Source organism: Mastigoproctus giganteus, chromosome 9, assembly GCF_048544385.1.
Source record: "Mastigoproctus giganteus isolate SK-2022 chromosome 9, ASM4854438v1, whole genome shotgun sequence".
Taxonomy (NCBI): Eukaryota; Metazoa; Arthropoda; class Arachnida; order Uropygi; family Thelyphonidae; genus Mastigoproctus; species Mastigoproctus giganteus.
The window spans coordinates 68,295,268-68,407,863 of NC_143583.1; the positions used below are offsets into that span (position 1 = coordinate 68,295,268).

The 112,596-nt window shown below is 38.4% G+C and overlaps 1 protein-coding gene across 1 annotated transcript; it reads left to right on the forward strand.

Moving 5' to 3' along the window:
- The first annotated feature begins 12,547 nt into the window (after window positions 1-12,547).
- On the forward strand, window positions 12,548-88,032 carry LOC150080419 (receptor-type tyrosine-protein phosphatase H-like). The gene is made up of 25 exons (XM_090381939.1): window positions 12,548-13,145; window positions 29,313-30,042; window positions 31,820-32,101; window positions 36,921-37,193; window positions 37,277-37,555; window positions 38,474-38,749; window positions 39,366-39,653; window positions 40,545-40,865; window positions 41,539-41,669; window positions 42,690-42,882; window positions 44,743-44,889; window positions 44,981-45,100; window positions 55,460-55,601; window positions 56,987-57,051; window positions 57,258-57,378; window positions 68,234-68,320; window positions 68,410-68,491; window positions 68,587-68,677; window positions 68,799-68,875; window positions 72,408-72,542; window positions 72,654-72,773; window positions 72,987-73,138; window positions 75,485-75,620; window positions 76,122-76,197; window positions 87,539-88,032. The coding sequence occupies exons 1-25, from the start codon at window positions 13,089-13,091 to the stop codon at window positions 87,580-87,582; spliced, it is 4,425 nt and encodes a 1,474-aa protein (XP_090238065.1). The 5' UTR covers window positions 12,548-13,088; the 3' UTR covers window positions 87,583-88,032.
- The last annotated feature ends 24,564 nt before the right edge of the window (window positions 88,033-112,596 follow it).

A 112,596-nucleotide genomic window follows, 5' to 3' on the forward strand; every position in this document is an offset into this window, starting at 1 on the left:
ATTCCAAGTGTGGTCTAAAATAAGCCTTATATAATGGGATTATCACGTCCCTATCTCTACTTGCAAAAGTTCGATAGATCATTGATAGGACACCATGGGCCTTCCTTGCAACCTGTTTACAATGCTCAGAGAATTTCATGTCTGACCGTATCGTAACACCCAAGTCCCTTTCCTCCAGTACTGGGTTTAGTTGAACTCCACCAAGTGAATAAGTTTTTTTGGGATTACTGTTTCCCAGGTGTAATACCTTACACTTTGTTGGATTAAAGCACAGCTGCCATTTTTCTGACCATTCCTGAAGTCTATCTAGGTCTCTCTGAAGAAGCTCAGCTTGACAGTGATCATTAACTACTCTCCCAATTTTAACATCATCTGCAAATTTAGACATCACGCCCTCTATCCCTTCATCAATGTCGTTTATGAAAATTAAAAACAACAGTGGTCCTAATACTGATCCTTGGGGAACCCCACTTCTTACATCAACCCATCTGAGGAATAGCCATTTATCACAACCCTCTGCCTCCTGCCCTGAAGCCATCCTTCTATCCATCTAAGGATTTTCCCAGTGATTCCAACCTGTTCCAGCTTATAAAGCAACCGCTCATGTGGGACTGAGTCAAAAGCTTTGCTGAAATCTAAATAAACAATGTCGAAATTATTCCCTAAATCCAGCTCGTGAGTGACCCTTTCGAAATAGCGAACCAGATTTGTTAAACATGATTTTCCCTTTACGAAACCATGCTGAGTATCCTTGAGAATTTCAATTCGATCCAAAAGATCCTGAATTCCACCCTTGATCATTGCCTCCATGATTTTCCCTACTACTGAAGTCAGACTGACAGGTCGATAATTTCCAACTTCACCTCCCAAGTATTTACCTCTCAAGCCCCGCTAACACCTCACCGGACCAGGCAGAAGAATTATCGAATTCTATCATCCTGAACAAATATCTGTCCTCTTTCTGTGAATACGCTACTTATTTTGGGCTTAAAATAAACCCCGAAAAGTCCAAATATATCATCTTCTCATCTAGAGCACAAGCAGACCTCAATCCAGCAGTTTCTCTGCAGCCCTCCATTGCAGGGCATGTTCTCGTCGCCGCTCATTCAGTAAAATTCCTAGGAGTGGTAATGGATGAAAACCTAACGTATAAGGAACAAATCTAGCAACTGCGTTCAAGAGCATTACGGGCTTTCTGGGGTATGAAACTTGATCTCTGTAGAGCGCACAACGAGGAAACAGTCAGAATATTTCTCCTCCATTATTTTAGTTCTATCATCAGTTATGGTATAGAAGTTTGGTCGGCTGCTCCTATATCCAGTCTGAAATTCTTTAGGACCCAGAATTCCAGAATTCTGGAATTCTGGGTCCTAAAGTGGGCCAACAATTGGGCTCACCTAACCTATACAACATCAAAATCACAGCTCTGCATAAATCTCAGATACACCCCAGCCCAGCACCTGGAAAATGCGAGGAAGCTCACAATGACACTTAATCTGTGCTCCGTTGCTCTTGACTTCGTTAATATCTGGGAAATCGTAGGCTGGAAAATTCCTGGTAGAGTCCTCAGAAACCGTCCAGTGCTCTGTTCTAACCTGCAGAAGTTCTCGACCTTTAAGTGGCACTTTCCGAACAGCATCATCGGCGCACTGAACTCCGCAAACATTGATTTGGATGTGTGGTCCAGAGATTCTGCCTACAGAGAAGAAAAGCGCAAATCCATAGTGAAGTGCAATCAGTATTCCTGCAATTGTCAGCGCAACTAGTCAACTTCCAGTGAAAGTTTCCGGACTGTTTCAATGTGTTGCAGCTTGTATATAATAACTATAAAATCTATGTACTATAATGCAATATAAGCTCTGTATAATCAATCTGTTATAATAACTATAAAATCTATTTATTGCAATATTAGCTGTGTATATTGCACTTTCTATGTATTTTATGTATTTGCTGTGTACCCACGTAGTTGTTTATGTATTGAATGTAATGTGTGCAGTTAATTGTAAGATTCCTCTGGCTGCCTGTAGCGGGAATCGTGTCCTAAATTTCTACGAATAAACACTTTTATTATTATTATTATTATTATATGAAATCGCACATCTCTTTCTGTCATTGATGAAATCTTGCATCTTTGGAGATTCTTTATAGGGCCAAAAAAGTTCTTAATCATATGGGACTCTACTTTGATCAATCTTGCTGAATCTTCTCTCTCATGGATATAAAAATTAACATTAACCTAGCCTTAACTATGAGTTTTGGGAACTTTACAAACACTGCTAATTTATAAAATATAGGCACATAACGATTTATGGATCTCTGTGTGGGGGAGAGTGACCTCTCCTACCTTCTGACAAGTCGATGATACATCCTATATGATGCTGAGTAAGAAAGATTGGAAATTTTAGACTAGAAGGGTACGTTAAGATCTATATGAGGATATAAAGTCCTATAAACATAACCCATTACACTTTCGAACGTCTTTCAGACATAGGACAACTTAAAAGAAGACTTAAACCCATTTAAAATGACACTGTACTTTTGCGCTCTTCAGTAGACATGTTGTTGATGATTTTGTAATTTTTCCTCTTTGTCTGTGCGCATTCGAATTACACAATACAATTTATGTGAAAGTCATTGCTGTTTTTATTTATGCTAAAATGTCGTAAGAGGAATGCCATCTGCATTAAATATTACTGCTTCCTAAAAGAAAATAACACAGAGTAGACGAACAAACTTATTCAGAGGGTAGCTGGAGTCATTCCTTCATTTTAAAATATTCAGATTATATTAAGATAAATAATATATAAAATTAAATGAATAAAGAAACGAAAATTAATATTAAACTATTAAATGAAATTACAAAATTTACAAATTATAAAATAAAAGATTCCAGCTAATGGTACGGTTGCATATTAATCTTGATTGACCCTTTGAATTTGAGGGGTGAATTCTGCCTGATCAACACCATCATTGTTGCCAAAGAAAGAAATCGATATTTTGATGACACGACTTCCCGAGGTCCACGTACGAGGACTGACACTGCAACCATCCAATAAATAAAGTTATTCTTAAGAGATTTATTACAAAAAGGAGCGGTGGAGGTATGGGACCAAGATGAGTAAGTGTATGTGAATGGTTACCACATTAATGGCTCGAGCTGATTCCCGCGCAATCAGACTAGTAATAAGTAGCGCGTATTGAAGTTCAGACGTGGCTTAGGCCTCTGTCGCAACAACTTTTCTTTTTTCAACTGCTAAAGAAAAGAGAAAAAAGGTTGGAAAAAAAAGAAGTTCTGATCGCTGATTAACCATCCAAGAAATTGCTGGTAAACTTGAAACTTCTTTAGATCATGCAAGGTGATTATAATCCAAAATCTTGGAACGTATCGAGTGTCAGCAGAATTTGTTCTGAGATTGTTGAAGAATGGCCAAAAGGGTTGAAGTCGAGAATTGTGTGAAGTGTTGAAAAGAAGGGGAAATAAAACTTAATTTTATCGATTGCATTGTGATTGGTGATGAAAAGTAGTAAGGCTGTAACTCTAAAACAAAATTCCTGTCAAAAAACCTTGAAAACCTTGCAAACACCGCTAACAGTGTGAGTTTGCTGATACCCCGAAGGAAGCTACCAAACTCACACTGTCCACAATAGCATGACGGGTTCCATCGTATGTGAAAACAATGAATTCATTCATTATGTGTTATTATAAATTAATTCATCTCATTCCTCATGAATCTGTTCACAGTGGTCAGACGGTCAACTATGCCTATTGTAAAGAAGTTCTGATTCGATTCAGGGATAAAGCAAAGAGAAACGCCACTAACTGTTTGAAAATGATGGATGGAACAATGCTCATGTACACACCGAACCGTCATTTATAGAATTTTGGCCCAATAAAACATTCCTGTTGTTGTCCACCTACTAAAAATCAATGGCCTTGCCTCAATGCTATTTCTTTCTCTTCTGCACACGCAAAATGAAAACTGCTAGGACGGAGATTTAACCACATTCCAACCATCCAACAGAATCCGACATAACAGCTTTACCGGTTCATAATTGAAGACTTCCATTAATGCTACCAATAGTGGCAGGAACTCTGGGATACAAATCATCACGGAGAAACCACTTTAAAGAGAGCCGCTTATAAAAATATTGCACGTACTCTTTTTTTTTTAGAAAAATATGTCTTACAATTTTTGAGCAATCCTCGTATGTTGAAGTTTCCCACTTCAGATTCTAAAGCCTCGTTTCTGGACTATATCATCACTTTACCATTTTTCTCAAAAAAAAAAAGATTACTCTATTTTTTCCAGATTCCTTTGAAAGATGAGAACGGATATCAACTCAAAATGCGAGGTCAATATTCGAAGAAATTTTCCTCATTGTTTCTTTCTTTTCTTCTCTTATTCATTGTCCTCGCGGGCACACAATAGGTTTAAAAGATCCTAGTTAGAATCCTGTTCTTGACGCCAGCAACTTTTATGGAACTTTTAGACAAAGAAAAGAAAAGTGGCAGATAAATGTGAATCCTAACCCATGAAAACGAGTTAAACTTCCTAAATGGATACAAAAAGAAACAAACCTCATTAAACTGATCGATTTATATTTGGCAGATCACACAGGAGGTGCTAATATTGAGATTCAATGATGTAATATTTTGGTAAGGCACAGTATATAAATCTGAAAGATAATTCCTTTTTGTGTAAACCCACGTTCATTATATCGGACAAAAATATTTTGCATATTTGCTGTTTTACGTTGATTTATAGCCCCCTCTCTCTCTCTCTCTGGTATTTCTTCATCTGATATGATTCATGCATAGTTTCGACATTGTCCGTGTGTTGTTTACAAGTTTATATCCGCGTTATGAAAGTGTTACGTGATTATGAGAATAGCCTTTCACCTATTAAAGAGCATGCGTAGAATAATACTTGTCGCATTAATTCAGAGAGCACACTTGTGAAAGAATATCAGACGATTTTATCACTCAGAACTGTCCTCATACTAAAAGACCTTTTGCAGCAGTGACGTCACCAAGAATTTTAATAGGCTGATCGATAAAATGATTATAGGAAACTTGGTGATTACTCATGTTTGACAGGTTACAAATGATAATTTTCCAAAGGTTCGACTGATCTGTCACCCCTCCGGATGTCCGGGAATTTGTGTCCAAAATTTACATATAAAACATTTTCCATCTGTTGCTAGTCAACACCATGCTGTTTCCATAAAAAGAAATAAAAATAAAATTGTTTTCTAACTCGACTTTGGACTGTAAACTGATCCTTGAGGATGTCCTAAAGACAACACTTACTGCGCGATGTGTTAACTTCAAATTTTCTGGCTATGTAAAGATAATTGTACATAACTCAAAATTTTAGCGCCTCACACATGTATGTATGTATCTATCTAAAGAAGGGCGACATCTGCAAGTCAGTTCAACTCTCCCGTGTTAGTCTGGGATAAACAGAAATCTGAAATGGCAGTCATGTACTTGATGTTTGTGTGGACTACTGTTGGGTTTCGCTGTTGTATTGCAGACTGCCCACTTACCAACCAGGAGAAAGCAACCAACAGGGAAGCAACTTTCTGGTTCTCGTCCCTACCACGAGGATATGGGTCATCTACTGAGAGTATTGAACCCCTAATCCAAAAGAAAAGGAGGCACTCAAAGCATTTTGCACAAATAAAGTCTTGTGTCAGACATCCACTCCTCATTCACATAGAACAGCAGAAACCTTCTGACCTATAATTAATAACCAAACGTGTGTCTACAAATAACCTTTATTTACAGGAAACATTATAAAGTGTGAAATGTCCTCGAATGTTTTATGTTATTCAGCCTGCAAAGAACGTACGGGAGTTCTCCGATGTGCTGGTACAAAGTAGATAACGCATTACTATCTAGATGTCCAGATGAACCTCAGCATTCATGATTATGTCCAAAACAACCAAGGCCCCAGGCCAAACCTAGAAAAACAGCTCCAGAACACACTGCCTTCGTCAATATACATCGGCGACACAATACAGTGGACAAGTAGCTATCTCCGGGTATACGCCATGCACAAGAATGATCATCAGAGCGATAGACCAGGTACCATGACTCGTCCTCCAAAACGCAGCTTTCCATTAGTGCACAGTCCGAAAATGGCAGTTCTTACACCAAGCTAGACGGCGTTTAGCATTATTCGGAGTAGTTAGTGGATTGTGGATGACTACGTAACTGTGGCAACCCATATATTGCAGCATCCTGCTCACCGTAATGTTGCTGCCCTGTGTTCAATAATCTTACTGAGAGCCTGTGTGTGTGTGTGTGTGTGTGTGTGTGTGTGTGTGTGTGTGTGTGTGTGTGTGTGTGTGTGTGTGTGTGTGTGTGTGTGTGTGTGTGTGGTTTTCTGGTTAATTTCGTGACGGTTTCAGCAACAGTTCGCTTTTATTTGCAGATCACATGAGCAATCGTCGACCTAGGGATCTTCAGTGCATATCACATACAGACCTATTGCTTGTATGAAACCCTATTATCATTCCCGCAGCAAGTCTTTTAACTCCGTCAATTGTAAGATCATGCATTCACAATCGTACCAATCTCCTCGAAGGCCTACGAGCATATTTATAGTTTTGTCTGATACATGAGTCTTGGGTTGGACGTGAAGAAGGGATGAAAAGATATTAACAATATGACAGTGGTTTATGATGGAAGCAGAACCAGAAGAGAAGATAGTGAGAAAACTTATTGTTCAAACAGAGCAACAACAACTACTTTAGAAGATTATTCAAGCAATGAAAGTTACCACGAGGCAATGAAGTGAGATCATGAGTGTAAGCAAGAGTGCAAGAAACGATCTAACAGGACACCAGTCAAGAACAAGGTTCCAGAGGGGTAGTCCCAAAACCGAGGCAGTTTTGGGACCTCCCTCTTCACTAGTATCACTGCCACTCTCATACAGTAAATGATCTTCAGTGTCATCTATTGCATTACTTATACTACAATTTTAAAGAACTTGACCACAATTTTAAAGAACTTGACCACAATTTCAGTCTTAACGTCATGCCATGGCTTCAACACCCATTCCCACACTTGTACTATTGATAGACGTTTCATCCTTCCCATAGGCATCGTATCATGGTTCTCCTCTATGTTTTTGTTTATACTCCGGCACGATATCATCCATTTATTCCATTGCTCCCACATGTAATTCTTGAATGGCTTATTTGATGTTGACATCTATTGGCTGTAACTGGGAATTTAAGCCGCCCGGAATTACGGCCAATTCATCATTTCGGTCAGTTGTTTGATGTTGTTTGAATCGTAAAAGGCCCGGGTTTGAATCCCGTCGATGACGCGAGGAACTTCAATGGGATTTGTTCACTCCGTGGCTGAGTTAGTCGGTCTCAGGAGTAGATAGCAAGGTTCCCCCCAGAAACTGTTTTTTTTTTCATCCAGCAAAACAGGAAAATCGACCAGAGAACACTCGCAATTTACAGACAAAATACATTCATGAGTATATATTAGAGATAATGGGCGGCCCTAATATAATAGTTTGAATTGTTCTTGTGGGTCTAGTTCTTGTGCGTAAGCTTAACCCGTTTCTCAAGATTCAGTTCCTTTAAAGTGGTGTATCCCAATATCAGCTGCTCGTTTCCGTGCTTCTACTATTATCATTTTAGTATTCATTGCAATTCCCACTTCTCTAAGTTCCATTATCCAACTACACAAGTTTTCTTCCAAATTTGGCCATTTAGGTGGAATTTTACGAAGATTCTGCTTTGTTTTATCAGCTTCTTGTAATAAAACTTCCTGCTTTCTCCATTTCAAAAATTTCGTTCTGCTGCTCTGTTCTCGTGTTCTTTGGCATATTGCACTGCTTTTAGCTTAAATCCAATAGTATAATTTTGCCTTATTGATGCGCCTTCCATTGATTAAGGCTTAAATATATAACTAGAATTCAACAACATACAACTACTATATACATTAACTCTCGGTTTGTGCTGTATTTCCACTTTCGGCTTCTAAGATGCAGGGCAATTTTTTAGGGTATTTAAAAAGTAACATTGAGATGCTCCCATTAGACAGCAAATCAACAAGAGTTTCCTCCACGTCTCGATTCGGAGGAAAATCAAATTGAGTAATGAAAATGAGAGATTATTCAAACAGAAGCTAGATAATTCTAATGGAATAAATGACGTTCTATATTTTTATCCAAATTTTCCAGAAGCGCAATGGGTATAAGTTTTTAGTGGTTGAAACCGTGCTGTGGATTCAGGTAACAATTTCACTACAGCTGTGTTTGTTCACCAGAGCAGTAATTTATTAAAAATGGATAAAAGAAGCGTGGGTTGCACTTTATGAAATCTTATAACAAACACTCGTTCGGTCTAAACTGGGACACTTATTCTTATTAATTTCAGAAACCATTAGCCTTTTGAAAGGATCAGTCGACACAGAAGAGGATAAAAATTTTAAGAAATCTAATCTATTCAAGAAATGTGAAAAACCCTCGTCAGAATTAACAAAAAAAAAAAAAAGAAAATATTAATAGTATCGAACCAAGTATTGGTTTTAACATCAGCCACGAGGACACAGTCAATTTCTTCAGGACGTATCCTGTTTCGAATAAGATTATAAAAAGACCCTAGGGTTTTCTTACCTGTCGAAGAAACCGAGTTTTTTCCAGGAGCTGATCTTATGAACGCTGATAGACTCGAATTAAATCTTTAAATATTTGTAAGTTTGTTTGAATAGGTCAGTTGCTCCCCCAGTATTCATAGATATGACGAGCCTGATGTTCTTGGGCTCATAGAACATGGGAGTTATGACCCTACCAGGAGTCGGATGAAAAGCATGAATTTTTCCATTCCCTCTAATAATTTGTCTAATTCATCTATAAATTTGTTTCTAGCGTCCACTCCGCAACACCAAATGGAAGTTTGTTCCAATAATCAATTATTCTCTGGAGGAAAGCAAATTTTCACACATCTATCCTGCATCCATCCTTTATCAGTTTATGTTCCTTACGTGTGCTGTCCGAGAAAGAATAAGAATGCCATTAGCATTAAGTTTACTCAGTCCATTTGAACCTTGTCCTGCGCGGTAGCACTGTGGTCTCATCACCGTCCTGCCCACGCTGGGTGGAAAAGGCCTGGGTTCGAATTCGTATTATATCGTATTCGTTCACTGTATTGTTATACAATACAGTGTTATACATCATACAATAAATCATAATAATATACAGCAAGCAGATAAATATTATAGATGAATGGATAGACAGATGAATGGTGGGAATAGGTAAGCTTGTTGGTAGGCAGGGTGATGGATAGATAGGCGGGTGGATGGTACAGAATACAACTGGGGCGCAAATTTTAACTCTCGCCTAGGGCGAATGAAACCCTTGCGCCGGCTCTGCCTGGATGCATATACATATAAATGATTGATAATTATCCACGTGTAAATTTTCACGGTATACCATTCATGGGCTGGATGTCAATAATGATTTCTGTTCTGTTTTGTTTCTATTAGAGTTCCTGGTAAGCTGACTTGTCATATGGATGAAAAACTCAAGCTACTGGGAGGAAAACCCATGCATATCTCTCTCTAGAGATCGCCTAATCTGCGTGAGAAAAATAGCCATTAAAGTTCCTCCCATCTTTAGAGAAGTCAACTTCAGGTCTTTCTATACCGTGTACTAGCTACGATGTCTGGACACGAGTAATGAAATGTCCTTGCAATGCACACATTCAAGCTACTACGGCAGAGTCGATGGCAAGGGCTCAAAAACGTAATCTCACAACTGTATTGCCCTCTGCAAGTTGATGAGTGTATATCTAAGAAGGAGACCACTTTCAAGGATACAGAAACGAGTATGTACTGAGTCCCATACTTTATACATCATCGATGTGTACCAGTACATTGAAATATTTCCCTAAGAAGAGAGTTTAACACGAATATAAGTAAACCAGTTGTTTATTTTTATTGCTTTGTCATCGTATCATTCGGTTCCCTTGTTACATCACCTCATGTGCTACATCCGTTGAAAACAGACAGATAATGAACCAAACGAAGACAGTGTTAGGTAAAGACAACTGTTGATCTCATTTTCATACCTGGTGGTGGCGAAATCCCAGCAGAATGACGTCGGCATTATCACTCTAACGTCTGAATAAGAATTTTTGACCAGGCAGTGTTGGTTGACTAAACTCCTTCTTCCCTACCCCTCCCACCGATGTTGTTGGTAATTCAAAATATATTATCGGGATGAGCTGGTCTTCAAATCCGAAATTTCAACGCGATACACGAATCTGAAATCATAGATAATTGCTCATCCAATCAATATAAAGTAAACTGTCAAAAGGCATGACGTCACAAATGGGGATCCAAGTTACTATTCAATGGGGAACCGCATTAATGACTTTGAAGAAGTCGTGACTGGGATAATTGCTTTTAGGAGCTGGACAAAAAATGAACAGGTCTAGAATTAGCCGGCTTAATAAGTTCACGATGAGAATTTAGCTGTTGTTAATTATCATTATCGATAAGAATGTATCATTGTGGTGTGGACAGCGAAGTGTTACCATGAAAGAAAGTGTAACGAACGGAGATGAAATTCTATCTTTATTTCCTTGTAAAAAGTGCACTATGACGCTAACTACAACCGGATGTCTGGAAGACAGAAATGTGTCATCAGCCTTTGGAGGGACAGTAGACATCTTTCATGAGATCTTTTGAGATCCTCTTAGAGTTGAGAGAGCGAAAGCAAAGTTTTAGATTGATCTAAAAGTAGACTCCAAGTATTTAAATACAAATGTAAAATAAATGATAGTTCATTCTACTGTTCCTCGTCAGATGGCACTGCAAACAATGTAAATAATGGTTTTTAACTATCGTTAAACAAACGTTTTAATAATCGTTAAACAAAGATTTTAACAATCATCAAACAATGGTTTTTAACAATCATAAAACAATGGTTTTTAACAATCATCAAAAAATGAATTTTAACGATCACCAAACAATATCCGAACGATGGTTTTGAAATATCGCCAAACGATGGTTTTTAAAAATCGCCAAATAATGATGTTTAATAGTCGTCTAAACAAAGATTTTCTTTATTATGAATTAACAAAAATTTCAACAAAACGAACAACGAAACAAAACAGTGGATTATGTTTAAGAGAAATTTAACAACAAATTTAAATCGATAATAAAACTACATAAAAAAACGAAAAATTGATAAAAAAAATAAATAAAATAAAGAGTAACATTAAACGACAGAATAGAAGACAATATTAGGTGATTAACCAAGATGATGAATAATAAAAAGATCACAGTAAAAATACTTTGCCTGCTATACTGAGTAGGCCACAATTGTAGCCAGTGTGTCGTTATTTCGGCAGTGTATGATTGACAAAGTATCGCAGCATCCAGAATTATTATTTAGCATCCTATGGACTGATGAATCGGACTTTCACCTTGATGAATATGTGACAGACACCAATTTGAGCTAAAGAAAACTCTCGTGTGTAAGATGAGGAATCACTCCACCGAATTAAGATCACACTATAGTGGATTTATTGTATACACACTATTTTTAGTTCCTTTTTCTTAGAAACCGTTAACAATCTTGAGCGACTTGAGATATGCTCAATTAATGATATACGATCTCTTAGCCAAACTTATCCCGATTATTAATGAACGCGGTTTACATGGAATCATAATCTTTATGCCAGATGTTGCTACAGCCCATATTGACAATAATGAGAAATAGATCCTAAAGTATCACCGAAAAGTAAATTATCAATCGCCATTTTCCACATCACCGCCCTGCAAGTCTGCAGGTTTTAACTTCAGCAGAGATTTAGTTGTGGGATTTAGTTGTAGAACACGGTGTGCACAGAGATTTCCCTTGAACTCTACTTAGAATATAGCAGTTTATATTTGATTGACTAGGTGGATCATTGACTAGGTGGATTCATTGGTCGCGCATGCAAGCAATGAATGGCCCGTTTATGGTTAAGACTGCCGCCATGAAAACTTTTGCGAATATTTATTGAAGAGTGAAGTATATTCATAAAATTTTAAAAAGGATTCAAAAGTAATAAAGTGCTTTAAATAAAATTTAAAATACGAATAAAGTGGATTGTATTGAGAAATTTTTAAAATTTTAATCACTAATGAGTGATAATGTATCCTTGCTTCATTAAATGAATGTTTTTACACTGTGGGTAGGAGTGGGGAGTGAAGGAGGATATTAGATCTCATTACTCGGTGTGGTTGTCCAAACAAAGTGCCTCTGTGGGTGTGGTCTGGCGGAAGAAATCTTAAATGAAAACTTCGTCAGCGGCAGGGTGCAGATGGGAAAACATTTGGACTAGACGGGCCACAAGTGCTCGGTTGATTGGTGAACTACACGTTTACGGTTCTGGAAACAGTTCCGACAAGGCCGTGGTGTTCCGAGATGAGTGAGGGATGCCAGCTTCGCTCACACACACACCTTCTTGTGTTCGTGGTTTCCGCGCAAAGCAAAGGTCGTGCAGAGAAAACAGGAAATACTCTTCGCACGCGGAAGTTGCGTCACAAGATATGGGTTTCACACCTTCCGGCTTGGTTCCTTCTACACGCCAGCAGGATGTTGGCACCTTAATGCATTCGTGTGTTGGGGCAATCTCTACAGCTGCATCATGATTCGGCGACATTGATACCCCGTTTTCCATTTCTTCCTCGATTAACTAGCTGACTGGGTAGTTCTCGCTGCCAGCAGCGGACCCATGCAGCGCGCGCGCACAAACACATACAAACACGGATCGCGTCGAAGTGCAATCTGTAGAAGGAGTGTGTCGTGATATCATTTATTTGCCGAACAAAGGTCTGCTTCGATTCTCGTGTAGCGCAAAGATAGAACAGCTCCGATACCGTCCCGGTGATGTAAAATGCACGTGCTGCGGCTATTTCCCAACTGACGCCAAATGACAGTCGTACGCAGCCACTGAAAGATGTGGCGGAGAAGTAACACGATCGCGTGTTTTGGTGCCTCTAACGTTCTGTGTAACGCTAAACAGTGTCGAGATTTCGGAGTGTGAAGGGGGAGTGCGCGCAGATTATGGAACAGCCCATAAGATTCACTCTGCTGGCTCTTCTGTTAACTGTTTGCTGCACGGTAAGTAGATTTTAAATTTTGATTTCAGTTCTCCCTTTACGACACCTTGTTTATCTCTCTCTCTCTGATTCCCTATCTAGTGCATTTTCTCTATTTTTCTTTCTATTTTCATCCCGCTTTTGTTTTCTTTTCAATCTATCTCTCGCTTCAAACGATGGACGTAAATTATAACCAACAAAGTGTCAGGCCAGCAATTGAAAAGCAACACTTAAAACAATTTGGCATTGCAACTCCACGGGTGTTTAGATGGTGTGCCCAGCCCATTAACTGTTTAACACAAGCTTGCCTGTTACTGGCACTCCGGACATGCGAAAGTGTAACACGAACTGCGTGTATTTTGATACTCCAGTAAGGTCATATGGGTCAGGTTCTTTGAAAAAGGCTTCAAATGCCGAGCAAATCCTACCTTATATATTCGATTTAGTTAATTAATATAGTTTTCTGCGCAGGATGACTTTTCTTGTTGCTATGGAAACATGTACAACTGATTAAAAAAAAAAAGGGTGAAGGCCAACTATTGTACCAACCGGAATTACACTGTGATGTCACAGCATTGGAAAGAGCGGGAAAACGAAAAAATGCATTTCTATCGCTTCCGGTGTTTCTTAATGTTTAATGTCTGCGTGTACTTGGCTAATAAATGCAAATCCAATTCTCAATAGAGTTTATTTGCGTTTCATATAAATGTCCTCCTCCAGTGTTCAATATTTAGTAGGATCTCGGAAGAAAGATACACTCGATTGCATCTAAAGGAAGAGGTGGGTCCCAGGATATGATTCTGCCTTGCCTTGCCTCTAAGGGGCAAGGCAGAATCTTTGCTTAGAAGAATGCACCAGGAAACATTTTTATAAGACGCTCTCAACATACATAATGCATGCACTAACGAAAAGAGATTGTTTGGATAATGGAACCTCGAGAATTTGAATTTAATTGCTACATAATTTAATCTACGTTCCGTGATATTGATGTCTGTTTATTTGCAATTAAATTCCCAGTCTATTTATAATTAGTTTTCACATAATACAATTCCTCGTATGATTAAGGTAATGCAATGCCATTAATGTATTCGTAAATATTTACCGGGTTAATTAGGACACCTTCGTACACGTAATGCCTGAAGCTGCTCTTGTTAACCACGGTCATTACAGAATAACATTTAATCCCTTAGACGTGGAAGTACAAATAACTATATCTTTAAGTATTTCTGTCGTGCTCAGGTCAAGTATTTCTGTAGTATTAGGATTATCAAAATTCACCCGGATTTCGGTATACATCCAAATGGTGTAATAGTAGATGAGTTAATGCTCTTGCATATTAGTGTCCACAGTTTCACGCTAAATTCAGGAATCTATATTCATGAAAATCTTCAGAAAATATCCGTCAATAATTACCTCCCTTTTCCCCCATCATGATTACCCGTTGTGGAAATGAAAATAATCTATGCCCTCGTGAAATTGAACGCTTTTATTAACCCTTATTTGTTTGTCGTCATCGTCCAGCTATGCACTTAACCAGTACATTCGCGTGGATATAAGTCTCCCCTTCAGTTCCGAAGGTCAGGTGATGAATGGACTGTAAATTCTTTGTATTGCTGCTATCCAGAAGCTTATCAAGATCCGGAGGATTATATTGTACTGTCAGATAGCAACTGTCAGTTGAGGAAATACGTTATCTGTCCACAACGCACGTCGGATAACTCCAAAACATGAAGGCGAAGATAAGCATTCGTACATCATTCTATAATCTTTTATTCCCCTCCCTACTGCCCATACCAACCTATTGCTATTAATTTAAGCCCCTGCTCCTTTCGCTGACTTCCATGTTTAATTTTACTCCGCTTTATTGAATTTCCACATCTCTAGCTAAATGAGATTTTGATACCTATTAAAAATTATTACTTTTTTTATATCTGAATGAGTTTAAAGGGCGCTGTTTATTTTGATTGCAAATTGTTACGCTTTAACATAGGGTTCTTGTAATGTTATCCCCATCTGTGTATCTTATGCTGAGAATTATCTCCAATGAGTAGGTCATGGCGCGAACTTCAGTGACCCAATCGTTAAATAAATTTGGTAGCGTTAACTAGATCAAACAACAAACACAAACCTTTGCACTCCTGACTGGGGCAAACATCCTCTACAAAGTTCCAGTCACATACGTATACATTTTAATTGAAACGATCGATGATTAGAATATGGGTGTGCTATGTAATGTACGGAATTGTTGATTCGTATTCGGGTAACTAAACTGAGGAAGAAATTTTAGACAAGTTGAGGACATTGGAATATTTTTTGAAAAAAAAATGAAACAGTATTTATGTTAGGGAACTTTTGGAAGATTAAGAAATAATGTTTGGAAAATATGAGAAACAAGATGAGATGATAACGGAAACAGACTTCAGACACGTGGACAGCCGATTGCACTCCTCCTCCTCCTCGCACTTTCTTATGAACCAATAAGATAAAAGATACAGCCACCACTTGCCTATTGCTGCCTCATAATATGATTCGCTGATCAAATATTCTTTTTCTAACATCGTTTTGTGTACAAATTTATAAGGCGTCAATCTAAAAGAGTTTAACATCTATTATCGATTACTGTTTTTCAAGAAAAAATAGATTAATTCGGATGCAAGACATACATAGAACACTTAGATTAATGAAGTTTGGAAGATATATAACATTTAGCATTCTTCCATATGTCTTCGTATGTCTTCCATATGCATTAGCATTACATATCTTCCACCTGGATTCCATCTTGTATGTTTTAGTATGCCTTGTATCTTCCACCTGGATTCCATCTTGTATGTTTTAGTATGCCTTGTATCTTCCACCTGGATTCAAATATATGAAAAAACGTCCAGTACAATCATACGTTGGAACATTTGGGCGATATTGGCGCTGACAGCCATTTTTTAAATCGGCCCATTTGGACTTTAAGCTGTTAAACGGCAAGGTGTCATTCGTTTTTACTCTCTGAAGGAGTTAAATAAAACAAAATTGTCCGTAAAATGCGTGCACAATCTCGAATAGTTATGGTGGTTATTGAGAGCAAGAAAAGGGTATAAATGGCATGGGGTATTCTGAAATGGTCGCTCTAATATTAAGATGATGTTGACTTAGAAGACTGATCGTGCAGCAAAGTATGATGCAGCTAACATGGTGATAAACTTATTCAGAACTTGCGCATCACTTGAGGTTAAATCCGTGAATGTTAGCGAGAAATTCGTCCAAAACAAGTGATCCTAACAACAAGATTTACTTTTCAGTAGAACTAGAACAAAACTGAAATTCGTACGGAAATTGGAATTTTCAGACTTTACATCTTCCACTCTGATCCTGTGCCAAAAACGCTTTACCAAATGCTCTTGTTGTTGTTGTTGTTGTCGTTGGGTTTTATGCGCATCAGCAACTTAGACCATATTATACTGTATATATTACATCTCTAAAAGAGTGTTCGATTTGATTTTTTTGCTTGACGAGAAACTCGAGTTTCCGGGAGTAAAAATTATGCAACCCTCGTCGTCTAAGACCAACTAACTCAGCCAAGTTGTGAAAAAGGTTCATACGAATTACTCGCTTTATTTATTATGTTTTTTTTTTCTTGACGAGATTCAAACCCGGGCCTTTTTCACTCGGTATTGAGGTACGATGCTTATATGTGCTGAACTACCCACGAGGGCTGCCAAATACTCTTTTCTCTGATCAATTAACATATTGCCATGTCTCTGGCACAATTTTGAAGCTAAACTGAAATGTATCTTAGTTACTGAGCTCTCTGGTAAATTCTACAGCTCTGGAACTAACAACTGAAAAGAATAAGAACGTTTTAGAAAATGTGTACATGACCGGACAAAGTGGCTTTGGGATATAAGTTGTGATAAAGAGACGGAAGCTCTTGTGAAATGAGGAAATAGAACTGTTGGGGAAGGAAACATAGGAAAAAGTAGTTGAATAACTAAACTGGAAGCTGGAGGTTATACAAGCTGGAAAAATAAAATGGTAAAGAGAAAAACGATTAAGAGTAAAAATGAAATGTGGAATTTTGGATGTAATAGGACTGATAGGAGTACGGTTAGTGAAACAGCATCTAAGAAGAGGAAACAGATATTTGCAAGGAGGATGGATATCTAGTTAAGGCAGAGGTTAGTTGAATGTTTTGTGGTGCGCTATGCTTTATGGAGCAGAGATGTGAACATTATAGTTATTTAAAGTGCCGAAGCTTTGGAAATGTGGGCGTAGAGGAGAGTGACGTGGACAGATGTAGTTAGAAATTAGAGTATTGAGAAGAGTAGGAAAATATGATAAGGGCTAGGGAGAAATTGAATTGGATTTCTGAGGGGGAGTGAGTTCGTATTTAAAGGGATGGTGATGGGCAAAAAGACCTACAGGAAGAAGGAGATCGCGAACGTTGGATGATTGAGCCTGAAGGTGACGGCTAAATACAGAGAGAAAGATGAACATGTGATTGAGTTCTGGCTATCATGGACTTGCCATGTAGTAGAGAACATAGGATAACGATGGTGAGGAGGAGGAGGAATGACAGTAGTATACACCGAGCCAAATGTAACATGGAATAATTGTAGCATTTCAAATTTCTCTCCTGATTTAGTTACCATGGTGACCCAGAGATGATTGAACAATGCACCATCATGTTGTGAACTATGGAATGGCAGGGGTTTGCTTTCAGTTGATAGCTGTGTGTGTGCTGTACGTGTTTTTCCAAATATAAAGTAACTTGTTTCCTTTGACGTTTTTATTGCTGCAATTCAAACAAATGTCTGTTTTTTTGTTTTTTTTATGTTATCATTATATTAAAACACATTCAATTTATTCCTCTTTTAAGTTTAGCAATGCAAATTATTTTTATTTTGTAGTTTTAACATTGCGAAATATTTTGCCAACAATGAAAAAATATTTCTTGGAGAGGGAGTTGCAACGTTTCAAATGGGAAAGTTTGTAATACGTTACATTTGCCTCCACTGTTGACTCATTTACAGATTATGAATTTCCTCCAAGTTAGTCAATTGACCAACATGGAGGAAATTCATCACCAGGGTATGAGTTCGGGTAACAGCAGCCCCAATTGAAGAAACCGTTAAGAATTCCTCCCAATTTCTTTGACTAGAACCTAGACCTCTCCAAACTAGGGACGTTAGGCCAAATCACTATCGCAGAAGACCAGTTCTAGAGTAAATGGCAAATAAAAGAATTAGTAAATGTACTCCTACAAAGTAATTAAGCTAAGCTAGATAATATTTTATGACCAACGTTATTTAGAATGGAGTAATGCAGTTAAATGAGAAATAGGAACTAGAAATTCAGGGTAGTTAGATGCTGTAAGATCCATGTGGAAGATTTGGAATCGGGAAGGAAGAATTTGGAGAGGGAGGAATGAAAAGAACACGAAAAAAGTTCAAATACTTTGGGTACATTATTCACGATGTTGAAAAGCGCATTATTTTGTACAAGTGATGGCAAGATAATCAGTATTTAATCAGTGATGGTATTTTCAGCCTCCCGATTTACTGTACTGCTATTTTCATTGCTTTATACGTAAACCTATTAAAACACAACTCATTGCAGTAATGCATTTATTGGGAACTACTATTGAGGTCAATTCCTCCTCCTCCTCCTCCTCCTCCCCCTCCCTTCTTTTCCCAGCGGAAACTTCACGCTGGTGGCATTTCCGCTCCATAATTACCTCATTTATTTAAAACAGCGATTGACAGTTCAGTTTTGTATGTACTGTCTTATTTTTAATGGTTAAAACTACCAGACTTCAGCGCGTTATTTATTTATTTATAATACCTTTTTTGAAGTGATTTTAATGGCTGCAGCGCAGCAACCTGTTTCAATCGTATTAATTTCTTAATTATTTCATAAATTACTTAGCGTTTTTGTCTGCTGTTCATAATGATATAAAATTGGAAGAAATAAACGTGTAAGGCAGGATATGGTTAAAATTAAACATACCATTAATGGAAGAAGAGAAGACACGTTCTGTATGTACATGGCAGATACCCGAATTAATGATACTTTGGATAGACAGAATGTCACTTTTGTAAGGCAGGTTGTAGTGATTGCCTTAGAACTTGCTTTACATTTTGAACGGCTCAATATACACTAAGTGGCTACTTTATTAGCCACTTAGGTCACCTACCTTTCTTTTCTGTACCTTGTGGATATAATCACCAGTCTCGCCACCGTTGGTGAAAAAAGACTGAGTTAGAATACCAGCAAGATTTTTTATGGATTTTTTCACAAGATGGTAATTAGTCAGTCTTAGGCGAGGTTTTCCTTCCTTCCCTGGGTTTTGCTTCCTGCAGACAGGCAAATCTATCACAGAATACACGCAATTTGCAGACACAATGTACTTAAACCTCATACCCTGAGTTGCTTTTGCACTGAACACGCTACCTACTCTTTTCAGAAAATGGAGTGCTCCTTCAGTAGCAACATCACGTGTTAATACCACGAAAAATAAAGCGGATGGAGAAATAAGTAGAAGAGTTGTATGTGAATAGTTCAGTGCAAGAACGGGCAAGACGAAAGATTTAAGTAACCTCGAATGAAGCAGGATAGTCGGCGACACATACGGCACTATGAGTATCCTGGAAACTGCAACTTTGCTAGGGATTTCACGGGAGATTGTTCCAATAAACAAATAACAAGAGTCAACGGCAATTCTTGATCCGAAACAGCTGATTGCTGCGAAAGGTCAACGGAGGCTGACAAGACTTAATCGGGTAACAGAAAGACTTCAAACAAATAACAACTCAGTACAACAGCGGTAACCATAGGGACACTTCACAAGGTACAACTCATCATTCTGTTGGGGTGTCGCAGCCGATAACCGAATTTAGTTCCACAGCTATCAGCGACAAACAAGAGGATACGGTTAGAGTTGGCTCAGTAACACCAATACTGGACAATGCAGGATTGGAAAAACATTGTCTGGTCTGACGAATCTCGGTTCCTGTTGTTTTACGATGATGGGAAGAACAGAATATAGAGGAAACAGCATAAATCCATGGATCAGTACAGCCACTTTGGTGGTAGCGTTCTAATGGTGTTGTGGTGTGGTGGTGTGTTTTAGTGGTGCACATCGATCCTCTTGATACCAGTGGAGCAACATTTGGATACCACAGGTTATCTGAGAATTATTTTCGACCATATGCATCTTTTTGTGGCTGCAGTATATTCATCTGCGAGTAGGTTCTTCCAAGAGGATAATGCACCATCCGATAAGAAGAAAATTGCACAGAACTGGACAGTGAATTCAGCCTACCGCAGCAGCCAAAACAATTGTGTCAACATGGACCAACCTACCTGTGACACACTTTGGACACTTTTTGAGTCAATGACCCTATGCCTTCACTGTCCCCCAGATTGTGTCTGCGCAGGTAGCACAGTGGCATCGTCATCGTCTTCCCCACACCGAATGGAAAAGGGTCGGGTTCGAATCCCGTCGATGACGCGAGAACTTTAGTTGGCTTTTTTCACTCCGTGGCTGAGTTAGTCGGTCTCAGGCGTAGATAGCAAGGTTTTTCCCCAGAAATTGGATTTTTTTCCTGAAGCCATTAAAATCACTTCAAAAAGGTATTAAAAATAAATAAATAACGCACTGAAGTCTGATAGTTTTAACCATTAAAAATTGGACAGTACAGCAAACAGACAAATCGACCAGAGAACTCACGCAATTTACAGACAAAATACATATATGGGTATATATTAGAAATAATGGGTGGCCCTAATATAATAATTTGATTTTTTTGTCCCCTAGATTGTAAACTAACGGTGGAACTACTCGCTATTAGATACGTACCTAATAACGTGGCCACTCGGTAAATATCGCAACTAAAAAAGTACCTCAAAACAGATTGGAGGCTGATTTAATATCGATGTTAGTTTGTTAATGTATTATGATAACGCTGTTAATGTATTAATATTATAAAGCCGACGGCATGTTGTTCCGCTAGCTGAAAAATCTAAAAGAAGGTAGCATTTATATTCCCACCAGTCATTATAGGAACATGAAGAAAAAATGTTGAAAGTAAGGTCAGAGGGTATATGTCTGCAGTTCGGCCTAGACACCATAAGCAGGATTATCGATTAATTTAAGACTTGAGGAAATCTGAAAGGATCTAGGGTGGAAATTTTTAACAGCGTTGCCCGCACTTGTATATAGAAGGAATGGGCTTTGTAGAGATGGTATTCATTTGAACAAATAAGATGCAAGGATTTTTGCCGGTATTTTTATTTTATTTTTTATTTTTAACATATAATATACACAACAGGCATTCGCCCAGTTAAAGTGTATAACAGAGCAAAGGTTGTACAAAACATAAAAATAAATGGTAGACTAATATACTTTGTACAATGAAAGTTAATTCAAACGGGAAAAGTCCAATTCACAAAAATAAAAATGATATTCATGACGTCAAGTCCAGCGCTATGTAAACTCGCAGAAAGCAGTTTGCTTCAGGAGACATCATCTCACACACACACACGAATAATGAGGACATCTTTAGCACAGAACTCATCCGTCAATCGGTCAACTTACTCCAAATAGTTCTGTGAAATTGTTTCTTGTTCACAGCCATATCCAAGTCAAACTTGTTCATGAGTGCCAATGTTCTTTTGAAGAAGGAGTTCCTGGATATCTCTAATCTGGAGTTACCGATGTGGAATGTAGTCTTCTGTCTAGTAGCCACCACTGGAGGAGCGTGAAGGTCAATATGGCACAGAAGATCCGGCAGGTAAGTTGAACCAGCGAAGATGTGGTACAACAGTTTTAAATCAAGAACAGTTCGCCGAGTTTCCAGAGGCTGAAGCTTGAAGTAGGAACAGAGATTCCGGTAGAAGATTCTGTGGTAAAACATGGGGTTACGTCTGGAAAGATAGTGGATAAATTTCATCTGGAGCGATTCTATTTGCTGTATCAAGTATGCATAGTGTGGGTTCCATATAGGAGAAGCAAACTCCACTATAGGGAGTATAGTTGTCTTAAATAGGAGCACAGAGAACTGAGGATCTTGAAATCTGTACGTCTGCCGTTTAATGAAGCCAATTTGTTTTTTCGCTTGGTTTAATATATTCCTAACATGTTTATCAAACCCACATGTAGCGGTAAAAGTAACTCCCAGATCTTTAACTTCGTCAACTCTGGAAATCGGCATCTCCTTGATGTAATATTCATTAACTAAAGTCTTAGTTTTCCTCATAGCTGCAAAGGAAATAGAGCTGCATTTCCTAGGATTAACCTCCAAACCATTCAAAGCAACCCAATCAGAAAAAGAGTTGAGAGCAGCCTGAAGGTTAACTGCATCATCCTGACTGCTGATACGTGAATATAGTTTCACATCATCGGCAAACATTAGTGTCTTGATACCACCTCTCTCAACAAATTGCGGTAGATCGTTGATAAAGATGGTGAATAAAAGAGGCCCAAGAGATGATTCCTGTGGTACTCCTCTCGATGGAAAAAATTCAATTAAGACTTCCTGTCCGATGATCCCCTATGTTTTCTATATGAAATATAGCTCATCAACCAGGATAATAGAGGGTCAGGTATTCCATAGTGGCTTAGTTTTTGAGCAAGTTGATTATGCGGTACACTGTCGAAAGCCTTAGTAAGGTCTGTGTAGATCACATCAACCTGTCCCCCGCGATCGACGGTGTCTAGAACCTGTTGCCAGATAGTGAGAAGATTAGTGGTAGTTGATCAGCCCCTGGTGAAGCCATATTGGCAGTCGCAGATAAAACTTCTGCAATCAACTACCCGCTGGCTAAAGGCAAATTTCTTCACATCTAATCTACAACTACCTTTTCTCAGTTTGAATCTATGCCTCCCCCTCAGGTTCATAATCTGAGCAAGAGGAAAAATCCCCATCAGCATTGAACCTGCTCAATCTATTCAAGGCCTTACACACCTCAATCAGATCACCTCGCAGGTACCTAGTCTCCAGATGCTGCGATTTTCAGAACTTAAGCCTTTCTTCGTAAGAGCACCCCTTTTTTTTCCCCCTCAGCAGTCTTTTTGCCCTTCTCTGTACTAGTTCCAGCAGCTCTATATCCTTCTTAAAATGAGGCCACCAGACCTGTACGCAGTACTTAAGGCGAGGCCTGACCATTGCCTTTTACAAAGAGATAATCACCTCCTTACCCCTGCTAACAAAATTCATTATATCATTGTATTCATTATATCATTGATTATATTCATTATATCATTGACAAAACCCCATGACCTACTCTGGCAGCCTATCTACACTGCTCAGATAATTTCATATCTGAACGCACAATTACCCCCAGGTCTCTTTCATTCTCCACTACCCTGAGTGTAGTGTATCATTGGGGATACCTTAAGGGTTCAGGGAAACTGCTAGTTAAAGGGGAAAGGTAATATAGATAAACGTTTATCTTATGATAAACGTAATTCTTGCACTCACCTCAAGAACTCTTGTTTGTTGCCACAACAGCCGATGTTGGTTGGATGTTCTGAGGATAGCAACGTTTCAAATGAGCAGGCTGAGAAAGAAATTCAAATTTGTCAGTTGATAAAGGGACACGTGTTCCGAAAGATACTGAATTTGTACTTATATTTTATAACTGGGTATACTGTAAATATCTATTTGAAATTATTAAACTATGGACCCCAGTACTCCAGGCCCATTTGTCACTAAGCCTAAATAACTTCAAAGGGGGGTCAGGGTAGTAATCTATGGAAGAAATCCGGAAATTGGAAATTAAGAATTCCACTGTGGTGTGTATAACGTATTTAGGACGGTAGGGAGGATAGAAGGGGGAAGGGTTCGTGTTTCTTATCAAAAGTAGCCTAAGGGAGAAAAGCGCTTTTGTTGAGTCAGAAGTTACGACTTCTGAATTCAGATTCTTCATATAATCTGAATTGTGTGAGTTAGTTAGATGCAAAGGTGTAATGAGAGTAGGAGTAATCTATAGACCAGAGGAACGTGAAGAGTGTGACAAGAGTCTCTACATGCTGATGGAATGGGAAAACAAGTATCTTATTTTGGGTGACTTCAATCTGCTGCTAACTGATTGGAATAAATGGGTGAGAAACTAACCATGGAAACAAAATTTTTAAATAAATTAGAGAGAGAAAATACTAGAGGAAAGAATATTCTTGACCTTATCATTACTCAGGAATCAGATGACATCTCAGGGCTTAAAGAATAGGAAGCATTGGGCCCTCGTGGATAGCACAGTTAGTAGGATCGCTGTCCTCCTCAAACCGGGCGATGACGGGAGGAATTTTTATGGGCCTTTTTCACAACGTGGCTGAATTAGTCGGTCTCAGGTGAGGACAGCATGGTATGGTTTATTCTCCCGAAAACTCGGGTTCTTCGTCCAGAAAAACAGAAAATTGACCTCAGGGCACACACATACAATTTACAGACAATATACACGGAGCAACATGGCCTTAGCTGCCGATACTCCTAAAACCCAATAACAATAACAATAATAATAGGAACCACTGGCAGGTGGTTATCACGCAATCATTAGTTGTAAGCTGAAGAAATATGTGGCAATAGTTAAAGGCAAGTGTTTTAATTTCCGGAAAGGGAACTATGACAGTTTAATACTCTACATAGCATCTGTTAATTGGAGGGATTTCAGGGGGAATGCGAATACCTTAGAATTATGGAACACTGTCGAGATCAATGAATGCTGATCTGGTTTGTATAATTGAGCAGAAATATATAGCATGGGAAAGTTGCAGAGCGAAGAAAAATCTAACGCCAACAACAGCCACAAGTTAATCTGTAATAGTACACTATATAAGATTAAGGAGGCCAAGGCTGTGTATGAGAAAGTTTGGGTAAGAGAGCAAAGAATGAGGACAAGGAATTTTTCATGTTTATGAATATATGGAAGAAAAAAGCGAATCAGATCGGACCCTTAATGGATATTCTTCAAATTTGTGTAACGTCGGGAGTGGAATCCCTCAAGGATCGGTTCTTGGACCACTGTTGTTTCGCATTTTCATAAACGACATTGATGATGGGATAGAAGGCTTGATATAAAAAATTGCAGACGACATAAAGATTGGTAGAGTAGTTAATGATCAGTACCAAGCAGCGCTCTTTCGGGATGACGTTGAACAGGCTGCAACAAAGGTCAGAAAAGTGGCAGCTATGTTTTAATGCAGGGTCTTACAATTGAGGAATAGCAACACCAGTATAAATTATACACTTCGTGTGGTTGAATGAAAAAAAAAAGTACAGGAAGAAAAGGGATTTGGGAGTTATAATACGGCGGATATAAAGATTTCTGAGCTGTGTAAACAGGCAGCCAGAAAAGCCCATGGTATTCTGTGGACGATTTATCGAACATTATCCTGTAGAGATAAAGAGGTCGTAGTCTCACTGTGTAAGGCAATTATAAGACCACATTTGGAATACTGTGTTCAAGTATGGGGACCTAATCTGAAAAAAAAAATCAGCGTCTTGAAATGATCCAAAGACGGGCAACTCGAATGGTGAGATCTGCAGAAGGGCGACCGTATGATGAAAGACTCCGATTTTGTGGGCTACAGAGCATGGCAACAAGGCACCTCAGAGGTGACCTGATTGAGATTTATGAGACTGAGAGGGGTTAGTAAAATGAATGAAGGTGGACTTTTCACTGGTAAAGAAAATTCCAACACTTGGGGACATGTTTTTAAATTCTGTACAGTGGAATCAACTGATGACGTTACCAACAGCAAATTCTAAGTGGGAAGCATTCAAGGAATTAATCGTGGAAACTATTAAAAGTTTCATACCTATTAAGAAATATTTTGCAAGGTTTAGGCCTAAATGGTTGTCAAATGAACTAATGAGACTCGTGACAGAGAAGAAAAATGCATGGGATGCATATAAATTATCAAGCGACTCAGAAGCCTATGGCAGATATAAGCTAGTCTGTAATGAAGTCACAAAGAAGGTTAGGCAGGCGAAGGCAGATTACGAGAAATCTTTGGCAAAGGATGCTAAGAAAAACAGCAAAGGATTTCTTTACTTATATAAACTCTAAAAGGAAGGGGATGAATTTGATTGGTCCACTTGATATCGATGGTTCGACTGTTCATGATCCTGTTCAGATAGCTAACAAACTGAATGAGTATTTTGCATCTACATTCACACATGAGGAGTTATTAAGGATTGAAAAGGCAAGAAGGTTATCAAATTGTAACAGGGCGCTTAATGATTTTGTAATAACTGAGAACAAAGTTGAGGAGAAATTGTCGAAGTTAAACATAAGAAAGGCACCTGGGGTGGATGGGATCTATCCAGTTATATTTAAGGGGACGGCAAAGGAAATAAGCAAACCCCCAGCTATAATTATGAGAGCATCCTTGGACTCAGGGGAGGTCCCCACGGACTCGAAATGTGCAAATGTGTCCCCAGTTCACAAAGGGGGATCGAAGGGTGACACCAGTGATTACAGACCAGTTAGTTTAACTTCTGTTCCGGGTAAAATAATGGAGCCACTGGTTAAAGAAGAATTGCAGGATCATCTAGACAAGACTGCAGCAATAATTCAGACACAGCATGGGTTTGTTAAGGGGAAGTCTTGTCTCACAAATTCGATAGGATATTATGATGTGGTTACAAAGGAATTGGATGCAAAAAATAATTTTGATATCATATATTTGGATTTCAGGAAATCTTTTGACACTGTTGCGCATGGAATACTACTGTACAAATTGGAGCAGAATGGTATTAAGGGTAAGTTGCTACAATGGATAAAAGGATGGTTGAGTAGGAGAAGACAGAGGGTAGTAATCAATGGGCTCTTCTTGGGCTTCTCTTCGTGGACTAATGTTATTAGTGGAGTTCCACAGGGTTCGGTGTTGGGTCCACTGTTGTTTTGTATATTTATCAATGATATTGATGAAGGTATATCAGCCATAGTGTCGAAGTTTGCAGATGATACAAAGGTTGGCAGGGTTGTTAATGACAGTAATAGCAGTGTTCTACTGCAACAGGATCTAGAAAATTTGGGAAGATGGGCTGAGAAGTGGCAACTGAAGTTTAACGTTGACAAATGCAAAGTACTGCATATGGGTAGAAGTAACCCCAGAAAAACCGTACTAACTGTGTGGTACTACACTTAAGGTGGTAAAAAGTGAAAAAGACCTGGGAATAATTGTGCAGTCAGATATGAAGTTTTCTGAGCAATGCAGACAGGCTGCCATAGTAGGTCATGGGGTTTTGTCAATGATATATAGGAATTTTGCTAAGCAGAGAAAAGGAGGTGATTTTCCCTCTGTATAAGGCAATGGTCAAGCTACTCCTTGAATACTGCGTACAGGTCTGGAAGCCTCATTTTAGGAAGGATGTAGATTTGCTTGAGTGTGTACAGAGAAGGGCAACAAGATTGGTGAGGGGAAGGGATTCTCTTACCAATTCTGCAAATTGCAGCGGCTGGATACTAGGCACCTGCGTGGTGATCTGATTGAGGTGTATAAACCCTTGAATGCGTTGCGCACGCTGAATTCTGATGGGATTCTTCCACTTGTTCAGATTACGAACCTAAGGAGGCATAAATTCAAATTGAGGAAAGATAGCTGTGGAATAGATGTGCGGAAATTTGCCTTTAGCCAGCGGGTAGTTAATTGCTGGAACAAACTTCCATCTGTCGTTGTGGAAGTTGATAGGTTAAATAAATTTAAGGAGGAACTGTACAAACGTTTAGAGGGAATGGTCGTGCGAATTTGTTTTTTTCTTTGGCTGAAGCTGCATAAGCTCATACGCTTGCTTTCTTGCACCACATGCCACGATTATTATTCATTTATTGTAAACATATTCTCTTCATAAATAAATTGTATTGTATTATATTGTATTATATTGTATTTTATTGTATTATTATTATTATTATTATTATTATTATTATTATCTTTATTATCTTTATTTTCTCCTAAGAGACACCCGCTTACGGCTATTAACCAGGGGGAGGGTGCACATTCATATATACATATCATTGTCTTAATAAATTAATCAAATTATACATTGTCTAATTAATTATATTATACATATCATTGTCTTATTTTATATGACAGGCAGATAGAGAGAGAGAGAGCATAAGCATAATAAGCATATTACTATGACTATGAACCTAAATTACAAGGGAAGAGATTCAGACTTGATTGTAGGAAATTTTCTTTAGCCAGTGAGTCGTTGATTGCTGAAACAGGTTGCATTTACAGGTAGTTGATTTGTTGTTGCAGTAGGGTTTTAGGAGCGTCTGCGACTAAGGCCATATTGCTCCATGTATATTGTATGTAAATTGCATGTGCTCCGATTTTCTGTTTTGTGGAGAAAAAACCGTGCTACCTCGCCTGAGACCGACTAACTCAGCCACATTGTGAAAATGACCCATAAAAATTCTTTCACGAGGGTGGGTAGTTGAGGCTGACAGTTTGAATAAATTGAAAAGGTCAACTGGATAGTTACCTATCTGAGGAGAAAAACAAATAATATGTATTGTAAACTGAGTTAAATAAATAAATATTTATTTTTGTTTCACAAAGAAACGTTTAAAACGATTTCTAGGAGTCCTATCTCGTTTGACATTTCATATCGCAAATATTCTCTTTTTTTTGTGGGCTAAAAACGATAAGCCTGTTGCTGTTTATCAGATAAATTTAATCTTCTTGCGCTATCTACACATACTCGCGCAAACCGGTCAGGTCTTGACTAGTTTGTTGAATGATTTGATAAAAGTGTCGTTTTTCAGTATAAAGAAATTTCTAGCATCCTACACAAAAATACAACCAAAACATTTATGGACAGCAATTGAAAGATAGAAAATTAGATAAAACGGCAAAATTTTTCGGTGGAGCAGAAATTAGGATTATCATCAAGTCGCCCTCACTTTTTTCCTGTTCTTTATGTAATTGTAAAGGATAAAGGACAAAAACAATTAATATTGCAAAACGGATGGAAAAATGGTAAATTTGTACCCACAAATACGAATGCGCAGCTGATAGCATTCATTTCCATTCACTTCACCTAATCTGCATACTTTTTTTTCCTTCTTCTTCATTTTCTACCCATTTAATCTCTTTTCGTTTTACTCTGTTTCATTTTTATCGTAGAACAACTGATCAGCTATTTTTTTTTCTCTGCTGGCACTAAATCATTTTTTTTTCTATTCACAGACATTCCAAGTTTCTCAGGAGGACCAGGAGTCAGCAAAATTATTTGTGTCTACTACTCGGCGACCGGGTCATCTAAAGAGACGCAGTGGTAATGTTTCCAGGACAGCTTTTAAGGAATTATTATTAATGCGAGCACAAAATCTCCACTCTTCCAACCCTGATAGGCAACAGAAGTCAAAAAGATCGATTTCTAGTTCTAATGATTCTTCAACTGTAACAGCTGTTCCCTCGGAGACCACCATTCATGATTTTTCAATTCCTTCCGTATCCGAGAATCAATTCGCAACTCCATCTCTTCTCTTGGTGACCAACACTAATGATCTCTCAGTTCCTTCAGTATCAGAGAATCAGTCCACGATAACTGAAGATTCTCTCATCCTGAGTGATAACAACACAGCCAGTGATTCTGCTTTTACCACTAACGCAATAACTGCTTCTACGCTTCCTTCGTATCCTTTCAATATAACATTATGGCTTCTCGATGCTACCTCGAACTCCATAACTCTGGCTGTTGACTTTTATCCCGCTTCGTGGTACAATATCAGCTTCAATTACACCTCCTTAGAATCTCATGACTGTGATGGAAATTTGACCGGACAGTTGGATGTGTACACGTTTACAGAAAACGTAACTTTGGACAACTTATGTCCATTTACGAATTATAATATAACAGCCTGGGTTGATGGCAGTGATGTGGAAAAAACCATCGTTGCGGCAACTTTGGTTGATGGTAAGTTGGATATATGTGTGTATGTTCGATGTCCTCATATAGCCTTGTGTTCGTGTAACGAAGACAAGAAATTTATTATTCGTCGCGAGTTGACTAGGTTTTGCACCATTGCTAACAATTATCAGTTTTCGAGGATCAGAAATCTCGTCGGTGTGCGAGTGCGAGAGTGAAACTGCAAGCTGAGAATATTTCCCTGTTTCTTATTTCATTCTTCCATCATTTTAATTATCGGATAAGCAAATCTACTTTTCGAATCTTTTTAATGCTTTTTAGCTTTGCTGCTATTAGATGTCAGATAGTTTTTAACGCTTCCAGACGTCATCAATATTGAAAAAGAATGTATAATATAAAATATTCAGAACAATAAATTTTCTAAATTTTAGAAGAAATATGTTCAAAGATCCTTTAAAAAAGAAGAAAAGATGTTATCTTGATTAAAAAGATCTTACATACCCATTCATTAAGTTAATAATGATAATAGAAATTAACTGGTTAGCAATGTTCAATCCGATAGCATTTGACCAATGTACACAATCCGCCATTTTGTTTAATATCTGATCATAGCTTCAATTACCTTGACATGTAATTGAGACTGTGCTCAGGTTTTAACTGATTAGAAGCATAGAAGACCACGTAGAAGACATCACTATGGTGTCTATTGTAAATGCTTGCTCAATGATCGATCTGCATATAGGAGTCTTCCTATAGTTCCCGATCTTGTCCTCAAATTTTGTTTTAAGACATTCTGTTCTTTATTATTTTTATAAACGAGCTGTTATAAACACACCGTTACAGTTACCATCAGTAATTAACACCAGTATCAGTGCATCATAATACAAAATATCACGTTTATATTATGTAGTTTTTATCTCTTATCTCGCTTAAACAAACTGCACTATGCAAGCTCACATCTCAATCGTTGTGACATTTATCAAGTAAAGATAAAAAAGCAGGCAACACGCGCTCAAATTTCTTATTTCGATTGAGCTTAGAAAATAATCTCTGTGTATATCTCTAATGAAACTCCACCGTGCAACAAAATCCAAATATTAAGAGAGCAAACAGAGCCTTTTGGCAGTTTCTGACTCCTCGATTAGCGAAAAGGTAATCTCCTCTCCTGAGATCGGCTAACCACAGTCCCACTGAAGGAATCTTTAAGAATTCCTCCAGGCTTCGATGGAATTGGAATTCAAACCTCTTCAAATGAGTAAAAAGCTGCAAACTCACTCTACTGTTACGAGGGCAGAGGAGCAGTGGTCTTGACGCGAGGTGGATATTGAAAATTAGGAGTAATGGCAGCGCAAGTTGAAACTTTCGAGTTTCAGGTTGCAAATTTTTAGCAAATTGCGTAGCATGCTACTTTTTCTGTCAAAATTACTAATAACTGGGTATTTAAATATATAATAATCCTTTGAATTAATTAATTTTTTAGAATAAATCTGAAAGAATATTTATAGATTCACTAGTCAATTTATAGATTCATTTTGTCTGATTCTGTGCCTGTTTGAACCTAACAAAATGAGAAGTGTATTGAAAAGGATGTTGGTAAAGAACAACAAATAAACAATACATTTTGTTTTTCAGTATTTTCTGCTGCAAAATTGAAGAGGAAATATGTCTTATCAGGAGTTTGATTTGAAGGGAATATCTGTTGAATAATTTTAGTTTTGGGACTTTAGTTTTTTCTTGCTCGGCTTCGAAATTTAACTGTCTTGCCATTTATATTTTTATTTTGAATTTTTTTTCTTAAATTAACTCAGATCTCTGCTAATTTCAGTGCCTCATTCCCCATCCGAAGTCCGTCTTGAATTAGTCACTAACATCACCGTAGAAATATCGTGGAGTCCTCCGGCGAAGTACTCTGGGCCAGTTTTACAATATACTGTGTGGTACAACAGCACCGCTGCAGATACCGACCTGATGAAAAACTACACAGCGTTGTCAGCTGTAGTGCGCAATTTGTTGCCATATACCGAATACACCTTCAGGATTTCTGCCTGGACAGCTGCTGGTAGAGGTCGATGGTCGGATTCCTTTACAGAAAGAACGAAGGTGGGAAGTGAGTAATTTGCAATTTTTTGTGTGATGGCACATCATAGTCTGACTAAGACAAATGTTAGGTCCCTTGCTAGAGAGAGAGAGAGAGAGAGAGAGAGAGAGAGAGAGAGAGAGAGAGAGAGAGAGAGAGAGAGTTTTGTTTCTGTAGAAATTGCACTTACCGTTGGTATTTAAACTTAAACTGGACTAAACTAAACAAGAGATAAGAAGATGATAACGACACGTACAGAAAAATCCGTATTTTACGAACAATGCTGGAGCACATCCCAACGAAACCTATCCATATAGTTATTGTTATTGTGTTTTAAAAGCATCAGCGACTAAGGCCATGTTGTTCCATGTATATTGTCTGTAAATTGCGTGTGTTCTGAGATTGATTTTCTGTTTGCTGGACAAAAAACCCGAGTTTCCGGAAGAAAAACTATGCTACCCTCATCTAAGACCGACTAACTCAGCCACGTTGTGAAAATTACCCATAAAAATTCCCACCGTCATCGACGGGACTCTGGTCTTTTCCACCCGGTGAAGGGAGGACGGCGATTCTACCACCTGTGCTGCCCACGAGGGCCGTCCATATAGAGTTCGTGATCATTGCCATATGAAAGAGCGCTTTGTAATGAAAAAAGCATGACGACAGCACTAAGCATGCCCGGATGCTGGCCTATATTGTCTGCAATGAAATCTGGTGTGAGAATCTGTGCTTAATGAACCTGGCAAAATCAAAGAAATTCGTGATCGAGACCGTACAAGACTGAACATGCGACGAGTCTTTTTAGAGATGGTTTTTTCTGATGTTTCCACTGCAAACTCATCAAGTTTGTTTCTGACTTGTAATAGCAACACCATGAATCATCTCCAACCAAAAGCAGCTAAGCCGACCTCCTGCTGGTAAAAGATGTACCCCTCGTGGGTAGCACAATTGGTATAATCACTGTCCACCTACACCACGTGGAAAAGACTTCAGTTCAAATCCTCTCAAAGGCACGAAGAATTTTCATGGGCCTTTTCGAGAACGTGGCTGAGTTAGTCGGTCTCTAGCATTAGCATTAGCACAGGCATATGATGCAGCAAAGCAAGCTTATACAGCATCAGCCAAAAAAAAAAAAAAATAAAATAAATAAAATAACTTTCCATTTCACCCATCCATTAGTTCCAAAGTTTGTCTAGTTCTGCCTTGAATTTATTTAAGCTGTCAACTTAAATATCTTTATTAAATATCTTTATTGCAGGCAGTGATTGGTTACATGATTGCCTGATTCAATAATACCCACAACAGCGACAATGCTAGGGGTTACACAACGACAGATGGAAGTTTGTTCCAGCAGTCAATCACGCTGGCTAACGGCAAATTTCTGTACATCTATTCTACAAATGTCTTTCCTCAATTTGAATTTGTCCCCTCAGGCGAGTAATCTGGGCAAGAGAAAGAATCCCATCAGCACTGAGCTTGCTCAAACATTCAAGGCCTTATACACCTCAATCAGATCACCTCGCAAGTGCCTAGTCACCAGGAATGTAATTTGCAAATCTTAAGCCTTTCTTCGTAAGAGCAACCCTTTGTTCCACTCGCTAATCTTGTTGCTCTTCTCTGTACTCGTTCCGGCAGCCCTAGATCCTTCCTAAAATGAGGCCTCCAGACCTGTTTACAGTACTCAAGGTGTGGCCTGACCATTGCCTTATACAAGGGTATAATCACCTCCTTATCTCTGCTAGAAAAATTCCTGTATATCATTGACATGTCACCATGAACTACTCATGCAGACTATCTGCACTGCTCAGAAAACTTCTTTTCTGACTGCACAATTGTCTCCAGGTCCTTTTCATTCTCTACCACCTTCAGCGTAGTACCACACAGTTGATATGTTATTCTGGGGTTACTGCTACCCATATGCAGTATTTTACATTTGTCAATGTTAAACTTCAGTTGCCACCTCTCAGCGTCTGCGCGTGTAACACAGTGTATCGTCCCCGTCCTCCCTACACCGGGTGGAAAAGGCCCAGGTTCGAATCCCGTTGATGACGCGAGGAAATTTAATGGGCTTTTTTTTAATTTAATGGACCATAGAACATACACAATTTATAGCCACAAATACAGGCTAATAACTGGTGAATTTGCTCAGCTAACACCATTAACTTGACTACTTGGAAAGAACAAACAGCAGATATTTTATTTGAACTGTATCTGTTGTATAAATTTTATTTTGTTAGACTGCTTCCTAATAAAAATTTTCTTGTGTGTGAAAAAAAAAAATGTAATCAATTACGGGCAGGCCTAAAATAATAATAATATTTTTTTTGCCACCTCTCAGCCCATCTGCTCAACGTTTCTAGATCCTGTTGCAGTAACGTACTGTCATTAGTGCCATTAAGAACCTTTCCAACCTTCGTATCGTCTGCAAACTTGGACATTAAGCCTGATATACCTTCATCAATATTATTAATAAATACAGAAAACAACAATTGACCCAACACTGAACCCTGGGGGAATCTACTAACAGCATTAGTCCACGAATTACAGTGTCCATTGATTACCACTCTCTGTCTTCTCCCACTCAACCATCCCTTTATCCATAGCAGCAATTTGCCTCCAATGCCACATTGCTCCAATTTGTGCAGCAGTCTTCCATGTGCAACAGTATCAAAAGCCTTTCTAAGATCCAAATATATGATATCAAAATTATTCTTAGCTTCCAGTTCCTTTGTGACTACATCATAGCATCAAATCAAATTAGTCAGACAAGACTTCTCCTTAACAAACCTATGCTGTGTCTGAGCTATAACTGAAGTCTTGTCTAGATGATCCTGCAATGCTTCTTTAATCAGTGCCTCCATTTGGAACAGAAGTTAAACTAACAGGTCTGTAATTATCCGTGTCTCCATTTGATCCTCTTTTGTGGATTGGGGTCACATTTGCACCTCTCCAGTCCATGGGTTCCTCTCCTGAGTCCAGGGAAGCTCTCATAATTATGGCTGAGGGTTTGCTTACTTCCTAAGCCGCCTCCTTTAATATAACTGGATAGATTCCATCTACCCCAGGTGCCTTTCTTATGTTTATCTTCAACAATTTCTCCTCCACTTTACTCTCAGTTATTTCAAGATTATCTAGCTTACTGCCAGAGTTTAATACACCTCTGGCATTCCCCTCCGTGAATAACTCCATGGGTGAATGTAGATGCAAAATATTCATTTAGTTTGTTAGCTACCTGAGATCGTCAACAGTTGAACCTTCGATATCAAGTGGACCAATCTGATTCATCCCCTTCCTTTTAGAGTTTGCATAAGTAAAGAACTCTTTGCTGTTTTTCTTTGCATCCTTTGCCAAAGATTTCTCGTAATCTGTATTTGCCTGCCTAACCTCCTCTGTGACTTGGTTACAGACCGGCGTATACCTATCATAGGCTTCTGTGTCACCTGTTAATTTATTTATATGTATCCCATGCATTTTTCTTCTCTGCCACATGTCTCAATAGTTCATTTGACATCCATTTAGGCCTAAACCTTGAACAATATTTTTAAGTTGGTATGAAAAGCCTAGTAGATTCCAAGATTAATTCTTTGAATGTTTTCCATTTAGAATTTGCTGTTGGTAACATCATCAGTTGGTCTCACTGTATAGACTTTAAAAACTGTCTCAGACCTCCGTTGTCGCCTTTACAAAAGCAAAAACCCTTCCCTTTACAACACTGATTTGGAACGAATCCACTGTATGTACTGCAGGCGATTTCTAATAATAGAAGTTCAAATAATGTTCTATTTATTTGATTTATTTTGATGTGACGCATTCACAAAATCATTCTTTGTATCGACAAACAAATGATTCCTCAAATATTATAATTACCTTAGGTCGAGATGCCCCTCTTTATCAACACGTTGGAGTAACTTGTCCCGATTCTACACCTCAGTAGGTATCAGGTGTAGAACAGAGGTGTAGAACTCCAAATGAGACCTAATGGATTTAGATAAGGAAAGTGATGACTATATAGATGGTCAAGGAACAACAAATCCGCTGTGGAAGGAAATTTTTACTTTTGCCCAATCCTCAATGGCCCTCCATGATACAGAGATAATCACATCGCTAACCGCACATCTCTAGTCGCACAATAAGTGTCGATAGGAGTGTACCCAGTACACTCCTATTGATCCAGCATGCTTGTCAGCAGTTAATCGCCTCAATAAAAATAAAAAGATATAAGGGAGAAAGACGGTATCAGCCACAATGGTTCCTCATTGCGTGCAGATTCATATGGCCTGTTTAATGAAACCAGACTAGACTCCAATGGGCGCACGTGTATTTGTGTTTTTTCTCGTTTAATTTGAAAAACTAAAACTGGATATCCTAATAGTTTATGAAGTCATTCAGAAAGTAGCTTAATAAGGATCCAAGTGCTCGCATAGTTTTTTCTGATAGACAATGACCTACAAGTTTTCTAGTCTTCGAAAACATTTACAGACACGCACAAAATCACTTCACTTCTACTTTCAGCTCGTTAACATCCTTCGATTTCAATCTTGGTGTGAGACGACCCCTTGTGTACAAAAAAAATCTGATCACACCGCTTATATCTTTATTTGTGCAATGAATCAGTATCGTCACCAACACTGACCATCTGTCTGTCCATACATGCGCGCCTGTCTCTTGGATCAGAGAATTTTGCAGATAAAATATTGAAATCATGGCAGTTTATGGGATGGTGTATATTGTTTTACGTGGTGACCTTATTTAATTTCTGGATGACCTACTCAAAGAATTTTTAATTATGCAAATGATCACCAGTTGGAGTTTATTTCTTAACCTGTATTCTTTTTTTATGCATATATAGTTCCTTTCCAACCAACGAACCTGACCATATCGGTGACTAATACGACTGCCAACCTTACATGGTCTCCTCCCGAAGTGTTCGTGGGTCCAATAGATGAATATGTGGTGCACTGGACCTTTGGAGGACAGGCAATATTCGAAAAGGTCGAAACCTTGATATTCTTCATAGGAAGCTTGCTCCCAAACACCAAGTATTCATTCCAGGTTGCTGCAGTGACATCTGCTGGAACAGGACGGCTTACAGATCCTGTGGAGGCGACAACAGAAGTAGGAGGTTAGCTGGTATTGATATTTTACGATTATTTCCACCTTGAGGGTTACTCACTGATCACTAACGCTTGTCTGTTTTTTTTGCAGTTCCCGACCCACCTAGAAACCTCACTGTGCTTGATATTACCAACACCACTCTGAGCCTGGCGTGGCTACCATCAGAAATTGATACCGGTCTCATCATCAAGTACGTGGTACTCCTGGCTTCTCCAGACTACGAAAATCGGGAGGTAGAAAGCAATGATACTTCCATGACAGTTGATGGTCTGTTGCCCTATAAAGATTATGAGATCAAAGTGGCCGCTGAAACTACAGCTGGGAGAGGACGGTGCTCCAAACCAGTGACCGTAAAGACCGAGATTGGAGGTGAGTTTCATACATCGAATTATGAGTAGGATTAAGTATAAGAGTACAGTATAATCTCTATTTCTTCAGTTTCGCTAAAGTTGTCCTAATTTTAACTGTTCATTCATTGGTGATTATGTTTATCTAGATCAGCGTGATTCACATTGCCAATAGCAATTAATCTGTAATCACACTGTCAAATATTGCACTGTAAATGAATAACAACAGCATCTCCGTTATTTGAACCAAGGCAGAACTGAAGTGGAAGGTTATCGTTCGCTACTCCTAATGAAAAGCAATTTCAAATTATTTTTTTATCATCTTTCCTCATCACCACACTCCCGTAATTGGTAAGGACTGGTACAGTGGTGGTAAATAACTTCTCTCACTATTGTGTGGAGAGCATTTTCTGTGAACTCTAGACCTTTTCTATTAGCTCCAAAAGAAATCTCTTTGATCGTGAAGGTCGCTTCTGATTGAGCAATGTTCTCTGCCATCGTGATGACTTCAACGGGAGAACATTGAAATTCTATGAAAATAGAAACGCATAATTGAACATCTCTTGAAAGATTAATAAAGAGGGTTCGCTTTTATTCTATCTGCGTCGTCTGAGTAGACAAATCTGAGAATTCACTTAAAAGCGAATTCAACTTAACAGTAACTTTAGACTATTGATTGAGAAAAGTGAATGCTAAAAATTATTTGACAACAAAAAGTAAAATTTATTAATAACATTATTATAATAAAGTTTATTAAACCTTTAACGATTTTAAAAATAAATCATTAAAGGGCATTACTTGTGATAGATACAAGTATAATTGTCTCTCCTATGAATTATTAAAAGTATAGCACTTTAAACCAGTACATAATCTCAATCTCAATCTCTCTGTCTCTCTCTCTCTCACAGTTACTCTATATGGATTTTTTCTTCTTCTTTAGTGCCCAACCCACCACAACAGCTGCAAGCTGTGAATGTTACCAACACATCTGCGATTCTTATGTGGAATTTGCCCGCTGAAGACAGAGGACCGATTATTCTGTACATCGTCGATTGGAGCCATAACTCTCAGCGCAATAGTCGCGAAACCAGCGAGACTGAGACAACAGTTACTAAATTGCTGCCCTACAGAAATTACACATTCCGTGTGGCTGCAGTAACCATAGCCGGAAGAGGAAATTGGTCTGTTCCTGTGGTAGAAGCTACTTCTATTGGAGGTAAACGAATATTCACAAATAAAACAATTAAAATCAGACGTTTATAAATAGCAGTTATCAATTCTTGAAGTTTGATTAAATTACTCCATCAAAGAGTTTGATTTTACCTGTGGAATGATGTTGAAAAAACAATACTAACAGCTAAATAAATAAATAAATATTAATAATAACAATAATCGCAACTATCGACTCATGTGCTTCCATCTGGCGGGTTTATTTTCTACTAAATTACTTTATGTATTTATTCAATTTTATTAATTGAATGTTTTTCGAAATATGTTCAATCTTACAAGGGATGTATACTGAGGGAAATCAAGTTACTATATAAGAAAAATTTGTCTATGTAGCAGGCGATTTACTATTATTATGTTATTTCTGAATTATTTCACAACTGATCAGATTAAAAAAAAATAATAATAATAATCTAAAAAGAACTGAATATATATTATGCTGTTTATGAATTATTTCACAACTGATCAGATTTTATAAAATAATTAATCTAAAAAGTACTGAATATCTCTTATAAAAAGCTTAGCATGTGTGTGTTTTATTTTTTTAAACTGAAAATAAAAAAATGGCGCGTCACAAACTAATAAATGTTCTATTTCTTTTAAAGTACCGCATTCTCCTGAAGATTTGGAAATTGTTGAGATCACCAATACTTCTGTTACTTTAAATTGGAAGCCACCACAAGAATCCACCGGACCTATACTTAGTTATATAGTAGGATACCATAGCAGAACACCACCAGCAATACCTCAGAGGACATTATTTTCTGAAGATTGTAACATCACTGTTGTCGATTTGCTCCCGTTTACTGGTTATAGTCTCTATGTGGCTGCCGAGACAGAAGCTGGACGTGGTACCTGGTCTACAGCCAAAATAATTGAAACTAAAATTGGAGGCAAGTATTTCAATAAAATCTATTAATATATCTCGATGATATATTTGATTTTCTTTTTAAATTATTCTAGTACAGCGCACTTTATTGAACGCTCTGAGCTCCTTCAAAATTTCAGAAAGATTGACAAATAGAAGATCTATAAAAATACCTAAACAAAATATTTTAATTAATTCTAAAAAGTCAAAACTCTAATTCTGAAAATTCGTCACATTTTTAAAATTAATCACCGTTAATTATTCAGAAATAACCAACTGTTTATAACGTATAAAAATATAAAAGGCACTTTTCAAACAACGCTTAATCACTTAAACTAATGCTCTAAATCTGAAAAGTAGGCCGCCGTAGCCTAGTGGTCAGGCGCGCGGGTGCCTAAGTACACGTGCCTTGAGTGACCGGGGTTCAAGCCCGTGACTGCTGAATACGGTGCTGTTTCTTGTATTCTGTCTATCTTGTTAACTCCTCTGACTGTTTGGTCGTCCCGGAGTATAAACAGAAAATTTATTATTTATAAAATAAAAAAAGAAACGATTTGTGTATTTGCCATATTTTGGATATAATAAACTAGATGGCAGCACTATACAGTTATCCCTGAAAATTAGCATAATGGATACATCCACAACTATATTGACTATTCGACTCCTTATAAAATCCGTTCTCAGCTAATAAATTGTTCGCTTTTCTGTTTTATTTTTCTACAAGATGTGAATCTTGTATCATTAGTTTAACAAACTGCGTGTTTACATATCCAGAAGAACTTATTGCACCATTAATTAAAGTTTAGTTCCTCGATCTTTCAGTTGAGTGCATTGTTCTTCGGATATAAAATGTTATATGATTTTTAATCCATTTGTTGTCAATCTTGCATAGTTAACATTATTGTCTTTTATTTAGTGCCAAATCCTGTCAGCAACCTGAGAATTGCAGCGTATAAAGATAGGAATATGACATTAAGATGGGACTCACCAGTCCACTGTCCTGGTCCAATGAGTTACACAATAATGGTTTACGAACACAGCAAGCCCTGCACAACGAATACATTTAACAATGTTAAAAATGAAACTGTGGAGGAAAAGAAGCGTTGCACTGACATGACTGTCACTGTTCTTGGATTAAGACCTCACACTAAATATTACTTCATGGTCATCGCTATGACAGAAGCAGGAATTTCTCCACCACAAAAGTCTAACGACTCGCTTAGGACAATGTCAGCAGGTATACACTTTATAGTGTTTCTTTATTAATATCGTAAATACATTTTTTAAATATAATACTGCATTTACATGTTGTTGTGTCGGTGTTGTTTCCTTCATCATTTCTGTACCTCACGAGGTTCCTTTGGTATGCTTTTCCCATATCCAGGCCACTCATATGAGAAGCTACAGGTGAAAACCTTTCATGCGCATGGGAATCACTTGCTGGTGCTCTTGCTGGGAATCACTTGCTAATAAATCACCATCAAGTGATTTATTATTTGTGGTTTTTTTATTAACAAATTTGCACAATTTGTTAAAAAAGCAAATGGAATGTATACACTGGTCTGCACAGAATTTTACAACAAGAATATTCAAATAACTATCGATTCATTTTCTAGATCATAGATCTGTACGCAATAAGAACAAACATTATTTCTGAAAATTGGGTCGCTTTTTATATTTCTTAATAAAAATGTTTTCAGGATAGAAGGAGCAAACAAAATACGTATAATCATCGAAAGCGTCCAGCTACCTTTAATTTTTAATACGTGAATTTATTTGGATACTTGAGTCTTTTAAAAGTCCTCTCCCAAACCTAGAAGATAAAAATGTTTGTCCATATCTATATTTCTTATTGACTCTGTATCACAGAATGCAAATGTCTTTCCTTTTAATTTTTATTCTCTGTTCAGCCCCTTCGGAGCCTGTTGACATTTCTGCGGATTGCAACTTCTCTCCCACTTCGGCTGTACTTTACTGGGCACCACCTGTTGATCGAAATGGAAAAATTGAGACATACATTATCGAGTATTTCGGTCACAAGGTAAGATTTAATTTTAATTTCTAATTGCAAATATCAGTAACGACAGTTTTAATTCTTCAGATTCATTTCTTCATTCTGTATCTTCGAATGATTTATTATTTTCTTCAGGTAAATTTCCACCCCCCCCCTCTCTCTCCACACGAGCAATTACACTTCTGTTTGTTTAACACCTCTCAAAGTACACGGTGAGCATAAAATAACTTCCAGGAAGAATATTCAAATATTATAAACAAATATTTATTTATTACCTCAAAGGAATGCTGAGAAATCTGTTTGAGGAAAACTATCCATAGTCTCATTTCACGTTCGATATAACCACTTCAAATATTCGCACTATTTTTGAAGGTTGAAAACCTCTCTACTGATTGCATGCTTCACTTCTAATTAATTCGAAAGCTGGATTTTGTAAAGACGGTCTTTGAAGTCATGGGGATTGAAATTGGCTCTTTGTTGAGACCATTTATCATCAAAACTCTGGCCTACGGGATTATCATTAATGCATTCTTCGGAGGACTGGTTATACTTCAATAAAACTGAGGTGGTGCTTAATCTTGCTGAAATATGGCTCTGTCAATGATGCCTGTCTCTGTCTTTGACTGTAAATTCCAAACTTTCTTAAATCTTGATGTTTAAGAAATTTTTGAACAGTTTGGAATGTTTTCTCATCAAGGTTATTGGCAATGGAACGTTGAGAAATATTTTCTCTTTGGAACACTTTGGAACATTGAGTGATATTTTCTCTTTGGAACATTGAGGGATATTTTCTCTTTGGAACGCTTTGAAACGTTGAGAGATATTTTCTTTATTTTTCTCTTTTCTACCAGCATTAAGGCATTCTAGGGCAGAAGAACCATTTTTATACCGTAATATCCACCAACCAGACTTTTTGATATAAACGCTTCTGCGTAAAATTCGAATTTTACGAGATTTCGTGGGAAGTCATTTTATGCTCACCCTGTAGTTAGCTCTTTGAATCAATCTGAATTCGATAAATATTTTGAAGTTTTCGTCTCTTTCTAGAACAGGCCTGGCTATGAAAATACGACAAACAAGATTATCTTAAATGATAACGACAGCTGTGATCCGATGTCTTACCTATTCTACAATTTGCGACCAGAATATGAATACAGCTTCTTCATCCGTGCAAAAGTAAACAGAGCCCTTGAGCAAGGTGTGGCAGGAGTATATAATGGATGTATCTTACCAGCTGGAGGTGAGTTCTAGAGTTTATGCATTAACTCCCCTTGGTTCGTTTCAATAAAATGTTTTTCTTGTTTTTGAGTTTAAACTGAAAGACTACAGACCAATGAGGCTGACTTCAATGATGGGTAGGGAAACGATAAAGAGTGCAAAACAGGAACATTTAAATAGAAAAAAAAGAAATTGTAAAGGAAATTCAGAATGATTTCGTGAAGGGAAAATAACGTTTAATTAATCTAGTTAGCTATTTTGACAGAATAACTCATGAGATGGAAGTAAGGAACAATTTCGACATGGTTTATCTGGATTTTAGCAAGGCATTTGACTCAGTCCCTAATAAGAGGTTACTGAATAAGCCGAAACGTGTGGAATCACGAATACGATTCTAAGATGGATCACAGAGTGGCTATGGGGGCAGGAGGCAGAGGGTTGTGATTAATGGTTACTCCTTAGATTGGTCTAGCTTTAGAAGTGGGTACCCCAATGATCCAGTGATCGGTTCTGGGGACACTGTTGTTTCTGAATTTCATAAATGACATTGACGAAAGGACAGTGGGTTTGATACCAAAATTTGCAGATTATTTCAAGGTCGGGAAAGTATCTAATGACCAGCGCCAAGAAAACCTTCTTCGGGACGACTCAGATAGGCTACAGGAATGATCAGAAAATTGGCAATTATGTTTTAGTGCAGCAAATGGAAGTTCTTACACTTGGGAATAGCAAAAACCGAAATAACGTGCACTTGGTAGTATTGAACTAAAAATAGTAATGGAAGAAAGGGATTTAGGAATTACGATACGGTCGGACATAAAGTTTTTCGAGCAGTGTAATGAACTCATGATCTCCTATCGACGATTTATCAGACATTTGCTTGTAGAGATATGGTGGTCATATTCCGAATGGTGGTCACTGTACAATATAAGACAATTGTAAGACTGCACTTACAATCAAGTATGAAGATCGCACCTAAAAAAAAAAAAAAGACATCGAAGTTCTTCAAAGGGCCAAAAGACGGGAAACCCGCTTCATGAGATCTGCAAAAGGTCAGATATACGTTAAGACTTCAAATACTCGTATTTAGGCTACAGAACTTGGCAACCGGGCACTTTAGAGAAGAACCTGAGTTTGATCTAAGAGACCCTGAGAGCGGACAGAAAAATGAATGAAGGTGGAATTTTCACTGTTATAAATGATTCCAGAATTAATGGCCTTAAATTTAAATTAAGGGGACGAAGATTCAAATTCGATTGTAAGAAGTTTTATCTAGCGTGTTGTTGATAACCATGATAAGTTGCTTCCAGGGGAGGGTTGAGGCTGATAGCGTGGAGAAATTCAGATGTCAGCTGATAATGAAGAAATGGAAAGAAGTTGTCCTACTTTATTAGCTCAAAGAACTAATCATCAGACTGATCCTTCGAGAAGAACAACTACCTGATTAAAATAACAAGAAAAACAAAAAACAAAAGAAGAAATAGGGGATAAAATCTTTCGAGTTGTTTCAGCTTATTAATTATAATTTAAACTAAAAAACTATTATTAAATGTTATACAATTGCATATTAACGCACTAAAATAAAATAACGAGAAGAATTAATTAATTAGCTGTCGAGAAGTTGATAGTTTACTATGATAAAAAATTAACAGTTAACTGCAAAGTGAAGAATTTACATTTTTTTATCTAAAAGACCCGTAAAGTTCAAAGTTATATTTGTTAATGTCGTTTTTGTGCTTAATATAAAAATTGTGATCTCACCGGGATACTTTATTGTATTTCTCCCATAATGCATGGCCACGTGTATATGATATAAGTTTCACAATTTTAATTAAACGTCACAACCTCTCAAACGATAACTTTAACCATTTCTTTCAAACAGTTCCACCTCCACCAGTTTCCAATTTGACCGAAAAGGGAGTGAAGGAGAACACGGCATCGTTCTTGATAAGGAAGGATTTGTTTACCTCCATCATGGGCGATATTGGACATTATGCTGTGTTGGTGATCAAATCAGGAGTTGAAACCAGTAAGTCAGTCCATTTCCTTGAGTGATCCAAATGCCTGGATATGAATTTGTGTCACGCTCCATTAATGTGTGTTTTTCTTGTGCGTTACAGAGATACGTCGGAATGGCACCTTAAAAGACGTTGGTTATTCACCGAAATGGATAGAAGTGCAGAACAACTCCTCTCTGACCTTCTACCAGACAACACCTGACAGATGGAATCCATTTACGGGTATGAAATCTGGCATTTAGAAACAACGTGCACCTTTTATTTTTATATATTTTATTTTTTCTTGACTAGGAAATAGGGTCCATGCTATTTATCTTTAGTTTTTCGATATGATCTTTAAGATATTTTAAAATATAATTTACAAACTCTAGTTAATTAAAATAAACTGCAATCAGTGAATAGAAATAAACATGTTTTTCAATAAAAAAGTTAATTAATTTACGAATTAATTAAACGACAAATAATGTACCAGTGAGGGAATAAAGACCACATTTTTTTTGAAAACTGCATGGTTTTAGACCTCTATTCTGAAGAGCTCGTTCCATTCATCCTACAAGCGCACTGAGATCTAGTGAATAGCAGGAGGCTGCCGCAGCCCACCGAATTGACTGTTATGTTCCTGGAACCAGTTCTGTACAATTCTAGTTTTATGACATGATGCCTTTTCCTGTTGGAAGAACCCCATCGCTGATAGTTACACTAGAGCTACGAAGGCTGATCGAAAACAATTTCCATGTAACCTGTGGCATCCAAATGTTGCACCACTGGTGACAAGGGACCCAATGTGCACTTTGAAAATACTCCCCACACCAATCACCGCTACCAGCAGCCTACATGGTTGACACCTGTCAAGGTGGATCCATGGGCGCTTGTTGTTTTCGCCATATTTTGGTTCTCCCGTCAGCGAAACCGTGAAACAGCAGGAATCGAATCTCATCAGACTAATAAAAAGTTTTTACAATCATTCACTGTCCAGTGTTTGTATTCTTGAGCCCACATGACTGGAACCCTGTTCGGTTGTCAGCTGAATTTCCAAATTCTCGAAAACGTAAAACTAGTTGTGCGTTCTGAAATGCCTCTTTTGTTACCACTGTTTACTGGATTGCTATCTGAATGACTGCAGCCTTTCAGTTACCTTGTTGAGTTCGTCTTGTTGGACTACATTGGCCTCTTATATCAACGAGCTATTTCTGAACACAGGATCGCCGTTGGATGGTTGTTGTTTTGTTATTGGACCAATCTCAATACATTCATGATACTGTCGCCAACTAACATTGACGCCAACTAGCATTTCACGTTCATAATCGCTTAAATATTTAGTCTTAACCTCTACCAGCACCAAATTGCACATATGCTTTATACAGGGTGTCTCAAAAATATTGGTACAAACGTTTAGGGGAGGTAGGTAACATCTAAGGGAATGTGAATTGCATAGGAACCCATAACCGGAAACGTCACCGTAAGTCGGTAGACGGCGCTGTTCATCAGTTCGCGAGAGGGAAAATTTATGGTTTACTCATTCAAGCAGTAGTCGCCGCACGAAGAGCATGCATCGATATACGAACTGTGAGCTGTCAGACATGCACCTAGTGTATGGATTAGCAGAGGGCAATGGATGAGCCACTCAACGAATTTATGGAGAACGCTTCCCAGACAGAAATGTACCGGACCACCGTTTGTTTGCGTGTGTGCATCAAAATGTGTGCGATTATGGGTCATTTAGAGGTAACAGGAATAGTACGGGCAGACCACGTTCGACGCGAACTCCCGCCATGGAACAAAGTGTGTTGAATGCCTTCCAGAATAATCCTACTACCAGCACACGTGCCGTTGCCACCACCTTAGGAGTGTCTCTTTGCAGTGTACACCAACAGCAAAATAAATACTTTGACTTACGCCCAAGTAGCAAGGGTCACCAAAGCAGATTCATCACAAACTAAACAAACCAACAATAAGACTAAAGAAATACCAAAGGCAAAAGAAACAAACATAATCATTACAAAGGCTAAGCCTGAATCTACATACAAATCCAGTGAAGCAGTCAGAGATACTGTCCTGACAAAATTAAAACCTCATTTGAAAGAAATAAAGATGAATAACATGAGAAAAATAAAAGATAATGGAGTTTTAATTGAAGTAACAAATAAGTAGGATGTTAAAAAGATTGAAACCAACCCAGAGGTAGTAAAACTGGGACTGCAAACAGAAAAGCCAAGGGGTAGAAACCCCCAACATTATTATATTTGACATCCCTGAGACAACTCTGGAAAGAGATCTTATGTTGGATTTCTACAACAAAAACTTTATCAATATAATGGAACTGGATGAGTTTGCCAAAGAATTTCTTCTAAAAAGAGGGACAAAAAACAAAAAAAATGGGCAATTCAATGTCATTGTGGAAGTGTCACCCAAAATTTGGAAAAACCTACAAGGACAGCAAAGAGTCTACGCTGGCTGGACCAGCCATAAATTCAGGAAATTCTTTCCTGTACAGCAGTTCTTTAACTGTCATAAATATGGCCATACTGCCAGAGACTGCAGACAGAATTCTCCTGTCTGTGGCCACTGTGCAGTCACTGGCCACGATTACAAGAACTGCCAAAATAAAAATCAGCAGCCAAAATGTGCTACCTGTAAAGCAGCACGGCTGACTGACTATGCACATAGTATCAGGGATGATAAATGCCCCTGTTATAAAAAAATGGTAAAATTTATACAATCTAGGACCAACTATGGGCCAGATTGAAAACATAAATTGAAAACATAAAACATTTACTGGAATTTGGGGGCTGGTTACTCACACACTAGCAGGGCTTTTGTGGATTTATTGGATGATTGTTTTCTACATCAGCATGTTCGGGAGGCAACTAGAGGGAGTAATACTCTTGATTTGATTATCAGCAGTGATTCTTCATGCATTAAGAATCTGCAGATAAATGAACCACTAGGTGGCAGTGATCACAGTGTGCTGAAGTGGGATTTACTCAAAGAGGTAACTACCATTAGGGGTAAAGGGAAGGGTTATTGCTTCCGTAAAGGCGACTACGATGGACTGAGACAGTATTTAAATTCTATACAGTGGGACCAACTGATGATGTTACCAACAGCAAATTCAAAATGGGAAGCATTCAAAGAACTTATCTTGGAAGCTACTAGGCTTTACATACCAACTAAGAAATATTGTTCAAGGTTTAGGCCTAAATGGATGTCAGGTGAACTAATGAGGCATATGGCAGAGAAGAAAAATGCATGGGATACTTACAAATTAACACATGACACAGAAGCCTATGATAGATACAAGTTGATATGCAACCAAGTTACAAAGGAGGTTAGGCAGGCGAAGGCCGATTACGAGAAATCCTTGGCAAGGGAGGCAAAGAAAAACAGCAAAGAGTTCTTTACTTATGTAAACTCTAGAAGGAAGGGGATGAATCAGATTGGTCCACTTGATATTGATGGGTCAACTGTTGATGATCCTGCTCAGGTAGCTAACAAACTAAATGAATATTTTGCATCGACATTCACACATGAGGAGTTATTCAGCGAGGGGAATGCCAGAGGTGTATTCAACTCTAGCAGTAAGCTACAGAATCTTGAAATAACTGGGAGTAAAGTGGAGGAGAAACTGTTGAAGATAAACACAAGAAAGGCACCCGGGGTGGATGGGATCTATCCAGTTATATTAAAGGAGACAGCAAAGGAAGTAAGCAAACCCTTAGCCATAATTATGAGAGCTTCCTTGGACTCAGGGGAGGTACCCATAGACTGGAAATGTGCAAATGTGACCCCAATTCACAAAGGAGGATCAAAGGCTGACACAAGTAATTATAGACCTGTGAGCTTAACTTCTGTTCCAGGAAAATTAATGGAGGCACTGGTTAAAGAAGCACTGCAGGATCATTTAGACAAGACTTCAGTTATTATAGCTCAGACACAGCATGGTTTTGATAAGGGGAAGTCTTGCCTGACCAACTTGATTGGATACTATGATGCAGTCACAAAAGAACTGGATGCAGGGAATAACTTTGATATTATATACTTGGATCTTAGAAAGGCTTTTGATACTGTTGCACACGAAAGACTGCTACACAAATTGGAGCAGTGTGACATTGGAGGCAAATTGCTGCTATGGATAAAGGGGTGGTTGAGGGGGAGAAGACAGAGAGTGGTAATCAATGGACACTGCTCATCGTGTACTGATGTTATTAGTGGAGTCCCTCAGGGCTCAGTGTTGGGTCCATTATTGTTTTCTGTATTTATAAATGATATTGATGATGGTATATCGGGCTTAATGTCCAAGTTTGAAGACGATACAAAGGTTGGCAGGGTTGTCAAGGACACTACTGACACTATGCTGCTGCTGCAACAGGATCTGGAAAGGTTGAGCAGATGGGCTGAGAGGTGGCAAATGAACTTTAACATTGACAAATGTAAAGTACTACACATGGCAAACAGTAACCCCAGAGCAACGTATCAACTCTGTGGTACTACACTGACAGTGGTAGAGAATGAAAGGGACTTAGGGGTGGTTGTGCAGGCAGATATGAAGTTCTCTGAGCAGTGCAGACGGGCTGCAAGAGTAGCTCATGGAGTATTGTCAATGATATACAGGAATTTTTCCAGCAGGGATAAGGAGGTGATTATTCCATTGTATAAGGCAATGGTCAGGCCACACCTAGAGTACTGTATACAGGTCTGGAGGCCTCATTTCAAGAAGGATGTAGAGCTGCTGGAACGAGTACAGAGAAGGGCAACAAGATTAGTGAATGGAATAAAGGGGTGCTCTTACGAAGAAAGGCTTAAGTTTTGCAAATTACAGTGTCTGGAGACTAGGCACCAGCGAGGTGATCTGATAGAGGTGTATAAAGCCTTGAATTGTTTGAGCATGCTCAATGCTGATGGGATTCTTCTTCTAGCTCAGAAAAATCACCTGAGAGGGCATAAATTCAAATTGAAGAAAGACAGATGTAGGATAGATGTGCGGAAATTTGCCTTTAGCCAGCGGGTGGTTGTCAATGGTTGGTGGAACAGACTTCCATCCCTTGTGGTGGAGGTTGATAGCCTAAATAAGTTTAAGGCTCAGCTGGACAGGTATTTTGAACCAACAGAGGGGTGAAGTGGAAGTGGGTTTTTTTTTTTTTTTTTTTTTGGCTGATGCTGCATAAGCTTGCTTTCTTGCATCAAATGCCTCTACTAATGCTAATGCTAATGCTAATGCTAATAAATGTGACTAGGCTCTAAATCTTGTCCAATTGAATGCTCAAAAAGCAAGAGCCGTTGTAGATCAGATCAAAATCAAATTGGAAGAAAATAATATAGATATCTTGGTACTCCAAGAGCCCTACACACATATGGGTAGGGTTCAAGGATACCCAAGAGGCTATAAAATAATAGAATACACCTCAGGTGTCCTTCTACAGCAATAGTAGTTAAAAATACTGACCTTACAGTCACAAAGGTGGGTCACCTCTGCTCCCCAGTGGGAGTGCGTGCCCATATCACCAGTGCTGTAGGACAGTTTTACATTATTTCACTATATTCCAGACCAGAGGAAGATATAAACCCAACCATTGAATACCTACAAGTAGTCACAAACTTGCTACCTACTGCAAATATCAAAGTGTGTGCTGATGTCAACTGCCGGTCAGCCTAATGGAAGACAGAGCAGGCACACACAATGGCCAGATACTTTCAGACTATATAGCCACCTCACCCTTTCAAGTGCTAAACCAACCAAACAACCTCCCAACTTTTAGCAGTACCATGTTGGAGAGTGACATTGATGTTACTCTTGCCACCAATTCAATAGCTTATAAAATCACAGACTGGTGTGTCCAGCCAGCCTGGACCACATCAGATCACAGAGCCATTTCCTTCAAACTAAACAGGCAATTACAAACAACCCAACACTCTCTGTTGGATATCAAAAGGTAAATTCTTAAAAGGGCAAACTGGCAGATTTTTGCAAAACATACAGCAGCTGAGCTGCAAAAACAGGAAAATGAGTGGCCTAGATCAGGCAACTGTAGCCCGGGCGAGCAAACACTGACTATGACAAACATTTTAACAAAAACGGCAACCCTGTCTATCCCGAGGAAGCAGACAGTTCCCTGGTGGTGCCCCGAACTGACTATACTCAGAAGTAGGGTACACCAGGCAAGGAGACATTTTCAAAGAGCCAGAACATCTTGGCCACAAAATGAGGTGGGTGCACTGAGAGATTCTTATAGAATTCACAGGAATCAGTATACAGCCCTCATGAGAGACAAGAAAAGGGAATGCTGGAGGCACTTGGTGGGAACTACTGGAAACAATAACCCCTGGGGAGTTGTCTACAGAATAGTGACCAACAAGCTGCCAAGAGGAGATGTCTTAGAAACTACTGTCAAACCAGATGGAACCCCAGCCCTGTGTTGGGTGGATTCTGTAAATAACATCCTAGACAGTATCATTCAGACTGAAACTGGGAATCATTCCCCCACCCAGCTAGACGTTATAAAAGAAAACACTGAATATGACAAAGCCAATATTGAACCTCTACTATACAAGACTTAGAAATAGCACTATCTAAATACAAAAACAATAAATGCCCAGGTTTTGACCTCTTAGAGGTTGATATTATCATAAAATTAGCAGAAATAGCACCAGATAAATTAATAGCACTATATAATAACTGTATGACAGAAGGTATATTCTCAAAAATATGGAAACAAGCTGTGTTAAGATTAATTCTCAAAAACCCTGAAAAACTCCCTGCTGATCCCAAATCATATAGACCAATAGCCCTACTCCCTGTTCTAGGGAAAATACATGAAAGACTAATATATAGCAGATTAGTTCAATATTACACAGAAGCAGGTTTGCATTCCAACAATCAGTACGGTTTTAAGCAGGGAAATTCCACGGAGGATGCCATGCACCACCTACTGACAACAGTTAAAAACACAGAGGAGAAATATATGCTGGCAATCTCCATTGACTTTGCTGGGGCATTTGACTCACTCTGGTGGCCTAGTGTCCTTAGGAGACTTCGCCAGGCAAATGTCCCACAAAACCTCTATAAGCTAATAAACAGCAACCTTACAGACAGAAGTGTCTCAATACGCACAAGGTTCCAGGAATTGACACGCCCTGTGAATAAAGGCTGCCCGCAGGGTTCAATCCTTGGCCCTTTCTTTTGGAACATTGTTTTGGATGAATTTCTGGCCTTGGATCTGGGCTCCCCCTCCCCTTGTAAAGGGTAACTCACGAGTGGTTGTAGAGCAAAGAGCAAACGCCACCCTCTTGCAGCTGCAGGAGTGGGCACAAATGCACATGCTCAAAATATCGCCTGAAAAAACCAAACAGATACTTCTAAAAGGCAATTTGGATATAAGCAGATGTCCACAAATCAAAATTAACACAACCACTATAAAAATGGTAACAGAACTAAAATATCTTGGAGTGGTCTTTGATTCAAAATTAACTTTTTACCCCCATTTGATCTACTTGGCGAAGAAAGTGAGAAATTATGCAGGTATGATTGCCAGGATCAGTCGAGCAGACTGGGGACTCAAAAGAAAGACCCTGGCAATCATATACTGTGCAATGTTCCTACCTGTTATCACCTATGGAGCCGGTGCGTGGTTCATCCGCTCAGCCATAGTAAGAAATAGGAATAAATTAGAATCGATACAAATGCTTCTTACTATTACCAGAGCAAGTCGCACAGTAAGCACACCTGCACTACAGTTGCTGGCCGGAACTCTCCCACTTTACCTGGAAGTAGCCAAAAGAGGCTTATATTATAGATTTAAAAAGGGCATACCCACAGAATTTCTGGGGATTGCCCTTGACACAACCAACACCTTCAATGCTGAAAGAAAAAGAAGGCACGGCTCCCTAAAGGCGAAACTAACCTCCTTAGGCCTGACCGATGACCCAAACTGCACCTGTGGCGAGTGTGAAGACTGGGCACACATTCTATATGAATGTACAATATATGACATCCCTAGAACAGAGATGTCATATATTATACATCCCTAGAACAGAGATGTATAATATATGACATCCCTAGAACATCTCTGTTCATCTCTGTTCATCTATGACATCCCTAGAACAGCTCTGTTCTAGGGATGTCATATATTATACATCTCTGTTCTAGGGATGTATAATATATGACATCCCTAGAACAGAGTTAATAGCACAGATTGGTCCCCTTCCCAGGGGAGAAGAACATCTGTTCATCATAGAAGAGAAAAATTATAAAGCTTTTACATCTTTCACACAGAAAGTATTCGAAATGCGCGGAACAATCCAAAGAATGGCAATTCAGCCCCCCAGCAATTAGACAATAATCAATAGTAAAATTTCGCAAGTTTCCCAAGGTAAAAACTGTCAGCACTGCAGTATTCTGCATCCTGACAGAAACCTGACATAACAAAACTCCCCAGGACTACCCTGCCATGTGTAGGTTTCAAGTCTCTGGCTTCACAGTGTACTGTCCTAAATACAGCGAAACACACGCGTAGTTGGGAGAAATCACAGGTGCCGTTTGACACGAACATACCTTATACCTTGCAGTGTACAGCGTGTCTGGCACCACGATTCCTTACACCTCTTTCATCTCCAAAGGGTTCAGTTACTGCTCCCCCAAGATCATCCTGCACGTGTGGCTTTTGCGCAGTGGTTTCTCCAAGAAAATGTTCAAGACTTGAATTTTCCAGCCTATGTTTTTTTTCACCGATGAGGCTTATTTCACTCGGGAAGGCTTATTCAATCAGCACAATGCTCATGTGTGGTCTCACGACAACCCACACGGTGTGCGCCCCCATGCGGCACAACATCGCTTCGCAATAAATGTGTGGGCAGGTATGGTCGGTGACTGCTTAGTCGGCCCATACCTGTTACCATCCCGCATGAACTCCGCTAAATATCGGATCTTTCTGGAATAAGTTCTACCAGGGTTACTTGACGATGTTCCAGCAAATGTGAGACACAACATTTGGTTTCAACTTGACGGGACGCCTGCCCATTATGGAAGGTGTGTTCGTGACCATTTGAACAGGCGTTTTGGGCGTCGATGGATTGGCCGTGGTGGACCCGTTGCCTGGCCCCCACGCTCACCTGATTTATCGAGCCTTGATTTCTTTCTGTGGGGAGCCCTCAAATCTATCGTGTACGAATCGCCTGTGGAGACGGAAATGGATCTCGCGGCGAGACTCGTCTGCACTGCTGCTACTGTCAAAGAAACTCCAGGTGTGTTCGACCGTGTCCTCCAATCCATGCTGCGTCGGTGTCAACATGCATCACGTCCCATGGTGGAACCTTCGAGCATCTGTTGTAACATCATGAAATGCATCCATCTCGTACTCCATTGTTAATATTATGTCAAATAAATGTTTGTCACTAATTACTGTCTTGTGTCATTTCTGCTTCTTGTGCCTCTGCTGCTACTTTCCCGTGACGTTTTCGGTTATGGGTTCCTATGCGATTCACATTCCTTTAGATGTTACCTACCTCCCCTAAACGTTTCTACCAATATTTTTGAGACACCCTGTATACCATGGTTTATATAGCATGGTACAAACAAGTGCTGCTGTTACTGAAAGAAAGCTCCATTTCACGAAAAGGTAGATGGACCTAATGAAGTTTCCAGGGAAGGAGTGTAGATACTGTTTGCATTAAGAATCATTCCTGAGTCTTTATAAGATGCGAGTGACTTTTGGTACTGGTTTTTCGTAAATTAAAACAAAACCTGATGATTTTATCTTCTTCAGAAGATAAAGTAAGATAGGCTGACTTCTCAGTTGATACACTAAATTGGTGATGAAGATATTTTGTTTTTGTTTTAGTAACGAATCTTTGTTGGGTGTCATGGACATGAAGCTTTTTACGTTTCATAAGAGATAACATTTAGTTTAATTTTAAGGAACGGTGTCAGAAATGAGATAACCATTGGAGATTACTACTTCCTTTCACAGAAAATTCGCTATTTGTGGATATTTCTTTGCTTATGTAGACTTGTTAGGGATTTTAGTGCTTTTTCCCATGATTTTGCGTGTTACTCATGCCATGGCTGTTGGCCTGCATTTTAACTGACTTCGCCCATTACGAGGCTTAATGAGGTGGTTGGTTTTGTCAGTTCACTGAGATAAGGTTCACTGAAATAATCTGAGATAAGGGCGCAGAATACATTTTAATTATGTACACCAAGAGCGAGACAATATACATAATCGATGTTTTAATGGTGTTGGCTGGGATCCTGTGATGTTGACTACTTCTGGAGAATTACAAGAATTATTCGAATACATTTTCACTCACCAGCTTTTCTTACAGATGAATTTTATTTGTATTTCAGACACGTTATATTCGGAGTCCATCTATCGGGATAAATATTATTTGTAATTTTTCTATTTTCGTATTAGTTTTGTATGAAATATGTCTTTCCTTTTCTCTTCTATTATTTTTATACTTTTCAATTATGCACATCTCTTTGTACTTAAATAATTTAACTGTATTCTTTACGATATTTATATAAATGTATGATAATCTCGTGGAAGCCACTAGTAAATACGTCATCTCTGTTTTCTATTCCGATAGCGAATACATATGACGATCCATTGCATTGTACCAATGTAGACAATATCACCGATCTGGTATGTTATCTTGGCATCGAAACCAATTGTTCCCAACGTCCGTTGGATTATTGCAATGGCCCATTGCAACCTGGAACTTCTTATTGGTAAGTGAATTTATTTTTATTTTCAGTGTTTCGGTTCATTTAACTTGAAAAGAAAGCCAGAAACGTTTACTGCACAAAACCACCATTATGGGACTCTACTCACAACATTGATCCGTGAAGAACAGTGATCAATGCCTTCTCTTGGCCTTCTACCAGTTATTTCCTTAGTGGATATAAGGTTTTAAGCTCAGCTTTAGACCACATTTTGGCTTATACGAGACCACATTGTGACTTGTATATTATGTCTGTAAATTGCGCGTGGTCAATGGTCGATTTGCCTATTTGCTGTACCAAAAAAAAAAAAAAAAAAAAAAAAAAACAAAACGAGTTGTTTCCATGAGAAAAAAATATGATTCTTAAACTTTTTGAAGGCAACAATAACTGACTTTCTGACTTTCCATCTTCAGCGATTCGTCAATGGATGATGGAGTTGTGTAGAAGTCCAGTAAGATAATTCGCATCCATTGTTTAGTAAAGTAACTCCCATCCAGAATTTGAAATCAATGATTTTCCCTCTCTTTTTATTTTTTCTTAACGAAAGGGTAATTGACGGTTAGAAGCTCTCACTCAGTCTTGCAGTGGTAAGAGGGTTATTTAAATTTAAAGAAGGATTGGACAAATGTTTGTAACTAATAGGGAAATGAAGAGAATGAAAATGATATGGGTTACACTTAGTGTGGTTTGTTTTTTCGTTGAATTTCACTTGATTATTTACGTAGAATCAGACGATCTCACTAGAGATTCAGATTTAGCTAAGAAGCAAACTTGCACAATAGTAATTGGTGGTCACATATTTCTGTTATGGAGAAAAACAACTCGTGAAACAAATAGTTGCATCGGTCTGTTAACATGTTATTATAAGAAAGATTTTCATCCATAAATAATAAATTGAATCTGTCTCGGCTGCGAAATGCAAAACCTCTAGTACTTTTCAAAACAGTTTCACCCTTCTGTTCTACCAGTTTGCTTTTAGCTAAATCTGAACCTCTGGTGAGATCGTCCGATTCTACATCAAGTGAGATTCAAATTGTTGGTTGAAATTCTGGGTAATTATTCATTTTCCATAGGCAGATCTTATATTTTTGCTCTCTTATATTTTTGCTCTCTCTATTATTATTTTTTCTGATTTCTAATATATTTTCTGTTTAACAAAAGTACGTTTTTCTCATCATAAAAATCAACGAACATTACTGAAGAACAAAATTCTCAATTCTTGATATTATGAATTCTTTTAACAATCGCCAGAAGGAGAGTGGAAAAGATTAAGATTTTGTTCTTATTAATCACTAAATTTTAAGTAAAATTAAGGTTCTGTTCTCAACAGGTCATTGTATCCATAATTTTGGAGTATTATAAGCTATGAAACTATCATTCTCTCTTTGCAGGATTAAAGTTCGCGGGTTTACAGAGGGCGGTTTCTCAGAAACTTCTCCACTGCACATTACTACCGGTAAGTGAATGGAATGGCAATGTTAATATTCAGCGGAAACGAATGGAGATTCCTTAATTTTCATTTTTAAAAGTATTCTCTCCATTCCTATATACAAATTACTTTTAATTAGGCTTAACTCTTAAAATATACTGGTATTAATTTGAATATTTTAGAAAACAAAATATAGAAATCATTAATCTGAACAGATTAATTTACTTTAACAGATAAAATTAAAGAGTTGCGTTCCAACGGTGGTGTAATAGCAGCGTGGGTCATGACCTTATTGGTGCTCATTTTTGGAATCGTGGGCGGTATTTTCTACTTCATCAAGAAGAAAAAAGTGAAGTAAGTAAATTTTAATTCACAATCTGCCTAACTGTTGGTTAACAAGAGTGGTCATGGCCGCTTTAGCGAGCCAACTATGAACACCAGTTTGAACAGAATTCACTGATCCCACTAATCCATTAACTCCATCACAGAACAGTTCAATATTAATTGTATTCTAATTTTAAGTTCGCATGTGATGTGTCCATAAATTTATAGTTTTATCTCCCAATATCTTCAATCTTCGGGAGTGTTACAATTCACCATACGTGAGATCGATTGTAATCGCTGCACTTTTGTGAAAATATTTAATTAAAATATAACTGAAAGATAAATGTTACAGTTCTTTTAATTTTAAGAATGAAGATATTGGTTTATTTTCTGCTATAAATGTTTCAATGCTGAATTTTGCGTCATCCTTTTATAGGTCTTTTGTCTTCCATTCAGCGTTTGTTCAGTTTCTAGGATCACATTTTTCAATTTTCTCTTCTTCCTCTCTGATAACAACCTTTACAGTTGGTTCCATATTGAACGTGTGAAAAATGTCTTCTCATATACAACGGTTGAAGAACTGAAGTCTGGCATTTTTAAATTATTTCTTTGAATTTATATTAACTAATAATTCTGTTTCTTTTCCAATTCTTTAGCAATGAGGGTTTTGGTTTCTAATGATACTAGCGTCTTTTTTTACTTTGAACCTTGATACTCAAAGCTAAACTTGTATGTGCAAAATCGAATATGACTGATAAAACTGTCAAAGTGATTGTTCTGTGTCTGACCGAAAAGTTTTTGTAAGAACACTGGTTGAAGCAATGGAAGAAATCGGAAACTGATGCTCGCTACTCCAGTAAACAGGTTTGAACTTAGTTAAAATTTAAGTTGTTGTTGTTGTTGTTGTTGTAAGGTTTCAGGAGCATCAGCGACTGAGACAATATTGCTCAGTGTTTATTGTCTGTAAATTGCGTGTTCTGAGGTCAACGTTCTGTTTGCTGAACGAAAAACCTGAGTTTCCGGGAGAAATAACCATGCTGTCCTCGCCTGAGACCGATTAACTCAGCCACGTTGTGAAAAAGGCCCGTAAAAATTTCTCCCATCATCGACTGGACTAAAATTTAAGAGAGAAGAAACAGGCGTGATAAACGACCGAGGAGAGAGAAAACTTCTAAAGGCAGTAATTCCAATTCGGAAAGGGTGAGGAGTCTTTTAAGTATTAAATTCTTCAACTGCTATTAAAACTGGTGCTCGTTCTAATCTAATCGTATTATGCTGATTTTAATATTTTTTGAAAAGCCCTGCTACTGTATATCTACGCACGTTTTTCAATTCTGAATTTTATCTTTATATTTGTAACTTGAACTTTATTTGATTGAGATTTCTTTCCTATTGTGTGTATCCATTCATAGGGAGCTTTAATTTTATTACAGGCGTTTAAGTTGTAGAATATATCGTTCCACGACTACTATCAGATTAATTATAGGGAAATGTATTTGTAGGTATTGCTATCTCGTATTGGTAGAAGATCGACATGATTCAAGTCCATGACAATCTCAAGCACCAGATCATATTAGCATCATCTAAGTTTTAGCAGTAATTCTTTCCAGAACAGAACCCAGTCAACACATGCATTCCAGAACAACCACAGATAACTGAAACACTGGACGTTATTGGCTAACGAAGCTTCAAATAGCGAATGGTTCAAGGATGTCTTCCTCACTTTGTTTTAATATTCCCTTCCAGGTAAATATTCATAAGCTGGACGGTAGATCACATCCAGTTTTCTCAAAAATGACGCATATGCCGAATACACCGGTGCATTGTGGATCTTCAAACACTTCTTAAAATTCGAACCAAAGTAATGTATCGGCTTTTCAACCAAAAGGAGATTTCCGAAAGTCAACTGTTTAGACTTTTTCAATATTTTAATTTTACCAAAGTTGACGAACCAATGCGAAGAGTACTCGCTCTACCCAAAAGGGATCTTGTCATTTTTAATTTTAGACCTTCAATTTTTTCATATTATTTTAATATCTCTTCAAATTCATCAAACTATAGGGACTAAGCGGCAATTCTTGAAACATATACTGCCTGGCCACTTTATTATGAACATAAGCTAATAGGTACTGAACCGCCGTTGGCACGAATTACTGCTCCGACGCATGGGTCAACAAGATGTGAAAAAGAAATAATAAGGTAGGGTGGATAAACTATTGCTGACATGAGAAATATTGGACCATTTATCTAATAAAATTGCCCTCAATTCCTTGAGCTACGTTTGCAGGGAATTGTCCTGAAGAACAAGCCTTTCCAGGAGAGGGAGTGCAGTAGCACACGCTCTTTGAATAGACCGGGGTTCAAGCCCCTGACTGCTAAATATGGTTAATCTACCAACTCGCACTTGACCAGTGTGGCAGATTATGGTCCATTTTCCTCAACATGAATCGTTGAGGCGGCATCCATCCTACTGTGGGTTGATAATGGCTGCAGTTCACCTTTTTTTTTCTCTCTTTTTTTTTTACAGTCGCCCTTTGTACGGTGGGCAAGACAGAGGGATATATTTATAATGCAGAAAATAAATTTATAAAAATATTTACAGTTTAGAAATAAAGGAAAAAGAATATTTATATAAAAAATATTTCTGCTGGGTGTCTTCATAGAGGAGCATTCGCAACACTAAACCTTCATTAACCTCGCACCTGAACGCCTTGATAGCAGCATAACTCAGAGTAACTAGAAGACGATGGGTTCCAGCTAGTAGTGTTGTGACTCAGTTGTTTGTTAGGTTTGGTTAGTAGTCTTTCTGTAGGCCTTACTGGAGCATAGTTTTTCGCAGTTAATCTGAAACCGGTTCAGTATTTCTACGGTATTTAGCGGGAACATCCTGTTTATACTTTTCAAGGAGATTAGATTGGAGCGCAGTGGCCTAATTTGCAGACTGCATGATTGTCTCTGATTTCGTGGATGTGAGATGATGCCTGTAAGTACTGGCGCATCATATCTACCTGTCAACAGCTTGGCCAGTATATGAATATTTACATCCAAGGCGTCCACTCCATATTTGCATACAAAATTCCTCCAGAGACAATGAAGAGGAAATTGGAAAATCTTGTTTAGCCACCTGAGTATCCAATATTCTATGCTTAGGGAGGTTTTAACTCACGTTTCAGAAGGAGATTGGACCAGATGACCGAAGCGTATAGAGCAACAGACCTAACAACGTGTTCCTTCTCCAGTTGAGCATTTTGAACCCCAGCCAATTCTTGTCTTGAGCGCTAGATGGCGACTAGTCTTTTCTTCCTGTTGGTAGTAAAATGCTCAATGACGGATAACTTGTTGTTCCAGGTAATTTCCAGATACTTGTAATGTTCGACTTTTTTGGATGGGTTGGCCGTTTAAGAGTATGGTAAATGTTATGTTTTTATGCTTGCTAAAGAAGGACATATGGGTAGTTTTAAGAGGATTAATTTCGAGCCCAATCGATGCGAGTAAGTTGGCCAGATTAGTTAACTGCTGTGTGGCTTTTAGAGTAACGTTATGCTCATTATCATTATTGCTGGATGGGAAGAACATTTTCAGGTCATTCGCATATGCTAGGATGTTATTGCAGGTTGAGAGGAAAGGATCAAGGGCTGTGGGGAACAGTGCCGTAGAGAACCCCCCTCCTTGGGGAACTCCTCTGTTTAGTGTGTATTTGGCGCTAAAATCTTAATGCTTTACTGTTATGAGCCTCTCTGTGAGTAATTCTTACAAGTGGATGGGGGGAAGTGGATTGCTATCCTGTCATAAGTGGCTTTGATATCCATCTGCCTTTTACTGTTCGGGGCGGTTTGGATCCTGCAACTTGTCTCTAGTTTAGTTATTGTTGACCTGTTTTCGATGACTGAGTGAAGATAGGATGGGCGATGGCCAAAACATCGATTATTTATTTGTTCGGTTATGGATTTCAAAAAATTTTAAAAGGCTGGCTCCTATGAAAGTAGATCTATAGTCTTTCCAGATTTTAAGTCTACTGGTTTTAGGAATTGGTTTGTGCGGTACGTTTACCAGGCTTTAGGAAGAGTGGCTGTTTCAATGATTCTCTTGAAAGTATGCAACAGCAAGTCCACCAGGTAAGGGCTACATATCTTAATAATGAAAGGGGAAATTTGTCTGGGCCTGTGGTGCACTTGTTTGGTAGGCCTCTGATGACCGCTGCTATTTCTCGACTAGAAATGGATAGCTTCTCCAGGGGGGTTCGATTGGCTATTGGGTTTAGAGATTGGCTTGAACAAGTTGGTATATTACCACAATCTCTACAGATGTGATCTGGCCATTCTTTGAAAGCTTCCCAAGTCACGTGGAAGCATTTATTCTAGTTGTTAGGGATTCTCTTTGTTTTTGCAAGTTTGCTATAGATTATCTTGTTATGGGCTTGTCGTCTTATTCTGATGAATATGGCACTTTTCATTTTGAAAAAAGTGTAGGATTGTGGGGTTCGTGTTTTTTGCCATTCTGGAAGATTTTTGCTCGTCATTGAAATGTGATTTCATTTGGCTGAAGAACCAGGGCCTGGTCCATTCACAAATTCTTATCTTTTCTTCTGCCGCTAATAAAACGATGGTCCAAAGGTGATCTGCGATGCGGTCTATTGCTTGAGAGCGAGGTAGTTTGTAGATCGCATTCCAGTTTATTACTTTAAGCTAATAAGTTCATCTCACTTGCTCAATGAGGTTGAGATCCGAGAATTGGAATATCGAGGACAGATGCTCTAAGTCTTCATTGTGCTCTTGAAGTCCAACTGAAGTTTTTCTTCTAATGAAGTTATTCCAAGAAAACATGCTTCAGCCCCGTTACCTTTCCTCTAACTATTTCCATAACGTATTTTTTAGGGTTTTCACATGGTGCAAGTACTCATGCCTTGTAATGTTCCCGCATTAAAAACAGAGATTAATTGTTCCATTATTTGTTGACGATCACACTTGACAATTTACCCGAGTCGTTTAACCATACCTCTTGGCAAGCCCGCGAGATCCTGTCCATTCATCATTGGACTGATTTGGGCAGCAGTCTGGTCGCACAGCTTTACATAGCATAGTAAGTCTCTTCGATTTTCACAATTTTGCATAGTTTATGCAAATATGCAAATTGTCATGATCTCAAATAAAGTGGCAAGGCAGCGTATGAACTTTGTCATTCCGTTTAGTAGGTCCAAAGGTGGTCTTTTAAAAAGAAGTGAATCCTTTATTGATTGTACCTAAGAGCTGATGCAGGATAATTTCGTCTCCCCCCCCCCCGAGGGACAGTAGGATTATAAAATCTGATACGAAAAACATATTTGTATTTTCTAATTGGGCTGTTCTTTTAGATTAGCGTCTAAACGACGCTAGGCCACGAGGTGACCGTTTATTGTGTACAGTAAGCTTAACGATATTCGTCTTAACTACAATGGAAATTCATTACACATCTGTAGGTTATCCGTTTTGTCCCAACGTGCTTTAGCAAACTTTTCATGGATATTAGCGCTGTAGTCTTTTTTGTTATTTATCTATAAACCTTTATGACGCATTACAGTTCAGACTTTTATGCGTTATTATCAGAGTTTACATGTAAAGACGGCGCCTATTCTTGAATTCGGAAAAGTCAGAGGGTGCGTCGATGGAGGGAGATGAATCGTTAATCGGATTTCATCTGTACGATTCACTGAGCGAACTGTTTTTATTTCTTGGCGGATGCCAAAGAAAGCAAGGCCTTTTTTAAAGACCTTTTTACAGCGCTAATATAATTTTTGGGATCTAATTTTTGCGAACTTTTATCGGGATCCGGCGACTTTCAGTCTGTTGTTTTATGCTGCACTAGACACGACTTCATTTAAGTTGATTATTATTATCTTCTCTTTATACCCCGTGCATCTTGTTTTTCGTAATTCCTTTGGGTGTCAAGGAATAATTTTCTGCTGCTCTAGATTGCCAGCGTCGCTGTTCATTGAATAGTTTCTCTTTATTTCGAGTGGCATCCATTATTTACATCATAGAAATATCTTTCAGATATTTCTAAAAAATGCGATGTTTTTCGTTAATGAGAGAATCTGTACGTACCATTCCTTCTTCCGCTTCTTTTTTTTTTTCTTACCTTTTGCGCATGGTGACCGATAGGAACTATCTGATGACTATTTGTGTTTATCCTTGCATGTTTTGCCAACTCAAATTTTGAATATGACAAGAACTGCCCTGAAAGGCAGCTAAAAATTAGATATGTTTTTCAATCGCTAAATTGAAATAAAATGAAATGTATATCTTGGAATTATGATTGTAGAAACAAAGATAATTACATTCGAAAATAAATAAATAAATAATAATAATAATAAAATTAAAATGAGAGACTTCGAAATCTTCTCTAGATTAAAATCTCTTTTTGATCTCGTCTAGATTAAAATCTCTTTTTTAACTTCTCTGGATTAAAGTTCCATTCTGTTAAATTCATCTGTTGCCTTTATCGTTCTCCCAACTCCGAGTTTCTAATCAGGTTTCTTTGAAACTCGGCCTTGACTATTCTAACTTAAGTTAAGTCTTTCTTAAGTTCAGATTCTACCTAAATAACGGTTGTTACAAGATCCAATTTCAATACATCGTCCAAGGACACCATGACCTGGGAGCATTCCGATGTGAGTCGTGAGTTCATAGCTTGTGTAGCCTGGGCTAAGGTCGATCTAGTAACAAACCAAGCTCAACTGGTAACTCTTTACTTTGCATACTGGATGTAAGGAGTGTACTGATCTCGAATGGGCGAAAAGATAAAGCTACCTAGTAACCTTTACTAGGTACCTCAGGTACCTAGTAAACTATAGAAGAATACGTAGTCTTTACTGACATTACTGTGTCCATAGTAATGTCTATCATTCCTGACATTACTGTGTCCACAGTAATGTCAGGAATGTTATCAATAAAATGCTTTAATTCCAAATCCTGGTTAGGAAGATTAATGCTGATGTAATAGGGCTAATAGAAGCGTAGTCCCACACTGAAATTAGCGAAGAAGAATTTCACTATGGTGTTTATAAGGTATTTAGGAAGGATATGCAAGATAGAAGGGGGTTGGAAGCAAAGGAACAATGAGAGTGGGAGTAATCTACAGACCGGAAGATTGTGAAGGGTAAGACGAGAATCTCTACATTCAGATGGTATGGGGAAGCAAGTGTGAATGTCTTATTATGGGTGATATCAATGTTCTCCTAATTGATTGGAATAAATGGGTGAGAAACTCACCATGGGGAAAAATAATTTAAATAAATTAGATGATTATTATTTGTACCAGCATGTCACGGAAAATGCTAGAGATAAGAATATTTTTTAATCTCATCATTACTCAGGAATAGGAATCAAATGACATCACATGGCTTAAAGTGCAGGAACCATGGCCAGGTGGTGATCACTTAATCAATGGTTTAAATATGAAGAAAGATGAGATGGACCAGGTTGGCCCTTCGTGCCCAGGGACGAGCACTAGGCAACGATCGACCAGGTATTGATCGTTGCCCTGAAACATCACAACAACAACAACAACAACATAAACCCACACTTACACAAACACGCACATACACAACATATTCAGGCCATTAGACAGTATTACTGTTTTCAACACAGATTTCTCCAGGTGGAGTTCCATTAATATCTGGGAGCCACCCAAAGCAAGTTACGCACATACATAATGTCAATCCACTGGTGATGTACTGGTTTATGTTATTCATCTAGGGAAAAAATTCAATGGAAAAGTGTGGTGAAACTGAAACTGTGAAACTTCAAAGGCTTTTGATTGTGTTTCACATGGAGGTCTTCTAATTAAGCTTCCGTCTTATGGTTTGCCAACTGTATTTTGTAAATGAGTAATCAATTTTCTCTCTAATCCATTTTAATAGAAATTCAAGTCTAATATCAACAGGTATCTTTTCTCACCTTCAACCCAAGACAGTACTAAGTACTATAGGTTCTAATGCCTCTCGTGCTTGGGGTCTTCATAAACAGAAAAAAAAACCGTGTAAACAGGTGGCCAAGAAAGCTTATGGTGTCGTATCGAAGATTTATCGTAAAATATCCTGTAGAGATAGGGAGGTCATAATCCCACTGTACAAGGCAATTGTAAGACTGCATTCGGCATACCGTGTCCAAGTACAGGGTCCTCATCTGAAAAAAAGACATTGAGCGTCTTTGAAAGGTTCCAAAGATGAGCAACTTGCATGGTGAGATCGGCAAATGGACGACCATACAAGGAAAATCTTCGATTATGTGAGCTACAGAGCTTGGCAACCAGACACCATAGAGGGGAACTGATTGAGATTTAAAAGACTCTGAGAGGAATTTTCACTGCTGTAAAGAATTTTAGAACTAGGGGCCATAAATTCAAATTACAATGGAAGCGGTTTAGCCTAGATTGTAGGAAGTTTTTTTTTAGCCAGCGAATTGATTACTGGAACGGGGCCTCCGCAGGTAGTTGAGTCAGACAGTTTGAAGAGATTCAAACGCTATCTGGATAGTTACCTACGTGAGGAAGGAAGTGCATAATTTGATTTGTACTTTCTTATCTATTTTTTCTTTGTTTTTTTTTTGCCAGTGCCGCAAAAGTCATGAGGCTTCCTTGCTTATACTTATACTTATTAATACTAACTTACACACCAGTCAATTAATATTTCTTGGTGATTTTAATGTTCAAAACTGCAGCTGGTTTAATTTTCTAATTGCACGGACTCAGCCGATCGAGATGTTGAGGCTTATGCAATTTACTCACACAGCATGTTCATTGACCTATTAGACACTTCAGCTTATAACTTTATAAGTCTCTTCTCCAATGGAGCCTCTCTCTCTCTCTCTCTCTCTCTCTCTCTCTCTCACACACACACACACACACACACACACACACACACGGCCATTCTCATTCGTGTGTCGTTTAGCTTACAAGGATGCAAAATGGGATGATCTACGTAATTTCTAACCTTGTTGGATTGCTGTTTTAAATCTTCTGATGTCAATTTTTTCTCAGATCGTGTCAGTGACATTATTCATGTGGGGATGAAATCCTTTATTGCTCACTCAACTCTAAAATTTCATATTACTGTTTTGGCAGTTGTAATGGGACGAGAGGAACTTTTATGAGTTATTTTTATAGGGTGGTTGGGTTTGGTGGTCTTTTTTTTATCTCCATTATCCCAGAAACAAAACAAATTAATTACAGATTACTTTCAATTTACAGATGTGACATTCTACAGCTTTATCTCTTTGTTTGCTTCGGAGCAAATTCTAAACATCCCCCAACCAATTTATTTCCACAAAACCAGAAATTCCATAAGGTACTGATAATCGAACTCAAGTAATTTAAAATTAATAAGCTTCAGAAATGGAAACTAAAGCTCAGTTTTAAACAAGGATAAATAATATTTCAAAATAAACGTATTCTTTACTGGAACAAAAAAAAACTCCAATTATAAATGTCGTACCGCTCCTCAAATATCACACCTGTCATAATGAAACTTCTTTCTACCACTTGCCTAAAAATATCTCACTCAACACCCGATAGCACGATGTGTTGAGTTGATCCAGTTACCTTGTTGTCCAATGGATTCTATTATAAATAGATGACCTTGAAAAACACAATACGTGGTACAATCTAAAACTCTGATAATTATTTATACTGCTGCTGGATGATTGGTTCGGATGTATTCAATGAATGATTCAGACATGCACGCTCCGAAGTTTATGGAGCCCGGGAAAAGTAGATTTGTGCCTTTAGATATAAGATCTCAACATCAAATGCTGTTAACACGGTATGCTTTACAAAGATCATTGAAATCATCCACTTTTTTTAAAGCAATGGTCATGTGCTTTTAAAACCAAGAGATATTATCCTTTACTTTAGACGCATTCGCGTATAAGCGTATATCTGTCCTTGTAAAAATCCAGGAGGAATTAAGTCAAGTATTACAAAAAGTTGAATGAATATTGAGTTGTAAAATATGTGAAGTTATGAAGCAAAAACAATTATATCTCTATGAAGGTGGTGATGAACAATCGCCCATAGACTTGAAACAGATTTCGTTTATACATTACTAGTTAATAATAATTAACTATCAACAATATATGATTAATTTAGTTATTCACTTTTCACTTTTGTAATCACAGAAAAACAAAAATCGAATGCGCCTGAAATACAACGCACTAAGTATATTACCTAACTTGTTTTTTTAATCATTAAGTGTTTTGACTGGAAGAACACGTTGTCCTCGATAACTGAATGGCTTTCTTGTGCTCGGTTGTGTGAGGTTTTCCCAAGCTCAGCTAATTTGGTTGATAATGTGTACTTTCAAAAGCACTTCAGATAATTTTCATCTATTTTGCTAAGCCAGCGTTTATATCTAGAGTCAATGAGCCAGTGTACACGAAACCATTGAGGATATTTGTAGCTCATCCTCGCACAAAGCTAAAGAAAATTGTGTAATACCAGAGAGCTGAAACCTGTAACCCGACACTTGACCGTATGAACAAAATAAGATTATGCAAGTCCAAACAGCTGGAAAGAGAACTGTAATATCTCGAAGAGATGACATCCATTTAATTATTTTACATTGCTCGTATATTAAACCATATTTATCACTACATCTTGTACAAAATCTTTAGATTTACTCCATCCCTAAAAACGCCAAAGTTAGCTTTAGATGAAATATTAAATATCGTTAAATCTAGTGACAAAATTCCAAAACTGGCAATGTTGATTCTTCCTCTTCTAATTTAATTTAATATTTCTGTAGTTTTATAAATAATTAAAAAGATTTTATTGGTGATGTGATCTGAATAAAATATTAAACTTTAATACGATCGGTACCAAATAGTGATCCCTTTTATTAATTTTATTTAAGAATATTTCAGTCTGAGCCGGGACCACCCGCTGCTGAAGTAAGGGAAGACTGTATGGTGATAAGCAATATGTCTTGCATGCTTGCCAGGTGTGTATTTTTCTGTTCTGAAACTCGCCCTTAGATTTGTTTTATGATAATATCATAGTTACGCTTTTACTTTTCTCTCTTCTTTTTAGACCTGTGAAGTTATGTGATTTTTCTTCTTACACCAGAGAACTCATGGCCGATTCCTCCCTCAAGTTCTCAAAAGAATTTGATGTAAGTTTAAATGATATTTTTTAGTCGATATTAAATCATTGCTGATTATTTTGGCGAATAAAATCTCTTTATCTTCTGACACACTCAATATTTAGGAATTAAAGTTAGCCAGCCCTTCACATCCGGCAAGTATTGCAAAAATGGAAGAAAACAGGTCCAAAAATAGATGGATAAACATCCTTCCTTGTAAGTAACTGAAATAACTTTAAAAACAATTGTTTTTATTCTCGATTAGATAATCTTTTTTATTTTATTTTCACCGATTTCATTACAAACATCTCCTCACTGAAAGTTTATGTTATTTCAGTCGATCATTCTCGAGTAAAACTTCTTCCCATGGATGATGAACCAGGTTCGGACTATATCAATGCGAGTTACATCACAGTAAGTGCAACTTTTTAATGAAATCTAATATTAATTATCTTCGCGCACGTTTCGTTACCATTTTAGAAACATTTCGAACATTTGAAAGTGATATTTATACCGATAGATGTCACTACTGCATACCCTTTGTTACTTCTTGAGCTATGACAACATGCTTCAATTTATTTACATTCATTTATTTATATTTAGATTCCGAAGTAAGAAAAAAAGACAGAGAGAGAGAGAGAGAGAGAGAGAGAAAGAGAAAGAAAAATATACACATATCAGCTTAATACAAGCATTGGTGATTCAGGCATTGCTTGTAAAGCAAACAACAAGGTGACTTACACTGCAAAATAATGCCTGGAATACATTAGTATTACAGGCATTATACACTGAGTGATCGCTGAATTATGACCACCTACTTAATACTTCGTAGATCCTCCTTTTGCCCTCAGTACAGCAGCTATCCGACGTGGCATTGATTCAACAAGATGTCGGAAGCGTTCAGGAGGAGGTAGGGCCACCCAAGCTGTGTGTGTAATGCGGTCAGAAATGCAGGTATGGCGGTGATTGGTGTATCCCGACGCCTGATATGCCTTTCCATAGTGTTCCACAAGTGCTCTATGGGATTGATATCGGGGGAGTTCGGAGGCCAAGCGATGCGCTGGAAGTCAAAACTGTGTTCCTCAAACCATTCCTGCACAACAAGTGCCCGATGGCTCGGCACATTGTCATCTTGGAAGACACCATCGCCATTCGGGAAAAGTGTAACACAGCGGGGTGTACACAATCAGCAAGCAGTTGACGATAGCGGAGACCACTGATACGTTGTTCCACATGCACCAGGGGTCCAAGTTCCTGCCAGTGAAACATGCCCCACACCATACAACCGCCTCCACCGACCTGCATTTTTGATACCGTGCATGGTGGATCAAGAGCCTAATGTTGTTGACGCCACATACATCCGTATACGACCATCCACGGTGTGGAGTAAATAACGTGACTCGTCCGACCAGCACACCTTCTTCCAGTCTTCCAACGTCCAACTTGCGTGCTCTTTGCACCAGGCGAGTCTTTTACGTCGATGAACCTTTGTTAGGAGAGGATGCCATAGGGGTCGTCTGCTAGTATAGCCCATACGTGCGAGCGTGCGACGCATGGCCATTCCAGATATTGTTCCGGGTTGGCCCATGTTGTATTGGGTAATCAAATCTTGAACAGTGCTGCGCCTGTTTGCCTGTACGAGTCGTAGGAACCCGGCGCTCACCTCTAACATCAACCTTTCGCTGACCTTTGCAGTTTTGCCGTCGGGTCGTTCTTTGACTATTTTGATTCCACTCCTGGTACACTTTAACTACGGCGGCTCTCGAACACCCCACCAGTTCAGCCGTTTGGGAAATCGAGGCACCAGCTCGTCGAGCTCCCACAATCTGTCCTTTATCAAAGTCCGATAAATCCTTCCTTTTACCCATCACGCTCGGAATTTTACTACCTACTGAACCACTGACACCTTATCTATGCTACGTAGGTCGACTAACTCCGCACTCTCGTACCTCACGAGGTCAACGGGTCGCATTCAGTTTTCATAGGGGTGGTCATAATTCAGTGACCACTCAGTGTACATTGTACTAAGATTTTTAGTCCAATATCAAAGTTATATCACAAATCGGTAAAGTGAAGATGCAAGTTTACACTAAGAACTATATAATGATTAAGACGGTATAATTCAAGGAGTATTAATTTAATAAACCTGTCACAAGTGAAACTAAAAAGCAAATGGACGTCTGTTATTGTCATTATTAAATTTTAGCCTTCTTTGGGTCTATTATAATATAAATTTTAATAATTTTATTAACGTTAATAATGTTAACGACATCCTTATTATATTTGGGCTTTCTTATCTATCAAATTATGTATGTACATCAAATAATAGTATATTTTTTCCTTAGTGAAAAATGATAAACATTATTACTTATTAGCTTGATCAAAATTAGAAAAATTCCACAAGTGGCCAGTTCTGTCCTCGGTTTTGTTAGGGCGTCCATAATTTGGTGATGAAATGTAATGCATAACTGATTTTCCTACAGCAGGCCCGACAGCCAATTTCACTCTTCCACAAGAGCTTACCCTGCACTTGCCAGAGCTCCAGATTGTAGGTGAAGAGTCCCAAACAGTAGATATTGTAAGTGATTATTATTCTGGCTAGATAGTTTAGAAACCATGTGAAGGGTAGTAGGTGTTAATAAGGATTCATAATTTATCCTTTAATCTGTTTCTTTATATCATATCTAGTGGAACAATTTGTATAGAAATTGTTCAACTAGATATGAACAATCTATACATAATGAAGCCTACCACGTTGACTATGCTGAGATCCCCCGCTTCCTCTGTCCCACATCAAAAGAGTGATATCTTTCTTTACGAATGGTTGGCTGGGACCAATTATTATTATAATGATTCAAAACTAATAAAGGAAAATAATGCACCATACAGGGTTTAAAGTTCATCTACAAGAATCCAGTTCACCAAACGGGCACATTTTTCGGCCTGGGTTTGTCAAGGTCTAGTGGTCACTGCCAAAAGAGAATCGTCAACTGGAAAGAGGTTCAACATCTGAAAAAGCCTTCAGCCATTACGCAATAAACGAATTCCCTTTTGTGCATGAAGCATCAAAGAACACGCAGTCAGTATCGTTCATAAATACCCCTTTCATGAATTACTATATAAATGGCATGCCCGCTTATAAAGCCATCCTGTAGATCACACCGCAGGTCAATATGCTCCACTCTGGAACAAACAAATTGCCCTGCTGTGAACTCTCTACGATGGCTCAAAGTTAGTGCTAGATAACTGTCATCTTGTGTGGAGGTGACTATAGAAAGATTCGGACAAGTCTTCAAGAGGCAGTTTACATATTTTAGAACCGGTTACACAGATTTTTAAAACGCTGCATGTCACATTCAACCACCCGGTCACTTCAGCTTGACTTTTTCCTTCTTCAGTTCTTCTTATTGATCGTCTCCTCAAAAATCATCGAAACTGTGTCTTTGTGACATTTTCGGACAATCTTGAAATCGAAATTTGGTTTTATTTAATTGCATCTGATGATGTATTCCCATTTGGAGAATACGCCAAAGACTTGTCCGAGACTGTCCTAATGTTACCTCCACACAAGATAACCGTTAATCTACTCTTATGTTCCTTAGTTTTTGAACATTGTTGTAGTACAAAATCCTAGATATGAATCAACCATCGAAAATGAAATGCTTAAAAGTTTGTGAACCTCACCATAAGAAGTATAGAGAGTGTCTTGAATTCTTATTGACTACATGTCTACAGGAAATTCCTTTACGAAGTAGCACCTCTTCATCCTGTAGAACACTTCCAACGAATTTACGTAATATTTTCCATTTATTCATTGGAAAAAATGAAAAATATTTCTTAAATTTTAATAATTATGGAAAACTATTATAAATTGGTTATTTAAATTTTTTTTTCCATCTGTCGGTCTTCGGTTAGACTAATGGAAGATTAATTTGTATAATTTTAGGGTTTCACTTGCCATCGCGAATACATTGCCACTCAGGGACCGTTGCCGTATACCGTAGATGACTTTTGGCGCATGGTGTGGGAGCAGAATGTTACTATGATAGTCATGCTAACGCAGTGCATGGAAAGGGGAAAGGTCAGTTCATCCATATTTTTATTATGTGGCAGAATCGGTGTTGGATACTTTGTTAAAAGTAATCATTTTCCTTATTGACTACATGTCTAATTGGGCTCTTGTTTTATCTAGGCCAAATGTACAGAATATTGGCCACAGAAAGAAAGTCAGCACTACGGAGATTTGAAAGTGAACATGGTTTCAGAGTCATTCCTTACAGGGTTTACGATCAGGATCTTTGAGGTACAATTGGTGAGTATGTTCCCGATTCACTGTGTTAAAGATGGTAATTGAACCAATCTCAAAGCTAATGTGTGGTAATTTTAAATGATCAGTTATTTAAAATTATTAAATTCTGTTAAACGTATATAAAAGCATCGTTTAAGAAAACGATTTTATGTTTCCCATAAACAAATATTGAATATGTGTCAATATCTAGGAACCTTCATCTTTCTCTCCTTTCAGGGAAATAAAATGCGGACAGTAAAACAGATGCACTTTACAACGTGGAAGGACTTCGGATGTCCTGATGACACGGCTACGCTTATCAACTTTGTACGTGCAGTGAGAGATCACCTACCTCATAAAGATATTGGACCTCTCCTTGTTCATTGCAGGTAAGAAGTTTAAGTGTTCATTTGCAAGAATATTTAATCTTAACTATTGGACCAACAGTTCCCTCAATCGATTTCTTCAGTTGCAAGATGAACTTGGCTAAGAAAACTTGTCTCCAGTGGTTAGTTGGACCCACCTCGATGTCCTAAATTCCCTGCAGATACTACGGTCACTCGGTAAGTGCCCTATTAGAAGGCGAAAATAAAGCTCTCTGAGGGGAAGCCATTTCTTATGGCTGAGCTAATAAACATTTCTTGACAGACACATAAAATACACAACTGAACACGAGTCACGTAGTTTGTAGTCATTGCATTCCAAGTATTTCTGTAGATCCTGCTGTGTTTGCCAACTATTAGCTAATCAATTGCTCTACGTAATGAATTGGGATTATGTTGAGCAACCATCGAAATTACCATTTCTCGTTGACTTGGAATACTGATAACCAACTTTTTTTATTATTCATGGACCTCTAAAACCATTTCCCAAGACTATTTTTCCCTTGTTTCCCTGTCTCCTCCACATTTTTACGAGATCTTAAAATATATCCCTGATGTATTTTACAGTAAGGTCCTCAGAAATGGTATGGTCGTTTCACCATTTGTCTCTCATTTGAAGACGTCTGCGTTCGAATCCCATTGTTCCCTTAAAGAATTTCTAAAGACTCTTCAGTCGGGGTTAGATTGATTTGCTAATATCTTAGACAGAGCAAGGTTTCACCATAAGGTATTCCAGAGTAACTTCAGTCCCCACAACATGTACATACAGCCATAATCTTGCGTATACTTGGAAGAACGTAAAACATCTCCCCAACTCGTCTTCAGCGTGAAGATTTATGACAAATATACCCTCCCGTATTCCAAGGAATCATGTGGTACTGCAGGGATTCTGAAAAGGCTGAGGAAGAAGCTCTCGCTTTTAACGATATACTTAAAAGTACTTGGTTCTTATGTCGCCAATCACGATTGTCATTAAGAACGAATACCATTGACTCCAAGATTTATGTTGTTAAAAAGCATTTCTACTAGGTTATATGAAGGGTTATTTGTAGAAAAATGTAAGAAGTGCATGACTGTTGTGTGAATTAAAAACATCTTCTTTAATGTTTTCAGTTTTCTGTTGGGAAGAATAAAAGGGTAGAAGTACCACTACTTCATTAGTGCTGATTTAAAAGAGCAATAGCAAGTTGAGAGAGAGAGAGAGCGCGAACGTAGTAAAGGGAATGTGTTTTATCTCCAAGAGCATGATCAAACAAAGCCAAAATAAAATGTCAAACCGATGCAAAGGTCAAAACGGTCACTTAAATAACGTTTGCCGCCGTGGAACTCATTTGCATTCTGTTATGCAAATTTTTCGTACACTTACCATTCTTCGCTGCAAACAATTCTATAAACAAAAAGAATTGTTGAAGCATAAAGATTCGGTAATGTGAAATCCTCTAATTAGAGCAACCTGTTTTCTCTATATAGGCTTAACCAAAGAGAGAAGAGAAAAAAAATAAAGAAATGGTTCGATTCTAAATAGATGAAGTGATCATTTTAAATGCAGCTTTATAATTTCCACACTGCCATATCAACACGCGTGCAATATTAGCTTTTAATAGGGCACTTGTGTCTTTGTAATCCTCGGTTAGTGATTTTAGGGATTGGCAGATATTTTTCTCTCTCTCTCTCATATTTGCTGCCACTCTACAAACTTCAATCCGTTCGTTGCTTTCGGTGGCCCCTTAAATCTATCCATTGCTCTTGACAGCTGTGAGGATTTAGTGAACTAATACGAAATGTCCAATTTTCTTGTTTACAAGCAGCTCGACGATTAAAAAGCACGCGCAAAACATGCCTTTCTTTCTTTCTTCTTTTCAAACATTGAAACTGGTCTGGTAGTGAGAAATGTGATTGTGCAATTCATTCCGTCCACTCCATTTTCTTATGTTTTTTTTTCGAAAGATCCTTAATCGATTAAACTCCTGCCGTGACGTCATAATGGCATCAATCAATAGTGATATGATTAATATAAACTTGGGATTACAGCAGGGATTTAAAGAATGTTTCACAGACGGAATCAAAATGATTGTATGAAGAACTTTCAATCAAATCAGTGGAAAAGGCTTGAACATATAACATAAAAGCATTTATATCTGTTCTTGTAGAGAAAAAAAAAACATAATCCTGTTTTTAGAAAATACAAAAGTCTGCTTTTCTTCTTTAATACATGCGCTGTTTTTCCTTAAAAATTATGACGTTCTATTAAAGATATAACTCAAGGTTGTGTTCATATTTCACCAATAGATTCTGTTCTAATAACTAAGTGATTGTTATTTTATTAATATTTTTTCTTGTTTCTTACTGCAGTGCTGGAGTAGGCAGGACCGGAACTTTCATTGCAGTGGACAGGTTGATGCAGCACATCCAAGTTCACAGTTACGCGGATGTATTTCAAACAGTCCTAGATATGAGGGATCATCGGCCAAATATGGTCCAAACAGAGGTAATTGTCCGCAAGAATGGCTTAATTTTATATATATCTAATTCTAAATTGGGTGAGTTACAATCACCGTTTTGGGACGATAACTGGGTGGTCCAAAGGATAGAATACGGAATGATATGCGTTCTCAAATTTGCTCTTACTCTTGTAAATCTATAAGAAACCCTAACCATGTCTTTATGATATGTTGCATCCTCGCAGAGCTCTTGAGTGGAAAGAGCTGAGATTTTCTATTGATCAGTAACAATTTAGAAATTAATATTGAAGTAAAGAACATTAGGTGAAGTATTAATAATTTAAATATGTTGATGTAGAACTGAATGGAGGACACTGTTTTTCAAAGTGAATAAGTTTGTTTAATTTTTGTACAGTTTTATTAAGCGTACGATACCCTACATCTACTACAATTCTTTAGAGAATTGTACTAGATGTAGGTTTTCTCAAGTTTTGTGCTTGAGAAAGACTCGTTATTGATATTAATAAATCATGTGTATCTTCCTGCAGGATCAATATATTTACATCCACGAGTGTGTTCGGGATATGATAGAAGATAGGCAGTTTAAATACAACAATTCAGAAGGTAAGTACTTATCTATCATTATTTCTTTTGAGTAACATTTATTTCTTTAGGTGAATCCCTAACTCATATACTACGGACTGTGTGTATGTCAGACAAAAAGAGAGAGAGAGAGAGAGAGAGAGAGAGAGAGAGAGAGAGAGAGAGAGAGAGAGAGAGAGAGAGTGAGAGAGAGAGGTTTTCATCAGAATTCACAAATCTATCACCAAATGCACACATTTGGTAAGTCCTCGTGGGTAGCACAGTTGGTAGAATCGTCATCCCCCCCCACTCCAGGTGGAAAAGACCTGAGTTCGAATCCCGTCGATGGCGTGAGGAATTTTTCTGCGTCTTTTTCATAATTTGGCTGAGTTAGTCGGTCTAAGGCGAAGGTAGCATGGTTTTTTCTCCCGGAAACTCTGGTTTTTCGTCCAGCAAACAGAAACTCTACTTCAGAACACGCAATTTACAGACAGTATATACGGAGCAATATGACCTTAGTCGCTAATACTCCTAAAACCCTACAACATCAACAACACATTCAGAAAACATAAATGCTCATAGTTTGATTGTGTTTGACTGGACCACATAAACATTATTCTATCATGAGCAGCATAAATAGGGCACATGAGACGTCGTCCGAACTAGTTAGGTGAAGGACACTACTGAAAAAAAATGCATGCTATCAGTCACATGGTGTCAGATTTCGAAACACTCTTCCCAAGCGCTGTGTTCTGATCTTACATTATTCAAGTTCCCATTGGAAATTCTCTCTTTCTTGCCAGGATTCATTCTCTATTTATTCCCTTTTGTTTATCGCTCTTGAAAGCAGTATCAAAAAAGACCCGGCTTCGATTCCAGTCCATATAAGAACAACTTTTTATTTACACCATGACTTCCCGAAAACTTTTGTTTTCGAGGAAAAGCAAATACACTACCAATAAAATGCATTGTGCTTTCACAACACTTTGATTTTATAAATATGGCATCCTCTCAGAAACCTCAATTTTCAGCCTCATTTTAAGATTATGCATCCACCCTAGCATTTCAATATTCTTGAAAAACTGTAAAATATGTATATTTATTAGGGTCACCTATAAAGTCACTTCAACTACCCATGTGTATTGTGTCTGTAAATTGCGCGTGTTCTCTGGTCGATTTGTCAGACGAAAACTCCCAGTTTTTTTCGGGGAACAGAAAAATCTTGTTATATACGCCTGAGACTGACTAACTCAGCCACGGAGTGAAAAAAGCCCATAAAAGTTCCTCGTATCATTGACGGAATTCGAAACCCGGGCCTCTTCCACCAAGTGTGAGAGAGCGGTGACGATACCACTGTGCTACCGCGCAGACCTTGAAGAACTGTAAAAGAGACTATTAAGTTCAACCATTATGAAACGAAATCGATTATTTTTCGGCCTACGAGAGCTATCGCTTCTTCAACCTTGACCGCCGGTGACTCGTTTGAGTGTTTTGATCACCTTCCTTGTTTAAAACTGCTAATTCTATCTTTGACCGTAAGGAGTTATCTATGGTTCCATATTCCCAACAATCAACACCATATGATTCCAGTTGATGCTGAAGCAATCAAACCGGTTTAATGTATTTTTATACCTTGTAGCTTTAGAGGTTTACAACTTATCTACGAAGATTCATGCACTGTTTTCTTCACTCATTCCTTTACATTTAAAAAAAAAAATGTAATTGCCTTGACCTTTCTTCGTTAATTTCCAGTAAAATGAGGGTGGATAGGGATATTTGGATATCTGGATCACTCAGCACTTGTGAACAATTTAAACCTATTTTCGCTAACCTGAGAATTATAATTTATTTATTTGAAATAGTAAATTTAATGGTACCAGAAAAAAATAGTATGGAATCCGGCCCCCTTTCTAATAGCATGTAAATATTCATAATTATGTCCTCATAATCCACAATAGCTGCTCTGGTCTGTAGACGAAATAGAAGCACCAAGTTCAAATAGATGCAGCTTTTTATATAATTCTTTTTAACTAAAATGCTTCATTCGTTGCTTTATTAAATTAATATTCTCAAGTCTGAATACCATTCCGTTGAGAGTTGATCACGTCCTACCCATGTACCAGGTGTCAGATACAACTACAAATATGCTCGTAGGCTTTCGAGGAGACAATAGTACAATTGGGAATGCAAGTTCCCACGACAGAGGGAGTTAACCGACTTCCAGCGTGAAATGATAATAGGGTACCGTTGAAATATCAAAATATCACATACAGATGGACTGCATGTGTGGCACCATTACCAATCGTCGATCCCTCGATCGACGATTGGTGATGTACTCTGCATATGGAAGCGATCTGGCGCTGAAACCTTCCAGAAACGATCCAGAAAACTTCCGAAGCCCGAAGGAAAACGTGACAAGAGAGAGCTGCAAAGAATCTGCTCAGAACACAGATCTACTTTGTACAAAGATGCTTAAGCGACATAATTGTGACACACCAGCGCGCAGGACGTTGCATAATATGGTTACCATGGTTATGCAGCCGTCCACAAGCCACTAATTACCCAGCCTAATACAGACGCCGTGTAGTTCGGTGTATGTGCCCTTTGACCGTAGACCAATGGAATGTTGTGCTTTGGAGTAACGAGTCACAGTACATGGAATACCATTCTGACGATCTTGCTTGGGTATGGTGGATGGCCGTAAAATGCTACCTGCCGGACTGTGTCTTGTCCACAAAACTTGGCGAAAGCATCAAGATGGTCTGGGGTTATTTTTCGCGGTTTGGCCTGTGACCATTGGTTGTTTAAGACAAATCCATGAATACTAAGGTCTATCTATGCGTGCTGGACAATAATGCTTTACCTAAGTTGTGGCAGCACGTCGAAGAAGGCTCATACCTGCATCAGTAGGGCAACGCTCCGTGGAGCGTTGTGACTGACTGATTTGAGCGCCGAAAAGTTGGACTGGCCAGCCCATCGCCCTGGCCTCAATCCTATAGAGAACCTCTAGGATCTAGGTTGAAGTGGATTTTAGCGCGTGTTAGGAGAGACTGCCCAAAAAATAAAAGCTGAACTGATCTCTTCTTTGCAGACTGAATGGTGGTAAATATCGGAGAATATTTACCAAAAAAAAAAACTGTTGCAGAGTTTTCCACGGAGACTAGAGTCTGTCATAAAAGATAAATATCTCGTTACTAAAACCATCAGCACACCTTATTAGTTTTCCAGTAAATAATGGCCATTTGTAGATATGCAGTTTGTAGATATGCGGTGTACACTGCATACCATATTAATGGTATGCAGTGTACACCGCAGATGGGGTGTAAATTTGTCGTTTCAACACCATCAGTATTAGTGCACCCTATAACTTGGGCATATCAACGTTATCAGAGTTTTTGGAATTTAAAACTTGTATAAATGTCCTAAATAGAGCAAAGGTTTAATTAGGGACGATATAATGTTGCTGTATGGCTTAAAATCCCTACGGACGTCTTCAGACATCTACTGGAGTCAATTCCTAGGCGAATATCGGCTGTTATCCATGCCAACGGTGGCACAACATGGTATTAGGTAGGTGGTCATTATTTTTTGATCACTCAATGTACGTCGTAGCTTTTTAACTGTAAAATATTTGCAGCGGTTTAAACAGAGAACAGTTATGAGGTGGGTGGGAGAATGCGATTAAAAATTTTACAGTTACTGAAAATTGGACAATATCTATAAACATGTTCTCTAAGCGTGTACAAAAAATGCAAATCTAGCCGATTCATAAGTTCATTTAGAAGTGTAGGTTAGCGCTGGATTCTTCGAAACCCATCTTCCTGTATTCGCATATCCTCCGAACATATCTTTCACGTCATACACAAATCTGATTCCGTTAGCGTGAAATGTGGTATCCAGCTAGCCTAGCTGATCAGGTGATGGACATGTATGGTTTTCTTCCCCGAGAAACCTGGATTGGGCTTTTCTTCCAGCAAACACAAAATTGACCACAAAACACATGCAATTTACAGATAGTGCATGTGGACATGTGTTATTGTTAGGGTGGTCCCTAGACCGTCAGTTCAAATCCGCCTCGTATTACTGTAGGTTTTAACCGACTCTGTACAATAGGCCAGACCTGAAGTTGTGTCATGTTTGTGTATTTTATGTACGTTGTGATGTACTGGCCTCTTGGCTACCTAGAAGCAGCGATCACCCGCAGGCTGCTTCCAGATACTCGTCCATACCACGGGAAGGTGGGCCAAGTCCAGTAGATGGGACGCCTTAGATCTCAATTTATGAGACAAATTAAAAAAAATAAAAATAAATTAATTAATTTGAAAATAATAATAATAAATAAAAACTTGCCGACAAGTCCAAAGTAACTACAAAGACCACGTTAATCACAGTTAAGTATCCAAAGTTAAACTAGTTCTTAACTGTGGAAGCATACTTCTTCTTAGATGAAATGCAACTTTAGCAAAGGTCTGTAACAGCTGAAGTTTATCTCGTTCCATCAAGAGATGAAACTGCTGTCCAGGAATCACATTCACCAGGAGATCATTAATTATTGATCTCGCACTATCATAAATATTATATTCACGCAAAATGTGAAACCAATTTCCTTGGCTCCACAAAAACACAATTCAGTATTTGTTAATCCTAGAGCAAATAGTTTCTCATTCAATGAGCCATGGCCTGTTATTATATATAGCAACTCCAACCCAGGCGTAAACCAATCAGCTACCCGTTTAACTAGGAGAAACGTCACCTCAGGAAGAAATAGCTTTGTCACCCTTCCCGCAGTTCCAGTGTCCCATCTCGTTTGCCATAGGTTAATTATCTCCTTCATACACCGCTTTTCCCTTTTAATATCCTCACTCGTATCAATTGTAATGTTGTGAAACGGAGCGGGAATCTTCTTCTTAATCCGATAACATAGTCCTCGGTATATCAGGAACACGTCCAAAGGAACAGACCCGGCCAACAGCTGAACTGCTGCAGTAGATACGGTCCTACACACTCTCAACGTGCTGAGAAGCACGTTGAGAGTATGTAGGTGTATTGATCTTTGTATAGAGTTGAGTTTTTCTTGGAACCTCACAAAACAGCACGATGAAACCAAGCACCTGCTGCATATGTTGTAATGGGGAGAAATACTGGCTTACAATATAACGAGAGAGTCTTGCGGGATAAAACCCAGTCAGAGAAACACGAATAACAGCACCAGAGAGAAAATTTTCACTTTAGCCCTTAAATATGAAAGATGTAGAACAAATGATAGTTTATAATCTATCACTAATCCTAGATATTTATCTTCAGATGTCATTATTAGCTGAATACCATTTAACTTTATTTGCGGAGGTCGGCCAGGGTCCAATTTGCTTTTAAAAAGCATCATTGTAGTTTTATACTTAATAACAGTTAACTTATAGTTTTGTACCGGGAGATGCAAATCAGTCAATACAATATCGGCATTATGTTCAAGACTTCTCCTAGAATTCCCAGCCATTATAATTGTTAAATCATCGGCAAAAGCTATTGTGTTACAATTGAAAAACGAGCGAGCTAACCAATTTTGCAAAACCAGGTTCCATATGAAAGGAACTAAGACTGAACCTCGGGGGACAACCACGATAAACGTGCTTTTTAATAAAAAAATGTTTTAGATTTAACAATTACGTATCTGTCACTAAAATAACTTCAAAACAATTTATATAATTCTTGAGAACATCCAGCTACCCTCAACTGAGCAAGAGCAGCCTCCTACCATACTGATTTAAAGGCACCCTGTAAATCCACAAAAATGGCGAATTCATACTTTGAAGCAGAACTCTCAATGTGTGTTCGAAAATCCACTAAAGCATCCTCTAGTGACTTTCCGGATGTAAACCCTTATTGTTTACTTGATGTCATTCCACGCTGCTCTATTATGCGTAATGTGCAGAACCATCAATCTTTCCAGTAACTTGCCAAGGTTAGCTAGAAGGGCTATTGGCCGGTAGCATCCAGGATCTGAGAGGAGCTTACCAGGCTTTTTGATTAGCTTCAATAAAGCTACCTTCCAATCTGGTGGAAAGTATCCATCTGCAAGACATTTGTTATATAGTAGTAGTAACAACTGCGGAAACAATTTATAAAACCGTTCTATAAATTCATTCTCTATCAAATCATATCCTGGACATTTCTTAAAATTTAGTTTTTCCAATTATACATACTAATTCATTAAGTGTAAATGGCTCCGTAGTTAACTGAGTTACACGTAAAGAATTATTTGACGTATCTTCCAAGGAATCATCTGGTGGAAATAGTTTATCAATTATAGCTTCAATGGAATCCATCCATCCTATTATGTCGAACTTGTACGCACAGTATTAAAAACATCCGAAGTATGTAGCTTGTCTCTTGTAATTTTACAGATAGTACATACGGAGCAATATGACCTTAGTCGCTGATGCTCTTAAAACCCTATTAAAAGAACAACAACAACCTTTTATTGAAGGTCACCTTCGCCGATTTTGATGGAGTTATTTCCAGTGCGATTGATTGTAGATCACTGCTCATATTCGAGATTTGCCTCCTCACATCCAGGAAGACTGTGGACACTTCATTAGGTTGGACACAGCTGATAAAAATTTTAAAGTCGTCTGTATATGATAGTACGTTGCGGCTTCTGGCGAGAAGAGATTTCTATGCTGAAGCAAAATAATTTCAATGCTCAAGCAAGATGATTTCAATACCCAAGCAAGACTGACTAACTTCAATACTGAACAAAATAATTCGAATGCTCAAGCAAGATGATTTCAATGCTGAAATCTCTCTCTTGTACTCTCTCTCTCTTGAGAAAAACTCTCTCTTGTGGACCTGCTCTTAATATAGTAAAGTAGTACTACTATTGTTAATGAGTTTATGAGTGCAACAGCTAAAACGGATTGACAAACATCAGCGTAATAACTTGCTCTTGGAGTTCTGGTAAGGATGGGAGATCCTTACCAGAACTCCAATAATATGTCACCTGGAAACGCTTAGTGGACCGATTAGGCTCATTTCGACGGATTTAGAGAATTTCATAATAAAACTATTTTTCGCTGCGGAAGTTCTAGTTCATGGTCAAGAGAGGTTTACCACGAAAGCTGAGAGTTACTTGCAAATCTTCTCCGTAATCGTGTGATTCCCACTCTTCCGGAGAGCACGTGATTAAAACAGTTGCTTTTATGAAGGATGAAACTCTTTCTTATATTGATAGGTCAATAACTCACTAATTAATAATATCATTTCCCTCCACTTCGGTCTACGCACCCTCAGTCCTTGTGACTTGTTATTGAGATTAGCATTAGTAGAGGCATATGATGCAAGAAAGCAAGCTTATGCAGCTTCAGCCAAAAAAAAAAACAAAAAAACCACTCCCATTTCACCCCTCCGTTCATTCGAAATACCTGTCCAGCTGAGCCTTAAATTTATTGAGGCTATCAACCTCCACGACAAGGGATGGAAGTCTGTTCCACCAACCAACCACCCGCTGGCTAAAGGCAAATTTCCGCACATCTATCCTACATATGTCTTTCCTCAATTTGAATTTATGCCCTCTCAGGTGATTATTCTGAGCAAGAGCAAGAATCCCATCTGCACTGAGCATGCTCAAACCATTCAAGGCTTTGTACACCTCTATCAGATCACCTCGCTGGTGCCTAGTCTCCAGACACTGTAATTTGCAAAACTTAAGCCTTTCTTCGTAAGAGCACCCCTTTGTTCCATTCACTAATCTTGTTGCCCTTCTCTGTACTCGTTCCAGCAGCTCTACATCCTTCTTGAAATGAGGCCTCCAGACCTGTACACAGTACTCTAGGTGGGGCCTGACCATTGCCTTATATAAGGGAATATCATCTCCTTTTCCCTGCTAAAAAAATTCCTGTACATCATTGACAAGACACCATGAGCTACTCTTGCAGCCCGTCTGCACTGCTCAGAAAAATTCATATCTACCTGCACAATTACTCCCAGATCCTTTTCATTCTCTACCACTGTCAGTGTAATACCACAGAGTTGATACGTTGCTCTGGGGTTCTGTTTTCCATATGTAGTACTTTACATTTGTCAATGTTAAACTTCATTTGCACCTCTCAGCCCATCTGCTCAACTTTTCTAGATCCTGTTGCAGCGGCATACTGTCATTAGTGTCATTAACAACCCTGCCAATCTTCGTATTGTCTGCAAACTTGGACACCTGATATACCATCATCAATATCATTTATAAATACAGAAAACAATAATGGACCCAACACTGAACCCTGAGGGACTCCACTAATAACATTAGTCCACGACGAGCAGTGTCCATTGATTACCACTCTCTGTCTTCTCCAACTGAACCATCCCTTTATCCAAAGCAGCAATTTTCCTCCAATGTCACTGCTCCAATTTGTGTAGCAGTCTTCCATGTGCAACAGTATCAAAAGCCTTTCTAAGATCCAAGTATATAATATCAAAGTTATTCCCTGCATCCAGTTCTTTTGTGACTGCATCACAGTATCCAATCGAATTGGTCAGGCAAGACTTTCCCTTAACAAACCCATGCTGTGTCTGAGCTATAACCGAAGTCTTACCTAGATGATCCTGCGGTGCCTCTTTAACCAGTGCCTCCATTAATTTTCCTGGAACAGAAGTTAAGCTCACAGATCTATAATTACTTGTGTCAGCCTTTGATCCTCCTTTGTGAATTGGGGTCACATTTTCACATCTCCAGTCTATGTGTACCTCCCCTGAGTTCAAAGAAGCTCTCATAATTATGGCCAAGGGTTTGCTTACTTCCTTTGCTGCCTCCTTTAATATAACTGGATAGATCCCATCCACCCCAGGTGCCTTTTTTATGTTTATCCTCAACAATTTCTCCTCCACTTTCCTCTCAGTTATTACGAAATCATCTAGCTCACTGCCAGAGTTTACTTCACCTCTGGCATTCCCCTTCCTGGATAACTCCTCATATGTGAATGTAGAAGCAAAATACTCGTTTAGTTTGTTAGCCACCTGAGCAGGATCCTCAACTGTTGAACCATCAATATCCAGTGGACCAATCTGATTCATCCCTTTCCTTCTAGAGTTTACATAAGTAAAGAACTCTTTGCTGTTTTTCTTTGCATCCTTTTCCAAGGCTTTCTCATAATCTGCCTTTGCCTGCCTAACCTCCTTTGTAACTTGGAGGTTAGGCTTACAGTCCAGCTTATATCTATCATAGGCTTCTGTATCACATGTTAATTTATTTATATGTATCCCATGCATTTTTCTTCTCTGCACATATGTCTCATTAGTTCATCTGGCATCCATTTAGGCCTAAATCGTGAACAATATTTCTTACTTGGTATGTAAAGCCTAGTAGATTCCAAGACTATTTCTTTGAATGCTTCCCATTTTGAATTTTCTGTTGCTAACATGATCAGTTGGTCCCACTGTATAGAATTTAAATACTGTCTCAGTCCATCGTAGTCGCCTTTACGAAAGCAATAACCCTTCCCTTTACAACTGATGGTAGTTACCTCTTTGAGTAAATCCCACTTCAGCACACTGTGATCACTTCCACCTAGTGGTTCATTTATCTGCAGATTCTTAATGCATGAAGAATCACTACTGATAATCAAATCAAGAGTATTACTCCCTCTAGTTGCCTCCCGAACATGCTGATTTAGAAAACAATCATCCAATAAATCCACAAAAGCCTTGCTAGTGTGTGAGAGACCAACCCACAAATTCCAGTCAATATCTGGGAAATTTAAATCCCCCATTATAAGACTCTCTGATTTACTGGCCCACTCTATTTCCCTGTACAGTTTCTTATTATACTCATCAGAGTCATTAGGCCTATAGCACACTTCTACTCTCAATTTTGATCTCCCAATGCTTATGTCACACCAAACTGACTCGACACTGCACTGTCCAGCGATGTCGACTGGCTTCACTTCCTTGGATTTTATGTGTTTCTTAACTAATAGCATAACCCCTCATCCCTTCCTATCCTGTCTATCCCTCCTGTACATGTACGCATTGTACTCCCCAAATTCAGTTCTGCATTCCTTATATCTGTGTGACACCACGTCTCTGAAATCCCCACAATATCTGCCTTTGATATTTTGAGCAATACCTGAAATTCATCAAATTTATTTACCAAACTCCTAGCATTGGTGTACACGCAGGTATACATGCACCTGTTTCTATTCTTGGCTACCCTAACACAACCCATGTGTTTACTTGTACCGCAATGACTCCCAGCAGTCTCTGAAATATCCTGCATCTTGTTTTTCAGGCTTCGGCTCATTTCAATAGAAGCAGTGCAAGAATCTCTTTCATCTCTGCCAGTGGCTACTGTTAAACTATTAGTCCTTGTATCCCCCCAAGCTAGCAGTTTTCCGACCCACCTAACACTGCCTCGATAGCATCAGCAAATATTCTTGCACCCTTTCTATTTAAGTGTATCCCATCCCTGTAGAAGCAATCTCTCCTGTTAACAAGTACAGTCCAGGCTGAAAAAAATTCTACCCCTTGAGCCTTGCACAATCCTTCCAGGGCCGAATTGATCGACAAGGCTCTCATCATATACTCCCACCTATCGTGTCTGGGCAGAATTGCAGACACTTTCAAATTCAATTCTAATCCACGGCTTTTTTTCAACAGTGACCTCTACTTGTTAAGTAATTCCGCCGGTCTTCTACTCTTAATATCATTAGTGACAACGTGTACAACTATAGATATCTGAAGGACGGCGCGTATCGAGGACATATCTTGCTGATTTGAAAAAAATCATCACAAGGTACATCTCTTACATTCCCCGTGACAAGCTTCGGGAAACAAATGACCATAGCATACCATGCTTCCAGCGTGTAATGAACACAAATATCTCAATCTTCATATCTAGCAGTTCATCCAAACGTTAGTCTACCAGCTGCACACAGTCATTTTCTCCCCCTCAACAGTCAGCTAAAATTACTAACTTTAATTATAAACCCTGAATATATCTATAAATTTTATTATAAGATACAGAATGATAACCAAGTTGAACTCTTTCTGTTCGTCATCGTCCGTATCCATCTCATCACCGGTAAGTCCTCTCATAGAACCACGAAGAATACTTTTAAAAGTAACATATCTTCTATATATCCTCTGCTTTTTATCCTCTGCAATTCAGTCATATAATAAAAATAACCAATTGCCATTCTCTGACTGTACTCCACAACTCCCATCCTATTGTGAAATGTGTGACGAATCCATTTTGCATTATTGTAACGGTAATTGTCCTTTCTGAAAAAAAAAAAAAAAAAGGTGGGACTGTTCATATGCCCATCTATACAGCCTATATACTGCAATATAATAAAATTAGTGTAGACTGGTTTAACATTATTTTTTTGTTTATTTTCAGAAGATATTTATGCCAATGTCTCTAAGAGAGACACTCCAGTGTGATGTGATAATGATGTGATGTGATAAAGACCATCTAGTCTGATTTCTGATAGTTCCTATCATCAAGGAGAAGGTTACAACACGGAAATTTCTTGCCAATGAATATATCCATTTGCCCTTGAAACTTCAAAGAGTACAAACTTATTCTTTACTGTACACAATCTAAAGAAAAAAACATCGAAGGTACTTTGAAATGTGTATAAAAAGTCGACGTATTTGCTTAAGATTATTCCAGCACGGATTCCACCTTTTTTATCAACTACATCACTTACTTCTTTCATCAACCAAACCCTGTATGTGTAAAATAATCTTAAGCATCCACGATTTCCTAGTAATTTCGGTCAGAGGAAGAAGTATCTCTTGCTTTGATTGATTCTATAAATAATCCAAAGTCATCCGAGTGCCTATCAATCAAAAATACAGAATCTCGAAGTGCAATTTTTGTAAAAATATTAACTTTTGAAATTGTGAATAAGGTGTCAGTCAATCAAATGATTGTATATTGTAAAGGAAGTATTATAAGTTTATTTAGTAAATCGTATATTTATTTGATTGAAGATGTTAATAGATTCCGTTGGAAACTTTAAAAATCGTCTTAAATGCAGTTTGGGATTTCCTAATAATGTGCTGCCCAATCCAGAATGTACATTACGAGTCGAACTGTTGGGCGGTTTTATTTATTGCGCTGGTCACGGCACCACAGAAATAAAATTGTTTTTCAAAATGCAATTCATGCCTAATGAAAACGCACAAATATAGCTATATGAATGTACAATGTGTGATCTCGATTTCGATGCCATTAGAACAAATGGGAGTTTTAGTCATTTTCTTCGGAGAACTATTTTTCTGGAGGTTGTTAGATCATTCCGATCCTTGATTGTAATTTCATGTTAAAATATATTGGCACGATATTTGTACAGCTAATATTTTGTTACACGAGTGTATATCCTGTTGTATGTTGTTTTCTAACAAATAAAAGTTGATGTTCTTCAGCGGATCTCCATTGCTTATGTAAATATGTCTCTATCGTACGCTTGTGAACTGGATAACACGCTTGATACTCAGTTATCATTTACTTATACTCAGCAGTTATCGTTTACAACCAGAAATGATGCATTTCTGGATGTTTTTCACCAAGATTACAACACAAACAATTTCTACACAAATTCCCGGCCACCAAGCATAATCAGATCATGGAGAAAAAGAATCAGGACTCTGAGTATGCCAAGCCCATAATCACCCTGGGGATAATAGATGATTGAATCTCTAGCAAACAGACCGGGCCAAATTCGTGTGCTAGCCCACATGTTAATCAGGGCTATTGAGAAGAGCCCTTAGAGTAAGTACCAGGGTTCGAGTCGCATACAAATAGGACGAACCTTATAGAGTTTCGCAACGAGCTCGAGTTAGTGGCAAACGACATTGCATGACTTTTCTCAAGAAATATTAAAATGTTCAACCAGAAAATGGGCAAACAACATAATATTCTGACGCTTCTAGGCATTAGTTGACTACGCGTAAAATCAGAACAAAAATCTTGAGAAAATCAACAATATTAATGAATGTGTAGAAATCTCCTGAACAACAGCAAGAAGAAGCGATCAGCAGTTGGTTTCCAATGCTAAAAATACACGGCAACCCTGTTGACTAAGGCCATGTAAGAAACTAAAACACGAAGCTCGATTCTGGCTGTATCTTTTTTTCAGAGAAAGTTGTAGAAGGCTTTCATGAAGATTTCATGTCATGTACAAATTTCCAATACCAATTTCATTGCTATGCCACTTTAAACCAGGCAAGTGTCTTTTTTGAGAATAACATCGAGCCTTTCGCGAACTGGATTCATAACATTAAAAAGGCATACATGAATCCAGTTCAGGCTTAATTCAGATTGGAGTACAATTTCACAAATCCCAAAGAAGCAGGATAAATTATTTGCTCATTTCTTTCCACCCTTAGGTGGTAGATCTGACTTCCAGAAAATATAAAACTCTTCCAGACCAGGGTGTAAAATCACATAAGAAGACCAGACACTTTCTTAAAAGCTAGCTTGTCGGATGCCAGTGGGCACTTAATCGTCAAAGAGCTGCTGTCCTTCATAGAATCTTATGAATGAGTTTTATAAGTCACTGATCTTCAACAAATCATTGAAAACAGAGTTTCAGCAGGCTCATCATTGACAAAATGGATCAGAAATTGTAAAGATTCAACTGAAGTGGTACCGCCAACTCAAAAACTGAATTGGTGAACAGTATAAAAAGATCAAGTGGACTGATGCGTCTCGCTTTACACTTTTTTGCACCAAACGTTAGGTGAAAGTGTGGTGTGAAACTCATGAAGCCACGCATAAAAACTCTCTCGTGTCCCCTACTCAAGCAGATGGCGGTGGCGTCATGGTATGAGGTACGTTCTGTTGGCACGTACATGGTCCGCTTATAAGATAGTACTTATCTCCAATGAAGATCTTTATTTCGTATTACACCAACCCTTATGGATTCGTTCAAAATGACAACACAACTATCCGCCATGCATATACAGTATATGTTTCTGAATGCTTCGAAGAACGTTCTCAAGGTTCCCAAAGTCTACCCTGACTGCCTAATTCTCCAAATCTGGATCCAATTGAGAATGTCTGGGATATGTTGGGAAGGGAAGTTCGGCTTTGCAGTTCTCTAAAAACACATACAGCCTCTGATAATATCATGATGGAAGAATGTTCAGACCTGGGGCTAGTAATTAATTATTTTTATTGATTCTATCAGCCACCCAGCGGAATCCATACGATGACTGTAATTGGCACAAAAGTTGAACCTACTAGACATAGAATAAAGTTTTCTAATTTTTGGCCATAACGTGTAGTAAATAAATAAATAAATATGTAAACATATTTTTCTCGTATTTATTCATCCCAATCAGATAAATCTAGCTTAGAACACTCAATTTACACAACATGCTGACGATTTATGCTTGAGTTGCCTTTCGCTAATTGAAAACTACCCTAATTGATGAAAGTTCTAAGCAAATACATCAACATAGCAATATAGACTTAGACATAATTAATTACCTGCAACATTTAGAACGTAAATAACAAAAGAGAGCGCTACGCTATGATCTTTGTCAATAAGTAGCCTTAAGGACATAAAATGTATGATCAAAACACGTTTCAAGTCCTTTAGATCCGAAATATTTCACTGAAACCGCCACAACGTGGTGTTCTATACAGAAAATGGAGAAAACACATAAACAGATCGATATTACCGAACCCTTAAATGGAAATCAAAAATAAATATTAAGAAAACAGCGATAAATGATCATTTAGCTCTTTCCTAGCCTCAGGTCTATAGTTCATTTATAATACTTCAATTCCATTTTACTGTCAATATTTTCTGAGAACGTTTTAAACATTGACGTCACACTTACTTCCATAAGGATGGATGACAAAACTGGAAACTGGGACGTAAAACCCTCCTTGGTGAACAGCGATCACAGGGCTATCACGTTCAACATATCAAAGAACTCCCAACACAATGACTTGACTGTCCATGACTTAAGAAGATACCGTACGGATAAAGTCAACTGGAAAATATTCGAGGATTATCTGCGTACAGTATTTAATGGAGAGGATGCTGAAACATTAAACCAACTATCGGCTTCAGAATATGTAGACACTGTTCAGCAACATCTATATATAGCTATGTCAAACTCAAGTAAAAGGAAACATATAAGAAAGCCTTCAGTGCCATGGTGGAACGCTCAGCTTTCTGATTTGAGGCTTCAAACTCAACAAGCCAGACGCTTATATCAGCGTAGTAGACATCTTTCTAACGAGGACGTTGAAAGGCTGAAAAACAGTTATAGAGAGAAAAGAAAATTATTCCATCGAGCCATATCTGAAAGTAAGAGGACCTGCTGGCAAAACTTGGTCAAAGATGTTGGAAATACCAACCCCTGGGGGATCATATATAAAATAATGAGGAATAAACTGATAAGTGGAGATATCTATCAGACTGTAATTAGTAATAACCTAGAAACAACAGACTGGCACTCTACTGTCGGAACGATCGTTGATAATTTGTTTCCAAAGGATCTACCTCACTGTGATACTCCAGAACAGGCAGAGATCAGGAGGAAAAACCAGAATTATGTTGGATCTACCGATGTTTGCCTTTTCACTCTCGTGGAACTAGGAGCTGCTACTGCTAAACTCAATAAGAAAAAATGCCCTGGCATTGACTTGCTAGAGAATTTGGTAATTGTGAAATTTTTTAAACTGTTTCCCAATATACTACTGAATATGTACAATAAATGCTTCCTCGAAGGACTTTTTCCCAAACCCTGGAAACTAGCTCTACTGAAAATTTTATATAAACCTGGAAAAGTCAAAACAAACCCAAGGGCGTACAGACCAATATCCCTCCTGGCTAACTTAGGGAAACTTTTTGAGAGATTAATTTCTCCCAGAATTGCAAGCATGTTATCGGACCAGCAATTGTGCTCAGATCATCAACACGGATTCAAAAAGGGTCACTCGACCGAAGATGCTATAATTTCTCTTCTGAAATACATCCAGGATTCTCACAGCAAGTATGTCTTGGTGGTGTTCGTGGACTTCGAGGGCGCATTCGACTCCCTCTGGTGGGAGAGCGCCCTCGGGTCGCTACGATCAGCCATGTGTGATAATCATATCTACCAAATTATGAGATCATACTTTCAAGACAGACAGATCAAGGTTTGTGCCAAACACCTGACTTACAGCACGACTGCTTCCAGAGGGTGTCCGCAGGGTTCAGTCCTGGGGCCTCTCCTCTGGAATGCAGTCTTAGACCAATGGCTGACAAAGAAAAATGGAGATTGCAAAAAAATTGCATATGCAGACGACTTGGCGGTTGGCGTTACTGGAATGTCGAGAACAATCTTAGAACAAAAGATCCAAACAATATTGGATGATTTATCCAACTGGGCCAATCTAAATAAGCTCAAAATTTCCCCTACAAAAACTAATTTCATGGTTTTCCGAAAGCAATTCAATTATGGCAGACCTCCCAGAGTTATCCTAAATGGCTCACAAATCCCCTACGTATCCAGCACCAAGTACTTGGGACTTACAATCGATGACAAACTAAACTTTCATACTCACGTATCCAAAATTTCTGAGAAAATTAAAAACTTCACGGCTGGAATTGCAAGGATTTCCAGAAAAGAATGGGGCCTCAGCAAAAAGACGTTGTCTTTATACTATAAGACTATCTTCCTACCAATTGCTGCGTACGCAGCAGGTGTTTGGTTCTGGAGGGTCTCAAAAACTAAGACCAGGACTAAACTTCTTTCATTACAGCGTTCGGTGTTGCTCACACTTCTACAAGCTCCTCGGACGGTGTCGAATAATGCTCTACAAGTTCTAGCAGGAACCCTGCCTCTGGACCTTTATATCTCCTACAGGGGTATGATCTACAATCTTAAAAAAGGAATTTCTGTAAATATTTTTAACATTGTAACAGACCCTACGAACAGAATAAAAGAGGAAAAACGAAGACTCTGGAAGGAACTCACCGCTGTTTGGCAGCAAAGATGGGCTGAAAGTGAACACGGTGAGGTTACACGAAGATACATTTCAAATGTTGAATTCGCATCATTACCCACAGTCTCAAAATGGTTTGTGCCTAGCATGACTACATCATATCTAATGACTGGCCACGGATCGCTCAGGGCTAAACTTTTCGAAAGGAGCCTTGAGCCTGATCCTTTCTGTCACTGCAGAGCATCTGAGACATGGCAGCACGTTCTCTTTGAATGTAATGATTATTCGAATGAAAGACAGGTACTGCTGAGTAAAATAAATAATCTCTCAGAAAATAATGTACATTTGCTCATCGAAAATTCTGATGTCTTCACTACATTTCAACAGTTCTCTGCGGCAGTTTTCAAGAAAAGACTTGCGGCTAGAAACTCTACTGGGGTGTCATAATGATCCGGATTAACTCACTTTTGGGAAGAACATATAGGAAGATAGCCATCAACGCAACAGGAAATAGCAGGTAGACCCCTTTCTCCTCTAAGTGATGCTGGATGGGATTCCAAGAAGCTTTGTGTATAAACGGGCCTAAATTATTAGGAAGCTAACCTCGAAGAATTGTAAATAATTGCTTAACGTACAGTTAAGAATACCCATACTTCTGCGCACCCCAACACGCTTCTCTCTCATGAAATCTTATTTAAAAAGGGGGGGGGGGAATAAATAAAATAAGATCTTCTCCCCATAGGATGAATCCTGCAATAATCTGAAATGCCATCAAGCCAATTGAACACAAAAAACTCCAATTTCTGCTCTCTGACTGATGTAATGCTACACGTATAGAAAAACCTTCTGCAAGGACGCTAGTGTTACTCCGAGTGCTTTAATGCATGCTGGGAACTTCCTCTCCTGCCTCAAGCTCAGGAGTACTATGTGAACTATCTACATGGAAATCGCCTTGAGGAACTTCTATAGCCCTACTCTACAAGCTCAGATTCTACCGGGGAAGAAATTAAATGAGACTATATTTCCTGAACAGTTGAACTACTGGACAGTCTTTACAATTGTATAAAACAGAAATAACTATTGGTAAGTAACAACTAATGTTGCTGTAAAAACGACTGTAAATAATTCTCAAATTCTGTTGCTAGAACTGTCAAACAGAGAGACTGGTAAATCTCACTGTAATGTAAATAGTGAACAATGTTAACAGTTTAGTTCCTTGTTAATGCTAAACTTAATAGGATAACTGATATATAATGCTACTGATAACTGCAGGTCTCTTTAAAAATGTTTGTCTTGGCTGTGTGACTTCAATGGGTTTTTGGAGCTCCAGCCTTGTTTTTTTTTTTTTTTTTTGCGGGCTCTAGGCCTGGGCAGCCTGTGAGCGGGATAGCGGGCACCCACTGGTATTGCACTACCTCCAGTGGGTGCGGGATTTCGTGCACTTTGGCATGTAAAAGGTTTAAAAAACAAAAAAAAAGCCTGGCTACTCGCGCCTGGGGACAGGCACCAGACGGCAGCTGCCCAGGTGGTGGCTGCTCCTTTGCAGAGGTCCTACATTCAATACGGATCCACTAGGTGGAGATGGGCTATGCCTAGGGGCCACCCTTGATACCAGGACACACACACACGTGTTTTGTACTGTGTTTCCTCAACTGTATTGTGAACAAAAAAAAAAAAAAAAAAATATATATATATATATATATATATATGCTAGAGTAATTATATATATGAGAATGAAAATGTACATAAAATTGTATATAGATTATTGTTTATGTTTCTTGAAATTGTACATAATATTTGAGTGTGTAAATAAATGAAAAAAAAAATGAATGAGAACGTTTTAGGATAAAATGAAAACACTACGTCAAAGTAATAAATTAGTCTCGCTAAATCAATACGAACTCTGTGTCCGTACTTTGCATAGTACCGAGTACACTGAGTGGACAGAAATCATAGGATACGTACCTAGTAACGGGTAGGCCCTCGCTGAGTGACTGCCCGGATAAGGGCAGTCACACAGCGAGGAATTGAGTCCTCTAGTTTACGAAAGCGTTCCACAGATATTTCCATCCATGCTTGCTGCACAGGTGTCCATAATTCCGTCGCATTCCTGGGTGCAGGATCCAAAGCTCGAACGGATCTTTCCACAGCATCCCAAAGATGCTCCACAGGGTTCGTGTCCGGTGAATGGGAAGGCCATTCCATGGTGATAAAATCTGCGGAATGCTCTTCGAACCATGTTCTAGTCACCACGGCTCTGTGGGGAGGCGCATTGTCCTGATGGAAGAGTCCATTGCCCGTGGGTTCACGATGATCATGAAGGGATGCAAATGGTCTGCAAGGATTGACACGTAATCTTGATTCGTCTAGACATAGCACAGGTCCTAACGTGTGCCAATTGAACACGCCCTAGACCATTACCGATCGTTCACTTTCCTGAACAGTTACTTGTTGACATGGCGAGTACTCAGCTTCATGCGGTTTCCACCAAATACGCATCCTCCCGTCCGCTCGAAATAACTGGAAACGGAGCTTATCCGACACCCGTCTCCAATCATCCAAGATCCAGTGCCGATGTTCCTTCGCCCAGTTGAGGTGTATATTCCTGTGTCGTTTTGTTAGCAATGGGACTCTCGTGGGTCGGCGCTCCCATTACCTATTGCGGCGAATGATTGCCTGATGGTCTTGGTGGAGACGTTTCTGACATCTCTATCGTTGAAGTCTATGGTGATTTGTGCCATTGTCGCTCTCCGGTTGGCTGAAACAATGCGAGACAGACGTCGACGACCATGTTCATCCACCACCTTTCTCCACCCACAACGCTATACACGATAAGATGTTATTCGGAAATGGCGTATTTCTGGTACACCCCTGATACTGTCGAACAGGGAAAGTACAATTTCTGTACCACCTCCACGATAGAGTGACCCATGCATCAGGCACCCACTATCATCTCTCTTTCGCAGTCGGTTAACTTATGACGTTTATCCATAAGCACATCGAATTACCTTCTACGTGAATCCAGTGATGCAGTTTACCTATATACCTGCCAAGTGATGGATTCATCCACTAGCGAGAGAGGTGACAGCGTCGCGTTTCCCAAGAACCAGGTCTCCAATGAATTCTGTCCTTTCAGTGTACACATTAAGTGGATACAGTTTATGGTGTAACCTACCTATCACAGTCGCATCCTCCTAGGGGTTCAGATCCATGATACAATGAAAAATATGGTTATACGTGTTGTATTGGTCTGCAGTAGGTATTTAGTAAATATAGGCGTTTATACAGTAAATGTTATGAGTGGCTTATATTTACAATAAAAAATTGTTAACTAAATAGAAGCCTAACTAGTGTTAAGCCTGTTTTTTAGCAACACACACACATATGTTACTATACTCATATATTAATACTTATTGGGTTTTAGGAGCATCGGCAACTAAGGCCATGTTACTTCGTATATATTGTCAGTAAATTGCGTATGTTCTGTGGTCAAGTTTCTGTTTGCTGGACGAAAAGCCCAAGTTGCTGGGAGGGAAGACCATGCTATCCTCTCCTGAGACCGACTAACTCGGCCACGCTGTGAAAAAGACCCATAAAAATTCCTCACGTCATCGACGAGATTCGAACTCAGGTCTTTTCCACCCGGTGTGGGGAGGACGATGATCCTACCAACTGTAGGATCACCGTCCTCCATATGTACTCCACCATATGTAAAATATGTACCATATACATATACATTAACTGATCAGATCTTGGCCTGCATCACTGTGGTATTAGCGTCACCACGTTTCTAGCATCCTACTCCGGAGACATTTGGAAGAATATAGACAGCAAGACGTGACTAGTTTCTATGTGGAAAGTTTCTATAACTGTTAGTGGCATTGTTTCTGACCAGAATGAAGTCGGAATTTGGTTAAAATATAACGGTGCTCAAAAGCTGAGGAACAAATACAAAAACAAAATAATAAACCAAAACATTTAAACGCATTTAAACATTTAAAATCATTATGGCAAAAAGTTAGCAAGACATGCATTTTAATGTCTTTATAATGCACAAAATGCATTATTAAGTCGCTGGGAAGGGGACTGTGACTAGAAATCCTCCTGTTTAGAGCATTCCAGGAATGTGCTGTTGGACTGAGGTCTGAGAAATTGACTGGCTGTTCCACACATGGCAAAGAACTCAGAGAATCCAATTGAAGACTCAGCTCATCAGTGCAAAGCACTGTGGCTCATTGCTCTTAGTCTAGTCTACATGTTCTCGGCACCAATTAAAACGGAATCTTTTATGCACAGATATAGCGGGAACAAAGACAGCTAGGCGACGTGCATAACGACCCTCTCACGAAGTCATTGTGAAGACGGTGCGCATACAAGTCTTCCTGCAGATCCAACTAGCTGTGAAACAGATTTCAATGCAGTAAAGTTTCTGTGACGCCTCTCAGTTATGGCCAAATAGCAGTTGTTTATCTGGAAGTAAAACGTGGAGGATGGGCTTAGCGGGATCTTCGAAAGATATTTTCCGTATTTTAGATTTAATTCCAGTGCTTTCACATTTTTCCACTAGGCAACTTCCACTTTATCTTGCATCTGTTCTCTCTCTCTCTCTCTCTCTCTCTCTCTCTCTCTCTCTCTCTCTCTCTCTCTCTCTCTCTCTCTCTCTTTTCCCTCTCCTGAAAGTATAGATCCAGGGAGTGTCCTTGTGACATTTTTACAATAATAACTATGTTGAACATTTGGCAGCGATAAATGCTAATTACAGAGATTCCGAAAAAAAAATAAAGGAAAGAATGCTTGTTGTCACAGATTGTACGGGGCTTTATTTGTAATCAAAAGGGTATTGCAATTTTGGCTTCCACATCTTTAACAGATGTGAAAAATGATTGGCAAGGAAAGCATTCTCTTTCTTCCTCTTGCTTTGCCTTCAGAGCCAATTTGCATTTCTCCTCAACCCACCCACGACACACCTTTTTGTTCGAATTACTGCTTTCTCTCGTTTAATGTTTATAGAATTGGCTTCCTATTTATATTACATCACGCGTATCGTACAATGACCCACCTAAGCAGATGTATTTTGAAAAATATTAGCGGATCACTTCTTTCAAGCTGTACTCTAAGAACTTTGTTTTCCTGTGTAATTTCCTATGTAGCTTTTCGGGTCACTGACAGCTTTTTCGAACGAAGGAAGGAGGCCACTTCCCAGATATGAACATTGACCGCAACATCGTGTGACGGTTGTGTACTCAAAATCTGTCTTCACCTGATTTTCGGAGTCAAATATGAACCACCCTAGTGTTAACTGATGAGGAGTTTTTGAAACACTTTGAAGAGGACGCCATCTGGAGATGTCATCTGTCTCTGAAGAACAGGTTTTAACCACTTTTAGATATTTAGCTGATATTAAAAATATTTTATGCAAAGTTGGAGGATTTGATAATTAGAAATCCGAATTGCAAAAAGCCATAAATATCGGACTTGCTTGAATTCATCGCCAATTGACAGACTTTTAAGAAAAGAATGTCATAGGACACTACAATTTAAAAGTGCAATGAGTAGTAAAAGATTTTGATGGCTATCTACCAGAGGAGTTCTTCTGCATTAGGGTCTTGTTAAAATGGAAGCCTGGAAGCAAAAGCATCATCCAGGTGCTCAACGTTCAGGAGTGAGTAAATGAATAATATTAGTGGGATCTCGTGGGTCTTTTCGCTGGGTCTATCACTGGGTCTTTTCGCGTAGTGAAAAGAGAGGCTCATTTCTTGCTTGCACCAGAGCACTTTAAAATCTTCAAATGGCTTTATCCTGCGTAATGACAAAAGGTCGCATATTACTGAATCAATGAAAAAATCTTTCTTGCTATTTAAACTAGGAAATCCTACGTTTTTTAGTTACAACCCGCGCTCTGTCAGTCATCAAATTGGTTCACATTACAGTACACAATTTTTTTTAGTGAATCGTATAAATATTGTTTGATTACAATCATTTTGTTTGTCGCAAAGCAAAGGTATTGCGTCAGATAACGCTTCTATTGCATCAGGCAGTAATTGCGAGGTATTGCATCAGCCGTTTCTATAAATACGGCTGTGGAAGGGTATACACTCTCATTAGTATCCTGTTTTGCGGAGGTGTAAACATCGTTCCATATATTCAGTTGACACCTAGAAAAAACAGTGTAGCTGTTGCTTTGTCCCAGGAAGGGCTTTCTATGCGTGCTATCGCTGATAAAATAGGCTGTCAACAGTATCCCGGGTGCTGAAATTAAAGCGTGAAACTGGTGATGTGAAGAGAAGACCTGGATCAGGCCGTAAGAGAGTGACTACGCTTTCCCAAGATCAATATTTGAAACGGCTATGCCTTCATAATCGCTATGCTAGTGCTCCTGATCTAAAACTGGACTTTGAGGTGGCCTCTGGTGAACTATCCAAAGACGGCTTTCGGAATGTTGTCTGCATGCCTATCGGCCCAAGAAGCCTTTGTTGACCCAACAAATGAGGAAGAAACGACTTGCTTGGGCTAAAACGCATGTTTCATGGACAAAAGAGCAATGAGACACCATCATCTTTTATGACGAATCGAAATTCATCCTGCATGGCTCGGATGGGAAGCGTTAAGTTTATTAACGGAACGGTGAATGCAGAAACCTACACTGCTATCTCGGAGGTGTGCCTGAAACCCATTATTAGGGATCACCACACAGACGTCGAAAACTGCATTTTTCAACAGGACTCAGCACCTTGCCACACAGCAAAATTGGTAAGTTTTATGCTTTAGATTTAATGATGAGTTTGTCTTCTTGTCTCACAAGGCTTAAAACATACTTACACCAATGTTTTCCCTCGTTTTTCTCTCTTAAGGTGTATGCTTACCTCAGAAATGTTGGCATTACAGTGTTGGACTGAACCTGCAACAGTGCAGATTTGAACCCTTTTGAAAATTGCTGGTACACAATGTCGTCTAAAATTGCTCAGAAGAAGCCAACAAATAAGATTCAGCTGCAGGAGAGCATTGTAAGTGTGTGGTACCACGAAATTGGGCAATCGTATATCCAGAAGTTGATTAACTCTATGCCAGATCGTTGCAAGGTTGTAATTTCAGCTCGAGGAGGAACAACAACAAAATATTGAGGACTTATTTTGCCGATTTACAGTACATAACACTATTACGTTAACTTGTCATTTCATTTGTACACGTAAATTCAATAAAATGTATGTTTGGTTGTTATGATTCTCATCTGCATGATTTCTCATATTTCCATTAATTACGCATTTTACCCTTTGGGAAGATATTTATGGCAATTAGGTATATCAGGTGGAGTCTTTTTATTGGATTTCATTCACAGAGATATATATCGCATCGAACAAATGCATTTTGAACATTTCTGCAACCAACAATGCAGCGTAAAAACAAATTATTTGCAAAATTCCCAAGTGATGCAGTTTTTTTGTTCGCCACTGTAGTTTCCCATCGCGCAGGCATTGGAGCCTGCGCAACCTCGCAGTTTGAACTCACTGTAACCACGTCCAGTTTTGTTATAATCAAGCGATATATTTGGAAAATAAACGAAAAATGTGTTTATTTACTTCCGTGGTCCCTCCTTGTATAATTGCGCTTTATAAACTTCTCGAAATAAAGAAAATAGCTTATAAGACTTACTCTTTGGCATGTAGCTCGTGCCAGAGAGAAAGAAAGAGAGAGATAGAGATACACTCAGACAGTACTAAGTCCATGTGGCAAGCGGTTTCTGTCTGCTGGTTCGATGTTTAAGTTAGATGTCCTCTGAGACTCGCCAGTGTTATATTTCATGCTTAATGACCTTTATGCTGCTATGGAATAAGCACTAGTGAAACTGTAAGGTAACTATTGAAGCACTGGCTAACTCAACCTCTTCACTTATTCCTTTCAAACTGGATCAATCAGGATAATATTCAACCTACGAAGAGATGAACAAGAATATTAATGAATTATCTCGTATTTATTTCACAAATATCCCGAATGCGTTTAAAATGCAAACAGATAATACAATTCAAGACGCTTAGTTTGTTGATTAACCAGTAGAGGGATAACCAGAACATAGACGACTACTCGTAGACGTCTGTATTCGTGAGTATGCACTGAGTTGTTGTTGTTGTTATTGTAGGGTTTTAGGAGTATCAGCGACTAAGGCCATATTGCTCTGTGTTTATTGTCTCTAAATTGCGTGTGTTCTGTTAAAATCGCCCACAGAACACATGCAATTTACAGACAAAATAACACGGTCACAAACATAAAGCGATGGATCCTGCTTGGCATGTTAAGAGAACCCAAACATCTGGACGTGGTGTAATGGTATGGTGAATGTTTTTTTTTTTTTTTTGGCACGGTCTATTGAAAGCAGTGTAAGGTCAAAAGGTCAATGTCGTCCAGGGTGTACCTGAATTTAGAATCAGATCTACTGCACCCTGCAATGTTACACTTTTATCTCGAAGGTGATGACCACTTTATCGATGATAATACAATAGCGCATCGTGCTATAATCGTGCAAGAATGGTTCAGAGAGCATGGCACAGATTTCCACCATCTTCCCTAACCCCCACATTCAACTGATCTCAATTCTATTGAGCATATGTGGGACATGCTGGAGAATTCTATTCAGCAATGACCTCTTCTACAACTATGTCGCTGCCGCGCGATAATTTGCGGAAAGAATAGTTACAATTAGACCAAAACGCATTGAAACATCTTATAGAATCGGTGCCGCGTCCAACACTTGCTGTTATTCGAAACTAAGGCTACCCGATTCGATACTCAATAAAGTTTCTCGTCATTTTTTGGTCAGTTTGTCGGTATATATTTTTATCTCGCTCATCTCACTCTATTCTACATTCTGTCTTCATCTATTTTAACTGATCCTGATTGGATCACTTAGAATACAAGACTAAATGAACTCTTGGTTTGCAAAACGTGATAGAGCATCTCACCATACAGCACTTTAAGGGGAAACTCCCTGTGTCCCTGTAACAATAATTCGTTGTGACAACAAACAGTCAAAATATCAATAGAAGCTAAGTAATCTCTCTCTCTCTCTCTCTCTCTCTCTCTCTCTCTCTCTCTCTCTCTCTCTCTCTCTCCTCGCTCTATCTCTGTCCCCTCCTTTAGTAAGTTCTTTCGAACTCTTAACCCCAGACACCTCGTAAGTTTATCCACATCAGCAGAATACATGTACATCTGTGCATTTGTGGCCACATACGAACAGATTCTATATCGACACAGTCTCCTCCTGCTCCCTGTTCACCTTCTACAAATAACTGGATTATGAACTGTCCTCCCGCTGTTAAGATTTCGTCATCAGACGTACGTGTCCTGCATGCATTGGCAGACACAGAGAGGAGTAACTCGCCTCCCTAGAGAATCTTTTCACTTTCTCAAGATTTCTCTCTGACGATCTACCTATCTACTGGAGGGAATTCAATTACGGATTAGAAACAAACTTGCAAGTGGAACCTTTGTGAGCCGTACACTTTACTTCAGGTTTATTACAGACCGAATTGAAAAACCTTGCATTGCTGCTTGTCTTTTTCACTCGTCAGCTAAGTTAGTGGGTCTCAGGTATCGATAGCAAAGTTTCCCGCCGGAAGTTCGGATTTATCGTCTTCCAAAACAGACAAATCTTACAACGGACCATACGCAAAATATGACAACTTACCCATGGATAGTTGGTTCTCGAATGGCCCTATTAAAAAGGCAGTTTTTTTTGTAGTATTGGTGCAATAATTATTTTCCGTTCGTTAGGGATCGTTCTGTTATATTTGTAGGTCCAAACAAAGTGAAGCATAGACATCGTTGGTGGTACTATGTTTTGCAATGCATTTGAAGCGTATGTTGGAATCGGTAATCAAGTTGGAGACACTTCATTTCTGTTGTGGTAATTACAAATCAGTATTAGAGGGAACAGTTTCGTGGTAATCGTAATTGTATTCCTTTTGCTGTACCTAGAATACGAAGAGAGCAAACGAACCATCATGACGACTGTTGCTTTTGTATGGAAGATAAGTTTTTAAAATTGAAAAAGTCTGCGGATCGAAAAACTGAAGTGTGTCCCAGCATATTGTCTCCTTATTGCATGAATGCTTTATATGAATTACTTACGTAATTCATATAAATATCTCAAAAATATAAAACCTTCAACAGCTTCCTAAATATTGACTGCTGAGAAAAACCGATGACATCGTTTTATTCAGCTCACAAAATACATAGAAGAAAGGATTTAAAATAAGCACTTTTTGTTATGTAGTGTTATTAGAAAACAGATCCCATTTGTTTCTTTGTACTTACCCTTCGTTCAGGTTGTAATGGGAAGTGAATAATTCCCGGTACTCGCTAGAAAAATTCAGTCAGGAGAGACCATAGACGCAAGAACATCTGGAATTTGTCAAAAGTTTTTTGGAGTATTATTTAAATGAAAGAAAATAATTTGAAAAAGATATGGATTCTCTGCAAATGTTTTTGTTATTCTTTATGAAATTAGATAGTTTTGCGGTTAGTGTTATGTGTTTTGAAAGACAGATAAGATGAGTCATATTCATCGATGTCTTGCAACTCCAAAGCCATTCGAGACGTACAACAAAAAAAAAAGAGTCGTATTGGGGTTACGAGAGAACAAGCTCATTCAATCGTGGGTATTATGTCCATAAATTATATGCGTTCTCTACTCGGTTTGCCTATTTGCTGGACGAAAATCGCTTACTGTCCTGGCCTGAGACTGACTAACTCAGCCATAGCCATGGAGTGCAAAAAACCCATAAAAATTACTAACATCATTGACGGAATTCGAACCTAGGCCTTTCCACTCGATGTAGGAAGGACGATAATTATAATCACTGTGTACCTGCGAGGATTTTCAAGATGTCCATCACTGTCTTACCAGGAGTCTTGGGACACCACTCTGATTGCAGGAAATTGTATGCAACTAGGTACTTGGTCCACACCAAACTAACGTCATGAGGTATCAGTATACTGTGTCTGATTTGCTCATATTCTTCGGTCGATATGTGATTAAGAAATTTGTAGAATATTTTGACAATTAGAAATATTTAAAGCAAGTCAATGGCCAATTACAATGAATGGACTGGAGTGCACCGGAATGCCATTCCAGTTTGTTACAGGCATCCGTAGTAGGATCATGTAGATACTTGATTACTAAAAATAATAAATTCTATTAACTAGTGTTCCGTTGTAAAATTATCTGTTTTGACTCCTGATTAGACTACGTTAATATACTCATAAATTCATAATAACTGACTAGTTTCTCAGACAAGACTTCTTCACGAACCCATGCCTTCATCTTACCCACCACTGAAGTCAAACTCACTGGTCTATAATTGCCCATCAAGTCTTTTGCACCTCCTTTGTGAACTGGAGAGACGTTAAAGCTTTCTCCAGTCCAAGAGGGATCGTCCCTGGGTCTAATAAAAATCTAATTAGAATTCCCAAAGGGATAATTAACTGACATGCAACCTTCTTTTTAATATTACAGGATGAACGTCGTCCATTCCGGCAGCCTTAGCTTCGCTCAGCTTTAGTAGGTTTTGTCCCAAATATATTCTTTTCAGAGATTATTAATTCACTTAATTTACAGAAGTCTGGCTCCTTGTAACAGTATCCTCGTGGTTGATCTGAATAGTCTTTCAACTGTAAATATCGTCACCAACTACCTATTCAACGCGTCTGCCATTTCTGCTGGGTAGTCCATGACTTTTACCCCTTTCTACAACCTATATGATTCAATCTCTTTTTTTTTTTTTTTTGTATTCACAAAGAAAAGACCTCTCTCCATTTTTAACTTCCTCTGCTAGTGATTTCTTATACTGAGTTTTGCCTGTTTTATCTTAAAAGTTGTGGCTAAAATAAAACGAGAATCATTGCTTACCAACGCCTTACTACTGCGAATGACAACAACATTCATATCGTGCAGTAGCTTGTTTTTTTTTTTTTTTTTTCCTGCACAGATCAGTTTTTGTTTTGTTGAAATCGGTTAACTTTTGATTGAACTGTACCCCGACTCTATTGTCTGCCCTTTCCCGTAACTATCTTGCACCAAACAGAATCAAATAGGTAGTGAAAGCCATGGTTGAGATGAGTAAAATCAACTTCAATGCTCCTTGTAGACAAATTAGGAACCTTACGCCGTTTCGCCTTGACTCTGCCACTACGGACTTTATGAAGTTCAGTCCACTGAACAGAATCAGCAAATCAGCAAATGACTCTCTCAGGGACTTCTTTGACAACTCCCAATCACTGATGAACTCCATCCACAAGTTTGCCTCTTCTATTAAACTGCAAAGTGACTAGCTCTCATCTAATTATTGTAGTTTATTATTATTTTTTTAAAATTATTTCTCTATTCTCTAACTAATTAATTTATTATTTATTTTACCGATAACTTAACTTAATGCAATCCTCTTTTCTACATATTATTTTAATTTTTAAATCTATAGCAATGTTTATCTTCCTGTTGGATTTCATATTATTGTTGTCAATTGGGTTCAGTGTTCTGCTCTCAGATACACTGTTAATGGTTACCTGTTGTGTATCTTGTTGTTAATAAAATAAAATAAAAAAGAATTAAACCCAACTGAAGATGTGTGGGACGCTCTTGGGCATCGCAAGCTGCGCGAGCTACACCACGTTTTCTATGTGTTGCGTTAATTTTGTCGAGCAGTGTAGTTTATGAGCGTGGCATGTGATTCCGTACCATCGGGACCCCAACCACTGGTATCAGCAATATAATCCCGCCTCTATATACAGATGTAGAGCACAGCAAAAACTGCCTTAGAGGGGATGGAAATTTTGTTGGATCTTATCAAAAATAAATAAAATTAAATTAAATTTAAAAAAATAAAAAATGTACATTAAAATACTTAAAAAGAAATAATAAATAAAAAAAATAAAAAAACACATAAGATACTGAGGGTATAGAGGGACACACTGGGCACTTAGCTGTATTGTTAACTTTAGAAGACAGAATCAGAAGTCTGGTCCAGGAGAAAGTTCAGGAGACAGTTTATTTCTCTAAAAGAGATTTAAACCTTAAAGGATGAAATTAATCGTTGGAGTTAGCTGACAAGTCTGGAAATCAGTTTCCGAAAACTGGTCTATGAGACATATTCAATAATCTTGTTTGGGTTAGGAGTCGATTTCAGCCCAGCTTTCAGGGATCGATAAAGAAGTGAAACCATGAAAATAGATATCAGGAACAGGTGATAAAGTCCGTTGTACAGGTAGACTTCAATCAAACACAAAATCAGGTAAAATGAAGTCCGAAATATAGTAAATCAAGTCGTTCAATCAAGGTAGGTCACGGTCATCAGGAAACTGATATTATTTCTGAAATCCATTAATTCTAGAAACCTAGAAACCTACTACCTAGAAACCTTCTGTCTGATCAACGATCGCCAGTAGGATTCCGTCAGTTTCGATCTACTGGTGATATTCTGGCTTATGTTACCCATTTATGGACTAATTCAATGGAAAAGTTCGGTGAAACGCAAGCAGTTGCTCTTGACATCTCAAAGGCTTTCGATCGTGTTTGGCATAAAGATCTTCTAAACAGGCTTCCATCTTATGGTTTGCCAACTGTTTTTTGTAATTGGTTGTCCAGTTTTCTCTCTGATCACTCACTGAGGCTGATGGTAGATGGCTCTCTGTCTTCTAACTTCTCCACTAATGCTGGTGTCCCCCAAGGTTCAGTTCTTTCCCCCCAGTCTTTTCCTCTTGTATATTAATGACCTCCTTCCATTGACTGGAAATCCTATCCATAGTTTTGCCGATGATAGCACATTGCATTCCACTTTCCATTTTAAGAAACCTTGTTCTGCTCAATCAGCTTCAACTTCTCGAAAATCTGCTACCAATTCCTTAAATTCCGATCTCCAGGTAATTCTCCAGTGGGGCAAAGACAACTTAGTTGATTTCAATCCTTCTAAAACTCAGTCCTCTCTTATATCTCGCAAAAATGATTCTTCTGCTCCAAGCTTATCTTTGGTGACACTCCGATTTCTAGGCAAAATGATATATCTCTTTTGGGGATTACATTGACTTCTAATCTCTCTTGGCACAAGCACATTACAAATATTTCTTCCTCTGCATCTAAAAAACTTGGTTTTCTGTTTCTTTCTCGGCGTTACTTTTCTTCCAAACAGCTACAAATCGCAAATCCGCCCTGGCATGGAATATTGTTCCCACATCTGGGGTGGTGCCCCCAAAACCTCTCTCCGGCTTCTTGATTCCATTCAGAAGAGGGCAGTTAGGTTAATTAATGATTCATCTCTAACAGACTCTCTTCAGTCTCTCTCTCATAAACGTACTGTTTCTGCTGCATGCCTCTTCTACAGATACTTCCATGGGCATGTTCTTCTGAATTGGCTTCTATAATTCCTGCTGAAACCTCTTTCAAAACAGTCTGAACACGTTCCACCACTACCCAACATCCATTTACTGTCCAACTTCAAACCCACAGAACCAACTTTTCATCTTCCTCATTTATTCATTCAACTTCCCTTTTCTGGAACAACCTTCCTTCATACGTATTTCCTGAAAATTACAGTCTACAGAAGTTCAAGTCCATTGTCAACAAATATCTTCTTTCGCCTTCTCAACCTCCAACCCAAGCACGGTACTAAGTACTATAGGTTCTAATACCTCTCGTGTTTGGGGTTCACATAAAAAAAAAAAGTCGGTTTCGTTAAGCATCTGCAGAGAACCAGATCGTATAGAGATACAGAGAGAGTGAAAGAGTAAAGGAAAAAAAGGAATCCTGTTATTAACTGCCATTGTCAAAAGAAAGTACCGAAATGGTACATTCTAAGTATTTGGACAAAGCGTACAACAGACAAATGATGCTGGAAATTCTACGTTGTATTATTAAATGACTCAGTATCGTTAATACTTGAACTTGAGATGAGAAAATTCTTTCTTCTAAAAGTGGATATTGCAAAATCTTGAAAAGCTTGAAATACCTCCCGGCTAGATATGAATCTGTGCTTGCTTCCCCCGGGAACGAGTAAACCGAAATGAGAATTCAAAGGAATTCTCGGGCCTTCATAATTTGTACAATGGTAACTAATGCGCTCCTGGTCCTTAATCGCTTGGAAAGAACAACGATGGGAATGAGAAAAACCGAAGTGAAAGAGCTTGGAATTAATAGCGTCATGGCCAGATAACAAATATGATAATTCATGAGAACCATTTTCGATCTCTTTTCGAGTAGTAAAGTTGAGCACTGGGAGAAAGCGTTGTGTAACTCTTCCTACGGACTTACTGTCCCATTGGCAAAGCCGCCAGGATACTAACGTCATTAGTAGAACAAAAAACGAAAAATATATTTAAATGGTCGAAAGTGCTATGTAAGGAAAGCTCACCATTTTCTACTCTGCCTCACTCTCTCTCTCTCTCTCTCTCGCCCTCCCCCTCAGGAAGGATTCAGCGTAGGTCGGGACTGCAACTTTATCTGAGAGAGTGATTATCTTTCAAATGTCGCCAGTGCAGAGCAGTGTTTCTATTTAGCCTTTCTCCTCTATAGACCTCTACAAGCCGGTAAACATTTACATTTTCTGCGAACCACTCTAAATCAATTTCCGGATATAATCTGTGTAAACAGATCGTATTTCGCTTACAACGAAAATAACTGATTTATTATTGCTCTCATTAGGACAGCCTTGAAATGGGACTACAAAACAGATATAAAAACTGGACGAAAAACCCGAGTTTTACGTCCAGTAAAAGTTGAAAAAAACAAAAACAAATAAAAGTATGGAAACCTCGCGTGAGATCGACTAACTCAGCTACATTGTGAAACAACAACAACAACAAAAAAAAAACCTGTAAAATTCCTCGCGAGACCTATTGGGTTTGTTCATTTTGAGCCTAGTTTGTTCATTATCGGTCAGCTGATTATTCATTATTTCATTTTATTGAATTTCATTTGTAAATCCCTAGCGATGAAGACCTTTTCGCCCATTCGTACACCTTTCTTTGTTTCATAGTTTCTTTTCTTTTTTTTCTTTTTTTCCATACTCAACTAACATTCGTCTTTAAGTGTCTAAATTTTCATTTTTCCACACCACAAAATTCGGTTGCTGACTGCTGTTCTCAAGAATGTTGCTGTTCTAGAGTAGAACCGAAGTGGTCCAACTTTAGTAGCATGAAATGTGCTGCAACCCAACGTCCTATATAAATTCTGTCTTAGTACGTAGTAGAGTGTCTTCTGACGTGTGGTCGATATTCGTATCGTTATTAACATTGAGCTGGATGTAGGATAACAATTTCGACATTGTTTATTTGGATTTTAGCAAAGCATTTGACTCGGTCCCTCATGAAAAGTTTCTGTATAATCTTGAACAGGTTTGGATTGCTGATAAGATTCTAAAATGAATTGTTGGGTGGCTGCAGGGCAGAAGGCAGAGGGTTGCGATTAATGGGCATTCTTCAGATTGGTGTAATGTCATGAGTGGGGTCCCTCAGGGATCGATTTTTGGACAACTGTTGTTCCTCATTTTCATAAATGACACCGACAAAGGGATAGGAGTGATGTCAAAATTTGCAGACAACGTAAAGATTCATAGAGTGGTTAATGATATGCTAAGCAGCGCTCTTTCAGGATGACTTGAGCTGACTTTTAGAGATGGTCAGAGAAATGGCAGCAATGTTTTAATGCTACTAAACGGCTTTACACATAGGGAATAGCAACTCCAAAATAAATTATAGACTTAGTGGGGTTGAATTAAAAACAATGGATGGGGAAAGGGATCTGGGAGTTATGATATGGAACTGATATGAAGTTTTCTGAGCAGTGTAACACTTATGGTGTCCTATCGATAATTTATCGAACGCTGTCCTATAGAGATAGGGAGGTTCTAATCCCACTGTATAAGGCAATTATAAGACCATATTTAGAATACTGTACTCAAGTATGGCCACATAATCTGAAAAAAAAAAACATTGAGCTTCTTGAAAGGGTCCAGAGCAACTCGAATGATGAGATCGGCAAAAGGATGACCGTACGAAGAAAGACTCCGAATATGTAGGCTGCAGAGCTTGGTAACCAGCCACCTCAAAAGTGACCTGGTTGAGGTTTATAACACTCTGAGAGGGGTTAGTAAAATGAATGAAGAGCAATTTTCACTGTTATAGCGAACTCCAGAAATCAGGAGCATAAATTCAAGTTATAAGGGAAGAGGTTTAGAATATATTGCAGGAAGTTTTCTTTTAGCCAGCGATAGCTGATTAATGGAACAAATTGATTGATTGAAGAGGTAGTTGAGGCTGACAGTTTGAGAAGCATATAATTTATATCTTTTTATCTATTGGGGTTTTTGTCAGTGCAGCAAAATCCTGTGGCTTTCTTGCACTATATGGCTAATGCTGTTACTACTATTAATATGTAACTTGCATTCATTTTTGGATTTGCCTTCATAAAAGTCAACTGTAATAAACATCGAATATAGGTGTTGATGTTTTGTTTTATGGAAATTATTCTTGATTAAGAGCCCTAAAAGTTTTATATTCGCTGTTCGATAATATTCGATTTCAAGACAAGGATTGCAGATCCTTGTCTTGAAATCCTTGTCTTATGCCAGCAGAAGTAATTTTAAAGTGGTCCAATATAAATAATATAAAAATGAGTAGATTCCATTTCAGTTAGTTATACTGATGTAAGCAGCAAATGTTTGTATCTAAAGTTTGAGTTCATGAAGATTGGTCTGAGCCATTAGACCAATCGTCATGAACTAAATCGTGCCGATGTCTAAAAGACATCGGCACGATTTAGCTTCATGATTAAGTACTAGACTATTTAGAACTATAAGTCTTCAGGATGAAGAGCTATAGTTCTAAAAGGGGTCAACATAGTCAACTGGACTCTACGTAATTTTGAATACTTCCCCTTTTGTCAGAGAGATGACACAGTTGTTGAAACATTTAAGAAATCAGGAGGGAACTAGTGGTGAACGTAGGCAGAAGAAATGTTAAACGTAGACAGAAAAAAACTTTAAGAAATAATCTCAAAGTATTCCGAAGTACGATGCTGACACAATCAGGATCATACGCCGGTGTACTACTTCATCGTCTTCTTCAGCCATTATTGATCCACCGAAGGATGAAGGCCTCCTCAACACGTTTCCAGCAACTCTGGTTTTGTTCTTGCTGTTGCCATTGCACACCAGCAAATTTCACAATTTCATCAGTCCACCTCATCTTTGGTCTTTTCCTTGAGCATATTCATTCCAAAATTTGCTTGCTCCATCATCAGTTCTTCTTCTTGATATTTGACCTGCCCATTTCCATTTTAACCGCTTTGTTCTTTCAATGATGTCACAGACTTTGGTTTGTTGGCGAATCCGTGCACATATTTTTCAGTCTCTTTTGATTATGTTCAAAATTCGGCCCTCCATACTTTTCTGTGTCACCTTAAGTCTTTGTAAAGCTTTGGCATTCAATATACATGTTTCACAACTATATGTTAAGACAAGGAGGATACAATGATCAAAAGCTTTTCGTTTGAGACAGACAGGCAAGTTTGTCTTGAAGATATATTAAGCTTTCCAAATGCTTATCACCCAATTTTATGTGCCTTTCAATTTCCATCATGATGTTTCCATCTTTAGAAATCTCTGGTCCAAGGAAAACACCCTTCCACTTCTAGTTCTTGTCCATCGGCTATGGTTTTCTTTAGTGTAGTAAATGTGGTGAACATAACCTATGTTTTTTTTTTTTTTTTGGTATTCATCTTTAAACCGAACTTCTTGCTTTCATGCTGCAGTTCTTTAATGTTCTTCTTCAATTTATTTCTGAATCATTGGCAAAAAGAACGACATCAACTGCAAATCGTAAGTAATTCAGGTAACCTCCATTCATATTTAGTCATTTTTTTTTTGTGTTGATCTGAACTTTATCATTGTTCACCAATGTTGATGCAATCGCGTTTTCATATATTAATCGGAAAATATTGACGTAAGCTCAGTCTTCACCTTGGTTAATTAGGGCGTTGATTATTGCGATTGAGTCGAATGCTTTTTCATAGTCGACGAAGGCTATACATAATCGAACGTTGCATTACCGTGTTGCTCTATAACTTGCTGCACTGTTTAGATAGGATCCATTGTATTAAGGCCGATTCTGAATCCTGTTTGTTCTTTGGGCTGTGTCGCATCAAGTATTGCCTATTCTTCTTGAAAGCATCTTAGTGAAAGCCTTGTTGGCTCTTTGGTCGGTAGTTTTTTTTAAATATGCTTTGTCACATGGTTTGTGCAGTACGATGGTTTCTGTATTTTTTCATGCTACATGTACTTTGTTAAGTAGAAGGCATTTTGAAAATAGTTTGACTAGAGTTTTACATACCGGTTGGCCTCCGCTTTCATCATATGAACACAATGCCTTTATAGAGTCCTGCTGCTTTGCCATTTTTCATTGATTTCATAGCATCTTATACTTCTTCTACCAAAATTTCAGGTACAGCTTCTGCATCTGGTGTT

What these genes read in the sequence shown, in the direction of transcription:
- LOC150080419 (XM_090381939.1), top strand. Translation starts at nt 13,089, where the DNA reads ATGGAACAGCCCATAAGATTCACTCTGCTGGCTCTTCTGTTAACTGTT. An exon ending in GGCGACAACAGAAGTAGGAG is followed by an intron (nt 37,194 to 37,276) that starts GTTAGCTGGTAT and finishes TTTTTTTTGCAG; the next exon opens with TTCCCGACCCACCTAGAAAC. An exon ending in TCCACTGCACATTACTACCG is followed by an intron (nt 57,052 to 57,257) that starts GTAAGTGAATGG and finishes TTACTTTAACAG; the next exon opens with ATAAAATTAAAGAGTTGCGT.